This window comes from Impatiens glandulifera, chromosome 2 (assembly GCF_907164915.1).
Source record: "Impatiens glandulifera chromosome 2, dImpGla2.1, whole genome shotgun sequence".
Classification (NCBI taxonomy): Eukaryota; Viridiplantae; Streptophyta; class Magnoliopsida; order Ericales; family Balsaminaceae; genus Impatiens; species Impatiens glandulifera.
The window spans coordinates 1,527,947-1,672,125 of NC_061863.1; the positions used below are offsets into that span (position 1 = coordinate 1,527,947).

General features: G+C 28.3%; 16 protein-coding genes and 1 non-coding gene across 25 annotated transcripts; 9 read left to right on the top strand and 8 right to left on the bottom strand.

The window, feature by feature from the left end:
- The first annotated feature begins 14,091 nt into the window (after positions 1–14,091).
- On the top strand, positions 14,092–22,145 carry LOC124923942 (protein ENHANCED DISEASE RESISTANCE 2-like). 3 transcript variants are annotated; one of them, XM_047463948.1, is made up of 23 exons: positions 14,092–14,352; positions 14,550–14,880; positions 14,972–15,046; positions 15,161–15,214; positions 15,288–15,353; positions 15,433–15,533; positions 16,043–16,113; positions 16,213–16,326; positions 16,427–16,467; positions 16,555–16,655; positions 17,138–17,233; positions 17,628–17,692; positions 17,777–17,848; positions 17,925–18,080; positions 19,145–19,380; positions 19,461–19,500; positions 19,597–19,745; positions 19,836–19,937; positions 20,685–20,729; positions 20,809–20,949; positions 21,050–21,145; positions 21,223–21,324; positions 21,859–22,145. In XM_047463948.1, exons 2-23 carry the CDS (start codon positions 14,743–14,745, stop codon positions 21,982–21,984), a joined length of 2,187 nt encoding a protein of 728 aa, XP_047319904.1. In that variant the 5' UTR covers positions 14,092–14,352; positions 14,550–14,742; the 3' UTR covers positions 21,985–22,145. The 3 variants fall into 3 exon arrangements, with proteins under 3 accessions (XP_047319904.1, XP_047319905.1, XP_047319903.1); XM_047463949.1 differs by having other exon boundaries at positions 14,092–14,321; XM_047463947.1 differs by having other exon boundaries at positions 14,092–14,880.
- A 104-nt stretch (positions 22,146–22,249) lies between these two features.
- On the bottom strand, positions 22,250–24,239 carry LOC124923943 (protein LPA3). Its single transcript, XM_047463950.1, has 9 exons — positions 24,088–24,239; positions 23,867–24,016; positions 23,732–23,779; positions 23,629–23,668; positions 23,442–23,542; positions 22,966–23,158; positions 22,781–22,879; positions 22,575–22,692; positions 22,250–22,509 (listed from the first exon to the last, which is right to left on the bottom strand). Exons 1-9 carry the CDS (start codon positions 24,130–24,132, stop codon positions 22,386–22,388), a joined length of 918 nt encoding a protein of 305 aa, XP_047319906.1. The 5' UTR covers positions 24,133–24,239; the 3' UTR covers positions 22,250–22,385.
- TRNAR-UCG lies at positions 24,222–24,295 on the bottom strand. The gene has a single exon. It is a non-coding gene; the product is annotated as a tRNA-Arg (tRNA).
- Positions 24,296–30,087: 5,792 nt separating this feature from the next.
- Positions 30,088–34,788, top strand: LOC124926116 (carbon catabolite repressor protein 4 homolog 4). 2 transcript variants are annotated; one of them, XM_047466286.1, is made up of 10 exons: positions 30,088–30,217; positions 31,038–31,129; positions 31,242–31,282; positions 31,534–31,583; positions 31,899–31,968; positions 32,142–32,263; positions 32,566–32,690; positions 32,834–32,975; positions 33,104–33,251; positions 34,260–34,788. In XM_047466286.1, exons 1-10 carry the CDS (start codon positions 30,168–30,170, stop codon positions 34,548–34,550), a joined length of 1,131 nt encoding a protein of 376 aa, XP_047322242.1. In that variant the 5' UTR covers positions 30,088–30,167; the 3' UTR covers positions 34,551–34,788. The 2 variants fall into 2 exon arrangements, with proteins under 2 accessions (XP_047322242.1, XP_047322243.1); XM_047466287.1 differs by lacking the exon at positions 30,088–30,217 and adding an exon at positions 30,539–30,612.
- Positions 34,789–38,987: 4,199 nt separating this feature from the next.
- LOC124926054 (trihelix transcription factor GT-3b-like) lies at positions 38,988–41,439 on the bottom strand. Of its 2 annotated transcripts, none has more exons than XM_047466216.1 (3): positions 41,328–41,439; positions 40,914–41,291; positions 38,988–39,757 (listed from the first exon to the last, which is right to left on the bottom strand). In XM_047466216.1, the coding sequence occupies exons 1-3, from the start codon at positions 41,331–41,333 to the stop codon at positions 39,200–39,202; spliced, it is 942 nt and encodes a 313-aa protein (XP_047322172.1). In that variant the 5' UTR covers positions 41,334–41,439; the 3' UTR covers positions 38,988–39,199. The 2 variants fall into 2 exon arrangements, with proteins under 2 accessions (XP_047322172.1, XP_047322171.1); XM_047466215.1 differs by having other exon boundaries at positions 40,914–41,278; positions 41,309–41,410.
- Positions 41,440–46,069: 4,630 nt separating this feature from the next.
- LOC124923632 (uncharacterized protein At4g15970-like) lies at positions 46,070–48,131 on the bottom strand. The gene is made up of 3 exons (XM_047463594.1): positions 48,066–48,131; positions 46,664–47,047; positions 46,070–46,582 (listed from the first exon to the last, which is right to left on the bottom strand). Exons 1-3 carry the CDS (start codon positions 48,129–48,131, stop codon positions 46,070–46,072), a joined length of 963 nt encoding a protein of 320 aa, XP_047319550.1.
- Positions 48,132–51,605: 3,474 nt separating this feature from the next.
- LOC124924116 (glucan endo-1,3-beta-glucosidase 6-like) lies at positions 51,606–54,935 on the top strand. The gene is made up of 2 exons (XM_047464188.1): positions 51,606–52,040; positions 53,695–54,935. Exons 1-2 carry the CDS (start codon positions 51,706–51,708, stop codon positions 54,803–54,805), a joined length of 1,446 nt encoding a protein of 481 aa, XP_047320144.1. The 5' UTR covers positions 51,606–51,705; the 3' UTR covers positions 54,806–54,935.
- A 2,201-nt stretch (positions 54,936–57,136) lies between these two features.
- Positions 57,137–60,968, top strand: LOC124923634 (U-box domain-containing protein 52-like). The gene is made up of 9 exons (XM_047463595.1): positions 57,137–57,365; positions 57,436–57,545; positions 57,619–57,740; positions 57,802–58,022; positions 58,094–58,154; positions 58,243–58,570; positions 58,635–58,736; positions 59,610–60,797; positions 60,894–60,968. The coding sequence occupies exons 1-9, from the start codon at positions 57,137–57,139 to the stop codon at positions 60,966–60,968; spliced, it is 2,436 nt and encodes an 811-aa protein (XP_047319551.1).
- On the bottom strand, positions 58,061–64,253 carry LOC124924117 (putative RNA methyltransferase At5g10620). 2 transcript variants are annotated; one of them, XR_007098296.1, is made up of 8 exons: positions 64,107–64,253; positions 64,000–64,031; positions 63,754–63,896; positions 63,314–63,380; positions 62,867–62,944; positions 62,216–62,361; positions 61,390–61,481; positions 58,061–58,705 (listed from the first exon to the last, which is right to left on the bottom strand). XR_007098296.1 is itself a non-coding variant. In XM_047464189.1 (7 exons), exons 1-7 carry the CDS (start codon positions 64,180–64,182, stop codon positions 61,442–61,444), a joined length of 582 nt encoding a protein of 193 aa, XP_047320145.1. In that variant the 5' UTR covers positions 64,183–64,253; the 3' UTR covers positions 61,202–61,441. The 2 variants fall into 2 exon arrangements, 1 of the variants encoding a protein (XP_047320145.1); XM_047464189.1 differs by lacking the exon at positions 58,061–58,705 and having other exon boundaries at positions 61,202–61,481.
- A 947-nt stretch (positions 64,254–65,200) lies between these two features.
- On the bottom strand, positions 65,201–68,518 carry LOC124926082 (probable plastid-lipid-associated protein 8, chloroplastic). The gene is made up of 4 exons (XM_047466248.1): positions 68,235–68,518; positions 68,009–68,132; positions 66,500–66,679; positions 65,201–65,559 (listed from the first exon to the last, which is right to left on the bottom strand). Exons 1-4 carry the CDS (start codon positions 68,481–68,483, stop codon positions 65,369–65,371), a joined length of 744 nt encoding a protein of 247 aa, XP_047322204.1. The 5' UTR covers positions 68,484–68,518; the 3' UTR covers positions 65,201–65,368.
- A 2,863-nt stretch (positions 68,519–71,381) lies between these two features.
- LOC124927059 (E3 ubiquitin-protein ligase MBR1-like) lies at positions 71,382–75,304 on the top strand. The gene is made up of 6 exons (XM_047467399.1): positions 71,382–71,537; positions 72,672–73,406; positions 73,495–73,545; positions 73,625–73,720; positions 74,758–74,913; positions 75,007–75,304. The coding sequence occupies exons 2-6, from the start codon at positions 72,690–72,692 to the stop codon at positions 75,166–75,168; spliced, it is 1,182 nt and encodes a 393-aa protein (XP_047323355.1). The 5' UTR covers positions 71,382–71,537; positions 72,672–72,689; the 3' UTR covers positions 75,169–75,304.
- A 4,570-nt stretch (positions 75,305–79,874) lies between these two features.
- On the bottom strand, positions 79,875–81,259 carry LOC124926353 (probable WRKY transcription factor 17). Its single transcript, XM_047466559.1, has 3 exons — positions 80,565–81,259; positions 80,359–80,484; positions 79,875–80,253 (listed from the first exon to the last, which is right to left on the bottom strand). Exons 1-3 carry the CDS (start codon positions 81,206–81,208, stop codon positions 80,079–80,081), a joined length of 945 nt encoding a protein of 314 aa, XP_047322515.1. The 5' UTR covers positions 81,209–81,259; the 3' UTR covers positions 79,875–80,078.
- Positions 81,260–94,717: 13,458 nt separating this feature from the next.
- LOC124927086 (trans-Golgi network-localized SYP41-interacting protein 1) lies at positions 94,718–107,500 on the top strand. Of its 4 annotated transcripts, none has more exons than XM_047467431.1 (10): positions 94,718–94,875; positions 94,987–95,125; positions 95,236–95,686; positions 95,812–102,119; positions 102,915–103,779; positions 104,253–104,935; positions 105,768–105,909; positions 106,112–106,193; positions 106,291–106,411; positions 107,284–107,500. In XM_047467431.1, exons 2-9 carry the CDS (start codon positions 95,075–95,077, stop codon positions 106,388–106,390), a joined length of 8,682 nt encoding a protein of 2,893 aa, XP_047323387.1. In that variant the 5' UTR covers positions 94,718–94,875; positions 94,987–95,074; the 3' UTR covers positions 106,391–106,411; positions 107,284–107,500. The 4 variants fall into 4 exon arrangements, with proteins under 4 accessions (XP_047323387.1, XP_047323388.1, XP_047323389.1 ...); XM_047467432.1 differs by having other exon boundaries at positions 95,236–95,673; positions 95,823–102,119; XM_047467433.1 differs by lacking the exons at positions 94,718–94,875; positions 94,987–95,125 and having other exon boundaries at positions 95,540–95,673.
- A 6,875-nt stretch (positions 107,501–114,375) lies between these two features.
- On the top strand, positions 114,376–116,708 carry LOC124923637 (F-box/FBD/LRR-repeat protein At1g13570-like). The gene is made up of 5 exons (XM_047463599.1): positions 114,376–114,428; positions 114,748–114,778; positions 114,875–116,041; positions 116,141–116,287; positions 116,355–116,708. The coding sequence occupies exons 1-5, from the start codon at positions 114,376–114,378 to the stop codon at positions 116,706–116,708; spliced, it is 1,752 nt and encodes a 583-aa protein (XP_047319555.1).
- Positions 116,709–121,326: 4,618 nt separating this feature from the next.
- Positions 121,327–125,367, top strand: LOC124927941 (cyclic nucleotide-gated ion channel 17-like). The gene is made up of 7 exons (XM_047468454.1): positions 121,327–121,623; positions 121,700–122,264; positions 122,458–122,670; positions 122,746–123,053; positions 123,374–123,485; positions 123,564–123,800; positions 124,460–125,367. Exons 1-7 carry the CDS (start codon positions 121,595–121,597, stop codon positions 125,192–125,194), a joined length of 2,199 nt encoding a protein of 732 aa, XP_047324410.1. The 5' UTR covers positions 121,327–121,594; the 3' UTR covers positions 125,195–125,367.
- A 1,575-nt stretch (positions 125,368–126,942) lies between these two features.
- Positions 126,943–127,647, top strand: LOC124923641 (mitogen-activated protein kinase kinase kinase 20-like). Its single transcript, XM_047463602.1, has one exon. It carries the CDS (start codon positions 126,943–126,945, stop codon positions 127,645–127,647), a length of 705 nt encoding a protein of 234 aa, XP_047319558.1.
- Positions 127,648–128,354: 707 nt separating this feature from the next.
- LOC124926102 (hydroxypyruvate reductase) lies at positions 128,355–132,127 on the bottom strand. The gene is made up of 11 exons (XM_047466267.1): positions 132,059–132,127; positions 131,843–131,925; positions 131,578–131,711; positions 131,041–131,185; positions 130,827–130,954; positions 130,384–130,455; positions 129,543–129,648; positions 129,337–129,446; positions 129,224–129,265; positions 128,866–129,078; positions 128,355–128,654 (listed from the first exon to the last, which is right to left on the bottom strand). The coding sequence occupies exons 2-11, from the start codon at positions 131,913–131,915 to the stop codon at positions 128,586–128,588; spliced, it is 1,092 nt and encodes a 363-aa protein (XP_047322223.1). The 5' UTR covers positions 131,916–131,925; positions 132,059–132,127; the 3' UTR covers positions 128,355–128,585.
- Between the last annotated feature and the right edge of the window lie 12,052 nt (positions 132,128–144,179).

Here is a 144,179-nt window from a genome sequence, read left to right on the forward strand (position 1 = left end):
TTAAATATAAAAAGGATTAATGAGTTAACATGTGAATGAATTTAAAATCTAACGAAAGAAACAAATTTCAAATTTTATTTTTGAAATTCATTCACGTGAATGACTTGTCGATTTTCAGAGCTAGATAAAAATGCATGATTGATTGAGATGAAATTTGAATTTATTTCTTTAATTTATTTAAACCCTAGAGAAAACATATTAAAAATAAATTATAACCTTAGAAAAAACTGGTATTTTTTATGGGTCTTATTATGCATTACTAAACAAAATGAGAATGAATATGAAATCTAACGCAAAGAGTCAAATTTTAAATATAAAAAGGATTGATGAGTTAACATGTGAATGAATTTAAAATGTAACGAAGGAGACAAATTTTAAATATAAAAGGATTGATGGGTTAACATGTGAATGAATTTGAAATTTAAGGAAAGAAACAAATTTTATTTTTGAAATTCATTCACGTGAATGAATGACTTGTCGATTAAAATTCAGAGCTGGATAAAAATGCATGATTGATTGAGATGAAATTTGAATTTATTTCTTTAATTTATTTAATTTTTTATGGGCCTTATTATGCATTACATATAATAATAATAATAATAATAATAATAGGGTTTTCCATGATAATAATAATAATTAAAATTTTAAACAAAATGAGAATGAATATGAAATCTAACGAAAGAGACAAATTTTAAATATAAAAAGGATTGATGAGTTAACATGTGAATGAATTTAAAATGTAACGAAGGAGACAAATTTTAAATATAAAAGGATTGATGGGTTAACATGTGAATGAATTTGAAATCTAAGGAAAGAAACAAATTTTATTTTTGAAATTCATTCACGTGAATGACTTGTCGATTAAAATTTAGAACTCGATAAAAATGCATGATTGATTGAGATGAAATTTGAATTTATTTCTTTAATTTATTTAAACCCTAGAGAAAACATGTTAAAAAATAAATTATAACCTTAACCGCTATTTTTTATGGGCCTTATTATGCATTACATATAATAATAGGGTTTTCCATGATAATAATAATAATTAAAATTTTAAACAAAATGAGAATGAATATGAAATCTAACGAAAGAGACCAATTTTAAATATAAAAAGGATTAATGAGTTAACATGTGAATGAATTTAAAATGTAACGAAGGAGACAAATTTTAAATATAAAAGGATTGATGGTTAACATGTGAATGAATTTGAAATCTAACGAAAGAAACAAATTTTATTTTTGAAATTCATTCACGTGAATGACTTGTCGATTTTCAGAGCTAGATAAAAATGCATGATTGATTGAGATGAAATTTGAATTTATTTCTTTAATTTATTTAAACCCTAGAGAAAACATGTTAAAAAATAAATTATAACCTTAAAAAAAGGGGGTATTTTTTATGGGCCTTATTATGCATTACATATTATAATAATAATAATAATAATAATAATAATAGGGTTTTCCATGATAATAATAATAATTAAAATTTTAAACAAAATGAGAATGAATATGAAATCTAACGAAAGAGACAAATTTTAAATATAAAAAGAATTGATGAGTTAACATGTGAATGAATTTAAAATGTAACGAAGGAGACAAATTTTAAATATAAAAGGATTGATGGGTTAACATGTGAATGAATTTGAAATCTAAGGAAAGAAACAAATTTTATTTTTGAAATTCATTCACGTGAATGATTGTCGATTAAAATTCATAGCTGGATAAAAATGCATGATTGATTGAGATGAAATTTGATTTTATTTCTTTAATTTATTTAAACACCCTAGAGAAAACATGTTAAAAAATAAATTATAACCTTAAAAAAATGGCTATTTTTTATGGGCCTTGTTATGCATTACATATAATAATAATAATAATAATAATAATAATAATAATAATAATAATAGGGTTTTCCATGATAATAATAATAATTAAAATTTTAAACAAAATGAGAATGAATATGAAATCTAACGAAAGAGACCAATTTTAAATATAAAAAGGATTAATGAGTTAACATGTGAATGAATTTAAAATATAACGAAGGAGACAAATTTTAAATATAAAAGGATAGATGGTTAACATGTGAATGAATTTGAAATCTAACGAAAGAAACTAATTTTATTTTTGAAATTCATTCATGTGAATGACTTGTCGATTTTCAGAGCTAGATAAAAATGCATGATTGATTGAGATGAAATTTGAATTTATTTCTTTAATTTATTTAAACCCTAGAGAAAACATGTTAAAAAATAAATTATAACCTTAGAAAAAACAGCTATTTTTTATGGGCCTTATTATGCATTACATATAATAATAATAATAATAATAATAATAGGATTTTCCATGATAATAATAATAATTAAAATTTTAAACAAAATGAGAATGAATATGAAATCTAACAAAGAGACAAATTTTAAATATAAAAAGGATTGATGAGTTAACATGTGAATGAATTTAAAATGTAACGAAGGAGACAAATTTTAAATATAAAAGGATTGATGGGTTAACATGTGAATGAATTTGAAATCTAAGGAAAGAAACAAATTTTATTTTTGAAATTCATTCACGTGAATGACTTGTCGATTAAAATTCAGAGCTCGATAAAAATGCATGATTGATTGAGATGAAATTTGAATTTATTTCTTTAATTTATTTAAACCCTAGAGAAAACATGTTAAAAAATAAATTATAACCTTAGAAAAAACGGCTATTTTTTATGGGCCTTATTATGCATTACATATAATAATAATAATAATAATAATAATAATAATAATAATAGGGTTTTCCATGATAATAATAATAATTAAAATTTTAAACAAAATGAGAATGAATATGAAATTTAACGAAAGAAACCAATTTTAAATATAAAAAGGATTAATGAGTTAACATGTGAATGAATTTAAAATGTAACGAATGAGACAAATTTTAAATATAAAAAGATTGATGGGTTAACATGTGATGAATTTGAAATCTAACGAAAGAAACAAATTTTATTTTTGAAATTCATTCACGTGAATGACTTGTCAATTTTCAGAGCTAGATAAAAATGCATGATTGATTGAGATGAAATTTGAATTTATTTCTCTAATTTATTTAAACCCTAGATAAAACATGTTAAAAAATAAATTATAACCCTAGAAAAAACGACTATTTTTTATGGGCCTTATTATGCATTACATATAATAATAATAATAATAATAATAATAATAATAATAATAATAATAATAATAATAATAATAATAGGGTTTTCCATGATAATAATAATAATTAAAATTTTAAACAAAATGAGAATGAATATGAAATCTAACGAAAGAGACAAATTTTAAATATAAAAAGGATTGATGAGTTAACATGTGAATGAATTTAAAATGTAACGAAGGAGACAAATTTTATTTTTGAAATTCATTCACGTGAATGACTTGTCGATTAAAATTTAGAACTCGATAAAAATGCATGATTGATTGAGATGAAATTTGAATTTATTTCTTTAATTTATTTAAACCCTAGAGAAAACATGTTAAAAAATAAATTATAACCTTAGAAAAAACGGCTATTTTTTATGGGCCTTATTATGCATTACATATAATAATAATAATAGGGTTTTCCATGATAATAATAGTAATTAAAATTTTAAAGAATGAATATGAAATCTAACGAAAGAGACCAATTTTAAATATAAAAAGGATTAATGAGTTAACATGTGAATGAATTTAAAATGTAACGAAGGAGACAAATTTTAAATATAAAAGGATTGATGGTTAACGTGTGAATGAATTTGAAATCTAACGAAAGAAACAAATTTTATTTTTGAAATTCATTCACGTGAATGACTTGTCAATTTTCAGAGCTAGATAAAAATGCATGATTGATTGAGATGAAATTTGAATTTATTTCTTTAATTTATTGAAACCCTAGAGAAAACATGTTAAAAAATAAATTATAACCTTAGAAAAAAGGGGTATTTTTTATGGGCCTTATTATGCATTACATATAATAATAATAATAACAATAATAATAATAATAATAATAATAATAATAATAGGGTTTTCCATGATAATAATAATAATTAAAATTTTAAACAAAATGAAAATGAATATGAAATCTAACGAAAGAGACAAATTTTAAATATAAAAAGGATTGATGAGTTAACATGTGAATGAATTTAAAATGTAACGAAAGAGACAAATTTTAAATATAAAAAGGATTGATGAGTTAACATGTGAATGAATTTAAAATGTAACGAAGGAGACAAATTTTATTTTTCAAATTCATTCACGTGAATGACTTGTCGATTAAAATTTAGAACTCGATAAAAATGCATGATTGATTGAGATGAAATTTGAATTTATTTCTTTAATTTATTTAAACCCTAGAGAAAACATGTTAAAAAATAAATTATAACCTTAGAAAAAACGGCTATTTTTTATGGGCCTTATTATGCATTACATATAATAATAATAATAGGGTTTTCCATGATAATAATAGTAATTAAAATTTTAAAGAATGAATATGAAATCTAACGAAAGAGACCAATTTTAAATATAAAAAGGATTAATGAGTTAACATGTGAATGAATTTAAAATGTAACGAAGGAGACAAATTTTAAATATAAAAGGATTGATGGTTAACGTGTGAATGAATTTGAAATCTAACGAAAGAAACAAATTTTATTTTTGAAATTCATTCACGTGAATGACTTGTCAATTTTCAGAGCTAGATAAAAATGCATGATTGATTGAGATGAAATTTGAATTTATTTCTTTAATTTATTGAAACCCTAGAGAAAACATGTTAAAAAATAAATTATAACCTTAGAAAAAAGGGGTATTTTTTATGGGCCTTATTATGCATTACATATAATAATAATAATAACAATAATAATAATAATAATAATAATAATAATAGGGTTTTCCATGATAATAATAATAATTAAAATTTTAAACAAAATGAAAATGAATATGAAATCTAACGAAAGAGACAAATTTTAAATATAAAAAGGATTGATGAGTTAACATGTGAATGAATTTAAAATGTAACGAAAGAGACAAATTTTAAATATAAAAAGGATTGATGAGTTAACATGTGAATGAATTTAAAATGTAACGAAGGAGACAAATTTTATTTTTCAAATTCATTCACGTGAATGACTTGTCGATTAAAATTTAGAACTCGATAAAAATGCATGATTGATTGAGATGAAATTTGAATTTATTTCTTTAATTTATTTAAACCCTAGAGAAAACATGTTAAAAAATAAATTATAACCTTAGAAAAAACGGCTATTTTTTATGGGCCTTATTATGCATTACATATAATAATAATAATAGGGTTTTCCATGATAATAATAGTAATTAAAATTTTAAACAAAATGAGAATGAATATGAAATCTAACGAAAGAGACCAATTTTAAATATAAAAAGGATTAATGAGTTAACATGTGAATGAATTTAAAATGTAACGAAGGAGACAAATTTTAAATATAAAAGGATTGATGGTTAACATGTGAATGAATTTGAAATCTAACGAAAGAAACAAATTTTATTTTTGAAATTCATTCACGTGAATGACTTGTCAATTTTCAGAGCTAGATAAAAATGAATGATTGATTGAGATGAAATTTGAATTTATTTCTTTAATTTATTTAAACCCTGGAGAAAACATGTTAAAAAATAAATTATAACCTTAGAAAAAAGGGATATTTTTTATGGGCCTTATTATGCATTACATATAATAATAATAATAACAATAATAATAATAATAATAGGGTTTTTCATGATAATAATAATAATTAAAATTTTAAACAAAATGAAAATGAATATGAAATCTAACGAAAGAGACAAATTTTAAATATAAAAAGGATTGATGAGTTAACATGTGAATGAATTTAAAATGTAATGAAGGAGACAAATTTTAAATATAAAAAGGATTAATGAGTTAACATGTGAATGAATTTGAAATCTAACGAAAGAAACAAATTTTATTTTTGAAATTCATTCACGTGAATGACTTGTCGATTAAAATTCAGAGTTGGATAAAAATGCATGATTGATTGAGATGAAATTTGAATTTATTTCTTTAATTTATTTAAACCCTAGAGAAAACATGTTAAAAAATAAATTATAACCTTAGAAAAAGCGACTATTTTTTATGGGCCTTATTATGCATTACATATAATAATAATAATAATAATAATAATAATAATAATAATAATAGGGTTTTCCATAATAATAATAATAATTAAAATTTTAAACAAAATGAGAATGAATATGAAATCTAACGAAAGAGACCAATTTTAAATATAAAAAGGATTAATTAATGAGTTAACATGTGAATGAATTTAAAATGTAACGAAGGAGACAAATTTTAAATATAAAAGGATTGATGGTTAACATGTGAATGAATTTGAAATCTAACGAAAGAAACAAATTTTATTTTTGAAATTCATTCACGTGAATGACTTGTCGATTTTCAGAGCTAGATAAAAATGCATGATTGATTGAGATGAAATTCGTATTTATTTCTTTAATTTATTTAAACCCTAGAGAAAACATGTTAAAAAATAAATTATAACCTTAAAAAAAATGGGTATTTTTTATGGGCCTTATTATGCATTACATATAATAATAATAATAACAATAATAATAATAATAATAATAGGGTTTTCCATGATAATAATAATAATTCAAATTTTAAACAAAATGAAAATGAATATGAAATCTAACGAAAGAGACAAATTTTAAATATAAAAAGGATTGATGAGTTAACATGTGAATGAATTTAAAATGTAACGAAGGAGACAAATTTTAAATATAAAAAGGATTAATGAGTTAACATGTGAATGAATTTGAAATCTAACGAAAGAAACAAATTTTATTTTTGAAATTCATTCACGTGAATGACTTGTCGATTAAAATTCAGAGCTGGATAAAAATGCATGATTGATTGAGATGAAATTTGAATTTATTTCTTTAATTTATTTAAACCCTAGAGAAAACATGTTAAAAAATAAATTATAACCTTAGAAAAAGCGGCTATTTTTTATGGGCCTTATTATGCATTACATATAATAATAATAATAATAATAGGGTTTTCCATAATAATAATAATAATTAAAATTTTAAACAAAATGAGAATGAATATGAAATCTAACGAAAGAGACCAATTTTAAATATAAAAAGGATTAATGAGTTAACATGTGAATGAATTTAAAATCTAACGAAAGAAACAAATTTTATTTTTGAAATTCATTCACGTGAATGACTTGTCGATTTTCAGAGCTAGATAAAAATGCATGATTGATTGAGATGAAATTTAAATTTATTTCTTTAATTTATTTAAACCCTAGAGAAAACATGTTAAAAATAAATTATAACCTTAGAAAAAACGGGTATTTTTTATGGGCCTTATTATGCATTACATATAATAATAATAATAATAATAATAATAATAATAATAATAATAATAATAATAATAATAATAATAATAGGGTTTTCCATGATAATAATAATAATTAAAATTTTAAACAAAATGAGAATGAATATGAAATCTAACGAAAAGAGTCAAATTTTAAATATAAAAAGGATTGATGAGTTAACATGTGAATGAATTTAAAATGTAACGAAGGAGACAAATTTTAAATATAAAAGGATTGATGGGTTAACATGTGAATGAATTTGAAATCTAAGGAAAGAAACAAATTTTATTTTTGAAATTCATTCACGTGAATGAATGACTTGTCGATTAAAATTCAGAGCTGGATAAAAATGCATGATTGATTGAGATGAAATTTGAATTTATTTCTTTAATTTATTTAAACCCTAGAGAAAACATGTTAAAAAATAAATTATAACCCTAGAAAAAACGGCTATTTTTTATGGGCCTTATTATGCATTATATATAATAATAATAATAATAATAATAATAATAGGGTTTTCCATGATAATAATAATAATTAAAATTTTAAACAAAATGAGAATGAATATGAAATCTAACGAAAGAGACAAATTTTAAATATAAAAAGGATTGATGGGTTAACATTTGAATGAATTTTAAATCTAACGAAAGAAACAAATTTTATTTTTGAAATTCATTCACGAATGACTTGTCGATTAAAATTCAGAGACAGGCTCAATAAAAATGCATGATTGATTGAGATGAAATTTGAATTTATTTTCTTTATTTTATTTAAACACTAGAGAAAACATGTTAAAAAATAAATTATAACCTTAGAAAAAACGTCAATTTTTTTGGCCTTCTTATGCATTACCTATAATAATAATAATTTAAACAGAATGTGAATGAATTTGAAATCTAATTGGAGAAAATTTATTTCTCAAATTTATTTGCATTAACACATGATTCTTAACACTATTCATATCAGATTATTTTTCTATTACTCTTTTAAATTAATAATTTCAGTGTATTAATTGATGAGAAAATTTTAAATATAATATTTAAGTTTGGATTATATAGGTTTATTTGAAATTGTTAATAAAATTTTAAATATAAAAGATTGATGTGTTAGCATGTGAATGAATTTGAAATCTAATAAAAGAGATAAATTTTATTTTTCAAATTCATTCAATTGTCTCATGTATGATGTATGATGTATGATGTATGAGGTGTTTGTACATCAAAATTTACAGCCTCAATAAAAATTGGCCGATTGAGATGAAATCTGAACTTTTTTTTCTTTATTTTATTTAAACCATATAAATAAATTATAACTCTAGAAAAGATCGGTTCATTTTTTATGGGCCTTCTGCATTACTTATCAATAATAATAATAATAATAATAATAGGGTTTTGGTAATAATAATAATAATTAAAATTTTAAACATAATGAGAATGAATTTAAAATATAATTGGAGAAAATTTATTTTTTAAATTTACTTGCATTAACACATTATTCTTAACACTATTCATTTCAAATTATTTTTTTATTACTCTTTTAAATTAATAATTTCAGTGTATTAATTGATGAAAATTTTTTAAATATAATATTTAAGTTTCGATTGTATCGATTTATTTGAAATTGTTAATAAAATTTTAAATATAAAAGATTAATGTGTTAAAATGTGAATAATTTGAAATCTAATAAAATAGACCCATTTTATTTTTCAAATTCAGAATAATGATTGACTGCCTGACATGCCAAAATTCAGAATCTCTTGATAAAAATAAAAATGCTGATGGAGATGAAATCTATTTTTTTTTTATTTAAACCATATAAATACATTATAACCCTAGGAAAGTGAGCCTCTTACATTACCTATAATAATAATAATAATAATAATAATAATAATAATAATAATAGAGTTTTCAGTGCTCTACAGCTTAAACTTGCTGCATCTCAAAGGGTAAGCAGTTTTTTTATATTATATTTATCATTAATTTGGTGGACGATAATAAGTACAGGATGATCGATGATATGATCGTGGAGAGGGGAGAAAGTATAATATAGATTTGGGGTATGAGTTGAGTGTGCAAAGCTTAAATCTGAAATTCTATACTCACTGTATAAAACTATTTATAAATTTATAAAATTTAGAGTTTAAATTTTATACAAAATTTAATTTAAAAAATAATAATTATATATTATTATTTATATATATAATAAAATATTTTATATTTAATCAATTTAAAAAAAATTATATGTTCAAAAATATAAAATTAATTAAAAATGATAATAAATAAATAACATTATAAAAAAATTATACTTACAAAATTAATTATATTAATTTATTTATTTAAAAAAATTATAACTTAATTTTTAAATTATTAAATATAAATTTGTTTTTTAAACGTAAAATCGTATAAAATCGTAAAATCGAAATTATTTATAAAATCGTAAATTTAAAATTCGAAGAGTTTACTTAAAATCACACTCGTTAGGTAAAATTTTAAGATTTTAAGAGTTAACCTTAAGTAAAATCTTAAGATTTTAAGATTAACTCAAGATTTCACGAGACTTGTGATCATACTAATATTAAAAATAAAATAATTTTTTTTTATTAAAGTTTAATTTGTCATTTTAAATGTACAGTAATTACATAGCAATAAATATATTATTTATTTAATTTTATCCAAATTTCACTCTAATTTTTTTTTAATATTTACAATATTATTTCTCCTTCCTCACGAGTCATTATTTCAAAACATTATTTTTCTCTCCACGTTCTCCATTTTCAAAATTTTTGCTTTTAACTTTCATTCAAATTTTCCATTCAACTATAATAACTTTAATATCTAATAAGTTGTTAAGTAATATGGTATTATAAGTCTCTTTATATTTATCAACATTTTCAATGTTAAAGTTTTTGTTTTTAAATTTATAATTTTATTTAAATTTATAATTTTATAAATATTTAATCAGGTAATGAAATAACCATTTGAAATGATTTATTCACTAATTGAGAATATAGATACTCATCTTGATCGGATCAGATATTGAAATAAAAATTATGTTTTGGAACTGATAGTTAGACTATATATTTTATCTTGTTTTCATAAATGTGAATATAAGACATGAAAAATTATAAGATAATTTACCGGTTGATTCACATACTAACGCATCATTCATCATTCCTTATATAATATTTCGTTCTCTATCATTTATATTTAAAATTTTATTAACAATTTTAAATTTGAAAGTATATTCATAGCAGCCTTTAGGTAGTCCACTCTCTCTCTCTCTCTAATGCTGTCTCAAACAAACTTTCACATGATTTGTGTGTGTTTAACGTGAACACTACATTCAAAATGTTTCACTTAAATGCTAGTTTTGGTTCAACTTATTATTAACTCAGTTTATCTTTTTTTTATTTGTTTATTTATTCCTTATTAAACAATCATAACTATAAATTTTTAATTTATAAGCTAAATCAAACTAGCACTTAATCTTATAGTAATGTTCAATCTTTTGTATGAATTTATTTTTATTTTTATTTCGCTCTCATAGTTTTTTTTTATCATAGAAATTAGAGTTATGTTATATTTTATCCAACATTCTCTTTAATTTGATCGAACTTATCGTTGCAATTTTTTTATAATCCGACGAACACTTCCAATTTTGTGAATCGTTTATTGTTTATATTCGTTAATTGTTTTAACACTCTTTTCTCGAATATGTATCAGTCTCTTGAAGTTGTTAAATTTGGAGTTGTTATTTTTTTTTTAATAAAGTGTAATTGGAACTAATATTTCATATTATATATAATCATATTTCAATTTGTAGTATTAATCATATAGGTAGATGATGGTTAGTTATTTACCAACCCACGAATAAAGACAATTTTAACTCCCGACATAATATTTGGTAGAGTTCATATACCGTTTGATTGGTTTGTTAACTTATTCTATTTTTTATTTCATCAGTATGGAACTATAAAAATAAAAAAATCGTATTTGGAGATAGTGGGTCACCTTTAAGAAGTTTTAAAATTGTTGAATATTTTTATTAAAATTTTATTTCTTACAAAATTATCATAAAAATTTTGTTGATAAATAATATAAAATAACATTTATAAAATTAAAACAGCTTTTTTATTTGAATGAATAAGAATTAACTCATAATCAATCATAATAAAAGACGGATAGAAATTTGAGTTTGAGTGGGTTTGAATTTATTTTTTTTTTGATAAAATGTGACCTTGTATTTTTTTTCGACTCGAACCCTTATATTGATTCGCCTCTGCTCCTAATATATAAAATTAAACATTCTTATCCCCTCTTCTAGCCTATCAGCAATAAGAGGTGGATACTAACCTTAAGTTTCTGGGTTTGAATCCGTCAAGCGACAAGTTTTGCGCCCGTTGGCCATTTTTTTAATTCAAAAAAATAGACATTCTAGATTTATTTGAGATTTTTAAAGATTAATTATTAAAATATATTTTTATGTTTAAAGTTAAAATTTAATAAAAATGTTGATATTTAATTAATAAATAAAATAATTAATCAATATAAATATATAAATAAGTTTTTCTTTTAATTCAAAAAGAAAATTAAAAACTCTTAGTTTCTTCCCTTACAAAAATAAATGAGTTTAGTTTCTTCCTTTACAAAATTAAATTATTTGTACTTCAAATGGATAGAAAACTGAAAAAGACATACTTCAAATGGAAAGAGATTACCAATATTCTTATAAAAATGTGTATAAAAAGTTATATACAGTGTTAAAACTAAATAAGGTAATTCAACTAAAAATAGATAATTGATCTCCAAATCAAAACATGTATTATTTATATATTTATACACAAGTTTTATGTAAAATATGAATAATTTAAATAAATAAAAGTCGTGCTAATATTAATTAGATTCACACTAAAAAACCCTTTAAAATGATGTTATATTGTGACAATAGAGTTGAATAATTTCAGTTTACCACAACTTTAATCTCTCTCAGTCTTTTAAAATCTCTACATAACACAGTTTATACCATATTTAAAAAATATATTTTATTAACTACATGTCAAATAAAAAAACCCATCTCAAACAAAATAATTTAAACGAAAACACGTTGACATCCTTTCCTAGACAAACATTTTGAAAACAAAAAAGTAATTAAAAAGACATTGTCATATACAAAGTTGGGCATATTTAATTTTATTATACTAAAATTATGGATGCAATAAAAATAATTAAAGATATAAATATTAAATAGTCCCACATTCAAGTGGATTTAAAGGACAAAACAATCATTTTCAAACCACAAATCAAAACTTATATTTCCTTAAAAATGATAATAGGTATTAGTTGTTTATTTTTTTCAATGTTATTTTATATTTTTACAAACAGATTTTATATACAACTTTTTATTTAAACGAATAAAAATTAACTCCTAATCAGAGACGGATTTATAAGAATCTCAGTTAGAGTAGGCTTGAAATTTTTTTGGTAAAATGTGACATTATATATATATTTTTTCGACTTGAGCCCTAGATAAATCCGTCTATGTTCCTAATATATAAAATTAGATATTCTTGGTTTGATATTAATTTTTAAATTAGATTAAAAAATGTTATTTGAGATTTTTAAAGATTAATTATTAAAATATACTTTTATGTTTAAAGTTAAAATTTAATAAAAATATTGATATTTAATTAATAAATTAAATAATTTAATCAATATAAATATATAAATAAGTTTTTCTTTTCATTCAAAAATAAAATTAAAAACTCTTACATCAACTAGCTCTTAGTTTCTTCTCTTACAAAATTAAATTACTTCAAATGGATAGAAAAACTGAAAAAGAAATACGGTACTTCAAATGAAAAGAGATTACCAATATTCTTATTAAAATGTTTATAAGAAGATATATACAACCTTAAAACTAAACAAGGTAATTCAACTAAAATTAGATAATTGATCTCCTAATCAAAACATGTATTATTAAAAGACATTCACAAGTTTTAGGTAAAATATGAATAATTTAAATAAAAATCGTGTCAATATTAAATTTGATAAACACATAAAAAAATACTTTAAATTAAAATAATATCACGATAAATAATGACAATAAAGTTGAGACAAAAAATATACTCAAACGAATTTTAGTTACTGCTATTTTCGTCTACATCATGTTAAATAAAAAAAATCATCTTAGACAAAAAAGAGACAAATATTAATTGACATCATTTTGTAGACACATTTTGAAAACAAATATGGTAGTTAAAAGGACATTGTCATACACAAAGTTAGGCATATTTAAATTTATTATACTAAAATTATGGATGCAATAATAATAAAGATTCAAATATTAAATAGTCCCTCATTCAAGTGGAGTTAAAGGACAAAATAGTCATTTTCTAGTAACAAACCAAAACTTATATTTCCTTTGAAAATGACAATAGGTATTACTCAACTAATAAATTGTGACGAAATTAAATTATCGCCACGTCATCCAATCAAAGGGTAATTACGTCTTTTTCTGACAACCGAGTCAACGGCACAACAAAAGTCCGGCTGCCTAAATTCCACGTGTCAATTCACTATTGGGTTTAAAAGAAATTCTCAATTCCGACTGCGGTATACCTGATTCTACCCTCTCATCGTCGCCGTGATTACCGTCACCACCGGCTACCGGTCGCCGGAGAAAAGATGGTGTATTTCCTTTTATTCTTTCCGCCGCCGCTGTATAAAATAATTATTTGAAATGGGTTTGAATTTGCGACTCAAATGAGTGAGACAAAGAGGCGAATTTGTTGATTCTTTTCCATAAATCCCACTTTTCTCTCCCCACCTCTCTCTTTCTCTATTTCTCTCTCCATCTTGGTGATTACTACGGCGGAAAAGATCGTGTGAACCTCTTCTCTATTGCACTTTGTACGAGATACTTTTGAAATTATATAAGCGGGTTTGTAAATTCTGCAATTATTTTGTCTTCTGGGAAAACCCAATTTCATTTCTTTCAAATAGATCCTGTAACACGGTTCAAATATCTAGAATTTTGTGGGGAATTCTTCAATCCATTGTTTTTTACTGTTTTTATTGAAGATTGGATCCTGGGTTTGTGATAAAAGTAGCTTATCGGATTCGATTTGAATTTTGTAGTCTATTTGCTCATTTCGATAAGAACGATGTTGGATCAAGTCACTTAGGTTATGATTCAGTAGCGGAAGTGAAAATTGGTAATCTGAACTTCCGGAGGAAAAATCGAGTTCTGTTCTTCGTGGGGATTGGTTTGTAGACTATACTAGACTGACTGTGAGTCTGTGAGAGTTGGAATTAGTCCATTATTATTATTATGTCAAAGGTGGTTTATGAAGGTTGGATGGTCCGACATGGTCGGAAGAAGATTGGGAGATCTTTTATTCATATGAGATTCTTCGTTCTCGAGACTCGTCTTCTCGCTTACTACAAGAGGAAGCCTCAGGATAATGTGGTAATCATTTGTCTCGGTTTACTCTAGCAGCTTAATTTGATTGAATTTGAAGAACTGTTTTTGATCTTTTAGTTGTTCTTTGTTGGTTCAGGTTCCAATAAAGACTCTTCTTATAGATGGGAATTGTAGGGTTGAAGATAGAGGATTGAAGACACATCTTGGACATGTAAATCATATTCAACTGATACATATATCCAACTTAGTTCTTGATATAAAGAAAACAATCTAATTCTCTGATACACTCAACTAATGATGTGTTCTCTTGTTTTCTGGTTCACAGAGGGTTTATGTATTATCCATCTACAACAAGAAAGACAAACATTATCGAATAACGGTTGGTAACATGATTTGTTTCTCTGTTGTGTTAATAGAGGGACATTAAAGCAGTTATTATATGATTGTTTTAGATGGCAGCATTCAACGTAACGGAAGCACATACATGGAAAGAGAAGATTGAATCTGTTATTGACCAGGTTTGTGTATTTGTGAGTAAGACTGGTAATGTTTCTATAAATAATGATTTGAACTAATTCAATGTTGACAATCTTGCAGCATCAGGGTTCGCAGGCTGGTAGTGGGGGAAAGTTTGTTTCTTTTGAATATACTGAAACAGAAAATGGTAGGAAATCTTCTTCATCAGATCATGAAAGTCAGTAAGTATCTAATCAATTGGATTTCTTATGTATTATAAATGTTTATGCAAAAGGATTAGTTTGTTTGATTGTTTTTGTTTTTTTATGTTGGAATACTTTTCAAGGTTATTGTAGTTTGTAACGATATATATACTTTTTTTTTTTCAAAAAATGAATATTTCATTGAAACCATAGTCAAACACGAGAGGGACCCGAGAAAAGTATTATATAACCAAACAAATATATGAATATTCAGCTCAAATTTTGTTTGGCAATCTAGTGTAAAATTTGAAATCCTGTCCTGCCTAAAATCCGATCAGAAATTTATCTGTTTTTTTTCTAAACCGAAGAATCTAGCACGACCCCCACAATTATGGACCCCCACTTCAACTTAAGATGTTCTTAATGGGTGGGGGTGGGGGCATGACTACAAATTTGACGATTTTTATCAACATCATTTGCATTTTAACATGCTTCTTTAGGTTTTATGTGTGCTTATTATGTTTTGCTTACACGGGCCTTTTATATAGATTTAGTGCCCCTGAAGATGAAGATAACTCCAATCATGGTCGTTTATTGCGGAGAACAACAATAGGAAATGGTTGCCTTTTGTTTTTATGCTTTATATTGGCTTTGTAACAAGCTTTTGATAATTTATATATACTTTTTAGCGTTTTTCTAATTGTATTCCGCTTTTTAGGTCCTCCTGATTCAATTCTGGACTGGACTGTAGAAGTTGACTCTGATTTAAATCAGAATTCCAACAACCAAGCATTCTCTAGAAAACAGTGGCGCCTACTTCAGTGTCAAAATGGTTGGAGAATATCAAATTTGACGTTGTTTTCATTATTCTCATACTATTAAAACAGTGTCTCATCCTAGTCTACACATACATTTTTCTGTAAATTACGCAGGGCTTCGCATTTTTGAAGAGCTCCTTGAAGTTGATTTTCTTGTAGGGTGATGTTGTTCTTTTGCTGCTAGATTCTTGAATTTGTATTTTTCCTGATAACTAGTCTGAAGTAGTTATTTATGTGCGCAGCCAAAAAGCTATAGCAGAGCAATGAAAGCTGTAGGGGTGGTGGAGGCTTCTTGTGAAGAGATATTTGAGCTTGTGATGAGTATGGACACAACACGATTTGAGTATGCTCTCTTTCTCTTCTCTTAGCAATGTAAAACTATATTGATGGTAACTACAAATGTATGGTAGCAGAAATGATTTGATTTCGTCTTTCTTGAGGAATCAATGCCCATTTGCTTCTTCAATACTGTCCTTTTGCTTCTTCAATACATGTTATGGAGTCTTCTCAACTTTAGTTGGGTTATGCCTCAATAGACGGTTTTTGGGTTTTTTGGAACAATTGGAGTAGAGAACCAGCCTACCATTCCTATTATCAGAATGTGGATTCTTTGGAATCAGAAGAAATGAGAGACTCGTTGAAGGAAATGAACGATTCTGTCAATATTGAATATCATTCTAAGGCAATGATGTCTTAGAATTTGTTTGGCTTTCTGTCCCTCTTATGTTAGACTTAGGGCATCAATCTAAATAGCATCTTTATATATATTTTCCTTTTATGAGGAGTCTAACACAGAAGGTTTTTATACCCTAATTGTTTATGCAGATGGGACTGCAGTTTCCAGTATGGTAACTTAGTAGAAGATGTAGACGGGCACACAGCAATCCTCCACCACAAATTATTGCTCGATTGGTTCCCAATGTAATTCTTTCCATGTCCCTAGCTTTTTCTTTCTTTCTACTTGTTCTTATTCATCTGTTAATCTTGTCGAAACATTTTATATTTCATTGTCATTGATAGCCACCAATAAATTATCTCAAAAGGTGCAAATATATACTTGCTTTTAGAGAAAAAACCATTAGGGCAATTTTATTGATAGATAAATTGCAAAAAATTAACCCTAATAGATAATAAACACTCCCAACTACCTTAAACGTACCTTAATTAAAATGAAAATAATTTTTTACCCTTAGTTCCTTAATTAAGTCCATATATTCCTTGCTGACTGATAGAACATGAACATGGTGTTTCACTTATATGCAAATATATACATAAACTACTTTAGCATAAGATTTGATTTTTTCTTACATTGCAGGTTTGTGTGGCCCCGTGACCTTTGTTATGTGCGGTATTGGCGCCGAAATGATGATGGAAGTTATGGTATAGATGTCCAACCATCAATCATTTTAGCAGCAGCCATGTTCCTCCCACTTTAACATGTTCCATTGTCTTGTCTATTTGCAGTTGTCTTAATTCGTTCAAGGGAGCATGAAAACTGTCCGAAAGAACCTGGATTTGTACGAGCGCACATTGAGAGTAATGTCTTTTTCTGTTAATTTATATACATTCTGTTTGGATTCAGTTTTGAATCGCTTGCTAATTTACATTTTAGGTGGGGGTTTCAATATTTCCCCTCTAAAACCTCGAAATGGGAGACCTAGAACTCAGGTGCAACACCTTATGCAGATTGATCTCAAAGGATGGGGAGTAGGATATATTCCTTCATTTCAACAACATTGTCTCCTTCAGATGCTAAATAGTGTCGCAGGTGAGTTGTTTTCTTTGATTAACATCTGCGGTTAAGATTTATTCGATTGGAATCATTGTTTCACTATGGGTTATTTCAATTTATCACACCACATTATACTTTCAACCATCAAATCAATTAATTAATCATCTAAAATACCCTTACTTTATTTTTATATGATTAAAATTTTAAATACAAAAGGACATTTTGGTAATTTAACTCAAATAATCCAAAAAAACCCACTTTTCATCAAAAAGATTTTGATTTCATGACCTATATTTTTTATTTCCAAATAACCCCACATTAAACAAGCTCTATTAGGAATTCAGGAACATGAAGTGTTATGAATTATGCTATTGATATGTGTGCATGTCTTTTTCCCCCTTTTTTTCTTTTTCTGTCAAGTATTGATATGTGTGCATGTCTTTTTCCCCCCCTTATTTTTTTCTTTTTTCTTTTTCTGTCAAGTCTCTACTACTATGGCTAATAAATGCAAACAGTTAATTGAGATATTGAACAACCTGAACGTTAGTTTTGATTCTTATTATAGATTCATTATTACTTTTGCCTAATTGGAAATTGCATTTCTTTAGTAAATTTATAAGATGCAATTGGATCTCAATTGAAACAAAATTCAAATTCTCATTGAAAGCATTAAATTGACGTAGTAGGTCATGGAAGTGAATTGTTGCGCTAGCCAACATGGATTGGCTCAGATACCATGGTAACAAAAAAATAAAATAACTTTATGTTTTGTCCTACCAAATAATCAGTTCATTCTGTAAATTTAAATGTTCCTTTGTTTCATGAAAATGCTTAATATTTAAAAAAAAAAATGAAATCCATGTCAATGTCATGTATTTCTTGTTCTTTAATATTCTATGTTTACAAAATTTTCCACTAGGGATTCTTCATTAGCCATCAGATTACCCCATTTTAGAGAATTGGAATTGAATTACGAAGTGAGAATGATGAAATTGAAACTTAAAAAAATCCTAGACATTCAATTCTATTGAATTCTAATTCCTTATTGTAATTCATTAAACAATAAAGAATTTTTATAATGTATTTGTGTTGGATTACAGGACTTCGAGAATGGTTTTCCCAAACAGACAAAAGGACTGCTCCTCCAAGAATCCCTGTAATGGTCAACATGGCTTCTACTTCTGTATCGCTAAACAAGAATCAAAATCTTTCACAATCCTCTGTCCACATTCGTAATTCTTCTCTAGATCAAACTCAGATTTCCAACAAAAATGGCCCAATGAATGATGAATATTCGGATGATGAAGATGATCTTCAAGTGTTTGAAGAACAAGAGGTAGGGTGGTACTATTCTTCTCCCACCCTAAAATAAACTATTTTGCACTTTCTGAACTTTTTTATTTTTAAAATCTCCAGGAATTTGCTGACAGCTTTCAGTGCGAAGAACAAAAAACAGGTAGGCAATGATCAAAAGTCAAAACTTCTTTTGTTTGATACACTCTGAAACTTCCAGTCACTTTTCTTTTGTTGTTGTGGTTGATCGAATATCCAGAAGTAGAACCCTCTGATCAAATTGATTTCTCCTGTTTCTCGGGCAATCTACAACGTAATGACAATGAAAATGCTCGTAACTGCTGGCGGATATCGAATGGGAACAATTTTAGAGTTCGTAGCATTAATTTCTTTTATGACAAATCAAAGGTTTGTTTAGCATTTATATGTATATTTAAAAAAAAGGCATATTCTCCTTAATTTTCTCTTACTCTCTTTCATTATTTATTCTTTTTGAAGGTCTCTGCCGGAAAGCATGTATTGGATATTGTTGCTGTTGATTGGTTTAAGGACACAAAACGTATGGATCATGTTGCAAGACGATCTGGTTGTGCAGCCCAGGTACCTCACTTCTACTAAACAAAAGCACCGCTATGAGACTATTTGAAAATTGTCATTTTGTCACAATCATATTGGCAAATCGGTACAAAGTGATATTTAGATGAAACTTCCTTTGGTATAAAATTTTGTAAGCCTTTTTAGTTTTTATCCAATTTTTATAATTTACATTTTGGTAAGATTCTAGGGTAGAATTAGGGTTTAGTAGAAGAGAATTGTGAAGAAAGGGGATGAGTGACTATAGAAGAACTTCATTCTCAATTCATAAACTCTGCCTATATTTTTCATAAATAATTTGCTCTATTTATAGCATATAGGGCAATGAATTGTGAGTTGGCCATATTTGTAACTAACTACTTTAAACTACTATTTATTTCTAGAAGATTGAATCTCCATCATTCATTGTCGTTGCATCTCCACCGGATGATTGTCTAACCCTAGATCTTAACCCTATTTATACCACATTTTTACCATTTTAGCCTTACTATAAGAGGGTTGGGGGTTAATGACAAGAGGGTAATTAGGAAGAATGGGCATGCCTAAATTTGTGCCAAATTTTTGGATTGTGGTAGAAAAATTTCTAGTGATTACAATTTTCAGCTAAATGTATATTTTTTTATTTTATTTTTATCACATTGACAAATTCTCATAACAAAACATCCCGTTTCGTACCAGGTGGGTAATGTGGCACCGGTCAAAGGAGTTTGCATGGTTTAAAAACTGATTTGATTAAATTTTTTCTGTGTGTAGATTGCCTCAGAAAAAGGGTATTTCACCATAGTTATCAATTTTCAAGTAAGTTAAACTACATTCGAATTTAGTTTCATCGACTGTAAGGTGGATGGATTGAAATGAAGCTGTATTATTTCTTAAGGTACCTGGTTCGACACACTACAGTATGGTTTTCTACTTTGTGACAAAGAAACTAGTACCTGGATCTCTTTTGCAACGGTTTGTTGATGGTGATGATGATTTTCGTAATAGCAGACTAAAGCTGATTCCATCAGTTCCTAAGGTATGTGGGTGGGCTATTTGGCTCATGAGTGATTATTTCAGACTTGTTATTTCTTTTGTTCATGTGATTTTAATTTTTTTATTATTTGGACCTGGATCAGGGCTCATGGATCGTGCGCCAAAGTGTTGGGAGCACTCCTTGCTTACTTGGAAAAGCAATTGACTCCAATTATATACGTGGTCCGACATATCTGGAAGTAATCATATTCCTCTCGTCTTATTTTTTTCCCCCATGTATCGTAAGTTCTTTTTATTAAACATGATCCTTTTGTAGATTGATGTGGATATTGGCTCTTCTACCGTCGCTAATGGTGTCCTCGGGCTCGTAACAGGGGTTATCACGACGCTAGTGGTTGACATGGCTTTTCTTGTACAGGTAACAAAATTTAGGTTATGAAATCAAAATCTTGTTTAATAAAAAAGTGGTGATTTATTTGGGTTAGATTATTATAATGTCCTGTATTTAAAATTGATTTTTTTTATAAAAATAGTGTAAGCTTATTTTAGTTGATGAATTAAGTGATTTAATAGTTCAAATGATACGTGATGCGATAAAAATAATTATTTTTAACCATTTGGAAACACATTTTTCTGTTGGGGTGGGCTAAATCTGGATCCAAATGAGATTCATGTTTGAAAAAATAACTTATATACATAGATATTAAGAAACTTACTCTTGGAAGTGTTTCCAAACGGGCGTTGCTACTGACCAACTTCAATTTATGCGTTTCCCATTTTGCCCCTCTACTTCAAGTGTGTGATTAGTTGATGGAAGGATAAGTGGGTAATTCATTAAAAATGTCATTTTTTAAGTCAGGCATATTAGGAGCAGATTGGCCTTACAAAAACAAAGTTTGGACTAAAAATGTTTTTTACAGTTTTTATATGATGGGTTTTGATTCTTCTTCAGGCAAATACTAACGAGGAGCTGCCGGAGCGGTTGATAGGTGCTGTTCGAATGTCTCACATAGAACTGTCGTCTGCCATTGTTCCAAAGCTTGAGCCCGAACCGTCATCCACCCATAGCAATACTTGATTTGTGTTCAAATTTATGTTTGCTTTTTCGTTTTTGGTTAAGAAACCGTCAATTTGTTGTCAACATATCTTTTACAATATAGAAATTTACCAGGTGACACATATTTCTTTTATTTAATATAATTCTTTTCTGTCGCTATTAAGATAAGGCGACTACACGAATAGACATTTGTGCCATTGTATCTAAAGGTCTCAAATATTTGTCCATTTGACAATGAGGGGCAATTTAGGAACTTTGCCTTGTTCGAGTCTGGTGGGATTTCATATTGTTGTTTTAATAGATCATTTGGCTGAATTCTTGAATATACGTCAAATCGAGTTTAAACTTTACACCCATGTTCAATTTTGATACACTGTATTCACAACTTTATCGATACAAACTTGTCATTCCATACCCAAAAACTAAGAAGATGGAAGAATGTCCAATGCAACTTCTTTAAGGGATGGCATCGTCTCTTGCTGATGCAAACAAACGTACTTTCCTTTCGTGTTCCTCCTCAATACCTTCCATTGACCAGGATAACATCTACAAGAAATCCGATAATTTGGAAGAGTGGCCATGAAAACTAAGAGATTGAAAAAATAATTAACCTGAAAAGGGTTCCTCCTCTGAATCCCTTAAAATTATGAATGTAGTAGACTGTCTCCATCTTTGGGAAGAGCGTTTTTGTAAGTGCGGCTAGCTTAGGATAGAAGAACGGAGGATAATCTTGTATATAGAATCCTCTTTTTTGTAAAGGATAACGACGAATTTCAAACAGGCGAAATCAATAACGAGAATATAGAAGTAAGGATACATCCAGATCTGATTCTGTCAAGTTCTCCATTGAATATAATCATTTTTCGGTCAGTGTTGGCGACTGCTTCTTTGTAAAGCTCTTCAACTACAAGCATTTCTGTTCTGCAAACAATAACAAGACTTAATAACTACTAAAAAGACAAAATTACATTAAAATATGGATTGAATATTTGCAGTTGTTACCATTAACATTAAAATATGGATAACCAACTATGAATATCTTGTCATTAGGCTTCACCCGATCAGCCATTTTCACTTTCGATCCAAAACCAAAGTCTTCAAATAAGGAAGGTTTTGTTAAGTAATCCAGTTTAAACGAAGCCCCTTCGAAAACAGATTTTCTTGCAAATGTGACTTCATTTGCTTCTGGAAAAAACTGAAAAGGTTTGCCAAGTTTCAGAAGAATGAATGAATATATAAACTATATTATTTCTGACTGATGTTATTTGATCATGCCTAAGAAATCAAAGATCTTAAGATCGATTCCCACTAAAAACGTCTTAATTAAGCCCTAAGTGGCACCTAATGATAATAATTAGGCCGATCCTTTCTCATCTTCATCACAAACCCTAAAGCCTAAATATAAGAAATGTAACAGTTTGATGGGTAGAGAAACTCCTAATTGTGGTAACAAAAGACAACAAAAATCGCATACTTACAATTCGTGTTCTAGTAGACTTTTCTGGGGTTATAAGGAGGTCACAAAATTCTCTTATCAATTCCATACTTCCAGTCATTTCTATACCACCTTCCCCATCACCTAGCCAAAACAATGTTGTTCTTCGTTTAGGTTATATCGAAATTAACGGCTTGTTTACGCGATATCTGCAAAAAATGAATGAATACCTGGTACAGATTGAAGACCAGCAGTAGGAAATTCAATCTCCTGTATCATATCAGTCAGAAATGAAAGAACCCTAGAATCTCATATACATCAAAATTTACTTACCATTAACTGTAAACTATCTTTAAAAGCAAATTCAGCTGCTTTCTTTGCCTGTTTTTAACATTAAACAATCTCAATAACAAGAACCCTAGAATTCTGAACTCTATATCAAAAGATTCATCAAAAGTTATAACATACTTGTTCAAGAAGTTCAGTATAGTCATTGGGAAATGACACATCAAATTCAACTGAAGTACCGGAATTGTTAGAAGAAGATTGAGTTGCAAATCCAACATTCCTAAATTTAATTCCTGAATTCCTTCCAATGAAGTTTCTACAATCAAATTCCTACAAATATTATGAACCCAGTATCAATTATTATAAACTCAAACTGAAGCAAAGAGAAAATGGAAGATTACCCTTGAGTTGGGAAGAAGCATTGCAGATGGGAAGGATAACGCCATTTTCAAGCCACAAACTTTCTTCTTGCCGGAGATTAACAAGTGAAATCTTGACCATAAATTGAAAGGAAAATAAAGATAGAAAAAGGAAACGACCACAGTGGGAGTCGAACCCACGACCTTCTGATCCGAAGTCAGACGCGCTAATCCACTGCGCTATGCGGTCATTTGTGAAGGGATTAATTATCTTTTATAACTAATCATTAATGTAATATATATGAAACCTTAAAGAGGATGATTATTGTATAAATAAATGTATTTACTTCTTAAACCATATATTTTAAATTTATGTTTTACTTTCAATAATTCAAACTCTCTCATTTTAATTATGAAGTTAAATTTATACTTTACTTAAAATTCTTATATTGTTTATTTTTTTTCCACCGTAATTTCTATTAAAAAATGAAATAAAGAAAGAAAAAATAAATTTAGTTCATGGTTATTTTATCGGCTTTACTATTACTTGATTTAAAATTTTGCAAGGAGATGAATTATTGTATTATATTTTATTATTGTCAAGAACATTTTTTATTTATTTATTTATTCTTTTTTATTTTTTTAAAGACAGTTTAGTGCCATTTTATTAAAGAAAACCAAAAGAGGGAAAAAAATACAAAAGTTTAAGATCAGATCTATTTTTTTATTTATGCAAAACAAATTTATAAAAAATAAATTACTTTTCATATTTTGTAAATAAAATCGATTAAACTGAATGATTAGGTAACTATAAAAACGTTATTCAAACCTAAGGTCAATTTAGTATAGTGACAATTAAAACGTTAAAACTAACGGATAATGAATAAAAAATTTAAAACTATATAATTTGATTATAACTTACCTTTAATATCTAAGCATTTATCTTAATAATAAATTATTCAACTATAATATAAAATTGTTTTTTGTTTTTCAAAATAAATATATACAGTTAATAATTTTTAAAACAAATTTGATATATAGTTATATTATTTAACAATAATTTTTAAAGATCAAATCTAGATTTACCTTTTACCAAACCAATCTTAATAATTTAGTTTTGTTTCTAGATGCACATTAATCAAATTGAACTAACCTAGTTGTGTAAGAGTCAAAATGATAAGACCAATGCTTTCTATAATATGTAAGATAAATAAATCAACATATTTTTTTTTATATAATAACTTTAATATTAATACCGGTAATACTAATAACTATAAAATTTACACTATTTAAAAATATTATTTTTATAAACTGAATATAAATATAAACATCCTATTCTTGAATTACAAGAGTTACTAATTGCCTAATTGTTTAATGATAAAATAGTAACAACCAATCTTTTTACATTGAAAATGTGATTAAAATATAAAAAGAACAGCTGAAAAGTTAATAAAAAATGTAAGAAAGGTAATTTTTTTTGTTAGACTAAAAGATCATCTATAGAAAGTGTTATTAATTAAAATTTTACCTAATGAATTATTTATATATATTTTTTCATTTATGTAAAAATGAATATCAAACAAACTAAATAACAGTTATATAATTGGGTATCAAATAATCTAAACATGATAATAAAAATAAGAAGTTATAAGTTATATATGTCTAATTAAAGTCAAATATAATATCTATTGAAATAGTATAATCATATATTCAAAAATCACATATATATATATATATGGGAGGTGCTTTTCTCACTCCCTCACGCATTAATTAATGCCAAAATGACATATTTATCCCTACCACTTTATATATTTACATTTCTTATTTTATTTATTTTATTTTATTTAATTATTATGTTTTTTTATTAAATATAATTAATTAATTAATTTTAAATATTTTTTTTAACTTTATTTATTTAATTAAAAATATAAAATAATATTATTTTTATATTATAATTATTTAAAATATATTAAATATAATATTATTAAGTAAAATATTATGATTAGATTAATTATTAATTATTATTTAATAGATAATTTTATTTATAAAAATATTAATAATTATTAATATTATGTTTGAATAATTATTAATATATAATATTATTAATTAAAATTAAAAATAATTATTAATATATAATATTATTAATTAAAATTAAAAATATTATGTTTGACTAATTATTAATATATAATATTATTAATTAAAATATTATGATTAGATTAATTATTAATTATTATTTAATAAATAATTTTATAAGTATTTTTATATATATATATAATTAATATAATAAAATATTAAATATTTATATTTTATTAAATTAGTACACATTTCAATATTTAATATATTTTAAATAATTATAATATAAAAATAATAATATTTTGTATTTTTAATTAAATAAATAAAGTTAAAAAAATATTAAAAATTAATTAATTATATTTAATAAAAAAACTTAATAATTAAATAAAATAAAATAAGTAAAATAAATAAAATAAGAATATATAAATATATAAAGGTGATAAGGATAAATAAGTCATTTTTGAATTAATTAAAGAGTGAAGCGGGGGTGGGAATATGGGAAGGGGTGGGAAAAGCAATTTGATATATATATATATATATATATATATATATATATATATATATATATATATATATATATATATATATATATATATATATATATATATATATATATATATATATATATATATATTAGCATAACTTCCTCAACTAAAAAAATTATTTAAAAAATTGAGATTTTTTTTTCTTCTCGAACTCGTGGATTTTTTTGTATTGGAGGGTGTCTCGTTTTTATTTTCACTACTCATATTTGAGTTAGTATTGTGTTTCGCTCGATTCGACATTTTGTTTAGCCAGATTAAATTTTTCATCTCAAATTTTTATAATTCAAATAATGTTTTTAACAGTTGGTGGATCGTTTGCTATTAAAAACCTATTCTTTCACAAATTTAACCACATAACGCAATGAATTAACTAGTTTGACTTGAAATCAGAAGGTCATGGGTTTGAAGTGTGGTCGTTTGTTTGTTATATAAACATTATAATAAATATAAGTAGTTATAACTTATAAGTTGAATATATGTCAAATATAAGATTGTAAGTGATAATTAACATTCTACTTGTATAGTAAAAAAAGAAAAAGAAAATATATGTTTCAATATCACTCACTTTATTGAGAAAATAAAAAATAACCCAGACCCGGTAATTTCATTTTTTTTTTCTGATTAAAATGGGAGAGACATAGACTCGAGAAATGATCACTGAGACAATCAGATAATAATGAACAACAAATGACTCACCAACCACTATAAATATTATTCAGATTATAAATATCGGGATGAAAAATTCGATTCGGCTTAACAGTATTATCGAATCGAACAAAACACAACATCAACTCAAATCTGAGTGAGAAAAATAAAAACAAGCCATTGTGATGCTAAAAAAGCCTTCATAAGGTAAAAAAAAAACTTTTCAACTTTTTCTTCAAAAGAAATGATTGGACGAGAGAATTCTGGAGAGAAAATTTGAGAGAAATCTGATTTGCTGAAAAAATAACAAATTTTCTTTTTCCTCACACTTCATCATTTTTCATAGTGATATGGTGACATGTCATTCTCTCCCCCTATCACTCATCTATATATATATAATGATGCTTAATTTTTAAAGTGTCCGGATTGCCGGGTCGAGAGCTGTGGTTAATTTGGATACTTGGGTCGGATTGTGGGTTAACCCATTTTTAAATTTAAAACGGTTAAAAATAAAATTAAAAATGCTAGAGGTATGTTTCGAACTTGCAACCTATCAAAACAAGTACAACTCTTTAACCAACTAGACTACAAAGATTTCATATTTTAAATTCAACACCAAATTTGATAAACGCGGGACGTTTTAATATTAATATAAGTTCAACTTTTTAACTAACTAATCTATTTATATATAATGATGCTTAATTTTTGAAGTGTCCGGATTGCCGGGTCGAGAGCTGTGGTTAATTTGGATACTTGGGTCGGATTGTGGGTTGACCCGTTTTTAAATTTAAAACGGTTAAAAATAAAAATGCTAGAGGTATGTTTCGAACTTGCAACTTATCTAAACAAGTACAACTCTTTAACCAACTAGGCTAAAAAGACTTTATATTTTAAATTCAACACCAAATTTGATAAACGCGGGACGTTTTAATATTAATATAAGTTCAACTTTTTAACTAACTAATCTATATATATATAATGATGCTTAATTTTTAAAGTGTCCGGATTGCCGGGTCGAGAGCTGTGATTTATTTGGATACTTGGGTCGGATTGTGGGTTGACCCGTTTTTAAATTTAAAACGGTTAAAAATAAAAATGCTAGAGGTATGTTTCGAACTTGCAACCTTTCTAAACAAGTACAACTCTTTAACCAATTAGGCTACAAAGACTTTATATTTTAAATTCAACACCAAATTTGATAAACGCGGGACGTTTTAATATTAATATAAGTTCAACTTTTTAACTAACAAATCTATATATATATATATATATATATTGATGCTTAATTTTTAAAGTGTCTGGATTGCCGGGTCGAGAGTTGTGGTTAATTTGGATACTTGGGTCGGATTGTGGGTTGACCCGTTTTTAAATTTAAAACGGTTAAAAATAAAAATGCTAGAAGTATGTTTCGAACTTGCAACATATCTAAACAAGTACAACTCTTTAACCAACTAAGCTAAAAAGACTTTATATTTTAAATTCAACACCAAATTTGATAAACGCGGGACGTTTTAATATTAAAATAAGTTCAACTTTTTAACTAACTAATATATAATGATGTTGAGTAAATGGATACTTGGGTCGGATTGTGGGTTGACCTACCCATAAATTTAAAATGCTTAAAAATAAAATTAAAAATGTTATTCGTAATTTTTTTCACGGTTTTTTATATTATTACTCGTGCTAATGCACGGGCTAAATGCTAGTTTTCTTAAAATCTCCTTAGAATATAATTTTTAAAAATAATCCATGCAATTTTTTTATGAAATGGATAGTCGCTTAAGGACAACGAAAAAAGAACATTTGTGAAAAAAATCACAAAAATAATACAAAAATTAACGTGTGCGGAGATTTTCCAAAAGGACAATGAGCTCTCCGACTGAATTTGTCGACTTCCCACTTCGGACTTCATATAATGTTAGGATGATATCATTGTGAATGATTCGCAATGATCGTTTGAGATTGTTGAAGGTTCTACGATTTCTCTCCAACCAAATTATCCACTAAAAAATAATAGGGATATAACCCCATTGTTTTAGGCTCGCAAATCTAACTGCCTCAATCCACGTTTCCCAACACGCACCAATAGTTAACGGCATAACCCAATGAATACCAGTAATACTCCAAATACTAGCGATACCCTTACAATGTAAAAGTAGATGATGAGCCGTCTCCACATCCTTAAGACACATACGACATCGACTAACTAAGATAAGATGATGAGGCGTCTCCACATCATCAGTTAGAATACTACCGTTGATCACACTCCATCCGAAAAAAGAAATCTTTGTGGGAATTTTAGACTTCCATAATTTCTCTTAGCACAACTCAGTTAGAGCGACTCTATTAAATAGATAATAAAAATGTCCCACATCAAACTTGTACAAATTTCTCTATCGCATCGTATCCCAGTTCAACGTATACATCCCTTTGTTGGCTAATACCGATAACAATCTATCATGAATTTTCCAATGATAATCTCTTTCTATAGGTAATACGTTGCGCAAATCCTTAAGAGGGATGATCTTATCTATCTTTATTTAATCAACACTAGCCTCACTAAATTTAAATTTAGACAAAACCGACTCAATATGACTTTGTTTCATCTTCTTAAATAAGTTCTACATTAATAGCATTCAAAATGAATTTAAAAAGAAAATTGTATACACTTCCTAACCAAAGAAAATGAAAAATATTATAAAATCCTGTCTCAGTCGGGTCGAGATGATATCCGTGGACCGTAGTATCGGACTTAACCATTACAATCCGGCGGGTTAAATATTTGGTTGAACCAAACCCAATGTAAAATCCTATCCCCGCTTAAACTGATCAGTTCAGTTCAGACTGAATTCATAAACTATGCTCAACTGTTCTTCTCTCTTGTTTTCCTGCCGCTCCTTATCTCGAAGGTACTTCCTCTCTCTATCTCTCTCTAGTTTCAGTTTGTAATGCCGCAATAGTGCAATCGATTTACATCAATCAGTCTGATCTTGTGCAATATATCTATCTCTCATTGTTTATTAGCTACGAACTGAAATCGCATCAGTTCCATATCTGCTTGTGGTTGCTTATCCTTGTAGTAAGTACGCAATCTAGATTCGCTCTCTACATGATGAATTTGATCTATCGTTTGTTGAACATCTCGTCTTATTGCCATTGTTCATGTTCTGAAGCTATAAGAGACTTTTCCTGTTGAAACTTTTGTCGATTTTGGCTCCGAAGGAAAAGAGTAAGAAACTGAAAAGAATTCCTTCGTTCTGGAATTTAGGAATTGTCTCAGTTTAAGCGATAGCTTGTTAAGAAGGTAACTGGATACATGTTCATGTTGTATTTCTATATCTCATTGTTTATTAGAAGACCTTTATTAGCTACGAACTGAAATCTCATCAGTTCTATATCTGTTTGTGGTTGTGTATTCCTTGTATTGACTACGAGCAATCTAGATTGCTCTCTACATGATGAATTTGATCTACCGTTTGTTGAACATCTCGTATTGTTGCCATTGTTCATCTTCTGAAGCCATGAGTGACTTTTCCGGTTGAAAACTTTTGTCGATTTTGGCTCCGAAGGCAAAGAGTAAGAAACTGAAAAGAATTCGTTCCTTCTGGAATTTAGGAATTGTCTCAGTTTACATGTTCATGTTGTATTTCTATATGTATGACTTTGCATGACTATTGCTTGTAGCCTATGATCGACTTTCTTGGAATGTGACCAGTTTTCATATTCCAGGATTTGTGTCCAGAAAATGAGCACCACTGTGGAGCCACTATGTCCCAAATTTGTTCCAGTTGAACATAGTAAAATTAGCAATACTACTGAAGGTGAATTGCTTGTAATAAACAACTGTTCTTTTTTCCAAGTATATATGCACTCTTGTATCACTGTTTCTGCAATCTTCAAGAATTACTAATATGTCGAGCGTGATGTTTGCAGGCCTAAAATTCCGTCTTGTATCATACAACGTTTTGGCTCAGGTATACTTTGTGCATTATGATCTTCTTAAATTACTATGTCTCTTCACAGATTGGCTAATTATTTTCTGTCTATTCTGAACTATACATGAATATATAAGCTTGCATATGTAGGGAAATAAGAATCAGATTAGATACTGCCTGTGACTAGTCTGTTAGTTATTATATTGTAGTTTGTTTTTTCGTGCGGTGATGCTTTAATGTCACTGTATGCTATCTTATTTACTTCATTTTTTATTATCTTTCATGTGTAGGCTTATGCAAAGAGCGAGCAGTTTCCACACTCACCATCACCCTGTCGCAAGTAATAATGTTACTTAATGCTTCTTAAATGCACGTATCTTAGAGAAGCATGGAAATTATTTGAGATACATTGTTACCATAGTTTCTTGATAATCATGTAATACTTCCTGTTGTTAAAAAGGCAGCCAGCTTCAATCTATGGGACTTCTCTTGTAATTTTTTCTATTGGTGTTCCAACCAGGACAATAGCTTTCTGACAAATGGTTGATATATTTAGTTAGAATTTTAGTATGTACTTTGAACAATATAGTTGATTGATTTATCCTTATATGATCAATATGGCTTAGTTGATTGATTTCCTATATTTCTTTTGCAGGTGGAAAACTCGTTCCATGGCAATTTTATCTCTTCTAAAGAGCCTTGGGACAGACTTCCTTTGCTTACAGGTTTCCACATCAATATCTATTATTATCTTGCCTACTCACCTTCTCATGATTTGTCACTTCATTCTGAATCTTCCAATGGTTTTCAAATTCAAAGTTATTTTTTCACCTCTATAGCACCATTGATCATGCTTAGTCATTTATAATAATCATTTAATTGCAATTTCAATCTCTAGGAAGTGGACGAGTATAATAGCTTCTATAAAGCAAATTTGGAATCTAATGGTTATGCAAGTATCTATGTCCAGAGAAGTGGGAAGAAGCCTGATGGCTGTGGCATATTTTATAAGAAAACTAGGTAATGCTAAACATGGTCTTCTTTTTTTCTTCATTTACTTAATAATTTCATTAATGGTTTATATGATAGTGCCATTATTGGTTCAAGGGATGATATGTCCTGCAACAATCAAAACACTCTTTATGGAAACAATAAAAATAAATCATTGGACTGTATAGTCCTTTATTGCTTTCAGACAAAAGTGTCTTCCACACTGGACCAATTGAAAGAGAATCAATAGAAATTATCCTTAAATTTACTTGCTTCGTTAATGGGGACTTATCCTGTTCATCTTCTAATTCTTCTTCTGTGATCTTCATCAGTGCAGAACTAATCATTGAAGAGAAAATAGAATTTAATGACCTTGTTGATTCAGTTCAGAATGGTGCAAGTTCACAAAATGATGAAGTACCCAATGAAAATAAAGTTGCCCAACAGAGTAAAAAAGGTGTGCTGGAGAAACAAGCTATGTTGTTATTTATTTCATTATATTTTTGAATTTCCAAGATTTAAGCATCTGAAATTTTGGTTTTCCTGACCTATTAGTTATTTATGGTCATATTTGATAAGTAATTCACAATCCCTATGTAGGCCTACTGGAGCAGAACACCAGTGGGGATCGTGGAGATCCGAACGATCCTCGTGTAAGATTGAAACGTGATTGTGTTGGAATTATGGCTGCCTTTAGGTTTAACAAAAGTATTATTATTGTTGCAAATACACACATATACTGGTGAGTACTATGGTCCAGGGATCATGCTTTTATGTTATATCATGAAAATTGAATAAAAAAAATTGGTGTTAGCTAATCTAATATATTGATAATGCAAACTTCTTAACCTTTTTTTTCTCTTGCTTCAGGGATCCAGAATGGGCTGATGTGAAGCTTGCACAGGCTAAATATCTTGTTTTTAGGTTATATAAATTCAAGGAACGAATATCAAATGAATTCAATTGTGCGCCTCCAGTTATTGTTGCTGGTGACTTCAATTCCACTCCTGGAGATAAGGTCTGTTATTATTTCTCATCTTTTACTTAGTGTTGAAGCTATAAATTCCAACTTAAATTTTATCTGTTCATGATCCAGTTACACCTTCATTTGCCAAATGAAGCTACAACATTTTACTTAGCAAAAAGTTCAACCTCAAATCTTACAATTTCCTTAGGAATGTTGGATTAAGATGTCTCTAAATTTTATAAAGATCAATAGTTTCCAAATGGGCTTAAATCTTAATGTCCCATTTGGAAATCATGTCTCTATTCAGATATCTGAATCCCATCGAGAAATTGTCAGACTCTTAATTTTTTTTTTCCGCATGTCACACCTTCATTTAGCAAATGAAGTTATAGCTCAATCATGATCCCAATTTTTTTAGAAACTGCTATATTTCATTTTCTAAAAAGATATTTAGTTGGAACCCATTAGGGTAGTTCAAGTGGCTTGCCTAAGAGACTTAAGGTCTCAGGTTTGATTTCCATTAAAAACGCCTTAAGTTGAAGCGAGATGTCATGACCGTGGGGTTCGTGCTAGCTTCATGAAATTAGAAAAAAGGATGTTTGGAATTTAAATTGGACCAGAAACATTATGTTAGGTTAGATTACAAACAAAATTTGAGTTGAACAAGATCATAAATCTAAACCCACTCATTGGATCTCCAACTGGTAAGAGTCTTGAACTTTAATTTTTAGGTTGTATGTTCAATTCTAACTGTAAACGCATCAAAAATCGGATACCAAAAGGATCGTAACTTTTTTTTTTTGAGAACGTAAAAATGGGGCAAAGGATTAAGTATGTTGCCCGCAAACACACTTAATCATCATTTAACCAGGCGCAGAACTTGCCGCCTGACGGGCTCGAACCCAGGAACATAGGGTTGGTATCCACCTCTTATTGCCGCTAGGCTAGAAGAGGGGATGGATCGTAACTTTAAGTGGAAGACAATGTTTTGCAATCTAGTCTGCTGATAGAACAACTTCAAATTGACTAATATAAATGCTTCATAAATATTGGTTGTAGGTTTATGAATTCATGACAGAAGGCAGTTTGTTATTTGACGATCAATCAACAATTCCTCTATCCAGTGCTTATGCAGTCACAATGGGAGAACCACAATTCACTAACTATACTCCTGGTTTTACGGGGACACTGGACTATATATTTTTCTCCGCATCTGCATTTATTAGACCAATCGGTTATCTTCAAATTCCTGAATCCGAATCTCCAGATATAGAAGGTGGATTGCCTAACTATCATCACCCGAGCGATCATTTACCCATTGGCGCCGAATTTGAACTCATCAATGATTAATCTTTTGCTGCCATCAAATTTAGGTAATATCTCGTTCTTATTCGGTTTTAGAAAATTATTATCTTTGGTTAAGAAAGTCTGGTTGAGCGGCGATTGAATCACAAGTTAAAATTTTGGTTGGATTTTAAACTGTTTTATAAACAGGATTGTGATTAGAAGTTGAAATGAAATGTAATTTTTGAATAACTCATTTGGAGTCCAAAGGTGGTCATGATGAAATTGGCCAGGCTTAGTCTATTAAGAGTTAGTTCATTTTATTATAAATAGAGAAATAGTTAGGATTTATGATGAGATATTTAATGCTTAGACTATTCAATTCTTATCTAATCTATGTAAACCCTAAATCTGTTGGAATGCTCCCTATAGAAAATATTGAGTCTATTTTATGTTATTTTATTTTAATTTGTTATGAGATCATTAGTTCAAACATTCATTGTCATTTAAAAAAATGTTTATTTAAAGATCTCTGTTTCCACTATTCTATTCTTATTTAATCACTCCATAAACCATTGATATGTTATATACTCTTACTATAGAAAATATTTAGTCCGTTTGATTTTATATCAAATTATTTAATTCGATACAAGGTAACGAGTTTGAAACATTCATTATCATTTTTAAAAAATGTTTATATAGAGATCTAAGTTTTTAGTCCCACTACTAAATCATGGCTGCACCATATTTTTGCGATTTTTTCAACATTATTGTGGATCGATGAAATTGTTTTTATTTTAAAAAATAGATAAAAAATAAAGTGTAACATTAGATGTTTTTGCAGTCCCTGTTATCTTGAGGTTGAATTTGTGCCTGCCTTATTTTAAAAATATTTATTTTGAAAAATAAAATATATTAGTTTCTATTTTAGTTTTCGAGTCTATAGTAATTGGATTTTGTGGACTCTTAACAAAAGCCGACCAGTTCAAGAAGTAGATCGGTTAATTAATACTTAGAAGGACGGCCGAACTTCGGTCGGTGTGTTTACATTGGGTGGAGTTTGAGTAATTAAATATTTATATTTATTTAGCTAAAAACAATTTTATACATTAAAATATTGTTAAAATTGTATATTTTAGTTGAATAATAATGGTAGTTTTATTTATTTGTTTATTTGTTCATAATGTTACAAATATTAATTTATTAGTTTAATTATTTAATTTTAAAGAATAATTTTTACAGATTATATATTAAATTAATTTACATTTTTAACTCGTAAAATTTAAAACATTATAAACACTAAAATATTTTTAATTTTTATTTTATTTATATATATATATATATTAATGAATATTTATATAAAAAAATTATTATATTTTCAAAATTATTTCCGATCAAGTGGTTTTTTTATAATTTATATTATTAAATAATAAATATATATTTACTTCTATAATATATATATATATATTTATATATTAGTATTAGAGTAAAAATTGAGATAATAAGTTACTAATTTAACTAGCATTTAGTCCGTGTACGGGTAATAATATAAAAAATTGTGAAAAAAATTACAGATAATCACAGCTCTCGACCCGGCAATTCAAACACTTTAAAAATTAAGCATTATTATATATATATAGATTTTAAATGTTAGTTAAAAATTATAATATTATTTTGTTTTTTCTTATATTTATAAAATTGAAAACAAATGAACAAATAAACGTAATAGTTATTCTAATTTTATTTGTTTTCTTAATACGAGATAATAATAATAATTGATTGATTAGAATTGGCAGGTAACTTCTAGAGATTTCTGGCTGAATCTGATAGATGAGTTCAGCTTCAATCCCAGCCATTCATTTAAAAACTCTAATCAATACCGTACATAATATCACATCATAGAGCCCACTAGAAAAAGAGATCACAGGCATAGCTTGTCCCAAAAGTACAGGCCTAGGCCCAACTTAAAATTTGGTCCCCCAAACTATGGCCCATGTAAATCAAACTCTGCTTAAATTTCATTGCACGTCGACGATGTTACTGTATACATTTTTTTTTTCTCTTTCAAATAACTAAATTAAGACCACCTAAATAAATTATTATCACACTAATTCTTAAACAAGTGAAAAATATTAAAATTTTAGGTGGTTCTTACAAATTATCTCAAAACAAAAACAATTTAACTCACATCATTCTTTAGGTTTAGTTACCTAATGAATATATCTCGAGCTCGTTTGATCTAGACTTAATTAGATTTTTTTTTTAAAATTATCTCTATCACGTCAATATAATTCTCGATATTAAATTACTTAATTTATGAATTAAAACATCAACATATTTCTATTTTTTAAAATTTTAAATATTATTTATCAAATAAGTTTTTTTTCTTCTTTTAAATCCTAAAAGAATTCAAAATCAAACAAGCTCTTGTTGTGTCCAAAGTTTGCCTTATAAAAGGGCCACACATTGCAAAAAAAAACTTGATTTACATAGAAGAAGTTCAATTTTGATCCTAATAAAGTTGATTATTATTCTCTATGGGATTTCAACTCATATGTCGACTTAGACTCAATCGATCAACAAAAGGGGAACATGTTCAAATTGCATCCTACAAAGAGAGAGGTCCTCGGCACAACCTCATATCACATGATCTTCGGAGCCAACAATTGAGTTACCATGCTTTGGAAGCTAATCACATAAACTTATCAAAAAACATTTGTAAGCCGGAACCAATAAAACATGAAAAAGGGGAAACGGAAGAAAAAGTTAAGAAGAAAGGTAACGAGAGACGAGTTTTTTATCGACTAGGGTTACGGTTCATAGGTTCTTCCTCGGTTAGGTATGTGGTGAAGAAGGCAATTGAGCTTTACAAGGGTTCCAAGTACCACGCCAATGAAGATTACTCTTCTTGTATGATGGAAACATATTTCTCAATTCCAGTTATTCCTCCACCAATAATATTTTGATTTTATTCGCCCGAATTCCTACATAGATCCGTACTGTATAGTCAATGTATTGGTTTTTTAGATCAACTCTTATAAAGTTATAAATTCCACATTTAAAAAAAAAAAAAAAGTCACTATATAATGTGTATATATTTGGACCTATCTAAATAAGGGTTGTAATGGGTTGAAACCTATCCTAAATGAAAATTATTAGTATCTACTAAGTTTGTAATTATAGTTATATTAGTTGTCTAGATTCTGAGTTAGAATCTTTCTAGTAACCTATTATTCTTTTCTCTTCATTTTCTTAAAGATATCACAAATTTTTGTTTTTTTCAAATTCATCAGGTAACTCTTACTTTTAGATCCGGTCAAGATGTGTGGAAGTCTTGATATAAATAATGCATGTTTTAAGGTCTAAAATGCAAAAGTCTCATAAATTATGGGGGAAAATCCAATCATATATAGTTTAATATATCAAGTTGTTTTGTTCTTTGATGATAGAGATGGTGTATTTCATTCAATTTGGATCTTATATTATAAGTAATATGGTTTCCATTCAAAGTGTTTTGTATTTTTAAATTATTGGATTTGATGTAAATTCGAAGAATATATGAAACTAAAAATGTCTGGATATTACAACCCACCCATTCAATGGTAAAAGGGTTTAAGAGACTAAAATGTTACGGGTTTCGATTCAATCTGAAAGCACTTTTAGTTTAAGCGGGCCATACCGGTGAGTGTCATGCTTGATCTCTTTTCTTTCCAAAAAATACGTCTAGCTATTACATTAAAGTGAAAAATATGAGTTGATGAGTACACTTGTAACAATTGATTACATGTAATGACGAGATTTCAGCTTATTCTACCGAGATTTATTTTTACTGGAATTCTCGTCCAGTTCAATTTCGAGAAATATTTACATGGCACCGTTATACTATACTCTAAAAAAAATAGTTTTTTTTATTTATTAAAATTATATAAACGGATACTTTAATATTATATATATTGTAATATATAATAAAAAATAATTAATTTTTTTTATATAGAAAATGAAAATAAATAAATTTATTAGTAATGTTATATATTTAGTTATATTTAGTGTTCATGGCAGATTCGGTATCACATCGGAGCGGACGACACAAATATCATATTCGCCCCATCTCCAGTCAAATAAAAAACACCGTTCTAACGGGATAATTTAGATCGAAAACCGTAGAGTGGATTATAATTTTATATTTTAAAAGTTATTTTTTTAATGATTTAAACTGTTTATTTATTCAAATTATAACATAGATGTACAATAACAACTATTTCTTATAAAATCTTTAAATAATTTATTACTTGTTTTTTCATTAATTTCTATATTACCTTCATAACTTATATTCCATAACCCTTGGCATAAATCTAACTAATTCAAAATCACTTTTCAATAATATTTATGAAAAAAATCAAATAATTCACACCAAACAAAAATTGTCTTCCAACATATTTCCAAACTTCTACATAATGACTCTTACCAAAATCCATTTTCAAAAAAATCTCAAACAAATTCTGGTGAGAACTCAAAACCAAACAATCAAATTCAGCAACTTCCATATAATTGATATTTTACATGAAACATTATCCTTTCATTTTTGTATTATACCCACCACCCAATTAAAAAACTATCACTATATTGTTCTTGCAATTCCTCCAACTTTGTACTAAATAAACCTAAAAAAAACCACAAGTTATATTGAGTTACATTTTCTCGAAAGATATACCATTTCAATTGTTAAGCTTGTTCAAGAGCTCGGCTAAAAGGGCATCCCTTCTTTCAGCTCTACATTCTTCTCTAATCCTCCTTTGTTCTTCCCTTTCTTGCCAATCCCTTTCCATCATCAGCCTCTCCCTCTCGAGTTTCTCCATCATCAAACGCCATTCATGCTCAAACACATCCCTCTCATTCGTGCGCTTCTCAATTTTCTCCCTCCACATCATCTCGATCCTCTGTTGATGCCCTAGAAATTCCTTCAGTATGTCTTGCAAACCAATTAGGTCTTGTTTTGAAGACTTGTCAGTTCGTACAGTTTTCTCCTTCTCAATTTTCCGTTTCCTAGAGTTGTTCTTCGTTGACTTGTTGTCCACACTTTCATCTTCATCTTCTTCATCTTCTTCGTCGTCACTTTTGGTAATTCTTTTAACCCTTTTGGATTCCATCATTGAGCCAGATTCGGATTCGAGAAGGATTCTTTGCATGTTCAGTGACCTTTGGTTGAAGACTACTTGCATCTCATCGAAAAAAGGACAATTTCGACCATTTTCTACATCAGTTGTCTCCTTCCCCTGAAGAATGAGTCAAAAATAAGTGAAATCAAATCTTCAATAAGACATGAATTTGTTTGAACCAAAATAAGTGTTGAGAGTAAACATAAGAAACCCTAGTGGCCCTGCTTTTCAAAGATATTCAAAACATTCCTATCAGAACCAGTTCAGTACTGAGACAAATTCAAACCAAAAAGCAAATATCCCTAAGTGCTTCATTTGGTAACACACTTTCTCATAGATTTCTCATCCAGATTAGATCACATTTAGAAACTGAACTTAGTGCGACACATATTCATAGCTTAGATTGTTTTTCATCCTGATCTGTATACAAAAATAGGAAGTGTTTCCAAATAGGCCCTAACCACAACTAGATTCCAAACAAGGCAGACAGTTCAGTATTCAGACAAATTCTAACGAAAAAGCCAATATCCCTAAGATTGCTTCATTTGGTAACACATTTTCTCCTAGATTTCTCATCCAGATGGGATCACATTTAGAAACTGAACTTAGTGCAACACATATTTATAAATTCAGATTGTTTTTCATTCTGATATGGATACAAAAATAAGAAGTGTTTCCAAATAAACCACAACTAGACTCCAAACAAGGCTGCCAGTTCAGTATTGAGACAAATTATACGAAAAAGCCAATATCCCTAAGATTCATTCATTTGGTAACACATTTTCTCCTAGATTTCTCATCCAGATGGGTTGATCACATTTAGAAACTGAACTTAGTGCAACACATATTCATAGATTCAGATTGTTTCTCATCCTGATCTGGATACAAAACGAGGAAGTGTTTTCAAATAAGCCCTAACCACAACTAGATTAAAAAACAAGGCCACATAATGTGGTTCTTAGATCCTTTAGCAAAACATCATATGCATATTCTTTATGTAGAGCAAGATGAAAACAGATTATCTGTAATACAATCAACTTGTTTCATTTCTAAAGTCATATTTAGGAAACAGAGCAATCTCTAGAACAAGATATGACTATACCCAAATGGCTATTAAGAAAAAACAACAGAACAGAAAACCTGAATCCAATACCAAAAACCTAATATAATTTGCCTAATCCAACATAACCTATGATTATATCCATGGAGTGAAACATAGATCATTTAAGAAAACAATCAGGAGCAGACAAAATTTCATTAAAAAAAAAGTAACCTTGTAACGATTGACGAGGTTCTTCCATTTGCATTTACACTGATCGGATGTCCTCCTGTAACCCAATTCCTTCATTCTTGAAGAAACAACTTCCCATAAAGTTTTATTCCTCTTAACTGCGGTGAAATCTCTCTCCAAATCTGCACGGATAGAGATGAGGTCTCTGGTTTCCTGCTGACCCCACTGAGGAACTCTCTCGTCTCTTCTAGGGAAATCGTCGTCGCCACTGACGACGGAAACAACAACGTTAGATGATGGTTCTAAATGTAGAGGCGGAAAAGAGGGCATCATCAAATGATGTGATATCCGACCTAGGAATTCATCTTCTTCTTCTCTATCGCCGCCGCCGCCATGACCGCTACCGCTACCGCCACCGCCACCGCCACCGCCACCGCCACCGCCACCGCCACCGCCGAGCATGATTATTGTTTCATTTTCTTGGTCTGAAAAAGGCGGAGAAAATTTAGGGCTTTTCAAATCGCCACCTTTCTCTCTCTCTCTCTTGTCAAAAGTATAACAACCTGAGTTGGACCTTTTGATTTTGTACTCATTTCGGACAAGACATTAACTTTTGCTGTCATTTATTATTATTATTATTTTCAAATAATCTTAAACAAAAATATAAAAATAATAATAATACATGATGAGAAATGAAAAAAAAAAAAACATCTTGAAGTTTGGGAAAAATAATTTTTTAATTTGTTATTGTAATATTTTTATATTTAGAATTAAAATTTTATAAAATTAAAATAAGAGTGTTTCAGTATTTTGGGTGATTAATTAAATAATTAGATACTTAAAATTAAATTAAATATGATGAGAGAAATATTAATAAAAATTCAAAAAAATCAATATGAAACTAAGCTCTAGGTTTTTTTTTAGGTTTAAAAGTAATCATATATTATGTATTTGTTTTTTTGTCATTTAAATATTTTATTTATTAATTAAAATATTTAAATAATTAATTTTTATTTTTATTTTTAGAATATTTAAATTTTAACTATAATAATTTATAAAATTAAAAACATAAATAAACTATTTTTTCCAAAAATCCTAAATAACTCAAAATCAAATCTCGTCTTTTTTATTTGTATGAATTTTATAAAGTTTAAAATTTGTTTTTATAAAAAAATAAAAGCAGGTTACTTGATTTATTTATTTTTGTTTAAGATGAGTTACAAATTAATTTATCTCTTTATATTTAACATTAAAATTTAATAAAAATAAAAGTAAAATAATTAATTCAAATTATTAGTAGAATTTTTTATAAAAAAATCTAAATATGAAATGAGATCTATGGCTTATTACAATTTTTTTTTATAAATAATATAGTTATTTAAAAGGTAATGTAGTGATAATTTTGAGAAAGACAAATTTATTTTGTGAAAAAATGTAAAGATTATTAATATATAATAAATTAAATAACATGATATAAGTGAAAGAAATATTATTTGATTATGTTAGATTATTTAAAACTCAAACTAACACCTATATGTAATGTAGACTAAGTTTAGATTGCAAAGTATATATATACTTAAATAGTTTGATTTTCTTGTGTGTAATCAATTTCACAATTTATATGTTATTTTCTTTGTTATTCAAATATGATAAAATATACATTTTTAGAAAAAAAAAAATAAAAAAAATCTTGCAATATAAAAGAAGTAAATTATATATAAATTAAGTGTTGATACAATAAAATTGAATAAAAAAAGGAAATTTATGATGAAAAAATACTTACCAAACAAATTTCACTAAAATTATAAAAATAAAATTTACAGTAAACTTTTGAAAATAAAATTTACAGGAAACTTGTAAATTTTGTGATCATTGGACTCACGATTATTTATACATTTTTTATTATAAAAATGAATAAGAATGTGAATTTTAATATTATAAATGGTGTTTAAAAACTTCTAACTAAACACCTCAATTCAGTTTATTTTTCTTTTTGAGGTTTGATTCTTCCTGTGTAGATCACTATGTTGATAATGATAAGATGCTATAAATAACAATAATAAAAAATAAAATTAACTATTGTGAGAAGTACATATATTTTCTAAACTAAAGAATAGTAATTGAAATTAGTATAAATCATTATTTGAGTATTAAAATAAAAAACAATTAAATGAAGTTATGAACACTCTCAAATTCATATATAAAACAACCAATAATTCTATTAATTTATATCAAACTAATCAAAACTCAAAATAATAATGAATTGTTTTAAATGCAATTGTTAAATAGTTTAAACTAGTATTTAATTATTGTAACTTTAATTAAATTATTTTAAATTTCTGGATTGAAAAATATGCACATAAACTTGATTGGCGAGTCGGCTGCCTGTGGTGCTGTGCCGAAACACAATTGGTCTTAGCCACAGATAGATTGTCACAAGTCTTGGTTAGGAATTTATTTTTCCAATTTAAACTCATTATTATAGTCTTTTATTAATATATTTTTTGTGTACCCAAATAATATTTTAAAGAAATTTATGAAAATAAAACATAATTAAAGTTTTTAATCATTATAATATTTGGTGGCTCTATCAGTGAAAACTATGCTGGTAATGTGAATGAATGTATACTTCTCTCTCAATTGAATTTGTCATGAAAACATATAGTTTGATAAAGTTTTTTATGTTTATTTTTTCGACATATTTTTAATACCACCCACATTTATGTTATTATTGATATTTTTTTTTCTTCTAATAATTCTCTAACTATACTATTTAATATTAATTTTAATTTGTATTGATCTATTTACTTTGAAGGGGTGAGTTTTGATATATATATTTTTTTGTGGTTTGATGTAATATTGCTTATGATTATATTAAAAGTTTTTTTTTTTAATTTAAATTTAATTTTGTTATGTAAGTTTTGTTTCTAATATCTCGAATTTTTGATGTATTAAAAAATGACATTATTCCTATTTGTGTTTTATCGTTTACTCATAATCGTGTTGTACTAAAATTTGTTGTCATCTAGTGTAGTCTATCTATATCTATTTATATATATATATATATATATATATATATATATATATATATATATATATATATATATATATATATATATATATATCTTTTTATCTACTTAACTTTTTTACATGTATTTATTTATAAATATCAAACCATTTAAAAAATATTTTCTTATTAAATTGTGTTGTATTGAAAAATAATATGATAAATTATTTTAAGTATGAAATGAAAAGTAATTCTACTAAGCTATTACATTTTAAATTAGAATAATTAAGTTAACATTAAACTTATTTTACAAATACGAGAATAAAGAGTCAATGTTGTACAAAAAAAATCACGATTATACACTAAATTGATTATATATCGCAAATAATATATATAAAAGATAAAATATCAATAGTAATAATTTGTCAAATAAGTAGTCAAACTAAGCCTAATATTTGTGTCTTGTAAATTGTAATGACATAAATAACTATAAAATAAAAATCATTTATTTTAAAGGTACCTTAAATAAAAATAAAGTAGTAAGATAATTTTTTTTAACTAATTAATTAAGATGTTTGAATTTATTTTAAAATTTAGTGTAAGTGTATATATTTTATATATAATTTTTTTGACATGAGTTGATCCTTGATCTGTATATTCACTTGACCGACCTATTATTCATATTCATTTACACTAATATTAAAATTCAATATAACTAAAGATAAGTATTGAACCTCTATCAGTAAAGATATATTAATTAAAATGTAATATTATAAATGTGAAATGATATCTTATCTATCTGATAAAATATAATTAAATTTTAAAATAAAATTATTTTTTAATATTATAAAAAAAAACTAAACTTATAAAATATGAATGACTTTAATTTAACACATTTTAAATAAGAATCAAACCAGTCAAACTTTGATATATTAGTAAGATTAATTCATTTAAATGATAGAAAACAATACAAAATAAATTTACAGGAAAGTTATAAAATTTGTGATCATTGGGACCCAACAAAAAGAATAATAAGAATGTAAATTTTTTATATATTATAAATGGTGTTTAAAAACTTTTAATTAAACACTACGTGTACATCAGATCCACTCTCTTTTCTCAATTTGATTTTTCTTGTGTAGATCAGGAGGCTGATAATGGTAGATGCTGTAATAAGAATATTATAAAAATTAATTATTGTGAAAAGTGTCATTTTTTAAATTAAAGAGAAATTTGTCATAATTGAAATTAGATTAAAAAAAAATCCTTAAATGAAGCAAAAAAAAAAAAAAAAAGACTTAGTAGTAAAACACAAATATTTATGTTTCAAAGTCATGTATGTATTCATTTAAAAAAACATTTTGTGAAATAAAAATTATGAAAATACTTCTGCGAATGCATATAAATTAAAAACAACCAATTAATTTATTGTTTTTGACTAGATTAAACCAAACTCAAAATAATAACTAATGTTTTAAATACCAAACTTTTTTTTAATTCTTGTAGACAATTTTTATTTTAATTAAATTATTTTTAGTGAGATTAATTAGATATCAATCTCAATCAATCATTTTACAATGGTCTACAAATAAGTCTTGTTGGGCTTAAACTTTATGATTTAAAAAAAAAAATAACATGAATTTAACTTATTAAGCCTAACAACTAATAAATTATTGTTATTATTTTTAAATAGTGAAATACATCCAAATTATAACAATATTTTATTAATTGATTTAAGCTCAATACAACTTTACATAAATCAATTAATCTGAATAAATTCATGTAAAGTTATGGTGATTATTGTATAGTAGGATAGTTATTGTTGAATTAAGATATATTATAAATTTATAATGTTTGTATAAAGGGAATTGTTTTTATTTTATCATTTTTGTCTTAATTTTCATATTATTGGTTAGAGTATATGGTTTTTAATATTGTTTTTTATATTAACAAATAAGTCTCAATATTAAACACTAACTTCAAAATTAATATTATTAATTAAATGTATTTTTTTTTAAATAATAATAATTTATTTTTCAGGTTTTTTTATTTTTTATTTCTGCCTTTTAATTAATAATATATATTTTAATAATATAATTAGAAGAAAAAACACCATATACTTTTAATGATTATTAGAAGAAAAAAAAGTAAATAATTAGAAATGATTGATGACCTAAATTAGGTTAGGGAATTAATGAATTTGATAGTAATAATAGCTGCAATTTTTTGGTGCATTCCAAGATGGAGGCTCACTTGAAGATGGATCATCAAGATCATGAGACCTCAATAAATAATTTCTCCAATCATCAAGCAAAATCTTAAGATCATGAACTTTGTTGTCTAACCCAAAACAACAATTTGCATGCATTGTACAAACTTGGTTGAAGTCTTTGCTAGGTTCGCAAAATCCACCAAACATTCTCGTGTCGAGAAACATTATTTTTACCCCCATCAATAACGATACATTGTTCTTGATCTTGTCGAGCACTTCTTGATCGTGCAAGCCCGGGTAAGTCATCCTCGAGTCATACCAATACCTATAAAACTCAATGGTGCGTTCATTTGACTTAACATATGTGAAACCACCATTAGGTAGGTTACTCAGATCCCAAGGATCACCCGTGAAATAATCACAAGCAATATGAAAATCTACATCTGAATGAAATTTTGGGAATGGGTCTCGAAACCACATTATATCTGCATCCTGAAAATTAAATTCCATTTGGATTAGAATTTTCAAATAAAGATGAAGAAATAATGTATAACTTGTTCAAACAATATATACCGTGAAAACAAAATTGAATCCCAACTCAAGAACCTTTTGTAGAAAGTCAATTCGCTTCCACATCATCTCCAAGTAATCCGAAGTCATGAAATAGGCTTCGCCGGAGGAATCATTATTATCCACCTCCCATTGGCCCGAGTTAAAAGCATAGCAATGAAAGTGTATAACTAAACATCGTGAATAAGCCTCGTAATCCAATGCAATGACGACCAAATGGTTCAAAAGTTTTTTAACATCGTTTCCAATCTCGAAACTTTCTAAGAAGATATCGAAAACGGAGTTTGGAGCCGCCCATGCATTGTTTAAGGTTGTTAGAATTACAGTTTTACCATCCTTCATTGTTGCACGATTCAATATAGTTTTCAACTTTTCCCTTTCTTTGTCCTGAAAGTTATTAAATGAGCTTGTTTAATTGATCTAGGTTTATTCAATGAATAAAATGAACTGTTTAACGATTAAATTAAATTATTAAAATATTATTTGTATAGTTTAGTATTTAGTTAAGGTTGGCAACTTCAATTCATCACGATCGATGATGATGATGTATTTTTTCTAGGTTTGACCATAACTAATATAATGTATAGTCCATAAAAATTCATATTTATATTTATTCATCTTTTTGTAATGGTTTTAGATTTATTTTTATTTGTTTATTGATATTGATAATAATATGTAGAATTCTTTTTAGTATAAACTTTTAACATATAAATAACAATATATGACAAAAAAAAATAATAAAAACAATTATTTATAAAATGACAATGAAAATTAAAATATTTAAATTAAATTCATATTAAATTAGTCCTTAAGAGTTACTTAAAATCATTTATTAATTCTAAACTTAATTCAAACAAATATTAGTTTAATAATAATAAATTAATCACATTCAAAAACTCAAACATTTTTTTTTATACATCACAATTTGAAGCTTTCTATTCTTAAAATTAATTATACAAAACGAGGTTTGTCTTAACGGTTACAAACAACACCGTTAACTCATTATTTACGTGAAATTTATAAATAAACAAAATATTTATATCACTAATTTAACTACCAAATTTTATCGAATTATAATTTAACACTTTTATTAATTGAATAAAAATAATAACATTTTTAAATTTTAAAAATTGTAAAATCAAAATTAGTTATAAACTCTTCAAATTTTAAAATAATAAAAAAAAATTATATAAAAAAAAAACTCTTTCTCTAGATGAAACAAGCTAGTTGGATTTTCTAAACTGAAATAGAAATAAAAATAATTACATACCGGTGAAGTAAAACTTGAAGGATCCGAATGAAAGGTGATGTAATTATTATTATCATCTTGATGATTAATATTAATATTATGTAAGATGGAGTGAAAAAGTAAGATTACAATCGCCAATCCGAATAATATTCGAACCCAATTTTCAAACCCACATCTGCTCTTGTGCCGGTGACCTTCGCCGGAGCTCCGATCCCATTCCATGTTTTCTTAGATAGATGGAGAGAATTAATGAAAGTCAAACCTATTATGAATATATATATTTTGCTAGTTTTTTATTTATAATATATGTTCTAATTAGATCAGATCTTGTTTATTGATTTATTAGTTAATAAATTACAGAAATCTCAATTATGCTTTAATTAGATTAGAAGCTATAAACCAAAGATTTTTTTTTTTTTTTTAATTTTAGGAAAGGTAACACGAATCTATAGTCATAAACCATACCCTCATATATTTTAATTTTAAGTACATTGTTTTAAGTTCTAACTTAAAACATTTGGTCTCCTACTTTTATAATATGATCTATGACCTTGTTTTATTTACATTATTTAAATAATCTGATTATTAAGAATATATATATATATATATAGTTGATAATTTCGAGGAGAAGAATATTTTTTTTGATAAAAAAATTTAAATATATTAATATATAATAATAAAATAAATTTTATTCTAATATTTTATTGTTAATGAATTGAGTGATAAAATAAAATATATTGTTTGGATTTTATTATTCAAATAACTCGAAAGGAACCAAACCATCTTATTGAGTTTCAACAATAAATTTGATTTTCTTGTAAGAGAGAAACTTATTTTTGTAAAAAATAAAATAAAATAAAAAATTAATTAATGAAATCCTCACAATAAGAAAACAAATTATGAATTTGAATTGAGATATATTTGAAATAATAAATGTGATTGAATTAAATATATAGAAATACATGTGTATTTGAAATATTTATTTTTTCAGTAATATTTGTATTTATTGATGCCAGTGATGGACCGACCCACATTTCTTTTATTGTTAAATGGTCAAAAATTGTGAGGCTGAAAACCAAATGTTAGCCCATCCACAAGCGTTACTTTATTATCCAAATGGACTTTAATAAAAAAAAATTAATAATTAATATTGAGACTTACTTAAATTAAATAGAAGATTAATTGTAAATTTTTAAAATTGAGAATTTATTTTTAAAATATAATATTATTATTTATATATATAATTAATTGAGATAAGTTCAAACAATGCATGCACACACCGACCTACCAATAAAATAATATTTAAGATTTACCGACTAAGGCCTAGTTTGATTTAAGTTTAAATCCCAAAAAGAATATAAAATTAAATATTGAAGTTAGAATTAAGTGATAAGAGATTTCAAACTATAAAATTATTACGATGAGTGTCAATTTAATTTTTTTTTGAATATTAATTTATAAACAAAAAAATAATTAAAAAATCAAAAAATATTGAATAACAAGATAAATGGTCAAATATAGAGTTTTAATAAAAAATAAAAAATTTATATCAAGTAGCTTAGGTAAATGTTCCACATAATAGATTGTAAATTCAATTTTTTTAATATACAAAAATGACACCAATTCGATCTAACCAATTAATATGATATATATTGAATATATATTATAGAATACAATTATACCAATTTTAATAAATGTTAATATTAATTTTTTTATTAAATATAAAAATAATGTTTTAAATATGAGAATAAGTGTTGTTTAGTAAAATTTTATTTCAAATATTTATTATTTATTACTACTACTTAGACTTAAATATTTATGTATTTATTTAATAATATAATTTAAAATTATTATGTTATTATTTTTTACTTAATTTAACTATCTTAAAATTAATGTAACATGTAAAATGGGTTGAATTTAAAATAAATATGTATCAACAGTGTGACTTACCAATCCTTTATAAAAAAATTATATAGATTTTTTTATACATTATTTCATTTATTTTTGTTTACTATATTTCATCACTGGCTATATTTTTTTAACACTCGTCCATTTCATAAAATATTTGACAATTTGACTCTAACAAATTATGTTATTTGAATCTTCTTTATTATAATTTTTTACATAAAAATATGACATAATATTTTAATTTCTTTTTTTATTTCAATATAAAAGAAAAAAGTTACATTTTATTCATCCTTACTTTTCTCTTTATAGTACACCCCAAATTTAGTTCAATTCCATCCAAACTCTAATTTTATTTTGTATAGAATCTATATATATATATAATGATTCTTAATTTTTAAAATGTCTGGATTGTCGGGTCGAGAGTTGTGTTTAATTTGGATATATGTGAGAGTAAATGGATACTTGGGTCGGATTGTGGGTTGACCCGCTCATAAATTTAAATCGGTTAAAAATAAAATTAAAAATAATATAGGTATAGTTCGAACTTGCCACCTAACAAAACAAATACAACCTTTTAACCAACTAGGCTAATAACACTTTATATTTTAAATTCAACCCAAAATTTGATAAACGCGTGACATTTTAACAATATAAGTTCAACTTTTTAACTAACTAATTTATATATATATATATAATGATGCTTAATTTTTAAAGTGTCCGAATTGCCGGGTCGAGAACTGTGGTTAATTTGGATATATGTGAGAGTAAATGGATACTTGAGTCGGATTGTGGGTTGACATGCCCATAAATTTTTTACCGTAATATTTTTTCACGATTTTTTATATTATTACTCGTGCAAATGCACGGATACATGTTAGTTGACTTAAATTTACTTATGTCCTAATAGTAAATGAGTTTTTTATTGACAAAGTTATACAAATAATGTTTTATCTTAAATATAATAAAATTCACTAATTTATCATCTAAGCCACATTTATAAATAAATAAAATTTATATCACTAAACTAACTATCGAATTCCAACTAACCAAGAGATTTGACTATCAAACTTTAGAGAAATTCGTTAATTAAATTAGTGACATAAATTTTATTTAATTTATTTATGATTTCGCGTAAATAACAATTTAATGATATTTAATATTGTTAAAACAAAACCCAAATTCAAAGATTTAAAATAAGAGATCCTAAATTCAACTAGATTTAAGAACCCTAATTTGAACATTCAACCCTTAATTTTTTATATTTAACATTTTATTAAATTAAATATAAATTAATTATCTTAAAAAATATATTTTAATAAATAAATAAATAAAATCAAAGGCATAGTTCTATTTAAAATTATGTAAATAATTAAAAAAAATCTAACATTATTTTAAAGTTTATTTCATTGTCAAATCAATTAATTAATTAAAATATTAAAATACATTTTATTTAAAATTATTATTTTTTATTTTATTTATATATAATACACTTTATTCATTTTATAAAATAAATCTCTACCTCTTCAGAATGATGACCTATCATATTATTTTTTTTTTTTTTAAATTAATTTATATGTTCTTGTTATTGAAATAAGAAGATAGATATATACTACCCAGCCGACTATCATAAATGAAAAAATAATATTTATCGAATTCAATTAATTAATAATCATATTCTAACCATGTCCCACATTCTCTCTCTCTTCTCCTTCTCTTACCCTACACTGACAGCAAAAACAACCAGAAGAATCGAATCAATACCCACAAAGAAAAGGAGAGAGAAAACCCCCTTTTTTTTCACAAAAACCCATTTCAAGAATCGATCCAATATATATTTATATATCAATCATCTATCGATCGATCCAAATTAAAGAAAAAGAAGAAGAAGATGAAGATGGGTTTGATTGTAATAATATTAATAATATTATTATGTTTTGAAGTAAAGGGTATGATGATGATCGGAGCAAATTGGGGAACTCAGGCGACTCATCCATTGCCGGCGACGATGGTTTCACGATTGTTGAAAGATAATGGAATTGAAAAAGTGAAACTTTTTGATGCAGATTGGGGAACTTTGAATGCTTTAAGTGGATCGGGAATTCAAGTTATGGTTGGAATTCCAAATGATATGTTGAGTAATCTTGCTACCAATCTAACTGCTGCTCAATTATGGGTTGATCGGAATATTTCTTTTCATGTTTCTACCAATAACGTCGATATCAGGTATATATAATTCATTTCTCTTCTTTTCATTATTTTTGATTTGAAGTCATTTCGTGGTTTATATTTGTTCATAGTTATTTTCTAAATTATAAACTCTTCAGAATTAATGACTAGAAAATCCACTAATAAGTACTCTCAATTCTTTCACTTCTAATTATTCTCTATTTTGTTCTACTATATTTTTAAATAAAAATTAACATAGACTTACCCATTAATTAGTATTGAATTTTTGAGGTGATAATAAAAATAATAATAATAATAATAATTTTAATTCTTTAATTTCCAATTATTTAAAAAATAAAATAAAAAATTAATACAACTTTGAGTTTAATCGGGTTTGTAAATAACCGGAAAAAAAGGGTTAAAATGGGTTATTTTAAAAGTAATTATTTAGGATAATTTTGAGTTCGAATGATTTTTGTTTTAAATAAGAATACTTAAATTAATAATTAAAAATAAAAAATATTTTAATTAATAAATTAGAAAAAGTGAAATAATATTGTATTAGATTAAGTTATTTAAATAATTTAAACTGAAAATCCTTATAATTATATCTTAATTTTTTTTATGTTTGATTATGGTTGAATAAAAAAAAAATAGTATTATGTTTTGATTGGGAATGACATATGTATATAAGAAGTTATATTAATGTTTTTTAATTTGAAATTTTAGCATATTATTACAGCTATAATAACCCTTTAACTTATTATAGTTATTTTTAAATAAGAATGGAATTAAAATTTTAATATATTAGATTACTTTATGGGTTAAGTGTACAAGTTTATTTTATATTTTAGAAAGATTTATATTATTTTACAAATGCACGATCTTGTAGGTCATTCATATTATATTTTTTTTTCTTAATGAGTTGTATTGAGCAATGATTAGTATAGTACCAACAATGCATTATAGGTTTATAAATAATTATTGAAATAAATTAAATCTCATAAAGGCACATTAATAAAAGTTTTTTATTTTTATTTTTTGCTTCTAATGAATAAAACTGATTTGATTGTTATCTACTGTTATCTATTGATATCTATTGATATTGATAATGTCTTTATTTGATGAAGTCTATCCATTCACACACTTGTTTGGTTTAGAAGATGTGAGCCTAACTATAACTATAGTGAACAAGTTTATTTTATTTATTTTAAAAAATATATGTATAAATATATTTTTTCAACCTTACTTTCGCTCACAAACCACAAACCAGAAACCAGTGATGACATTCCATTCAACTTAAGGTTGGGTGGAAATCGTTTTCTGTTCAAACTATATCAGTGATTTAAAATCAAACAACATTTTCATTTTTAAATAAAATAAATTTGATGAGTGGGTTGTAAAATAAGGTTTTTAAGTTGACATAGGACCTCTAGGTTATTAAAAAAATGGATTGTGTGACTTATTTGGATTAAAATCATTATTGTTGTTTAAAGGTTATTTTTTTAGATTAAGTTCAAATATCCTAGTAATCTAGGCCTACAAGTTTTATAATCAAATAGACTTAACTATGATAATAATTACAACTTGTATAAATTAATCAAATTAGTTGAGCATTAGTGACTTATTTAAATTTAAACTTCCTTTTTCTATCATTTTGTCCTCTCAACTAAACCTAATTGCAATTTTTTTACTTCTATTTTCTTATAAGGTATGTTGCAGTTGGAAACGAGCCTTTCTTGTCGACGTATAATGGCACGTACCTCCCAACAACTCTCCCCGCACTTCAAAACATTCAAGCCGCATTAATAAAATCCGGTTTAGGAAACCGAGTTAAAGTCACTTGTCCTCTAAACGCAGATGTCTACGAATCTTCGACAACTCTCCCTTCTACGGGCGATTTTCGAGCTAATATACACGATCTCATGATACAAATTCTCGCTTTCCTAAGCCAAAATGGATCCCCTTTTACCGTCAATATCTATCCCTTTATAAGCCTCTACGCTGATCCAAATTTTCCAATCGACTACGCCTTCTTCAATGGTTTTCCTTCCCCAATCAACGACAATGGGAGGATATACCAAAATGTTTTCGACGCAAATCTCGATACCCTTCTTTGGGCTTTGCAAAAGAACGGGTATGGAGATATGCCTATAATCGTTGGAGAAGTTGGTTGGCCGACAGATGGAGATAGAAATGCAAATAATCAATATGCTCAGAAGTTTAACCAAGGTCTAATATCACATATCTCAACCGGAACACCATTGAGGCCAGGACCAATTGATGCTTACTTGTTTAGCTTAATCGATGAAGACGCGAAAAGCATCCAACCTGGGAATTTTGAACGACATTGGGGGATATTTTACTTCGACGGGACACCAAAATACCATCTTAACCTCGGGTCTAGTACAAAAGGTGGTGGATTGGTGGGGGCAAAAGGGGTTCATTATTTATCAAAAAAGTGGTGTGTTTTATCGGATTCGGCTAGCCTTGATAACCCTCTGTTGGCCGATAGTTTGAGTTACGCGTGTAGCCGCGCAGATTGCACAAGCCTCGGGTACGGGACCTCGTGTGGAGGATTGGATATTAAAGGGAATATTTCTTACGCGTTTAATAGTTATTATCAAGAGAATGATCAAAAACCGATTGCGTGTCAGTTCCCGAATCTTTCGGTTGTGACTACTGCTGATCCTTCAGTTGGAACTTGCAAATTCAAGACCATGATTCGAACAAGCGTCAATATTGGGAAGGCGGGGTCTTTAGAGGGGTCTGGTTTAATGATATTTTTGCATTTTGTATTGTTTTATATTCTTCTTATATAGTGTTTTATGAGAGCATATTTTTTTAAGTCATATAGAAACATATATTTTTTTTTTAAATGTTGTACAGTTATATACATTTGTATGTGAGTTGTTCAATGTTATTGTCATGTGAGTTTAATTTGAATTTTCAGAAACTATATGTTAATACATAAGTTTATCATATATATTTTTTTAATTTAGAAAATGAGTTCTAATTTCAAGTGTGTTTAGTGGAGGTTTACCAATTCAAATAAATAAATATTTTTTAATTTTGACAAAAAATAACTAATTATTTTTATGATTAATAATTATATTAGTTTAAACTTAGGTAGATTAAGTACACAAATTATATATAAAATATAAAATATTATTATTCGATTTATGCTTCAAACACCAACTACATACAGTAATATTTGTTTCAACATTACTTCTAAGTAATAATTATAAAAAAAATAAATTGAAACAATCTATATTTTAACAAAAACATATAGTAATTTTATTATTATTGCTGCAATATTTTTATGTAAATTACAAAACTAACAATATCGATCATTTTTCAATTAACTCCTTCGTGGTGCGACTAATTCCCACAGTTTAAGGATATAATTCGCAAATATACTCAGACAGACATGTCGACTGACGGGCTCGAACCTGATACTCGTATCCTCATAGAACAGGAGATCATTTTAAATAGTTTTTATATACATTTCAGTTTCCAAACCAATTTTTAGCCCTAATTATTGTGTATAAATGTTAAAGGGTGATTTAATAGGGGAGCTGCTTTTCCCACCCCCTCCCATATTCTCACCCCCTCCCTCTCTCCTCAATCAACTCTAAAATGACTTATTTATCCCTGCCACCTTTATATATTTACATTTCTTATTTTATTTATTTTACTTATTTTATTTTATTTTATTTAATTATTAAGTTTTTTTATTAAATATAATTAATTAATTTTTAATATTTTTTAACTTTATTTATTTAATTAAAAATACAAAATATTATTATTTTTATATTATAATTATTTAAAATATATTAAATATTAAAATGTGTACAAATTTAATAAAATATAAATATTTAATATTTTATTATATTAATTATATATATATTTTTTAAATACCTATAAAAATCAATTTTTTTATAAATAAAATTATCTAACAAATAAATAAAAATAAATAAGATAAAGTCTTTAATATATTATATAGTAATAATTAGTGATAATGCATAATATTTTTAATAATATTTTTTATTAAAATATTTTATATTTAACTTTTTAAAATATTTATTTTATATAAAATTATTATTTTATTTTAATTAATTTATTATAATTTTATTATTAATATATAATATTTAAAATTAATTATATATATCTTATTTAGATTTGATTTTGTTAATTTAGGGCGGCGCGACTTATTATTAAAAAATATTATGTTTGACTAATTATTAATATATAATATTATTAAGATTTATTATTAAAAATATTATGTTTGAATAATTATTAATATATAATATTATTAAATAAAATATTATGATTATATTAATTATTAATTAATAGATAATTTTATTTATAAAAATATTAATAATTATTAATATTATGTTTGACTAATTATTAATATATAATATTATTAATTAAAATTAGAAATAATTATTAATATATAATATTATTAATTAAAATTAAAAATATTATGTTTGACTAATTATTAATATATAATATTATTAATTAAAATATTATGATTAGACTAATTATTAATTATTATTTGATAAATAATTTTTGTAAGTATTTTAATATATATATAAAATTAATATAATAAAATATTAATTATTTATATTTTATTAAATTATTATATATTTCAATATTTAATATATTTTAAATAATTATAATATAAAAAAATAATATTTTGTATTTTTAATTAAATAAATAAAGTTAAAAAAATATTAAAAATTAATTAATTAATTATATTTAATAAAAACACTCAATAATAAAATAAAATAAAATAAATAAAATAAGAAATGTGTAAATATATAAAGGTGGTAGGGATAAATAAGTTATTTTGAAATTAATTAAGGAGTTAAGCAGGGGGTGGGAATATGGGAGGGGGTGGGAAAAGCAATTTGCTTTAATAGATAATGAATAAAAAAGGTAAGGATGATAAAATAAGTAGTGGAGAATGAATGCATAAACGGTTAATCCAACTCCCCACCAAAAAAAGTTAGTTGAAAGGGAGGAAGGAGAATGAATGAATCAAAGTAGCTCCTAAATTAGGGGAATAAAGAGAGAAAAAAAAAAATTGATCTTCATTTCCTGCCATTATTATGAGAGCAAAATTGCAGAGAATCTAAAAAACGAAGAAAATGTGGGGGAATCATCGAAGTGGAGGAGGTGGTGGAAGTGGAGGCGGAGGAGAAAAGAAAGAAACAATCACCAGGCTTGTTGCATTAGCCATTGACAAAGACAAAGGAAGCCAAACTGCTCTCAAATGGGTCATTGATAACATGCTTAGCCAAGGCCAAACTCTTGTCCTAATTCATGTCGATATCAATAAATCCCATTCTCAAGTCCATCTTTCCCATTCTCCTCCAAGTAATTATCAATCTTTTCTTCTTTTATGTCTCTTTCGATTCATCCATTTGCATCTAATTTCATATCGCAGAAATCCACCACCACGAATACTCCCACGATGCCTCCTCCTCCCAATCCGATGCCGATCCAATAACAAAGGAGTTATTCCTCCCCTTTCGATGTTACTGCACTAGAAAAGACGTGAGACCTACTTTGTTTATGTTTTTGTTTCTTAACCCAAAACAGAAATTTCTCAATTTGTGTTTGTGTTTAGATAAAATGCTACGACATCGTTCTCCACGAGCACGACGTGGCGAAAGCGTTGGTGGACTACGTTTCTCAATCCGCGATAGAAGTTTTGGTCTTAGGTGCCCCTTCCAAGCACGGTTTTCTCAAGTAAGTCTATAACTTATATAACTCCTACCAAACACAGAGTTTGTTAAATTTGTCTCTGCAGGAGATTCAAAATAACAGATGTTCCGTCTAGCGTCACGAAAGTAGCTGCGGATTTTTGCACCGTATATGTAATCTCCTCTAAAGGGAAGATCTCGTCTACGCGAGCCGCGACTCGTGCCGCCCCCGCCGTATCTCAGCTCCGCAATCTAATTCTCGCCCAAAACATCCCCTCATTGCCCCACTCAACAAGTTCGCACGCTCCAAGCATAAACGCCTTTAAAGGTTACTACAGTCATGACTTGAATTGAACCCGTCCTATATAAAACTCAAATGAAACTATCATTTCTTTGCAGGAATTCCAAGATCACAATCAGAACATCCAACCAACATGCTGCATGATCTAGAATCTATGAAGTGAGAAACATTGAACTTTTAGAACATCATAGTTGTCGTCGTATTGTTTGTTTTCTCTTAAGATTTTTCCGACTTATTCTTTGCGCAGGTCTCCTTTCACTCATAGGAAAGGTCCAAATGGAAAATCATACGCAGATTTTCCACCACCTCCGGACACTGACATATCCTTTGTATCGGGGGGAAGACCGAGCATAGACAATATGCATCCTCCATTTTACGACGGTCATGATGTTGGTCGAGCCCATTCTCCATTTCAGCCAAGCATATTAGATGCAGAGAGAGATAGAGATAGCTATAGAGATAGAGATAGCTTTGAGTATCTTAACTCAGGACGGAAATCAATAGAGGCGATCACTCCACGCAAATTTTCAATAACTTCAGATGACAGTGAAAGATCATCTTCAACTCAAGCAATGGTTAGTCCCTCATATCTCAAGTTCAATTCTAAAACAAAATAATCTTACTTGTTCTCTTTATCAGGACGAAGTGGAAGTAGAAATGAGACGGTTGAAGCAGCAACTGAAGCAAACAATGGACATGTATAGCTCAGCCTGCAAAGAAGCACTCACAGCAAAACAAAAGGTATTGTGGGCTGTTTTGGTATCGAAAAGTTCATCAAAATTTATAATGATTTAAAAGGAACTTGATGGTGACCATGCAGAAACATCTATTAAATGAAACAAAAGAATTGCAATATGATTTTGATCATTATTGATAGAATGATGTGTATACCATATAAAGCAACAAAAATCACACTATAAGGTGAAGAAACCTCTACCAAATAAAATCTACCAAATAAAACAAAATGGCCTAAAATGGAATTTGATCATGATCGAGAAGAAACTTCTACAAAATGAATCACAAGAATTACACTATGATTTGGATCATTATTGATAGAATGATGTGTATACCATATAAAGGAACAAAAATCACACTAAACTGAAGAAATTCTTAGATCATGATCGAGAAGAAACCTCTACTAAATGAAACAAAATGGTCTAAAATGGAAATCGAGAAGAAACTTCTACCAAATGAAACAAAAGAATTACACTGTGATTTGGATCATTATTGATAGAATGATGTGTATACCATATAAAGCAACAAAAACCACACTATAAGCTGGAGAAAATTCTTAGATCATGATGATCGAGAAGAAACCTCTGCCAAATGAAACAAAATGCTCTAAAATGGAATTTGATCATGATCAAGAAGAAACATATACCACATGAAACAAAAGAATTACACTATGATTTGGATCATTATTGATAGAATGTCGTGTATACCATATAAAACAACAAAAATCACAGAAAATTCTTAGATCGTGATCGAGAAGAAACCTCTATCAAATGAAACAAAATGGTCTAAAATGGAACTTGATAAGAAACTTCTACCAAATGAAACAAAAGAATTACACTACACTCACCTGATGAAACGCAAATGCAACTTTTTGTGCAGACAAATGAGCTCCAGCGATGGAAAGTAGAAGAAGAACAGAAGCTAGAAGAGGCGAAATTATCAGAGGGAGCAGCATTAGCATTGGTAGAAAAAGAAAGGGCAAAGTCTAGGGTAGCCATAGAACATGCAGAAGCATCTCAAAGGATAGCAGAGTTAGAAGCACAGAAACGAATAAGCGTCGAAATGAAAGCACTAAAGGAAGCAGAAGAAAGAAACAAAGTAATGAGTAAACTATCTGAATCAGACATCCGTTACCGTAGATACTCCATAGAGGATATAGAATCCTCAACAAATTTCTTCCACGAATCATTGAAAATCGGTGAAGGCGGTTACGGCCCAGTTTACAAATGTTACCTAGATCACACGCCAACAGCAGTTAAGGTTCTCCGGCCCGACGCCGCTCAAGGAAGATCACAATTTCAACGGGAAGTCGAAGTTCTCAGCTGTATAAGACATCCAAACATGGTCCTACTCCTCGGAGCTTGTCCTGAATACGGTTGTCTAGTTTACGAATACATGTCGAACGGAAGCTTAGAAGACCGTCTTCTACGTAAGGGAAACACGCCACCATTGACATGGCAGCAGAGGTTTCGAATAGCATGTGAAATCGGAACTGGGTTACTTTTTCTCCATCAAGCAAAACCAGAGCCGATCGTGCACCGTGATTTGAAACCAGGAAATATTTTGTTAGATCACAACTACGTTAGTAAGATAAGTGATGTCGGTTTGGCCAGGCTTGTTCCTCCTTCGGTGGCGGATACAGTTACTCAATACAGAATGACGTCGACGGCGGGAACTTTCTGTTATATAGATCCGGAGTATCAACAGACAGGAATGCTTGGGATAAAATCTGATATTTATTCGTTAGGAATTATGTTCTTGCAGATAATAACGGCTAAACCCCCCATGGGTTTGGCTCATCATGTTGAAAAGGCACTTGAGAAAGGGACATTTGCTCAAATGTTGGATCCCACTGTAACAAATTGGCCGATTGAAGAAGCTTTGTTGTTTGGGAGGATGTCGCTTCAATGTGCTGAGTTGAGAAGGAAAGATCGACCTGATTTGGGTAAAGTTGTGTTGCCTGAACTTGAAAGAATGAGAAACATGGCAGATGAGCAAACCATGTCATATTCTTCGTCTCATGATGGTTACAATTCTCGTAACCAAAGCCAAGCATCCATATCCAATGTAATGACCTGACCCCATTTCAATTTAAGATGTTCTTAATGGAAATCGAAGTCGAGACATTTGTTTAACAAAATTTCGCCTAATGTTTTTGTGTAGGAAGGAGTGAGCCCGTTTGCTCGATCAGGAGGGTATGAGAGCTCAAGAAGCCACATGAGCACGGACAACTACTAAGAACCTTACAAAGATGATGACCAAATTTTCACCAGAAAGCCTCTCCATAGAATGATGGATTGAAGGCTGAAATCAGTTTCCAGGTTTATTCTAGCTTGTTTTTTTTTTGCTTATTTGGCTTCAATCTCCTTCAACCCCATCTTCCTTATATGTAAAACGGTTTAGGGTTATATTAGTAATTAAATATAAGGTTAGTGTAGGAAGGAAGCATTGTATGAACTATGAAGGCATGATTATGTTGAATATGAAATGGATTGACCGGCTTAAGGGTTAAGGCCATTTCATCACTATTTCTCAGCAATGAAACAATTTAGAAACTAGGTATCAAATGCATTTGAACATTAAAGATATGTGCAAATATCTGATGTCAAATAAGAACTAGATGTAGTGGTTTAGTGGCGAAGGTGGCAGTTTTTTTTACCTCATATGGAAAGGCAGGCAGAGTGAATCGTGTTGGCGTCGTTCTGTTAAGATTAGTGATGGTAATTTTGGCCTTTAAGAATAGTCCAGGCCCTGTAAATAACACAAATAAGAAAAAATGGTTAACTTGTGTATGCTTCTGAGTTAAAATTGTCATATCTGAAAATCATCTATCTGGCCTTGTTTGGTAAAAGGTTATAACATCAACTAAAATACCTGACATTAATTTAGTTTTTAAAATATTAATTCAAATAAGATTTCAATCATTTAACCCATGGTGGTGGGTTTTTTAAATAAACCTTGGTTTGTTTAAAAAATGTTGATTGTTGATGATTTTAAGGAATTGTTGTTTTTTTTAGAAAATTTAGAAGGTATAATATATAATGATAAAATATTTTTTAAAAGAATAGAAGCTATTTTAGTATTTTTGTTAATGAATTAAGTGATGTGATTGATAAAAGAATTGATGAAATAATGTTTGAATATTTTTTAAATCCAACGAACAAGCTCCCAATAACCCTAATAATCCACTTTTTCAACAAAGAATGTTTTTTTTTCCAAAATCAAACTGTGTGGACGTTTTGGTTATAAATCAAAATTTGGTGAAAGTTTGAGGGAAATTTAAACTCAAATTCGATTTGACTTGATTGCTTTTTCAAAGTAAATAATTCTAAGTTTCTTAAGAATATACTCATTTCTAATGTTTAATAAAATATAAATGCAAATAATTGTGTTTTCTCGAAACAAAAGGTCAGGTTCAACTTGTGCTTGATTAAACTAAATTTGACAATGCACTAACTGTTACAAGCTGGATTTAACAGTCATACCTGTAGAGTTGCTCCATCAGCACAATCAATGCAATCTGATGATTTAGGACCAATGATGATAATTTTATGGACAAGTTAGCCCTTTTGCGCAACTGCATGCCATGGCCATATGGACCCCCAATACAAAACAGTAAGTTTGACGCTCCCTGTCAAACATAAATGGAAAGGATGGGGTTACTAAAGTAAAACTACTTAAAAGTCTTAAATATAAAATTATTTGATTCTCACTAAGAACGTCTTAGGTTGAAGTGAGGGGTCAAAACTGTGAGGGGTCGTGCTAACTTCTTAAATTATTATAAATTTAGTGAGATGGCTCAATTTGAAATGTTCCAAATTTAGAAATAAACCTTCTGCAATACTCCTATTTAGAAACATCCACAAATGTCTCAGATATTTTTAATCAAGGTTGGCATACATGTTGATATCATCTATATAATCTAATTCTCAAACTTAAGACATTCAACAACCAAAATCACTGTTCTCAGTCCTAATGCTTTTGACTTTATATGAGTTATAGCCTACTAATAAATTCAATGAGACCTAGAATTATTTTTTCGTATGGACATAGATTCTTATGATTGAGTTAATTTATCTTTCCAAGCAATTTCGGAATAAATGGAATAATGAATTAAGGAGAAAGTAATCGCATACAGAATTCCCGGCATCTCCAATTAACTCAGCTACTTGTTCAGAATCGACGTCAAGTCCATGCTCATCCAGCATCACAACCTATAAAAGCACAACAGCTACTTGTTAACAGATTATAAACACACTATTGGGAAGTAAGAGAAGAAGAAAACTATCAAACATCAGTTGTGCTTAAAAATAACATTCCAGGGACAATGGTTCTCCATGAATTCAATGAATCACAGTAAATTTAATGAATACTCATCATGGAAGAAGGAAAACAGAAAGAGAGACGTGAAAGGATGATACTCAGGAGGAGCACATGAGGAAATACATCCACAAAATGCAATCACAAGCCACTGCAGAAGTTTTTTCCATATCCATGGAAAAAACAGAAAGACTTGATTTGGTGAGATGCATATACCGATATGTGTATCGTGTAAATCAACCTAGAGGAGTTTGAGATAGTACCCAGTCATCAGATTTGATGAGGCTCATGAAAGCTGTGTCTTCATGTTCAACCTGAGCCTTAGTATCTCTGCAACATATAACAAGAATCACTGGTAAAATCTTTGTGGTGATAGGTAGAATATTTAGAAAATTGCAATTAATAATTTTTTTCCGACGAACATGGAACAATTTCCAGAACATCATACATACTAGAATTTAAAGTTATATTACAAGTAAACAACATCAGAGACATTAAGCAACCTCAAGTTCTCCAATAAATTCGAAGAACAGGAAACATTGATAAATTTCAAGCAAAACAATAATTCAATCAGATTTCTTGTTATTCAAGCCCAGAGAGCAAGAATTTCAAGGAATCATACATGAAACATGCGGTACATTACAATTAAGTTCATCAAAACAGAATGAAACAACTATAGGATGATGAAGCAAAAACAACATACCGAGCATTCTTAGGATTTGATCTGATCTTTACATCATCCACTGAACAATAAGGCTTGATTTTCTGAATGTAATCGTCAACTATGTGCTGCACTCCCTCTGATCTCTTTTTTCCAGCCGTCAATATCCGTATAGGTATTGGTCTCTGTCACATCTTAGCACAAACATATATAATTCCGAAAAAGGTAAAATCTCCGCCTCTTTCTCAGCTCAATAGCGAGCTTGAATAAAAGAAGACGGTCACTTACCACTGCTTGGCCAACATATTTGCATTGCCTACCTGATAACATTAGTCGTTTAATCAATGAACTGAAGAAGAGAAATCAAATCAACAAAATAGGAGAATGAAGAAGACCTTTAGTGTACTTTGGATTAGATTTCTCGGCGTGAAGATTGACGAGAATTGGCATCGTCGCCGCCGCCGTCGTCATCACTCACACTCTCCCCGTAATTCAACTGAATTCTTCGACAGTTACTGTGTATGAATGAATAGAGAATCAGCTCTGTTAGGTCTGATTTTTATTTATTTTTATCATTTTATATTTATAAACAATTGTTTTCAAATTTATTAATTCTTTTTTCTTCTTAAATTCTTATTTTTTTAACAATAACTCCCATTTATAGATCTACTCCAAAAGTTTCTCATGAACTACAATATATTAAAAATAAATAAATAATAAAACCAATTTTAACTCGTTTAATTATTATATATTACTATTATATTTTTTATAACAAATTTTAAATATACAGACCAATACAATTTATTAAACCAACAAAATTAATATTTTAATCTTACTATTGGATCGTTGTATAAACTTATCGAAACTTGAGCTCAATTAAGTATATTTATTAACTCGATTCGAACTCATTCGAACTCGGACTATTTACATACGAGCTAAGAGAAGCTCAACTCGTAAAACTTAAACTAAAATTAAATTATAAAATATTTATCAAGAAAAAATATTTATTTTAAATTTTAATATTAATATATATATATATATATAAATATATATTATTTATTACCAGGCTCGAAAAAATTCGATAAGTCATCGGTCAAGTATTATATCAGCTCGACTTGAATATTAAACGAGCCGGCTCGAGTTTGAACTTGGTCAAACTCAAGTCGAGCTTTGACCGAACGACTCGCGAGCAACTCGACTGATTTGCATCCCTAAATAGAAGTAAGCATTTGAATAATATAACCCAAACTAAACCTTGCAAATAGAGGAGTTGAATCATGAATGGATTGGGTAACAAAAAAATATAATAACAAAAAAAAAACTTTTTCTTGTAAAAGAAGGAATTTGCTGTGTAACCCGAGATGATCCATCCTAAAAAAAACTGCAAAACTGTTCAAGTAACCTGAAATGAACCCAACACAAAATGTTCTACTAAATCTGGATTGGGGACCCCAAAATTTGGGGTTGAGTTTTAAATTTACCCAAAATGTGCTTTACCCAAGAACAAGCTTACAAAAACACCCAAACAAAACAAACATGTACAAATGGGAGTGTTAGAAACCAATCATCATGGTCCTATTATACACATTTATGCAATGAAAAGGAACCTTGAGAAACATATATTGGTCACCGGATATATGTTTTAAAAAATTAAAAACTATTTGAGGCGTTGGAATACAAAGAGAGAACCTCGCGAACCTTTCCCCAATCGAATGTTTTCATCAATGTAAGTGATTTCAAGCTTAACCTCACTTTCACCTCCATAGCTGAACTCTAATCCACCCAACTTAAGTTCAGGTGCCTCAAATATCACCTGTATCCATCTCTCGTCCAACACTTTCAGTTTCCCTGTCAATGGAGGACTTCAATCTAAGAAAAGTAGTTGATACCATTTGGAAATACTTTATGGAGCTATATTTGGTTATTGGTTTGGACAAGAAAATGAATTTTCCTTGGAAACACTTGTTTTTGTCAAGTATCTCATTCAAAATATTGATTTAGATTAAATAGTTACAAAACATAACTTAACTAAACATATATTCAAATTTTTGTTCCTTTGTATATATTTCCTTTGCTAAAGCGGGTCAAGGTATGTATTTGTTTGATGTCGGGTTATTTGAATAATCAGTTGATTATTTGAAAAAAGAAGGAAAAAAACTTATTGGCCTAATTGGGGCTCCTTATTGGGTTTCGAATTTCTTCTTTTAAACCTCACAATTTGGGGTTCCTTATTGTGAAAATTATACAAAACGAGGTTTTGTATCAACGGTTCCAAACACCGTTAACTTATTATTCACGTGACATTTATATTTAAAAAATTAATGTTACTAATTTAACTACCGAATTTCAGAGAATTGAGTGTTTTGACTAGCGATTCTCTGAAATTCGGAAGCCAAAACCTTCGGTTCGCTAAAATTCGGTAGTTAAATTAGTGATATGGATCTTTTATTTATTTTTAAATGCCACATAGATAATAAATTAACGACGTTTGAAACTATTGAGACAATCTAGTTTTGTATAACTTTAACAATAAGGAAATAAGGAGCCCTAAATTGTTGGGTTTAAAAGAAAAGGTCTGAAATCTCTCACTTGGCCCCAATTTGACAATTTGGCCAAAACTTATTTGATGTAAGAAATGGGTTATTTGGATAAAATGATCAAAATGTTTATATTCTTTAATATTTTAAAATATTATGAAAGGACAAGGAACTAAAAATATTTTAATGCCTACTGAAGATGAACTAAAAATTAATTAACTTGAGAGCAGTAGTTAGAAGAGAAGATTTACCATTAAGTGACACTTGTCCATCAAGAAATCCAAAAGCTGAAAAGGAGACCTTGTTTTTGACAACATCAGGAGATTCAACAACTTGAATCATTTCCTTTGCTTTGAAAATAAGGCGTCCAAATGCATTCCTATAACCACCTCCAGGTGATGTAGGGTTTGAGCAGTATACCACATCCCACTCTGCATAAATGTGTTGAAAGCTATAACTCAGTCAAAACTCAAACACTCCTTAATTAAGTGATAAATTGATGTTTAATATGTGGAATTCAAACAAGATACAGGACAAGGAGGTTGAGACTGTTTAAACTCCATAAGAGAATGAAACAGATGAGGAAGATGATATGGCTAGAAATAATACATTAGAGGCAATGATTGTTTCAAATACTTTAAAAATTAAGAGAAAAAACCTTGAGGAAGCTATAGAAGAAAAACAAAATACAGGATTCAATGTTGGATTCTAGATTGGGCAGGAGAAGAAATGTAAAGATAAACAAGCTAGTGACATGAGCAATGAAGTTGATTTAGAGGAATTTGTGGAAGAAGGCCCCTTTTATGTGAGAGGAGGAGCATGAGATGCGATGATTTTGTTAGTTTATTTTTCAGTAAGGTAATTGTTTAGTCCCCTTTCATTTTCTACTATTTCATTTCTGGGAAAACAATAATTAGTCTACCTAGCTATATATACATGCTTTCACCTATTAAATATAGAAACAAATAACATGGAATGAAACAGTAGAATTCTGATGTTGAGTTATTAGTATTGTGACAGAAACAACTAAACTATGAATCAGGAAACAAACCAGGGACTAGAACCATGAATTTACAGTAAAGAACAACCAACATCTCAATGGACCCATGTATTTTTCAGATGAATTGAACTAAAGCAAAACTTGAAACAAGTCATATAACCCACTGAACTTGCATCAAATGCTTAAATGGACTATTGGAACTTTTAGACCTGTGAGCCTCTTTTGTAAGTTTGACGGATTAAACCTACTAGAATTAGACTTATTTTATTAATTTGACTTATTTTGATGGGTTTCTAATTTTGTGGGTTCCCTATATATAAAGAATTTGGGTGATTAAGAATATAGAATAGGTATCTTTTAGTTTTACTCTTCCACAAACCTTTCAGTTTTAAACATTTATTCTTTGAGAATATACTACACTACATTATATACATTATTTCGAGAGCAAAATCCATAAGTCTTAGCTATCCAATTGCATTGCTAGCAGGATGAAACTGTTGAAATTCTGGAGATAACCGCCTTTAGGAGGCGAAATCATTCTAAATGACAATGATTCTCAGCATGCCTAAGTCAATTTTAAAGATTCTTATATTTATGGTTGATTCGAATACAAATATTAATGATGTGATTTATGTGATTTGCAATAATATTTTCCAACATAATCTTCATTTTACTAAGCTATTTTGATCATTTTATGCAAGTTCAATGGCATCTACTTATTCATTCTTCAAGAAAAATTCAGCTAGGAAAAGAATCATACCTCCAAATATAAGTGGACATTTAACAGGTTCATCCACACAGTAACTTTGTAATTCCTTAGAAATCTCATCCACTTCTTTATGTTGATCTCTTGTGAGCGTAACTCCACGGTCTGATTCACTAACCTAATAATAACACAACTCAATTGTGATCAAATGATTCAAATCAGATGAATATAATCGAATACTAAAGTAAAATCTGAAAACAGCGGGGAGACGGAGATAAACCTTGGAGAGAATTGAACGGACGAGATCATCGGGACCTGTTCGTTGTTCTACAGGTATAACAGCCGCGGCTGCTACAACTATCAACGATGTCGGTTTCGAAATTCCAGTTGTCTTGCGAACTACTGATAAATGAGACGAGTTTACAGAAATCGATTTGGAAGATCGAAAACTTACAGGTATGGAGAGAGGAAGTTTCCGGCGAGAAGAAGTGGTAAAGACGACGGACGGACGGGAAGCCATGGAAGCCATTCCGGCGAGAGAGAAAGTGAAGGGGCACAAATGACTGTAGTCTATGATAAGAGTGTGAAGTCTGCGATGTATCTAATCCTTTGATGGGTGAATCTTATTGGTCCACGTAGGACTTATTGGGACCCCCAGAGAATATACTGTTTAACTTTGATGCTGTCTATTTTTTTTTTTAATTCTTCCCATTTCACATTAAAAAATTGATCAAGCAAGATTTTTTTTAAAAAAAAAAGGAGAACTTGTTTAAAAACACCAAAATTTCAAAATTATAAATTTATTGAAATGTTGTGCACAAGTATACCATTTCAGTATTAATTTAGATAATATAATATTTTAAAATATATTGAATGGCCAAGTCATTTTCTTTATTTATGACTAATTGTAATTTTTAATATTCTCATTTAAACCTTGTCATTTATAATTTTCATGTTAAAATTATAGAAAACTAGATTTTTAAATTTTTAAATACTTTAACTTACTGTGATATTTATAAATAAATAATAAAAGTTTCTTATCATTAATTTAACTAACGAATTTAACAAATAAATGATTTTAATTATCAAATTTTAAAAAAATAATAGTCAAAACGAATTTGATAGTTAAATTAGTAATATGAATATTTTATTTATTTATTTATAAATATCACATAAATAATAAATTAACATTTTTTGAAAATAAAATATAGTTTTCTATAACTTTGACAATAAAGAGACATAAATTAATTTGACAATTCAAAATTTTAAAAATATAAATTAATAAATTTAATAAATGATTAGATTTATTTCGGAAAGCTCGTGGAGTCATTCGGGGAGGGGAAGGGAAGTTAATCGTTTTCTTAAATATGTGCGTATAACATGTTGAATTTTATTTTTATTTTTTCATGTCACCCTTTATTGTGTTGTGATTAAACGATTTTTATCATTATATATATATATACTATTTTTAAATAATTATAATAAATAAATTTAATAAGTGTTTAAAAAAATATAATGGATACCTACTTGGATTGCTCAATAGACATGATGGATACCTACTTGTTAGTTTTTGTTGTTGTTAGCACTCAAAAAATATTATTATTTTATTAATAAAATTCTCTTTCAAACACGAACATTCGTTACACAATGAATCTAGACGGAAAAATCACAAAAATAAAACAAATAAAAAGACACCGGTTAAGGACCTAGTTTGATTCCCAGAGATTGTAGTGATTAACAAAGGATTTCAAAATTATAGGGTTCAAACGATTAAATTCCAATGCATAAATAATAAAGAGTTTAAAACATTTATGTTTGAATCAAATAGATAACAAATTTGATATAAATTTGTAAATAAATTTTATATTAACTATCTTTGAATTTGAAGTGCTTTTTTATTTTGTATAACTTAAATTAATCATTGTGATAAGTTGTGCAAATTTAACTCTTTCTGCTATTATAAGTGTTGATGAAGTTATCTTATGACATTCCATACTAATGAAAATAAGTTAATATTTCAACAAAAATTTAGTAAAATAATGTAAAAATAAGTTAATATAACTACAATTAATTTATTCAATAATTTATTAATTAATATATTTTAAGTGTTGATTGAGTTATTTGAATAATTCAAATATCAAAAATTTTTTAGTTATGAAAAACTAACATAAACAGCCCACAACTATAATCCTCTAACTGAATTGGGTTGACCCATTCCCATATAAAAAAAATGTGAATGAAAAAAATATTTTGATGCCTAAATTTAGTTTAAAAAATTTATTAAAAAATGTATTTTTGATGAGATTTGAACTCATACCCAAATAAAATATTTTTTTCTCATCTTAAACCACTAGGTTATACACTATTAGGTTAAAAATCTAATAATTTTACTAAAATTCTATTTTTTTTGTTTTGTTAAATGGGCTGCCCTAGCCTGTGGGCTTGTCGGATTTACCCAGAGCCGGCCCCGACTCTATTCAAAGCATTTGTTATGGGAATTGAACCGTAACATTTTGACCTCTTAGGTCAACTTTTTTCAACGGACCACCTTAGTGGGCTTAAATATCCGAGCCTAATAAATCAATTTTTATATCAAACACATATTTTTGGCACTATAAACTATTAGTGACAATTCAGGTTGAGTTCGGTTTACAGTTTTAGTTGACAGGTTAGCGGGTTGAGTGATACTAACATGTACCTAACATGTTTAGTAATTCAGGTCAAAATTTGAAATTAATTTATTTTTTTAATTCATCCGTACCCAATTGAGCCAGTTAACTTAACTCGAACTCATACCGATTTAACCAGATGTAATTAATAACATATTTCTATTTCAAATGAAATCAATACAAAAAAAAGGCTAAATCACAAATTCATTTATAAAAAAACCTAAAAAAATGAGTGAGTAAAATATAGTAAACACAAGACGCTATAAAAAAAATTTATAAACTGGTTGACGAATTTACTCTGAGTCATTTAAGTTTGACCTAATTTAAACCTTGTTTATTAATCATGTTAACACATGTCGACCTAATTTCGACAAAACCAAAAAATACCTTACCCTAACCTGATTTTTTTTATGCTAAAAAAACGTGTTCGGATTAAAAATGTTAAAACTTAGTATAAATTAAAAAATTTATATATTTTTGTTCTGTTTGAATTCGTATTCAGTTAGTATATAGTTATTAGGGTTCCCTACTTTACCTAGTTAATATAGTATTTTATATGGCACCAAATAAGTAGTAGAATAATAAATAAAGAAAAAATTATTAATGAAATAAAAGAAGATTTCAAGCTTATGATATAAAGGAGGTAGGGCATAAATTATTCTTCTAACCTATTATTATTATTATTATTATTATTATTATTATTATTATTATTATTATTATTATTAGAAATCATAAACAAAAACTGATTACATCTCCATTAATCAAAATCCCCTTTCTCTCTCCTCGGATCTTATATTACTCACCACGTACGTCTCTCTCTCTTCCATGTCCTCTTCTCGCTAGCTAGTAATCCTCACACGAAACATCAATCCTGCGCATACGAATGCGAAGAAGACGACACGCATAAGCAAAAGGTACTTATTCTTCTTCTTCTTCCGATTCACCGCAATCAATAATCATCATCTTTCGTCTAAATTTCAATCGTTTTCCGTTCGTTTCCTTGTTTTCGCCGCCGTTTTTTATGATGTTAATAACAATTACTTGTTTCGTTTATTTGATTCTGATTCATCGCATGATTATCACTGTTAGCTGCAATGATGATTGATTCTCTTTATTAAGTTATTGAATACCTTTTCTCGTCGTCTATCTGAGTGTTAGATGCTTGACCTTTCATTAGGAATGGATTGCTAACGAACCGCTTACTTTATGATCGTTAGTGAAAGTAGAATCGTTCTGATTCATCGCATGATTGATTCTCTTTATTAAGTTATTGTATACCTTTTATTTGTCGTATAGCTGTGAATTAGTGTTAGATGCTTAACCTTTCATTAGGAATTGATTGCGGAGGAACCGCTTACTTTATGATCGTTAGCGAAAGTTGAATCGTTCCGGTTCATCGCATGATTGATCACAGTTAGCTGCAATGATGATTGATTCTCTTTAATAAGTTATTCGATACCTTTTTCTCGTCGTATATCTGAGAATTAGTTTTAGACGCTTGACCTTTCATTAGGAATTGATTGCTGACGAACCGCTTACCATATGATTCGTTAGCGAAAGTTGAATCGTCATCTTTTAGAGTAGTTTCCTCGCTAAATCTATAAATACCTACTTACGGTTAGCTGCAATGACGATTGATTGATTCTCTTTATTAAGTTACTGGATACCTTTTCTTCTTCGTATATCTACTTTATGATTCGTTAGCGAAAGTAGAATCGTCATCTTTTAGAGTAGTTTCCTTGCTAAATCTATAAATACCTACTTACCTGAAACAGGGAAGAGATAGAGACAAGTGTATTTTTCCTCAATATATTCCAATAAGAGTAAAGAGAGGGAGAAATTAATGAATTGTGAGTGTTGTGGACTGGTGTGGGGTCTCATCTCTTTATCATTCACCTGCTTTTATCGTTTTCCCCTATTTTGTGGCTCTTAATTTCTTGTTTAATCAAAGCAACTAGATCATGTACGTAACTGATTGAACTTTCTTTCTTAAGTAATAATTGATTAAGTCTTTGTGATCACGATTCATGTTTCTTGTTATCACACAGATAAGTGAATAAATACTAATGGATTCATCATCTGGTAAAAGAGCTCCTATTCCCAAAAAGGGATCTGGTCTTCAGTTAAAGAATGATGGAAACATGACTGCTCGATTCTGTAATCGTTTAGGTTGTCATGGTAGGCTAAATCATACCGAAGTTCCCACCAATCGGAAAACCAAAGTGGGAAGTTCCACTAGAACTTCTTCCATGGAAACACCATCCAGAAAGGAAACATCTGAAGCTAGTAGTTCCCAGATTTGCTTAGCTGAAGTGGTTGTAGCAGAATCTCAGTCTCAATCAAACAATAGTAATTCTAGAAAGATTAAGATGGGGGAAAGTTCGGGCAGCTCAAGTGCATCATCAAGTGGTAGGCCTCATAAGTTGTCTAGACAAAGATCTGGGAAGAGCAGTCAGGAAAGTTCATCAGGTTTGTCTGTTTCCTTATCATCTAAGAGTTCTTCAAGTAGTGGAGAAACCATTGATGATAACACAAGAAACAAAGATGTATTGAAAAAGCAGAATCCCTCAGCTTCGGGCAAGAAGGTTATTAGTAGACCCACAACTGAAGGAGGCAGTGGTTCTGTAACGGTTCCTTCTAATGGAATCTCCATCTCTGATTCAAGACATCAGCCTCGGACTAGAATAAACCGCAACAATAGAACCAACACCATTGCTCCAAGAGTGCCAGTTCCTAGACCATCATCTAGATCAGGAGGATCATCTACAATAACTGGAAGGGAGGTATATCTATTATCTATATACAGTTGATTGCATTTTATCATATGCATAAAAGAATCTGTTTTGAGATTTTATCTCATATTGGGTGCAGGTACATGGGGCACATGAGAATTTTGGCCAAGGTGAAGGGATATTACAACATGTAATTTTCTATTCCTTTCTTTTGCATTTTTTGAATTGATTAGACCTTTTTTGTTATGTGATCAATATGTTTCCTGCAGTTATGGGAAATGGAGCAACAGTTATTTCGAGGTCGCATGGGCTTATATGATCAGCACAGAGACATGAGACTTGACATTGATAATATGTCTTATGAGGTAACTTTAACAACCCATATCATTTTCAGTGTCCTCGTTTAAAAAAAAAATACAAAAAGTGATAGCCCATTTGATAAAACTGAAAATTGCATGTTAAGAAGATTAATGAATTTTAATTTTCTAGAAAATAACTATTAGAATAAACTAAATAAAAGTACATAATCCATTAGGGTATAAAGATTTTCGATTGAACTAAAATGAAGTAGAGGATCATGGTTGTGTGATTGTAATAATTTTCTAAATTCAAATATATATTTTAAAGACTATTTTATCCTTAGGGCTTGTTACCAAAAAAATCCACCTCTTCAGTCGTTACTTTTTAAATAAACAGGTTTAAAAAAAAAAAATCAACAAGCCCTTATTATGATAACACAATTTGATTAATTTAATAATTAAAGTTGTCATTTGCACTTTCTTTCATGTTTCCGAGGAAAGTTAATCATAGTTACCATTTGAATTAAGCCAACTTTTCTAGTTTAATTTGAGCTGTATTTAAATAATTAACTAATGTTAGATAAAAGTTATTAAATTAAATTAATTCAAATAAGCTCTTACTTACTTAATAGGGTTGATAAGTTGCCTTAATCTTACTTATAATTAATGAACCCATTTGAAAACTATGTTTTGTTATATAATTTAAACAATTTTTTTTTATTAAATTTGTTAATATATACATAAATAAAAAAATTTTCAGAACATTATCTCATCTAAATCAATACTCTAAATAAGATATTTAAAAAAAAATAAGTAAATAAAAAATTAAATTTGCGAGTTGGGTGTTTCCAAACAATGCATAGCTTATTTGTTATATAATTTTTTTCATTTTGTTAAATATCCAAATCACATATAATAAAGTCAAAATAAAATCACATTAACCATTTTTAAAACTTATTATTTGCTTTTTCATTTGGATAGCTTATTTGTTATATTTTTTTTTCATTTTGTCAAGAATCCAAATCACATATTTTATACAAGTCAAAATAAAATCACTTTAACCATTTTTAAAACTTATTATTTGCTTTTTTTCATTTGGATAGGATCTTTTAGCTTTAGAAGAAAGGATTGGAAATGTTAGCACAGGAATAGAAGAAGAACATATGTGGAAGTATCTCAGGAAAAGGATCTATCAGCATAAATCTTCTTCTTCTTCTTCACATTTAGATCATGATGAAATCCAATGCAGCATTTGCCAGGTATTCTTCCTTTCCCTTTAATTATGTCCATATAAATGAACAAAAAGATTCTATTTTCGAATCTTTCGTTTAAATTATCTGTTGGTTTGGCAGGAAGAATACATGAATGAAGATGAAATAGGATCATTAAATTGCAAACATTCATATCACTTGACTTGCATTCATCAATGGCTAAAAAGAAAGAAATGGTGTCCTATTTGCAAAGTTGAAGCAGTTCCTACTAGCCTTTCTTCTTCCCTTTCTTGCTGTGATTGAAAAATTAGGAATCAAATGTTTTTTTACTACTTTAATGGTAAATTCTTTTCATTGACATTTTTTTCACAAAACTAAGGAAAGGGGTAGGATAGTCATTTCAGTATTGAATACCTTTGAACTTTATTTGTTTTTGTTATTTGGCTCAGTTAATGTTTCTACTTTTTTCTATTGTATTTATGGTTCTGAATTTAGTTTTAGAAGTTTGGCTAGGATAGATTAGGTTTTACTAAATAACCCAATGTTAAATATTACTCTGTGAATATTGTATATACCTAAATGATTCATAGGTTGTAGAACTATATACCTAATGTTAGTTTTGAACCATTTGTAGATTTAGATTTGAGAGTTTATTTAGAATGGTGTCATATTAGTTATATCATTATTGTTTATATATATAATTAATAATATAATATATATAAAATTTTATAATGTTTCAAATTGAAGTATAGGTAATAGTTAATGAATCATTAAAATTAGAGTTAACTTGAAATTGTATTTGATTTTATAAGTGTTTAAAATATATTTGGATATTTATCAAAAAAATATAAATAAATAAATAAAAAGTTAGATAGTTTCTTAATGAGAGGTTTATATAACAGCTTTTATTATGTTTGATTTTTATTAAAATATAATAAAAAATTGTGATAGCTTTTAAAAAATAGAATATATTATTATTTTAAAAGAGTTGTAAGGTGTTTAATATTTGGTTTGAATATTCAAATTAAAATTTAAGTCAATTTGAAATTAAATACGAATTTGATTTGATTTTCGAGTTGGTTTTAATTGAAAATTTAAAGAATTTATTATTTATTTTTAATTATATATTTTATTATATAATATATTAAAAAATGAATTTCGGTTTCTAATCGATAAAAAAAAATATTTGAAGAACTGGATTAAACTGAATCGATAAATACTTCCAAATTTCATGTATTAGTTTGAAAATTAAACTAAAGAGTTATATATATTAAAATTCTGAAAATATATCTGAATTATGTTATATATCACAACTCTGGAAACAAGATTTTTATGTGTTTTTCCTTTTTTTTTTTTTTTTTTTTTTTTTTTGGGTTTTCACTTTATTTATTTTTAAAAATATATGTAAAAAATTACATGAAAGTCACTTAAAAATTGTTTCTAATGACATTAAGATTCCCAAAATATATGCAACCAGGATTTTATTTTTAATACAATTGACCAGGATTTTATTTTTAATACAATTGACCAGGATTTTATTTTTAATACAGTTGCATTACATATATTTTAATATAACTAGTTAAGTTAACTGAAAAAATAATAATAATAATTAAGAATCAAAATTTTGAATTTAGTGGTTTGAATATAGTGAAAAAAAAAAAATATAATAATAATAATACATGGTTTGAATATAGTGAAAATTTAGTGTTCTATTATAAAATATATATGAAACAGCATTCATTGACATCTTGGGCAGTTCAAAGGATAAGAAAGTCAAGCATCCCCATTAAAATAAGTTTCAAACGCGTATTTATAAATAAGATTATCTTGTTTCTAGAAGAAGAACAAAATGTTAACAATTTTCCAATTTCACAAATTTTAATCATAATTTTCTCTGTAAAATTAAGCCTTCTACTTTATTTGTTTTATAATTCAAATAAACCATATTTTGTATGATTAGAAAAAACAAGTTATAACCCAAATCAATCAACCCATAAATACTTATAATGTCGCCTAAGTCAAGTTATATGCCATAAATCCATTACAAAATGATCTTTAAATAAAAACAGATACTGTAAATAAGAAAATATAATAAATTATTATATTTTCTTTAGAATCTTTTTTAAACTGAATTTTAGATAGAAATATTATTTTATGTAAAAAATCACTATATAATATTTTTAAAAATATATTATATATGTCAATATTATTATTTTATATTAAAAATACATATTTAATTTTATTTTTTTAAATAGTTCATATACGATAAAGATAAAACATGAAATGAGAAAATAAAAACTAATCTAATCTAATCACGTTACCCAATAAATTATTGAGTTTGTACGATTTACAGAAGAACGATTAAACAATTAACGCTGATTTCAGATACTAGTCAACAACTCTCAACAATTCAAAAAGTGAATTAGTCGTCAATTACATATTCTCGGTACACAGACGACAACTTACCATAATACAATTTTTTTTTATACAAATAATCCATAAGAATCCCACCGTGACTAGTGTTTCTATCCAAAGAATGAGATTTTGAATAAAATTATTTACTCTCAAAATTTATCCTAATAAAATTCATTATGAAATAATTTTAACGAACAAATTGCAATGATGTATATAGTTATTGTCTTGTTGAGACGACACAATTGTTTGCTTCGCAAAACTTTGTTATTGGAAGAATTAACATGATGTAGCGAAAACTTCTAGATAGATAATAAACATGTAATTAACTGTGAAATTATATAAACAAATTGTTCAGGTTCGCGTTAGTATCGTATAGGAGTGTAAACGAGTTAAGCCGAGTTCAAACTAGTCTTGGCTCGTGTTTGGCTCGACTCGTTTTTTATTGGCTTAGCTCGAGTTCGAGTTCGATCGAACTTTTAATATTAAGCTCGAACTCGGCTCGATCATATAATCGTATGCTCGAGTTCGGCTCGAAAGGATCAAAAGACTCAAATTTAAATATATTTATATATTAATTTTTATATTAAAAAAATAATTAAAAAAATAATTGAACAAGATTTAGGATTTTATCGGAGCGAGATTTAGAGCTTCGAAACGAGATATAAGTTCGTTGAAGAAGTATCAACGGACAGTCTCTTGAGTTTTCTTGCAAAATGATTGTAAAAGTCGTATATTGTAATTGAGATAAACATGAAAACATATTAGACTCTATTAGGTTTAATTTGAAAAATAAAATACTTTATAGTTTTATTTCTTATAAAATATAATATATTGAGATTGCATTTATTAAATAATATTATAATATAATTATACTTTTTTATTTGATTTTTAAAAATTATGTTTATGTAATTAAATTAATATCAAATTTATTTATTTTCTTATAAGTATTATATAATATATATTTTTTAATTTATAAATATTATTCTAGTATATCTTGATATATCAAAATATTGAAAATCTCCTACTTTTTACGTATCAATAATTTTGGTATCGGTATCATAAGCAATAAGTCCATAAATAATCTTATGCATGTTTTAAATTTGATTAAAAAGTAAAATATAATAAATAACAAATTATATGATTTGGCTCGAAAAAGCTCGATGAGCCATCAAACAAGTCTTATCTAAGCTCGAATTCGGCTCGAATATTATACGAGTTAGCTCGAGCTCGGCTTGAATTCAATTTTGACCGAACTCGAATCGAGTTTTGACCGAGCAGTTCGCGAGCGGCCCGGCTCATTTACACCCCTAGTATCGTACAACCCGTTATCATGTTAACATAAAATTGATCTGAATTATCACCCTAAACTATTAATAATAATTATATAACGTTAAATTTAATTTATAATATATTTAAATTTAAGATAATTAGTTCACAATTTTTTCATTCAATCAATATAATATAAAATAAACAAAATCTGTTCAACTAATCTTACTTAATCTAGATATTAAATTGCCATGCCATGCTTTTAATACATACATTAACTATAGTGGAACAAGTCAAGGAAAAAAAAATAGTTCAGCAGACAAAGAAATTTATAAACAAAAAATTTATAATAAATTATTTAAAATAATTTTAAAATTTTATTTTTTAATCTAATTCAATCATGTTTATAAAAGTTATTATAATTTTAATCTTTCTTCTAACAAAATAACTGACTTATCTAACAAAACTAATGGTAAGTTCTCATATATTTAAACTGATAACTTTATATTTAAAGGATCATTTAAAAAACTTCCTTAATAGTAACATTTTTCTCTATAAATAATTTTAATTTTTGTAAATTCAAATTTAGAATCCATAATGAAACCAAACTACTATTCAATAACATATATAAATATAGGCTAAATGTGACAAGACTTGTATACAAAATGACAAAAAAGTAATACCCAAAAATAAACCGACAATACTAACCAGGACAATTTTTGTAAAAAAAAATAAAAAAAATTGAACTAGTGTATGTAAATTATTAATAATCAATCATCAAATAAAATATTATATTTTTAGTCATACTATTCAAATAATTAAAAAAATATTTAAATATTTCTAAAACATTAATTTCTTTTTGGTAAAAATAATTATTATTTAAATAACGAATTTAAGTTCATTTTTAATATAAGTGACTTGAAATTTAAATTGTGATATATAAAACTTAAATTATCACAATTTTAATAATTTAATTTTTTTTACAAATCTTCTTACTTTTTTAACATAATATTTGTATTTTTTTTAATTAATTTGCTATAAAATCAAAATAAAATACGTATATTTCAAAAATTACTAAATTCAAAATGCAAATAAGCTTAAAATTATATACTTCACACAATTATGTTTTTATTAAATTATTTGAATTTTGAATTTTAAAATCTATATAATTCAAAAAATTTAATAATATTCATTTCTTTTTTGTTTTTGTAAATATGCCTAAAACTAAAATGCACACAACTCAAAGTTGAAATCCCATTTTGTAAAAACTACCTTAAATAATTATTAATAACAAAAACATTGAACACACAATTATTAATAACAAGAACTAATATTTTCTTAAAATATATTTTATATTAATAAAAATTTACATGTAGAATCTGATGAAAGGACCCACAAAGCAAAGAGAGTAAAAGACAAAAAAAAAAAAGAAAACTCACAAAATGTGAAATGACTAAAATCTCCCTACTTTCTTGTCCTATTTTCCCCTAAATTTCTCCCTTTCCCCACTCATAATTATTATTATTATCTCCCTACGTTGACTCAAACGCCAAACTTAGACCAGGAGCTACAATCTCCTGCACCGCACCCATTTGATGCCTGTGTTCCCCATCATAAGTCACAATCAACATCGTCGGATCATCTCTCGCCCTCTCCACATGCTTTCTCGCCGGACAATTCCTCACCGTACTACATTTATAATATCCCCTGATTTCAAAAAAAAAAAAACCACAAAAAAATCAGTATAAATTCATCTTTTATAATCAGATCTGACTATTGAAATCTCGCCGGAAAGATCTGAAAATCATTTACCGTGGATATGGTGAACCCTTGATCGGCTTTTGACCGTATTTCCTCCATGAATACTCATCCGCCGGAATATCAGACACCTTTGAACTTATCGCCGGAACCCTAACCACTTTCTTCATCCGGGTTTTCCTGAAATCAGCAATATTAGACCTCTTGAATCATGGAATCATGGAAATGAAAACAGGGTTTGTTTTAGTTTCAGTGTTTACCTCTTTTTCGAACAATGACAACGGCCGGAATTTGAGGTTTTGCCGGAGAAATCTGAGTTGTTATCATGGTCATGGCAACGTTTACGGTGAGATGAAGATGATAAAGGCGGTTTTCCGGCGGAATTCGTTACCGCCGTAGCTTGATTCGGTACTAGGAAAAGCGACGGTCTCAATTTTCCGTTCGAAACGCTTCCCTCGCCGGTAATCGTCGACATAAACGACGAATTCGCCGAGGACGTCGGCGGCGAGATACTGAAACTCTGTTCTTTAGTAAAACCCATCTCGATATTATTCTTCTTAATACTCGAGTTCAATAGATTAGGTTTCGTAAAATCAAGCGTCAACGTCTGCGGTTGCGTTTGCGGTGGCGATTGCGTTTGCGATTGAATCGGAGTTACGAAAACCGACGAGGAAGAAGAAGGAGGAGGCGGTGAATCGCGAGAAACCATAACCGGTCCGCGGCGGAAACGAGCATGACCGGTCCGACTAGTTTGAGCGATCTCCCTATAAACCGGCCGGTTCAACTGAGATTGATGAGAAATCATTTGAATAAGTTGTTCCATATTCTTTAAACCGGCGGATGCAACTTCTTGTAACGCGGCCGGTTCGTCGATGATGGGAAAACCAAGAAGATGAACCGGCATGGTTTTTTAAGTTTTAGAGAGAGAAAACGGTTATAGAGAAAGAAAGTGATAATGGGAGGAAGAAGGAAGGAAGTATAGGGTTTTAATAATGATGATGAAGAAAAGAGAGTCAAACTATATGATTTAATCGGACGGTTGAGATTTGTTTTGAATATATCGAGACATTTTTTTTAATAAGAGGACAAAGTAGAAGGCATCATTCAAAACTTTGAGTTAGTGGGAGAGGTGGGTCCCACTTTTTAAAGAAAATAAATAGTGGAATTGGTATTCTATGACTATTTGTTTTGTTTTAAATGTTTAAATATTGATATTTGTTTTTGGTCAAATCTATGAAAATGTTTTTTTTTTATTTTAAAAATCAAGTAAAAGATAGTCCATTCATTTTTGTCAAATAAAATTTATGACTTTTATATTGAAATATTTGAAGATGAGAATTCTATTGAAAATATAATTATTAGTATATATATTAAAACATAGGTCTGATTAGTCCAAACACACTTAACTATTCTTAACTATTTAATCAGCACAGATCTTGCCGTATGACGGCTCAAACCTATAAAGAAAAAAAAAAAAAAACTAAACTCAATTAAAACTCAAAATTTGGATATTTCAAAACAAATCCTAATGTAATTTGTAAATATCAAATAAACCATTATGAATATAATAGAAGAAAGCTGACTTTGATTCATATTAGTGGGCATCACGTGTGGGGTCTTTTTTTTTTTAAATCTTTGATTAATATTAATTATATAATTGTAATAAAAAAAAAGTAAATTGACCCACTTTATTTTTAAATTTCTTCTTTTGACTTTGATGAAAATGACAGATGTTCATGATTCATTCTCCTCCGTCCGATCAGTCCAAACCCCAATCCAAAGCTGTCAAGGCAGTTGGCCACTGATAAGGCCTCGTTTGACATTAATATTAAATAAATGGGAGCAATTTCTTTATTTATAATATACTTCATCGATAATACAAATAATTACTGGGTTTTATTTATAATTGTTAAAAACTCAAAAGTCAATAATGTTTTAAAATTAAATAGTGGAGTCTAATATTAATATATATATATTTTAAAATTCATATGAAATAGATTCTTAAATAATATGGCCAATAGAGTCAAACCGGGTGGGACATTATTTTAGGCCGGTCTGACATTTTTAATGGCTAGCTTGTTGCCAAGTTATAATATTAATATAATATAATAATATTATTAAATAAATAAAACGTGGAGTTGACTCGGCCAGGTGAGTTTTACGGTCACTTCCCTACTCGGTCGACTCATACTATATGTTTTTTTTATAATCTAATATTTTATTTTTAATTTTTTAAAGAAGACTTATGTCATTTTATTTTATTATTTGTTTAAAGATGATCTACTAGTTCTAATTTATTAGGTAAGTTTTTGTATTGGTCTTTGAATTGTTTTTTCTGATATAATTTTATAATTGTGATTAAACAACTTTTATTATTTTTATTATAAATTATTTGTTTATAATAAGTGTCCCTCTCATCCTAAGATGTTTGTAATGTAAATTAAATATGTTTTCTTAGTAAAAAAATCTTGTCCAACAATAAAAAAAAAAAAATTAAAAAAAAAAATTATATATATATATATATTTATATATATATTGACCCACAATATAAGCATAATAATAAACAAAAATAAATTAAACAAAATATATAAATTTAGGTGTTTTTCACTATTAGAGATTTTTTTTAAAAATATTTAAAGGGTATTGATATATATATAAATAAAATAATAAATTAACAATTTTAAATAAAAAATATTTTAGTATTTTTGTTTATGAATTAAATGATTTAATTGATAAGAAGATGAGTAAATAATGTTTGATTTTTTTTATGTTATTTAAATAACCAAAAATTTAATAAGGCCTTAAATTAAAAAATTAAAATTTCATTTTTATAGTAATTAATTTTTTGATAAATGAATTTTAATTTATAATGCCTTGTAGGATCTTTAAACTGAATTTATAGTAAAATAGTAAAATCAAGTTCGGTAATAGATACTTCATTACCAAGAACGGAAGGATATTTAATTTTTGTATACAATTAAATTATTTTAAATTTGAAATAAATTTATTTAGATAATATATATAAAAATATAAAATCATATGAGTTGACTAATAGCATTTTGTTTGGGAAGTGGAGTTCCAGCATTGAAGTCATTAGGTGCAAAAATAAATATATAAATATGCATTTTCATGCATTAAAGGATTTTGTGGAGATTTGATTCTTTTTTATATACCTCCTTTAAACAAATATATGTATTTAATAAAAGTCAATGAAACATTAACTACAACTACTACTATTAAATTCCACCTTTATTTTCAACTTGATATTTAATATATATATATATATATATATATATATATATATATATATATATATATATATATATATATATATATATATATATATATACTTTATATAAGAAAAGAAAGTAGTATATGTTCTATGAGTTGGATAGATAGAGATGAATTAAATATTTGTATTCATATTTTTGTTTACTTGCTTACTTATTTATATTTTACATGGGTGAAGTTATACATTATTAAAATTTTATATTCTGATATAATTAATTAAATAAAATTATTTAAAAAATAACAATATAATATTATTATATTAAAACGTAAAAATTAAGTTTATAAATAATAATAATAATTATTATTTTTGATTAAATTATCAAATTGAAACTTTTTATTATCGTGAATTGATATTTAGGACTTTTTTTTTTATAAAACATTGGAATTTGAGGATTTTTTAAATAAATAATTTGAGGTTTAATTGTTAAAATATTACTAAACCAAATTTTGTATTAACGATTTCAAATGCGGTTAATTTATTAATTATGTAACATTTATAAATAATTAATTAATTAATTAATGTCACTAATATAACTAACTATCAAATTTTAGAGAATCGACATTCAAAATACTTAATTCGTTGAAATTCGTAATTAAATTAGTGATATTCAATTCGAGTTGAAGTTCGGTAATTAAATTAGTGACATAAATCTTTTAATTATTTGTTTATAACTATAGTCACTTAGACAATAAATAAACGATATTTAAAACGTTAGAATAAAACCTAGTTTGGTATAATTTTAACAATAAAAAGCTCCAAATAAATTCTAAAAAAAAAAAAGTTCAAAATCTAGATTTTTTTCCAAACAAGGAGCACAAATAAAAGGCCCGTATTGCCCTCAATAAATAGTCCAATTTGATTATTCGAGCATATTTGTTTGAAACAAAATTTATTGACTAAATAAATATAGAACTAGATAATAAAAATAAATAAAAAATATTTTAAAACTAAATAATAACAATTGAATTGCTTAATAAATATAAAATATAACAAGAAGAATAAAAAAAAGCTCAACTTTAATATCTTGCTGAATAAAATTCAAGAAGAATCTAGGCTTTTATCAATTTATTATTTTTTTCTTATTAAAATTTTCTTATTTATTCAAATTACACATTAAACACTCTAAATTAATTACTATTATTGTTATTATTACTATTTTTTTCATTATATATATATAGTTGTTCTCATATTTAAGAAAATTAAATTATAATAATAAAAGATTAATATTAAAAAAGTTAAATGTTAAGGATGTTAATTAAAAAAATAAAATTTTGATATTTTAAATTAATATATATATATATATATATAATTCTTTAGTGAACAATTAAGTTAGAACAAATATTATTTTATTTTTAATTTAAGAAATTACTACTATTCAAATAATGCCTTAAAATAACTGATTTACAATTACTGAATATGCATTCTCTCCAGGGACTATTGTATAATATTCATGTTACAATGAAATTTCTTCACATTTATTTGACCTAATTAAAGAAAAATTAACTATTATAAATATATATATTTGCACAATCATAAATCAAAATTATTTGACTTATATGGAACAAATAGTCACACGATCATATAATCCTTAATTAATTAGCCCTTAAAAGAGAAACATGATTTAATAAATCAAACACGTCACTATTTAATTTACTTATTTATAGAATAAAAGCCTAGGTCATCTGAATATATAGAAGTTGACAAAATGGTCAGTTGAATATATATCCCAGAATATGAATATGAATATTATTATTATTAAATAATAAAATTGTACATGGAATCTTTTTTGAGAGAAAGTTTATTATTATTATTATTAAATAATAAATTCATGTGGAATCTAATTAGGCACATCAGCACCATAAAACAAATCAAGTTTACATCTACTTCAGATTTGCCTGGGAGATTATATTCTTCCCTATATATATATAATTTATATATTATTTTATAGTTTAATTAAAACCGATGTCAACATTTTCACAGATATAATATTATAACATATTCAATGAAGACTATTCATATTTTGATTTTTAAACCTAAATATTAATAATTTATACATAAAAAGAGTTGAACCAACCATTTATAAACAAATAATTAAATAATATTAATTTCATTTATTAACTAAAACAACGCAACTATTATAGCTTAAAATTTCTCACAAACTATCATTTGGAAGGCATCTATATTATGAGAGACAACCCTTAGTGTGGATTAATTATATATATGTTCAAGAACATTTTTTGATCCTAAACGAAACAAATATAAAATTTATTATATTGAATAAATATAATAATTATTGACATAAGTATTATAATCAAGTTTTATATTTTTATAATACTAATGATATTTATTTATTTTACGGATAGTTATATTTTATTTTAGAATTAGTTATTTCATTTTGTAAGTTAGATGATGATCTTAAATATTATAAAATAGTTTAAAGGATAAAGTGATATTTATATATCAAACTTTGGCCATCGGTATATCACCTATTCTAACATCTTTTATCATTATCAAGCATTAATAATACATGTATTTAACGATTTCATTACTTTTTTAAGAGATCTTTCATATGAGAGTACTAGATCTCTATAATAATGTTGTATTATGATTAATAAAAATAAGATAGTCTAACTAGTTAGATGTCATATTAATACATTTTATGTTTCAAGGTTAAAATATAGTTACTCATCCAATGTATATAATTAATGAAGTCTTCTAATTTTATCGCATTTATTAACTCATAATTTATTTAAATGTCTTAAGTTAAATTGAAGTTGAGTTTAGACCGAGTAAAATCGTGCTAGTTTTTTTGTGTGTACAATAAGCTTTGGTTTCAAAAATATATAAATTATCATTTCATAGTTAATAAAAAATGAATAAATATAAAATATGGCAAATTATCTAGGTGGTTCTCAAATTAATTCGATCGCTTACTTTAGCCTTTGAATTATTTTTTAAAATAAATTACCCTTTAAACTTTTTGAAAGGTCATCAATGACCCTCAAACTATCAGAATGGGTCACCAAAGGCCCTTCTGTCAATTTTTCTGTTACAACATAACGTCTCTAATTAAAACCTTCATTTTCAACCATCATTCTCTTCAGATTTTACATCTTCTCTGCGACCAACCTACCTACCTAATATTGTCTTTCGTCTTTTTCATAGATTTGCATCATTCATTGTAAGGAGAAACCCTAAGTTGTGAGAAAAATAGTGTTGAGAAAAATTAAGAGTTAATTAACTTAGAAGAAATTGTTTAGAAAACTATGTAAAGAGTTAATTAACAGAAAAATGCTAAATATTAATCAATTGAGTTTTGATGATGTTTAGATATGAACGAAGCTAAGTCGTCTAATTGTTTTTATGTAGGTGCATCAAATTTGGCTAACTTAGACGTGGTCTAAACAGACTAATTAGACGTGTTACTTAGTTAGACGTACTAGTCTAATAGATACGTAGTTAGACGTGTCAATCTAATAGATACGTAGTTAGACGTGTCAATCTAACAGATACGTAGTTAGACGTGTCAGTCTAACAGATACGTAGTTAGACGCGTCAGTCTAACAGATGCGTAGTTAGACGTGAAAGTCTAACAGATACGTAGTTAGACGTGCAAGTCTAACATATACGTAGTTAGTCGTGCCAATCTAACAGATACGTAGTTAGACGTGCTAGTCTAACAAATACGTAGTTAGACGTGTTAGTCTAACAAATACGTAGTTAAACGTGCAAGTCTAACATATACGTAGTTAGACGTGTCAGTCTAATAGATACGTAGTTAGACGTGCTAGTCTAACAAACATGTAGTTAGACGTGAGTGTCTAACTCCTTCAGATTAGTTTGAAGTGATATGTGGTTAGACGCTGCAGTCTAACTCTCTATTAGACATGGTAGTCTAATGGGATGCGAAGTTAGACGTTGTAGTCTAACTCCATTAGACGTGGTACTCTAATGGAACTCGATGTTAGACATTTGCGTCTAACTCCCTTAGACTTGGAAGTCTAATGGAGCACGTCTAATTCCTCGCTTCAGTAGCCGTTTGAAGTTAACATACGTTTACCCACGATCAACTAACTGTATGCTACTCCTGCTCCACTTTCTCTTGCAGACCAGTACGCCGGCTATTTACATCCAATGAATTAACGCCACATACGCGAAGATTCCTTCCACTACTTGTTCAGTGCAGGACAACGGACAAATCTATCGGTCTTCTAGTTATCGAATTAAATTATTCTTACTCATTTGCTCTTGCACTTACTAATTGTACATAATTTTCAAGTTTAAGAGAGAGAATCAAAAACATTGTTTAGCTGAGAGATATTATTGATCATATTGTAAGTTGAACAGAGTCTGTTTTGTTCAACAAAATATTAGTTATTCAGTAAGTTGTATTTGATTCAAAGAAGTTTAGTGAAATCCTTCCGGTTGTTGGAAGAAGGGGTAATGTAGGAGTGTTAGCTCTGAACATCCATAAAAACTTAATGTGTTCTTCACCTTCTTTCTTTCATTATTCATTGGTTCAAAGCTTCAAACTCAAACAAGCAGTTCCACACTTGAATCGTTTTCAAGAGTTTGTGAAGGTTTGCGAAGAATAGAAAGTGATATTAATCCCTAACAGGATTTCTATCAATTCGTTTATTCGAAGTTGTTATCAATAGTTAGACCCCTGTCTTTATTGATTACACTGATCCTATTAAATAGTCTTCTAGAGAAGTCTTATATTACGAAAAAGGTTTGAGTTCTTGAGATTGGTGCGAGAGAAGGGGTCTGTTAGAGGGGTAAAGAGTAACATGAGATAAAGTTCATAGTATCAGAGAAATGACTTGGACGATTAGACCTATAAATTGTGATTTTGATTCTAATCGAGTAAACGTTAAGTACTTGTTGTTGTATACCTAGTTCTTAGTTTTGTTTCCTTAAGATATATTACTTTTAAAGATATTACTCCATGTATTAACTATAATTATCTCATTTATATCTAATTTCTACTATATATTTATCTTTATTAAAGAAAAGAGACATGTAGAGAAAAGGAAATGATACATTTCTTATGTGATATAATGATTCTTCTAGTTAGGTAAAAGGTCATTTAACATGTTCACCATTTGTTACATGCTCTTTGTTTTCATTTATTTCTTAGGTCGGGAGATGTAGTTGATACTAGTTATTATTAATGTAGTAACTTATAGACAACTTCAGTTTTGTGCTGAAACTATTTTAGTTGGAAGTGCATTTTAACTTGAGACAACTTGTTTAAGTAATGTAGAGTTACTGGTTTTATACTATACTTGATAAGATGTTTAATATTTTTCTCTAATTAAACCCTCATTTTCTAATTATGCATTGATATCAAGTTTACAATATTTATATATTCTTTTAATGTGCATATATCGAGTTACAGGTCTTGAGTCTGAATTTTTCAGCATTAAACTTTATCATGGAGGAAGAAGAGATGGGCTATTATACGTTGGTGGTGATGTTGATTATTGTGATATTGATAGATTGTCTTTCTAAGAGATTAAGGCAATGGTTAAAAACCTAGGGTATGACAACAATTTATAATTGTGGACGGTTATCAAATTAGGGCCCTAATGCACATCAGTTTGTTGTTGATGTTATGAAAAAGTTATGTAGTTGTCATGTTGTAGTTGTTTTAAAGTAACATGGCCTAAAAGTGTATGAATGTGTCGACAAGTGCTACAAAAAAGAATTATTCATCACTATTTATCATCACGTCTTATACTCAATCAATGGTAAAGATATATGGCCAACTTCATCATTAGGATTGTAGTTGGATCCTCCCGTTTGTGTGGTTCAGCTAGGTAGACCCAAGAAAACAAAAAAGAAAAGAACCTGACAAGAGAAAAGACTATGGAAAAAAGCTGATGAGGTATGTGATAATCTATTGTAAGAAATGTGGAAACTCAGACCACAATGCTAAAATTTGATGTAAATGGATGAATGATGAGCATTAAAAGGGTAGAGAACCAATATAGAAGTATATTTGTTTGATTTGTTGTATGTATTCATATTATTTGGCAGATCTTTTATCTTTTTAACTACAGCTTTTTTTTAAGTGACTAATCAAAAGCAGGGGATGAGAAAATTAATATTTTAGGGATTAGTACATGAATATTATAAACTATAAGAGCAAATTTTTTTTTTGTCTTTTTTAATTGTAGTGTTTTGGTTTACATTTTTAACTATAATGTGTAAAAGGTGATTATTTATATTTTAGTAATTGTTAATGAATATTATTAGTCCAAAATTGATGTTGTAATTGTTTAATATCATTTACATTTTTCATCTTATTTGATATTATTGTATAAAGAAAAAAAAATAGGAAGTTACAATTATTTAAAACACTATTATAATCTATCAAAATTTGTGGAAAAAAATATTAATAAATTGCAAGAGAACAAATTATTTTTAAATTTAGTCATGAGACAAAATAAAAGAGTAAATATGCTACAGATTTTGGGAGAAATAATTTAAGTGTTAAAAATTTAATAGTTAGAGGGACAAAAGTAACTATCATAATAGTTTGAGGGCTTTTAGTTAGAACCGTTGTATTCTTTCAAAAAATTGAAAGAAGAAAACCCTTTCGGAAAGTTTGAGAGGTGATTTGTTTTCAAAAATAGTTTAAGGGCTAAAAGTAAACGATCGAAATAATTTAAGGACCACTTATGTAATTTGTCCTATAAAATCATTAATATTTTTAATTTATTTTTTATTGTTTTTTAAAGTTAAACATGGAGTTTTCAAATTTTAATTTTCCTGAGATTACATAAGGCCTAATAAGCTCTAATTCATTGGTTGACTACATCAATTAATTCAATGTATATATTCAAACATTAATATATATATTTGATGTTGATTAGCCTTAATTAAATTAGCATACTTGTAATCTTCTCCAACTTTCTTAATAAGATTGTTTTGGTCATAGGATCAAATTGTTTTTGTTAATAATTGAAGGAAGATGCATGAATAATGTCAATATATGAAAGTCATAGGGAACCTTCTTTTTTTCATTCTTTTACTCATTCAACGTGGAATATTTATTAGGAAAATAATTCAAAACAAACTTGTAAAGTACATTTTTTTTAATTTTTATTTTTTTAGTCATCTATTTAAAAAAAAAACAAAATAGATCTTATTCAATTTAGGTTATTTAAATAAATTAACTTAATTAAACATTATTTCACTATTCTCTTCCATGGTATGATTCCATTAATTAACTAAAATATATAAAAAAAAATATCTAAAAATTAAATAAAATTTATTTTATTATTATATATTAATAATTTTAACTTTTTTACTAAAATAAATTATACTAAACTAGTATGTAGTCCTAGACAATTGTTGTATAATGATCGTATTAATTGATTTTCAAAATAGGAGGGTTGGGGCTCCTAATATCAATTGATTAATTATTTTTTAAAGTCAATTACTTTTTTTCATATTAGTATTGAGTATTTTTTTTTATTAAAGTCTGCGCTTTATTTAATTTTTTTTAAAACTAAGAGAGAAAAAAATTAAAAGATGGGTGATAATTTTGAGTAAATAATTATTATCTCTTCAAAAATTAAAAGGTATTAATATATATAAAAAAATAAAAAATAATAATTTAAAATATATGATATTTTAGTATTTTAGGTAATGAATTGAGTATTATGATTAATAAAAAAGGGAGTGAAATTATATTTTATTTGTGTGGGGTTATTTAAAAAACTCATACGAACTTGGTTTAAGTGAGTTAACACATCCACTTCAATTTAAGAAATTTTGAATAATCCAATTAACTCTAGTCACCAACTACCAGTTAATTTCATTTTGAGTGATAACTTCTTAAACTTCTTTTAAATATTTGTATAAATTATTAAAAATAATTATCACTAATCTTTAATTAATATTTAATTTTTATCATTATTTTCTATATTTAAGATATTTCGGTTTTTATTTAATGGATAAATATTATATTTTACATAATATTTATTATAAATTTATAATATAATTAAATTTAAGAAAAAAAATATGCCCTACAAAACAATTATAACATAGTGAAAAAATTAAATTTATAATCCTTTTACTTTGTCAATAAAAAAAATTATTTTTCCAACATATTCAAGTCAAAATTTCAAAATGTAAATGTTTGAACATGAGTCACATTCTCACCTGAAATTTTCAATTCATTCAATTTCAGCACAATTATTATTATTATCAACATAACTAGTATTTTATTTATTTTACTATTAATTTTAATATTTATCTTTAAAATATACAGTGTTTAATTTATTTTATTTAATAACATATAAATATATAAGTCTAAAATACATTATTTGCTAACCTTTAAAATTATTATAAACCCATGTTTGGTTTTGAACAATTAAATTAGGTTCTAGATGGGCCAAACTATAATTTAAGCCTACAAATTAGATATTTAGATTTTAATTTTGAATCTTGCTTAACGGATTGCTTTGAAAAAAAAATTATGCTTCATTTTTTCAATTAATCAAATATATATGAAAAAAAGTATTGTTGAAAGGGGATTGTTTTAATAATGCAAGCATAAATTCAATATTACTTCTAATTGATAAAAATATTAAAATAAATTTTATTTATATATATTAATATATTTTAATTTTCTTTTTATAAAAAAAACTATATCTCTCAATATTTTTTTAAGTAAATAGATGTAACATAATATGTAATGGCATTTTCTAAATCTGGATATGATTTGAAATGTTAGAAGCTCTTATCTGGAGTTGTATATTAAATAATTATCACGTTACATTTATTTCTTTGTGGTGTCATATTTTTTTTATTATATATACAAATAATAATGATATAAATAATGTTTTTAAAAATAAATTATTTGACTTTGAAGTGAATTTTGATTTTACTTAGAGTTTATAAGTGATAAGTAATTTTAAGTATACACTTTTTGAATGGCTTAATTGAAAGTAATTGATCAAAAATATTGGACTATTCTATCACCAATTGGGTTGTTTTTATTTGGGCTGATGATGAGCTAACAAAAAATGCATCTTGGTCCAAATGAGTCATTTTATTTGGATCCTTTTATAATAGATAAGAGCTTAAGATTTAAGAGTCATTTAAAAAAAATAAGAATAAAATTTAAAATTTTAATTTTTCTGACAAGTGTTTTAGATATAAACCCTTATTCTCGTTTGATTTTCATTTGTAAATCTTCAAAATTTGACAAAAAAGAAAGTATTTATTTTTCTGAAGTCTTACTCTCATAATATGATTGATTACTGCCATTTAAAAAAGGTAAGTTGTCAATAACAAGTCCAAAAAGTTGTATGTGATATTAATTACTTATATTGTAACATTACTGATGATTGATTGTGAATTTCGTTAAGAACTTATTGTGAAATATAGGTTAATTTTTAAATGATTAATCTCGATGTGTTTTAAGTGTGTTTGATGACATAGGAGAAATTCGTGTTTTTGTAATGATACTACCCTTAATTATATCATATTATAACTTAAAAAAACAATTGAATGAAACTCTAATATTTAAATTTTGTGTAATCTCACTATGATGTTAATAGAATAAAAGGTAAGTTTGATTCAATACTAAGCCTACTTCATTCATGATGAAATTATTTGTCAATAATAATATATTAAACGCGATTTTAAGATATCTAAATAAATATTTTTAACTCATGTTTCTTGTGTGAAAAAAGTTTAAACACAAATAATCTCATATGGATTATGTCTACATCTACTCAATGCTTTAGAGAATATTTGAATAATTATGAAAGGGATATTATTCTAAATATATCAAATTTCCAATATAGATAATCATTTCATGAATTAATTGAAATAAAATAAGTTATGGATTTTGAAAAACAATAAGTTTCCAATTATTGAAATGACAATAATCTAGTAAAGAACAAATAATGAACTTACCATTTTTGTATCATCCCAATTATAATTTAGATAGATTAAGTGAATAATGTAGAGGATAACAATAACATTTTTATCTATATAATACAAATCTATCTTTAATTAAAATAATTTATAATATAAATAATTCAATATTTTTCTTCATTTATACATAAAATACTAAAATAAATATACACTATAAATATAAGTTTTAATCAAATTTTTTTCATTCCGTTAAAAATCGGTACTTAAAAAAACAAATATCACTAATTCGATTATCGGTTAAAACATTTTAAATTAAATGATAAGTTTAAGGACAACAATTTAAAACCGCCATAACGGTCTCCCAATTGATCTGAATTTAATTTTCTCCGCTTTGACCCGAGATCACGACAAACTAAAGAAAAATAAAAAAATGTTGACTGGAATCGAGGAGGAGATGATAATTATTTATCTACCCCGAAAATATACAAATCACAATAATGTCATATGTATGTATAATAATATTTTCAAATATACTATTAGTCTTATAAAAAAAAACATAGTATATTATGAGAAAAATAAATAACAATCACACCTATTTTTTTTAAAGTATTTATATTAAAAATGAAAAAACAATCTTTACACCTATATATAAGAATTATAACTATTTTTAGCCTATCATTATAGATAACAAGCTATAAGCAATAATTATCTTTTAAAAAATACATCTTTTATCGTTTAAAAAAATAAAATAATATTTGACAAGTTTATATAATTTTGAAAATACCCTATATTTTTTTTTTCTGATAAGGAAGGAAAGGGAATTCCGTTCCAATCGAGACGGATATACAAAAATAAAATAAAATATTTCGTCGGAATTGGGGCAGATATGATTTGTGTTCAGAAGAATCGGGGCAAGGTAGGGTCGGGTTGGTACTCTACCCGAATTGTTACGTTGCCATCCCTAATCCCTAATCTTGTATTTCTATTAGAAAGAACATCAAATCGTCATTCTAATTGAGCCCTTCCGTGTCTAATAAAGACCCGACCCGATTGAGACGTTCTTAGGTACAAATGATAACTGCCAAATGAAATAAAAATAAAAATAATTTATTTTTGAAAAATTATATTATATATTACTTGAAATAGAAGAAAATCAAATACGTCGTCGTTTAATCGTTGCTGAACCAGACAGAGGAGAAAAAATCCCCCTTCCCACCACAAAGTTTACGTTCGAGATCTGAAAGAGACGATTCAGCTGTCGCCGCAACCGCCCATCGGCCAACGCCGGACTATATATCTCTCTCCCTGAATCGTGAATCTAGACTTCCATTTCGTTTTCCGGCGAATCCGACGGTTTCGTATCTCCTTCAATATTCGCAGTAAGTTTCTTCTCTCCGTTTTCATTTGAACAGATTGTGCTACTTTTATCGCATATTCAACAAATCAATCACGTTGTTTCGATTTCTTCAAACCGGATTTCATTTTGGCAGGGTGATCGATCTAGTAACGATTCAGTATTCGTGCATGTGATCTATATGACAGTTGATAAACAGTTGGATTTCGAACCACGCGAATCATATGGATAAAAATAAGAACCGTACCGATCTGCTCGCTGCTGGTCGGAAAAAGGTAAATTCCTTTAAAGAATTTGTTTATGTTATTCCAACACTGAATTCGCACAATGTGAATTATTATGAGCTAGCTGTTCATGTGTTATTAAAAATTTATGTGTTTACCAGCTTCAACAATTCCGGAAGCAAAAAGATACTAAAGGAAGTAAATCGTCAGGTAAAAGTGGTAAACATGATCATGCTGATGCTGACCGTCCTACAGTGGAGGAAGTTAAATCAGTAAATGAATCTGATGATAAGGCGGTTGTCTTGCCAGTTACAGTGGATACCAAAGACGATGATAATAGTCTTATGCCTGCAGTTGCTATAAATGATGACAGTATTATTGTGGCTGATTTGCCATCAGAGAATACAGGAGTTGTTGACTCCTCGTTGAATACAAACATTAGCAAACAAGGTACTGATATTGTTGCTCAAGATGATACGGTATGCTTTTTTGATGCTGAGGATGTGGTCCCTGAAGAAACTAAAGTAACTTTTGGCACGGTTCTGCATGATGATATCACTGTTTCACGTGAACTAGAGGTCACTGATGGGGCAGATCAGGTAAAGGATATAGGTTGTGCCTGCTTTCTCTACTCTAATTTTCAATTTTCTTTTATTTATTACATGATTTGCTACTTTGGGTATGTGCTGCATGATTTCTGATGTATTCCAATTAAAATGTCTTTTGTTGCTGGGTAGGGACGATTCAGGAAGTTGACCATCCAGTTTCTGAGAAAACCAATGAAGGTGTTAGCTTAAAGCTCAAAGGGGATGCTTCTTCTGACAATCCTATACCAGATGGGATGACTGAACCTGAATCAGTAGCAACAATTGAAGAGAAAGTAATGAAGGAGCAACATTTTCAGTTGGATCCGATTGATGAGCTGAATGCTGTACTCCCACCATCTGGAACGACCAATGAGGTAGAACAAACTCAAATAATAAACGTGGGATCACTTCCAGTTCTGGTTTTGTCGGAGTCATGCGGATTTTTACCTGCCGAGAATGAAGAGTTATTAGTTACACAAGGAGATGCAGAGGCAGGTTTGGCTGATGAAGACATGTTGCAAAAGCATTTGGACGAGCAATTTCATGTGAATATGAACATGATAGAACATAATAATGGAGGCTTAAGGAGTCATTTAGATATCACAGAGCATATATCATCGGATCTATTGCACAGACTGACAGAACACTTGTATCTTGCATATTTTTCCAGGGATGTCTGTCTGTTGAAACTCAACGAACAATCAGAGTGGCAAAAAGAGCATGACCATAAACATATCCAGTTGGTTAATGAGAATTATGTTTCCAGCGCTTTGGTCAATAATGTTCAGGGGCAGAATAAAAGTCTATCTGAAGAGCTTGAACAGTGCAAATCTGAGCTTCAGTCCATCAGTTATGCTAGGAAGGAGTTGGATGATCAATTTCTTGCTTCCAGGACTCAGGTGGATGATTTGTCTATGAAGGTTAATGAATTGAATTTGAAGCTGGATAATTCAAGAGATGAGTTGTCAAACAAGTCAGCAGAATTGGCTAGTTCAGCGGCTTTGTTGGAAGCTTTACAGATTGAAAATGCCAATTTGAGAGAAAATATGACATTTGCAACGGTGGAGAACAAAAAATTACTTGATGATAATTTAAATTATGGTGATGAACGTGAAAAGCTCTTGGAAGATTTAACTAAGCATAATGGGTATTTGACATCATTACTTGTTGAAAACATAAATCTAAATGTAAACTCTGCATCAATAGTGGAGGAGTTAAGGTGTCTGGAGGATTTAAAAGTTGATATTATGCATCAAAATGAGAATTTGCTAAGCGAGTTGGCAGAGTTTAAAGCTACATTGGAAACCGTTCGGGATGAAAATGCCACATTAAATGGAAGGCTCTCTTTGGCAGCCCAGGAGAAAATAAACCTTGAGAGTGACAAGGATTATTTTGCTCGGGAAGTTGAGAAACTTGCATTATTGTTAGCAGATTGCAAAGGTTCATTAGACAGTTCAGAGGCTGAAAATATAAATTTAAAAGAGAACATCACTCTTGTAGTTGATGAGAGAAATAAGATCCAAGAAGACAATGCTAAGTTTAACTCGGAGAATGAAAAACTGTCCTTGGACTTGGCCGATATTCGAGGTGTACTGGAAAGTTTACAAGAAGATCATAACAAGACAATGAATGAGCTAAAAGAAGCAAATGTCCATCTTCATCAACTTGCCGAGGAAAATATTGGTCTCAACAGAAGCATAGACGAGCAGAAATCTGAAACTAAGCACTTCTCTAACAGTGTGTTATCTTCAGTTGGGCAGCCTGAGAAACTTGTTCAGGGTTCTGATGTATCGTTTGGAGACCAAATAAGTGGTGCAGATGAAGAGCAGCATCATAGCGATAATTTTGTTAATGGTTCATCTCTTGATCGTCTTATGTTAAATATCGACGAAAGGTCCCCCGCGTTTGTCATCCTGAAAAGGCACATAGATGAGGCTGTTGGTTTGGTCCAGAGATTCGACAGAACTATTGAAGAGATGATTCATAATTCAGCATCTATGAGCAGGTCAGTTCCGAAGAAGGTTGTTCCAGATGTATCACGACTGATTCAAGCCTTTGAATCCAAGGCTAATACTGATGAACATGATGCAGAAGAAACACCTTTGACTGAAAACCGGTTGTTGGCAGATTCATATAATTTATTGAGGGAGCAAACACGAAGTCTTAAGGGAATTCTGGAGGAAGTGAACTTGGATGCTGCAAAAGCCAGTCAATTGTTAAATGAAGAGAGGGAAAAAAGGATTGTGGCTGAGTCTGCAGTTAAGGATCTCAGTATTAGCTATAATACTTTGAAGGACCATAGTGAAAGCTCAGAAGCTGTAAGCATCGAGCTTCTTGTTCTTTATGAAATTCTCAAACAACTTATTTCTGACGCGGCAACTAAAGATAGCGAGGTTTTGACTCTTTTTCAAACTTTAAGGCACCAATGGATGATTCATGAAGTAAAGAATGGTAAGCTGGGTGAAAAGCTTATGGACTACGAGTTACGTGTTAATGACTTGCTGATGCAGCTGGATGAAGCGAACTCAAAATCCACTGCAATGGAATCCTCATTCTCTAATGAAGTGGAAGTTCTGCATAAAGAACTGTCTGATAGGGTATTCTCATGTGAGCAAGAATGGAACTCTACTGTTGCCCAGGTTATTGAGAAAGTAAGGAAGCTTGAGTATGCAGTAGTAAATACAGCTTCGCCGATGCTCCCTATGAACAATCATGATGCCATAAATGTTGTAGACTTTGTGTCTGTTTCTGTTGATGCTGCTTCAGAGGTGATTGCGAGTCTGCAAGAGAAGGTTGAAACTTCAAATAAAGATAGAGATGCCATTTTAAATTTATACCAGGACTTGAGCCAAAAATTTGCTGACCTTCATGATAGAAACAAGTTATCTATTAGTGTGTTAGGCAATATTTATAGTACTCTGGGGAAATATGCAAGTGGTTCCATTGAAATAGAGCAATTTGCGCCAGAAGACCAGATTCTTGAAGGTCCTTTATTTCCTGTTAAGTGTGATACCCTTGTGGAACACCTGGAGACGGCATTGAGGGAGAGGCAAGAGCTAGAATCTATTAACAAGGTACTCAATTCTGAGCTGAAGAATACAACGAAAGTTATTGAGGAGCTGAAGGAAAGATCTCTCGATTCAGATATGGTTCGCCAAATGGTTGAAGACGTTGAAGATGCTTTTCCAGTTGAGTATGCAGAGACTGAATCAACTAAACTTGAATTACGTCTCCGATCTTTGATTTCTTGGCTTCTCAAGAAACTTGAAGAAAATAAGCAGGGTGATTTGTCTGAAAGAGCCTTTGTCTCCAAGGAACTTGAGTTGACTGAGTTGCATGGTCAAATAGATCAGTTAAGTTCCATGATTGCTGAACATGAAAATGATAATTTCATTTTTAAGGAATGTTTATCACAGGCATGGCGTGATCTTATTGCTACCCGTTCTAAGGTTCTGAAAAAAATAAATGAACTTGAACAGTCAGAACATCGTGTATCTTCTATCAGAGAAAAGCTTAGCATTGCAGTTTCTAAGGGAAAGGGTCTGATTGGGCAGCGTGACAGTCTGAAGCAGTCCCTTGCAGAGATGTCAAGCGAATTGGAGAAATATTCTCAGGAATTACAGTTGAAAGATGCCAAGATTAGGGAGCTTGAAACTTATTCTGAGGCTGGTGAGAGGATGGAAGCTTTGGAATCTGAACTCTCCTATATTCGTCACTCAGCTACTGCATTAAGAGAATCGTTCCTCCTGAAGGACTCTATACTTCAGAGAATAGAAGAAATTCTGGAAGACCTGGAACTTCCGGAACACTTTCATAGTAGAGATACCATTGAGAAGGTTGATTGGATAGCTAGTCTAGTACAAAGGAACCTGTTGCCTCCTGCAGATGGGGATACAACAAGTGCTGTTGGAGGAGGGTCTCATTCAGATGTTGGTTTGCCTGTGATGGATGGTTTGAGTGAAGATGCAGAAAGAGCCTCACCTTCAGATGATGATCTGAGGAGAAAATTTGATGAGCTTCAAAGTAGATTTTATAGCCTAGCTGAACATAATGAAATGCTGGAAGAATCCTTGAAGGAAAGGAATGGTGATTTGCAACGGTGGGAAGAGATTTTGGACGGAATAAATATGCCATTGCAGCTACGATCGATGGATCCTGAAGATAGGTTTGAGTGGTTGAGAGGAGCCCTTTCTGAGTCTCAGCACCATTGTAATTCGCTACAGCAGAAGGTTGGCAATTTTGAAATCCTATGCCAGACATTGACGTCTGATCTTGAAGAATCACGAAAGAGCATATCCGATCTTCAGTTCAATTTCCAATCTGTTACTCATGAGAAAGACCATCTTTCTCATAGTTTGGGGACTCTAAAACAAGATTATGATTTGGCCTTTGAGAAGGTGGCCCAATTTGAGCTTGAGAATGGGAAGTTGCTCGAAGAGTTAAATAGTTTACATGAGAAATTGATTGAATTTGAAGAATCGAAAATGAGCTTATCTAAGCTTCAGTTGACTATCCAAGATGTTATTCATGAGAAAGAGCATCTTTCTGATAGTTTTAAGACTGTTAAACATGATTTAGACATGGCTTCTCAAAAGTCTCTCCAACATGAACTTGAGAATTATAAATTACAAGATGAGTTAACAGCTTTGAATGAGAAACTGGTCAAAAAGGTTCAGACAGAGGACCAAATTCAGTATATTGAAGGGAAGCTAAAAGGATTGCAAGATTTAGTCAATGATGTATTGCCGGACTCCGATGAAGATTCAGTTGATGATTCTAGCCATGTTCAGCATCTGGAGAGATCATTGAGGAAGCTATTAGAGAAATATTCATCAGCTTCACAAAACCTTACTCAGACAGAGGACCAAATTCAGTATATTGAAGGGAAGCTAAAAGGATTGCAAGATTTAGTCAATGATGTATTGCCAGACTCCGATGAAGATTTAGTTGATGATTCTAGCCATGTTCAGCATCTGGAGAGATCATTGAGGAAGCTATTAGAGAAATATTCATTAGCTTCACAAAACCTTACTCAGACAGAGGACCAAATTCAGTATATTGAAGGGAAGCTAAAAGGATTGCAAGATTTAGTCAATGATGTATTGCCGGACACCGATGAAGATTCAGTTGATGATTCTAGCCATGTTCAGCATCTGGAGAGATCATTGAGGAAGCTATTAGAGAAATATTCATTAGCTTCACAAAACCTTACTCAGACAGAGGACCAAATTCAGTATATTGAAGGGAAGCTAAAAGGATTGCAAGATTTAGTCAATGATGCATTGCCGGACACCGATGAAGATTCAGTTGATGATTCTAGCCATGTTCAGCATCTGGAGAGATCATTGAGGAAGCTATTAGAGAAATATTCATTAGCTTCACAAAACCTTACTCAGGTTGATTCTCACAATGAGGAACTCACAGGGACTTGTAATGACAGATCGATTCTACATGGAGCAGAAGAGGATGATGTATTATCATTATCTATAAAGAAAGAGCTTGAAGAGGCTTTGCATGATTTGAGCATATTGAAGGAGGAGAAAGAGAGATGTCTTGCTGACAATCAAGCACTTATCCTTGACATTGAAGCTTTAAATAGGAAAAAGCTTGAATTGGAAGAGCTACTACGTCAGGAGGAGCAGAAGTCAACCACTGTGAGAGAAAAGTTAAATCTTGCTGTCAGGAAAGGTAAGTCACTGGTACAACATCGAGATAGTCTCAAACAAGGTCTTGATGCAGCAAACTCTGAGCTGGAACGCCTGAAAAGTGAGGTTACCTATAATCAAAATGCTGTTATCGAGCTTGAGAAGAAAATCAAGGACTTGTCTTCTTCCCGGGAGAAGCTAGAGCTTGTAGAATCTGAGAATTCATTCCTGAGAAATCAAGTGGCAGAAACTGATAATTTATTGCAGGAGAAAGCACATTCTTTAAACTTGATTTCCTATGCTTTGAATAACATTGATGCTGATTTCAATCTTGACGATAGCAACCTAGTTCAAAAGCTGGAACAAATAGGAAAAAGATGGAATGACTTGAGTGCTGCTCTGGCATCTTCTCAACATGATTCACAGAAATCTAGAAGAGCTGCTGAGTTACTCCTTGCAGAAGTGAACGAAGTCCAAGAAAGAAATGATGGACTGCAGGAAGAGTTGGCAACAGCTGCAAATGAGATTTCAGAATTATCTGCTGCAAAAGTTGAAGCTCTCTCACATCTTGAGAAGTTATCTGCTGTTCAAGCCGAGGACAAGAATAAGCAATTTTCTGAAATGATGGTGTTTAAGGCTTCTTTAGATCAACTTGGAGAGGAGTTCTCTATCATATATGATCTGCTAAATGATGCCCTTACTAATGATGTAGAACATCTGCATAACCTAAAGGCCAACATATTGTCATGTGCGGAATCTGATTATGCTTTCACTGATTCAAGTAGCTTTGTTGCCTCGGAGTCAGGAAAGAAGGTACTGTTTCTTTTTTTCCAAAGGCATTACATTGCGATTATAGCCTACTATTTGTTAGATAGGATGCATTTCTACATTGTGGAGGAGTAGACCCATTTTGTTATTGCGCCTATTTAGAAACTAGTATTTTGTCACAATCACGATCTCATTGGAAAATCGTCAAAATTAACTAATATTGAAGTATTTTTTCGTTTGCTGTAATATTTTTTTCTTAATCACAATGAGATTATTTTTTGAATTATTATCCAAATTATAGTTTGATTTTTGTTGCTTCATTTGGTATAGACATAATTTTTTAGACCCTCATCCAACTTATAGTGTTTTTTTTGTTTCATTTGGTATGATTATATTATTTTTAGGACCTGTTAGATTATTTTTCAGATCTGATTTTTGGCAAACATAACAAATCTTTTGCATCATGATCAACATTTTATGTTGGTAACAATACAACCCATCATGTAGCCTTTATGTTCCGTTTGTATGGGCAGCTTCATATGGTCTAGGGAACCAATTCGGTGTTTAGTTTATCTGTTGAGAATTTGGTGCTCGTCATCATCAATTGGTTGACAATTATTGGCTATAACTTAAACTAAGAGCTTCATGAGCCAACATAGGATGGTGGATGCACTCAAACTATAGAAATCCTCTCCACCACCACTGAACCACCATAGGAGAGAAGCATAGTTTTAATGAATTTGTCTCTAGTTAGCTTACAGTTGCTATTTTCTTTTCAGTTTTGTCGCACTGCTCATATTTCTAATATATTAATTATACTTGCTTCATAAAAAATTGAAGGATTATGTGGTCACCAAGTCAATGAAGGATGGGAATAGTTTTGCCGAATATTATACTTATATGGGGAATCAGTTACAAGAATTAAAGAAACTAACTGGCACACTTAAAGGAAGATTAGTCAACCATATAGCCGCATTTGATGACGGAGTTAAGCAATCACTTGAAGCAGCAGACATTGTTCATAAACAACTGGCTTCATATAAAGAGTCATGTGAATCCATGAAGGACAGTGTTGCCAGATTACAAAGCATTGCAAACGAGAAAGATACTACATCTACAATAATGCGCAAAAACATTTCCTTGCTTTTTGAAGCTTGCAGAAGATCAATCTCTGAAATGGAAAATTTGAAGCTTCACATAATGGGTAATAATGGTGATAGTACTCCAAACTCGAGGGTCAGCTTGGAGTCAACAACATATGCGGACTCTGGAAACATGCTTGGAGGAGAGATTCCTTGGTCCAATGAAGGTTCTGTTGGCACTATTGCTGATAGATTGTATCAAGTTGTGAAAGATTTTTCTCATATGCAAGTTGGTATTATCGAGAAAAGCCAAAAGGAAATGAAAGTTACTATCACAAACTTACAGAAAGAGCTTCAAGAGAAGGACATCCAAAGAGACAGAGTTTGTGCTGAACTAGTCAGTCAGATTAAGGACGTCGATGCTGCTGCAAGGAGTCACTTGCACAATCTTAAATCTGCAGAGCTTGAAATAATTGATTTGAAAGAGCGTCTGAGGGTCACAGAGGAAGGGCGTAATTTATTGGAAAGGAGAGTCGCAGTGCTACAAGATGGTGAGGCCACCTCCAGGGAGTTGGTGGAGAAAGTTGGTTCACTGACTAGTGCTCTGGCGGCAAAGGACCAAGGTTGTCTCATTTTTCTTTATTTTATTTTCTAGTTTGTCTTCTCCCATTTGGAAACACTTACTGTTTGTCTGATGAAAGGCTATTTAGATTTAATTCAAATAACCTCTTATCCGGTCATCAACCAAAATACCAAATTACCCTTGTAATCCCAAATAATCCATTTTTTAAATGATATTGTAGTCATTTAACCCAAATAACCTCAAACAATCCACTTGTTTTTTTTTTTTTATCAAAAAAGATATATTTTCTTTTTTCAAAAAATGCAGATTATTTCCAAATAACCCTACATCAAACAAGATCTTATTATTTTCGTTTCTGTATCTTGGGATGTTTTGACATAGAGAAACAAAAATTATTGAGTTTGTATCATACTGAATTTAGTTTACAAACGTTTATATATTTGATGGTGATGGGGCCGTTGTTTATAAAAAAAAGACATGTTGCATCATATTTCATCTTTATTATGTTTGCAGAGACTGAGACACTAATGCAAGCTCTTGACGAGGAGGAGATCCAAATGGAAGACCTTAGGGTTAAGATTGAGGATCTGGAAAAGGTTATACAGCAAAAAAACATGGACATCGAGAACCTTGAGGTTTCCGGGGGAAAGGTGAAAAAGAAGCTTTCCGTCACAGTGAGTAAGTTTGATGAACTTCATCGGCTATCAGAAAACCTGCTTTTGGAGATTGAGAAACTGCAATCACAATTACAAGAACGGGATTCAGAGGTCTCTTTCTTAAGACAAGAGGTCACTCGAAGCACAAACGAGTCTCTAGTTTTATCACGAACAAACAGTAAAGTGAACTCAGAGATCCACGACTTATTGACTTGGTTGGACACAACTATGGCTAAAGTGCTGGTCAATGGTGTTAACTCTTACGATGATGATGCGGAAAAGCATGATGAACAAAAAGAATTGTTGAAGAAACATTTTGCATTACTCGTATCTGAAGTGGAAGAATTACGGGCTGCAGCTCATATCAATGACACATTGTTACATGAGGAGAGAAGTAAAGTAGAAGAGTTGACACATAGACAGGAAAGTCTTGAGAGTTCTTTACATACAAAAGAATCTGAACTGACAATACTTCAAAAGGGGGTTGATCTGGGGCATGCAACCGATACTGTTTCTGAGATTGTGGAGGTGGAACCATTGGTTAGCAATCTATCCTTTGTTTATTGTCGCATTTAGAAACCAATTTTTTTAAAAGCTAAGGCCTTGTTTGATGAAGGGTTATTTTGATTTAATCCAAATAACCCATTATCCCATCATCAATCAAAATATCTAATAACTTTTCTAAATTAAATACAAAGGAACAATATGTTTTTATTTATAAATTTGGCTTGTTTGCTGTGGTTTATTTGAATTGATTGCAAATAAACCACATGGTCGATCACTTCTGCCATCAAATTGTAAACTAACCAAAATACCCTGCTTTATTAACATTTTAAAATATTAACTAAAAATATTTGTCATTTTATCCAAATAAACCTCTTTGTAACAAGAACTGTTTTTCTTTTCATTTTTTCTTTTTGAAAAAAGCCAAGATCAAACAAGGTCTAATTTAAGTAAATAACTCACCGAAATAATGTCACTATGAAAATTTATTTCCACCAGTTCAAAAAGTCTGGATCACTTCGAATTATGCTTTATTTTCTACAAAACTAGATTCCTGGTATCAAATTGGTTCCTTTGTGCTTGCCTTGTTATTTGGTCCATTTAGTGAGTTGCCATTACTCAAGGGCATTATGCTTTTAAAGCAACCACACATTATCATAATAACTTATTACCTTTGGTGAGGAAAGGAAAAGGACAAATCCATGGGAATTCTTTTTTATAGTATATGGCATTTGAAATTCTTGTGAAAAAGTTCTTGACAGTTAAACATAATATCAATTGAAATGCTGAAATTTTCGAGCTATACTGCCAAGCTTCTGATATTTTTTGAAATTTTGGAGCACTAACATTCATTGCATATTTCTATCAGATAAACAAGTGGACAACACAGAGGCCTTCCACTTCATCCCAAGTTCGGAGTTTGCGCAAACCCAACAATGATCAAGTTGCAATTGCTATAGATGCTGACCAGGCTACAAATGAGATTCGGGAAGATGAAGATGATGATAAAGGTTTGAAATGCTTTATTTGAACTAAATCCAGATAAACTAATATCCTTATTCATAATATTTTGGTCATTTGACTTAAATAAACCACAATATTTTTCCATGTGAAAAAAAAAGAAACCAGGATTGATATTTGTATAACTTATAATAATTATATGAACTTGTCGTTTTGTTTGCTGGTCTAATATTTTGATTTTGTCTGGTTCAGCCCATGGTTTCAAGTCTCTGACTACATCAAGGATCATTCCTAGATTCACAAGACCTCTGACAGAAGTTGTTGATGGTCTATGGTGGGTTACTTTACTTTATCTTTATTGTCTCTATTCTAGTCTCTTCTAGATTCATAATTTACTAAGCATTTTCTTTTTGATTATGCAATCTATATAGGATGTCATGTGACCGAGCGTTGATGCGACAGCCTACGTTGCGCCTTGGTGTCATCATCTATTGGGCTCTTTTACATGCCCTTCTTGGCGCACTTTTGTAGTGCTAGATGAGACTCAATTAGGTACCTTTTCTCTTCCTCGACTACTATTACCGTATCTTGCTCTTCTGTTTTGAACTTGTTTCAATTTTCCTGGCTCTACGTTATTGGATTACGGTTTCCCCCCTCATCCTTGCAACTATTGTTGTGAATAATATGGATAAAAGGGGGAAACATGCCTAAATTGACAATTATATCCTCAAATTACTTTACTTAAACTAGTACAAAAAGTACCCGTTAGAGCTTGTATGATCTGGGCTTACTTAGAAAAAACCTAGATTATGAAAATAGAGGATTATTTGGGTTAAAGTATTAAAATATATTTTTTCGTTGAAAAAAAAGTAAAGGGTAATTTGGTATATTTATTGTTGATTTGAATGTTTTGATTGATGAAGATAAAGGATTATTTTGAAAAAGAAAATCAAATTAGCGAAAAGAAGCTCTAGCCAGCCCTCTTCGTTAACACTAAATCCCCTACTGTTAAGCTTAAAAAAACGAAAAGAAGACATGAATATTTGTGCACCAGTTATATGCCCTTTTTGCACATAATACTAAATTTGATGTTTATATATGCCCTTCATATTGGGGTGCCATCACTCTAGGTCGTGTTAGATTTTCTGCGATAAAACCTAGTTTTAAAAACCAAACCTTTTTTTAGTCATTTTACCCAAATAACGGACTTCTAAACCGAACAAGGTTATTTGAAGCATGTAAATAAGAAACGACTAATTGTAACATGTAAAGAAGAGCAGGAATGAAGTAATAACCATCAAGGCTTACTTTCTGGAATGACACTTTTATTTGCGGTTTCTGCTGCATGCATTTAAATTGGTGCAATTTATATGTGTTTTATTTACTATTGCTGAGGAAAGTGGGTTTATTTACTAAATTTGCAGGAGTTCTGAAGAAAAAAAAGATGAAGATACAAATAGAGTTATGTGTACAATTCATTTGTTATAATATTCTTATAAAACTTAGATCATGTTTTAGGCCAGTTTGAAGAAGTAAAGTAAGATGCAATTTTTTCTGCCTTTTTATAACTTTTGTGTGGATTTGTAAAATCCTAGACAATCAACTGGTCCATATATAATAAGAAACATTATTTTCTTCAAAAACAGGTTTGTATAAAAGAATATTACAGATTTAAATTTGTCTAATTGTTCTCATACACCTGCTAGGTCTTTTACAATGGTTGAAAGAATTGAAAAGTGTCTGAAAATGTCGACTTGCTTTGTAAGATTTTCCATTCAAAAAAAAAAGGAAGTGAAGGCCCGAGTCGTGCCAACCAGATATTTGTACTTTTGAGACTTTTACTAATTTAAATGGTTATTTTTCTTTTATTGAGTTTTCGGGTTTAAGAGAAAATGAGTAGGGAGGTAAATGAACTGGACTCCTATTTATTAAGAGAGTTCGAGCTTGTTTAAAAGTTTGAAAATTTAAACAAGTCAAGACATAGTTTTTAGATATTTGGTTTGTTAGGTCGTGATAATGGACTCGCGAACATATTTGTTTAGAGGTTTGTTTAAAACCTTGTATAAAGTTCTTCACCTAACGTGAAGTCTCAACTAATTTTGCTCCACCTAGGTTGTAAACTAGCTCTAAACAAGTTGGTCTTGAACAGTTCATTTTGGCTCCACCCTAAAAGTGAGATAGTCGAGAAAGAATGAATTTTAATAAAACTTACTCTTATTTTAAAAGAAAAAAAATATATAAAATTTTAGAATTTTCTCACTTTCATATTTATTTTACTCAAAATTTTTATAACTATCTTAGTGTAAATATTCAACTTTAAATGACTAAGATGGTTTGGCAAATACAAATTTTTGTGACTTTAAATATATTTATCGACCTTTATTATTGAAATCTAAGCACATTAATTTAGTATAACTATTTACGGTTTTACGATTTCACATAAAGTAAACGAGTTATTTTAAGTAAATTCTTAAATAGACAACTCTTACGATTTTTAATTTACGATAATAAGATTTTACGAGTTTATAAATAATTTCGATTTTACGATTTTATGCGATTATACGTTTAAAAAATAAAATTATATTTAAAAATTAAAAAATAAAGTTATTATTTATTTAAATAAATAAATTAATATAATTAATTTTGTAGGTATAATTTTTAATAGTATTATTTATTATTATTTTTAATTAATTTTATATTTAAATATATATTTTTTGAAAATTGGTAAAATATAAAATACTTAATTATATATATATATATAATAATAATAATAATAATAATAATATATAACTTTTTATTTTTAAAATTAAACTCTTACAATTTTAAATAAACTCTAAAATTTACGAGTTTATAACTAGCCAACAATTTTACGTAAACTCTCGATTTTGACCGTCTTACTTTTAACACAAGTTCAACATCAATGTCCAAATCCAAATAATTTGAGCTTAAAATGATTTCAAATGAAACACCAAAAAAAATATGAAAAAATTATTTTCGAGACACTCCAATGAAAACTCATATTTTTATATCAAATATTCAAATTACAAAAGTTGAAAAATCTAAAATTTCATAAAGTTATATTATTTTGGTGATAAAAGAATAAGTTCATACTTACAACTTTAAGATACGATGTAAATATTGTCAAAAGTTATAAAACGTTTAACTTATTCATGAAAATAAAAAATAATTTTTAAAATTCAGCAAATTCTATAATTTTGAATTCGAGAATTTAAAAAGAATAAAAATAGTTGGCAAGTTTTTAATTCATTCCAATCTATTAATCAGCAAGATATGATCAAATCATTATCAAGTTTTCAAATTTATTTCATATTATTAGCTGTCATAGATAAACAATTATTTAATCAAATTTTCATTTAACTAAACAAAAGTAAAAAATTAGAAATCAATATTCCTCCTTTGAAATTATGTGTTTTTTACTTTTAATAATTTTCCAATCGTTATATACAACTTCTATTTTAATTTTTTTCAGTATTTAAAAAAAATGGAATTAGAACATTAATCCACATGCGATGCTTCACCTAACTCTTTTATTATTTTCATTATAGTCCCTGGACTTCCGGTTTCTTTTTAATTAAGCCCTTTAACTTTTTCAGTTTTTGAACATAATCCTGAACTCTTTTTTTATTTTTTTATTTCAAACAAAATACAAGGCTTGTTTTTCTAATTATAATCTATCTTACTAAACTATTAATTTTTAGAATTTAGATACTAGCTTTATTTATAATTATTATTGTTATTATCATATTTTAAATAATTAATTAATTAATAAGGTTGATACAACACAATATGAACAAAATTATTATTGAGAATCATGTGTAATGAATCTGTACATACATAATTAAAAATAATTTTATTAACTCATAATTTTAAAAATAAATTATAAATAAAAGAGTTATAACAAATATGTGACCAACCTTTTTATATCTCTTCAACAATTCTTCCACAATGTGACAAGTTGAATTGAATTTATAATTTAAATGTGATTTCATTTTCATACTATTTGTAAAATTAAAAATTTCTTAGATACATGATTCATATATATCTATAGAATAAGAATAAAAAAAAAAAAATCGGAATTATCGATTTATTTCTCAAAAACAAATTTATATTATGATTTCAAAGAAAAAATATAAATAAAAAAAAAGATAAAATCATAATCTAAAATAATTTATATACCAATCATAACTAGAAATCACATTAATTGTGAAACTAAAAATCTATACCATGATTTTCTTTAAATATCTTATAAAATACAATAATTTATTTGTTAATGTTAACCTTTTTATTGGTTACTCCAGGTTTTTAATTATTTTAAAAAAATAAATTTATTTGATTAAAAATAAATTATTTTGAAATTTTAATAAGTTGAATTATTATAATATTATTTTATATTTAAAATTTAAGTTTAAATGGAATGATTTAATAATTGATAACAAATAAGACATCATAATTGATATTTTAGTAAACAAAAAACAGTCAAACCAGCAATAAGAGCATTTTGATTTGGGATGTGTTTATAAGTCAAAATTATATTTATATTTGTATTATTTAAATATTATTTCATTAAATTATTTGAAAAATGATTGAGAGAGAAAATTTAAATAAAAAAATTTAAATTTATTATATTATTATTATTTTAACTATTAAATAACTTAAATTCATTAAAATACAAAAATATAATTATTTTATTTTCATTAAATTTAAATATAAAAAACATTTTAATAATTCATCGTACAAAAATTTTCAAATAAATTACTTCTAAGTTAAACATAAATTTCAACAATATCCTAAAATCTAAAAATTAAACAAACTTTTAATATAAGTAATAATGTATATTAGAGTGTGATTCCTAATAGATTAATAAATATATTAAATTGAGAAATAAAAATGAATTATTTAAAATAAATTATTAAAATATTTTATATATATTTAAATTTAATAAAAATATTTTTATATTTTAATTGTTTAATTAAATAATTTGATGAATAAAATGATATTAACCTAGACAATTGAAAAATAACTTTGAAGAAAAAAAATCAAACATCTTTATGTTGATTAATTGGGCTTATAATCTTATTGCCCTTTTCATTTGACCTGAGTTAAAGTTATATATATCTAGGTGAATTCCTATATAATGCATACGGACAAAAAGATAAAAATAAATAAATAAATAAAAGTTTACAATCATCTCCAACCTTTGGGAAATTGGAGTAAATGACCCTAAAAATACTAAAAATAGGGTGGATGGAGGGAAGTGCGGACCCATAATTTAAATAGCGCTGGTGACTTTTTTTTTTGACGAAAATGTCCCTATTGCGTCACGCATCCTCAGGTTGCGTGACGCAATTTTTTATTTTTCAAAAAATTTTAATTATGAAATTTTTTAGACAAAAATGCCCTAGTTGCGTCACGCAACCCCAGGTGCGTCACGCAACCGCGAGACGAAAAAAAAATTTGAAAAAAAAAAAAACCGGTTGCGTCACGCAATTGGAGTTGCGTTACGCAAGGGTATAATTGTCATTAAAAAAAAGAGGGTCACCAGCGCTTTTTAAATTATGGGTCCGCACTTCCCTCAATTTACCCTATTTTTAGGGTCATTTACTCAAATTCCCCCAACCTTATCAAAAACTTTTTTTACACTCACTCTAGTTCACCAATTCTCAATCGAACTCTAATCTCGTGACATTATCTTCATTTCGACTAACCAATTATCTAATTCAACATTTATCCACCATCTCAATTGAACTCACTTGTTTCGAGACCTTCTATTCAATCTCATTCAACATTTATTCACAATTCTCAATTGAACTCACTTTTTTCGAGACCTTACATTCACTTCGGTTAAATACAAATCTCTTTTACACCATCTCAATTGAACTCACTTTTTTCGAGACCTTACATTCAATCTCATTCAACATTTATCCACAATTCTCAATTAAACTCACTTTTTTCGAGACCTTATATTCACTTCGGTCAAATACTAATCTCTTTTACCAATCCCTCCAATCGACCTCTCATCAAGAGTCAAACTCTCCTACCCTCACTTTGGTCCCCCACCAATCCCCAATCAATTGACTTCTCTTGTCTCGAGACCTTATATTTACTTCGGTCAAACAACTAATCTTCTCATATATTTTATAATATACAACCCAACTTTTCTTATGCTCACTTCAACTAATCAAACCATCTAATTCTACACTTATCCATCCCATCGATATTTTTAATCTCGTAATCTTTCACTTTTACTTTTCTCAAATCAACCCTGTCCACCAATATTACGAATATTTTTTTATCAATCTCCCAATCGAACTCTTATCGAAAGAGTTAAACTCTTCTTATCATGACTTTGACCCACTAATCCCCAATCAATTGACATTTCATCCTGGTTTCATAAACTCTTCTTATCACGACTTTAAACTCTTATTTTCATTTCAGAACTCATCCCTTCACATATTATAATTATAAAATTTTGCATAATGAGATTTAACCTTAATCTTTTATATATATATATATATATATATATAATTATAATTATAATGGTTTTAAATTGTTAGTAATATAATTTATCTCTTTTTTTATATTTTATTTTTATTTTATCTCTCATACTATATATATATATATATTCTAATAATTTATTTTTCTTGATTACTTTTATTTTATTTTATTTTTTATTATATATATATAATAAATATTTATTATTTGAATTTAATTTTTTAAATTAGTTAATTCTTACACAGTTAATATATATAATGTTTAATATATAAATTTATTTTTATTATATTCTTTAATGAATATAATTTCATTACCTAAAAAATATATTTATAGTAGAGATATATTTATTTTATTATATATATAACGATGGAGAAAATAAGTTAGGAGAAATATTTTTTTTAATTAGGATAATAGATATTTTTTTATTATATATGAAATTTTAAATATATAAATAAATATGTAATATTATATATAAATATAAACATTATATATATATATATATGATAGAATTTATATTATATATATATAGTATTGTACTTTAAAATATAATTAGAATAATCGGAATTAATTATAATTATAAGAGAAATAAATTAATAATAAAAAATTAGTTATTATACGTTTAAACGAGGGAGAAAATAAATTAAGAGATATATTGTTTTAATTAAGATAATAAATATTTTTATTATATATGAAATTTTAAATATATAAATAAATAAATAAATATATAAATATGTAATATTATATTATATATATATAATATTGTATTTTAAAATATAATTAGAATAATCAGAATTAATTATAATTATAAGAAAAATAAATTAGTTATTATTATTAACTTTATAAGGATATATATATATATATTATATTATATTATATTATATTATATTATATTATATTATATTATATTATTTATTGATAAGAAAATAGAAAATAATTATAATTAGAGGAAAATTAAATTTTTACATTTATATATATAAAGGATTTTACATTATTAGTAATATAAATTATCTCTTTTTTTAAATTTTTTATCCCTCAAATTATTTTATATTATATATATATAGTTTTTTTATATCTCATAATTTTTTCCTAATAAATTATCTTTTCTAATTACTTTTATTTATTTTCTCTTTTTATTATATATAAATAGTTATTTATTATTTAAATTTTAAAATTTATTAATTCTTGTTAAGTTATTATATATATAATGTTTAATACTTAAATTTTTTATTATTATATTCTTTGATAAATATAATTTTATATTTAACTTTAAAAAATATACTTTTTTTTATAAATATATATTATTAGAGAGAAAATAAAATAAGAGAGATATTTTTTTAATTAGGATAATATTTTATTTATATATGAAAGGTTATATATATAAATAAATAAATATGTAATTATATATATATATATATATATATATATATATATATATATATATATATATATATAAATATAAAAAATTATAGAGATAGTATTATATTTTTAAATATAATTAGAAAAATCGGAATTAATTATAATTATAAGAGAATTAAATTAATGATTTAGAAAAATGAATTAGTTATTATTATTATTAACTTTATAAGGATATTTATATTTATAAAATTTATTTTATCAAAAAAAATTATATATAAATAAAACATTAATATATATATATATATATAAAGTTTATTATTTATAAAATTATATATATTATAAAGTTTTATTATTTATATAATTATATATATTATATTGTTATTATATATATATATATATATAAAAATTATTAATAAGATAAATTATATTTATATAAAATTAATAATAAAAAAGAATATATATATATATATATTATATTATATATAAAAATTATTGATAAGATAATTTATATTTATATAAAATTAATAATGGAAGAGAATATATATATATAATAAATTTATGAATATAATTAAGAAAAATAAAACAAATTAAAAATTTCTTAGAAACAAATAGTATTTAATCCTCTATTTTGGAAAACCCTAGGGACCATGCATGTTCAGCCTTTAGCATTGCTCTCTCGGCGATTTTTCTCTCCTTTCTGGTAATATTTTTTTTCGTTTGCCTTTAATGAAATGTGAAGTTTTTTGTTTTAGTTGGAAATATTCTTTGCCAATTCTATTGTTGTTGATAATTTGCTTTTGAGTTGTGTGTGTTTGCTTGCTTGATGAGACAGCATTGGAGAAAATTTTATACTTGAATGTGTACTTTTGGTGCTAAAACATGGTTTATTCTCAATAACTATAATGATAACTTGTTATATAGTTTGTTATTTAGTTGATTTTTTATAATTCTCCAAATGTTTTTTTAAAGGTTGCATTAATTGTCTTTGTTTGTAGGTGTATTTCTATATAACTACATAGGATTACGCTATACAGAGCCCCTAAATTGATGGTACGAAAAAGCCAGCTATACAGACTGACTAACCAACCCTGTTAATTTATATAACTAATTGTTAATGATATCGATCCTTTTCGAAATAACTTGCAGGAAACAACTAATGATTACCTTAGCGAGTTGCCAAGTGATATTCTGAGCATGATCACTGATAAGTTGGACCTGAAAGATGCAGTGAAGACGAGTATTTTATCGAAAAGATGGAAATATATTTGGATTAACCATCCCGACCTCATATTTAATCATCTTAATGTATTTGGATTGGACCGTAAAAAGCTTAAGAAAGATTCAGTAGGTGCAGACAGTAATTTTGTGAAATACGTGGACCAAACTATGCAGCAGAGGTTAAAAGGAGACGACAAGATTACTTCTTTTCGCGTTTCTTTTGTGTTGGGGGAGTTCTTTTCTCAATCTATAGATAGGTGGATCAGTTGTGTCCTTCGAAAAGGTGTTGAGACCATTGATCTTGATTTTTTGAAATTATATCCCATTTATATTCCTTCATCCTTCAAGAAGTGCTACAACTTTCCGTGGCTTCTAACCATCTCCGAAGATAAAGGGACACTAAAACATCTGCGAGTCGCACGTTGTAGGCTCCAATTAGCTCCAGCTTCATGTTCCATGAAATTTGATTCACTCATTTCCCTTCAGCTTATAAAGGTGTCTATAAACGATCTTCAACTTAAGGAGGTTCTAGAATATTGCCCTTTACTTGAAAATTTAAGTCTGCATTTCTGCACTGAACTCACTCATATCAGAAATGGCGACATACGGTTGAAGGTTTTGTACTTGAAGCAATGCTCGAAAATTAAGGAGATTGATCTCTGTACCGACAATCTCATTTCCTTAAAACTTAAACTGTCATATATAAGTAATCAAGAGCTGACCAAGTTTCTAAAAAGTTGCCCGGTACTTAAAGACTTAACTCTGTATTACTGTCAAAAACTCACCCATCTGAGTATTGGTAATTCTTCTAACAACACAAGTCTGATGTCTATCTCTTTGAAGAAATGCTTCAAACTTGAGCATATCGATCTTTGTGCTGACAATGTCGATAGACTTGAATACACTGGAAAGTTAATATCGTGGTCATTTATGAAAACCCCGAGACTGACAAATGCTTTTTTAAGCTACCTTAATTGTGTTAAAGGAAGATTATTAACAGAGGATGTCAAAAATTTAGATTCTAACATCTCTAGATTGACTCTTGACTTCCCTATGCTGCAGAATCTAATTTTTTCGCAGGAAGATAATTGTCAAGTAAATCTCCTTTCCTCCCTCCAAGTTTATTTATTTATTTATTTAATCTTCTTGTAACAAACCAAGATGTTGATGTTGTTATTGTTGCTTGTTGCCCAGTATTTCATGAATCCTAAACCAGTGACTGAATTCCTTAATATTAGGCGATTGGTTTTGCCTGTTATGCCAGCCCACAGTGAAGACATACTGATATGGGCTAGATATATCTTGAAGGCTTTCCCCTTGTTACAAACATTGGAGTTAAATGTAAGAAAAATTAATCATTCCCCCCAACATCCTAGTATTTGTTAATTTATTATTCTTAATGTTGCAGTTGGACAGACCGTTCGACCTGAGCCAGCCGATAAAAACAAAGACGGGGATAGAAGAAGAAGAGGAAAAGGTCATGAAGAAATGCCATAATGGATCCATAAGCGAGGTAAAGGTGAATGGATTTGTGGGAAATCAAAACGAAGTTGATTTGGTAAAGTATTTGTTAGAGAATTTATCGGGGCTTAAAGAATTGACACTTAGTCCATACAAGAAGGCTTACAAAAGATTTGATAGTTGGGAGTATAATGATATTCAAGCAAGCATAGAATTTGATTTGTTTGAATACGAGTGTCATGAGCTTCTTAAAGTAATTCCTCCATCTGTTTGTCTACATATTGAAAGACAGAGGATTTAGTAAGATTGATTTATGTGCTGTTTTAATTTTAATTTTAACTTTGTCAGAAATCATCATTATCTTAAGATTCTTTGGTTTATGTAGTAGGATGAATAGGAGGAACCTGAAATAAGTTTGTTTTTTTCTGTTTTTTTTATAATAATTTATTTCAATAGATGCTAAGAGAATAAATGTTTTTATACTTAGTTAAATGTTTATTAAGGTAGCTACTTTAAATCTATAATAAGGCATACCAGTTTTTTTGTTTTGTTTTGTAAGGTAGCCCTCCTCTCAATTCCTGACCTTCAAACAATAATTTTAAATAAATACTCTTTTTTTATATCATGGATACAATTTTGTTCTAAAACTTTAAGAAGAAAAAAATATAATATTTCTCATTGACAATAAATAAATAAATAAATATACAGTATTTCTCATTAGAAAGTATAATATATACACTTTCAATTCCTAACAACTCATTAGAAAGTATAATATATCCCTATTTTTTTTTAAAAATAAATATTCTCTTTTTTTTATATTATCATGGATACAATTTTGTTCAAAAATAATATTTATCATTAATTATAACAACTAGGTGAATTATTGTGAATTCTTAACAAAGATAAGAAAAAAATAAATAAATAAAAATTTATAATTATCTCTAAGATTATTAAAAACTCTTATTATTCTCACTTTGGCCTACCAATCTTCAATCGAACTCTAATCTCGTGATCTTATTTTTATTTCGATTAACCAACCATCTAGTTCAACATTTATCCATCAATCTCAATTGAACTCATTTTTTTTAGACCTTATATTCACTTCGGTCAAATACTAATCTCTTTTACCAATCTCCACAATCGACCTCTCATCAAAAGTCAAACTCTTTTACCCTCACTTTGGTCCACTACCAATTCCTCAATCAATTGACCTCTCTTGTTTCGAGACCTTACATTCACTTCAGCCAAACAACCAATCTCTTCGCATATTTTATAATGAACAACCCAACTTTTCTTATCCTCACATCAACTAATTAAACCATCTAATTCCACACTTATCCATTCCATCGATATTTCTAATCTCGTGATCTTTCACTTTTACTTCGGTCAAATGTTAATCCCCCCAATCGATCTCTCATATAAAGAGTCAAACTCTTTTTACCATCACTTTGGCCCACCAATCCCCAATCAATCAAGTCCAGGAATAATCTTATTCTTATAATCATAATATACACGTTGTCTTATAATATACCTAAATCTTTATCATCTCACTTACTTAGCAGGTCACTTCCGTCAACTAACATATTATTTATTACCCAATCATTTCTTATTTATCGACCTTTATCAACTGATTTTCGTACTTATTTACCAACTCACTTCCGTCCATCAACATATTCTTTATTCCCTCTTTATAACTATTATAAATTTGCACCGGGTGTGATTTTGAACTCTCGATACATACTGAATACTTAACTATTACACCACTTATGATTGTTAATTTTTTTTATAATTTAACGTATGAATATATAATTGATATGACTAACAATTATATATATAAAATGTTATATATATAAAATTAAATTACATAATCGAATTTAAAATATTATTAGTTTAGTTGTTTAAAATGTTGAAGTTATAATGTTAGAAATTCATATGTAGTTAGTTAAAATGTTTAATTTATATTGTTATGTTTTGAGGTTTTAAGTTCGAAATTTTTGTATATCACATTTTTTATTTAATTTTTCAAGTTAACGAGAGGGTCAACTTACCCAACTATCTTCTTTTTACCGATCTTTATCAACTTACTTCCGTCCATGAATAATCTTATTCTCATAATCATAATATACACGTTGTCTCATAATATACCTAAATCTTTATCATCTCACCTACTTACCAGGTCACTTCCGTCTAGGGGTGGGTCGGTACGATATACCTTACCTAAAATTTTAGTATGCAAAAAATGCATACATTTACCTTACCTTTGTTTCGGTATACCTTGATTTCGATATACCTTAATTTCGGTATGCAAAAAATTCATACATTTACCTTACCTTAATTTCGGTACGGTATCGGTATTATACCTTTGATACCTCAAAATATATATTAAATTAAAAAAAATCAATCTTATCGATAAGGTATAGAGTGCATATATTAAATAATATTTCAGTATAATTATATTTTGATATTATTCAAAAATTATATTTCTATAATTAAATTAATATTAAATATATTTAATTATTTCCTTATAAGTATTATATATATATTTTAACTTATAAATACTTTTTCGGTATTTCGGTATATCTCGATATACCAATTTTAAAAATTTCATATCTTTATCGTACCAATATTTTCGGTATGGTATCATACCTTATCTTTTTTTTCGGTATATCTTAAAAATCGATATTTTCGATATATTACGGTACGATATTTTCGATATATCTTTAATATCGGTAATTTTTCCCACCCCTACTTCCGTCAACTAACATATTATTTATTACTCAACTATCTCCTATTTACCGACCTTTATTAACTCATTTCTGTACTCATTTACCAACTCACTTCCGTCAATCAACATATTTTTTATTCCCTCTTTATAATTATTATAAATTTACACCGGGTGTGATTTCGAACTCTCAATACATACTGAATACTTAACTATTACATTACTTATGATTGTTAATTTCTTTTTATAATTTAATGTACGAATATATAATCGATATGACTAACAATTATATATATAATGTTATATATATATAATTAAATTATATAATCAAATTTAAAATATTATTAGTTTAGTTGTTTAAAATGTTAAAGTTATAATGTTAGAAATTCATATGTAGTTAGTTAAAATGTTGAATTTATATTGTTATGCTGTGAGGTTTTAAGTTCGAATTTTTTATATATCATATTTTTAATTTAATTTTTCAAGTTAACGGACGGGCAGATCAACTTACCCAACTATCTTCTCTTTACCGATCTTTATCAACTCACTTTCGTCCATGAATAATCTTATTCTCATAATCATAATATACACGCGGTCTCATAATATACCCAAATTTTTATCATCTCACCTACTTAACAGGTCATTTCCGTCAACCAACATATTCCTTATTACCCAACCATCTCTTATTTACCGACCTTTATCAACTGATTTCCGTATTCATTTACCAACTCACTTCTGTCAATCAACATATTCTTTATTCACTCTTTATAATTGTTATAAATTTGCAACGGGTGTGATTTTGAATTCCCAATACATATTAAACACTTAATTATTAAACCACTTACTATTATTAATTTCTTTTTATAATTTATTGTATGAATATATAATTGATATGATTAACAATTATACCTATAGAAAGTTATATATATAATTAAATTATATAATCGAATTTAAAATATTATTAGTTTAGTTGTTTAAAATGTTAAAGTTATAATATTAGAAATTTCATAGGTAGTTAGTTAAAATGTTGAACTTATATTGTTACGGGGTTTCAAGTTCGAAATTTTTGTATATCACATTTTTTAATTTAATTTTTCAAGTTAACGGGCGAGCGGGTCAACTTACCCAACTATCTTCTCTTTATCAACTCACACTTCCTTGAATCAACATATTCTTTATTTCCTCTTTATAATTATTATAAATTTGCACCGAGTGTGATTTGAACTCTCGATCTTCATTATGCATAATAAACACTTAACCATTACACCACTTATTATTCTTAATTTTTTAATATAATTTATATGACTGACAATTATATATATAGAAGGTTATATATATATATATATATATATATATATATATATATATATAATTATATAAACGAATTTAAAATATTATTAGTTTAGTGGTTTAAAATGTTGAATGAATATATTCATTAATTTTGAAGTTGAATTTGAAATATAAATTAATATTAACCTAATTTGTTAAAATGTTGAACTTATATTATTATGTTTTGAAATTGCAAGTTCAAAACTTTTGTATATCATATTTAATTTTTTAATTTAATTTTTCAAGTTAATGGACGGACGGGTCAAACCACGACCCGACTTAAGTATCAATTTACTCTCATATATATATCCAAATAAATCATATCTTTCAACCCGACAATCAAAAACACTTTGAATTTAAGCATTATATATATATATATATATATATATATATATATATATATATATATATATATATATATATATATATATATGAGATTCTGTGTTAAATGTTTGAAACTCAGTTAACTTATTATCATTTAACACTCTTTAGGGTTAAATTCATATAAAATGAGATTTTATCTCAAATATTTAAAATTTTAAATAAATAAATTAGTGTTATAAATATTTTATTTATTTTACGTTTAAAACTGTTAATACAAAATCTCGTATTTACATTGAATTCTATGTGTCGCAAGGTCTGAACAAACACGAAAACCAATTGTCCCAACAAGAATCCCCATTCTAACCATTTGACCTTATTTTCTTAAATTTAAATATAATATTAGTAACCTTTAATTTATACTTTTATCATATTTGGAAAAAAAATCATAAAAATCCATTAATATCAAACAAGCCCTAAACTCTAATCCTCCAAATCTCACCTTTCTTTCACGGTTCCAAAAAAATCAGTAAAAATGGCGACTTGCTATGACCCCAATTCCTTTCTGTCACATCAATGGAAAATCAGTCAATAACCACATAAAAAGACAAACAAATCTCTCTCTCTCTCTCCTCTCCGCTCTCATGTGCCTTCTGCCGCTGATCTCTGTTTCCCAATCGTCCTCGTCTACTGTTCCATCATCAAATCTCGTTTTTCATTTTCATTTTCATTTTCATTTGGAGCTGTATTCATTACGATTCAACTGAATCATCATACATGGTTGGAGCTTGATTCAATACGATTCAGTAGCAGCCATGGAGCTCAAGAAAGAAAAACTCGTTAGGTAAGTAATCATCAATCTCCTTACTCAATTTTCCTTAAATCTCATTTACGATGCGTTTTTCATTTGCGATTCATAGGTTTTGTAACGATGGAAAGCTATATCCCGAGAATTCATGGGAAAACAAAGAGAATACTACTAATACCAATACTAATAATCGCCGCCATGAGAAACGGTTACCACTCCACAAAGCTGCTTCAGCCGCACCGCCGTTACTGAAGCCCGATGGAACCGGAAATGGCGTCGGAGGTGTTAAGATTTCTTCATGGAAGAGGAATATAATAATAATTATTGATCCAGGAAGTGAAATTTCATTGATGTGGAATAGGATCTTCTTATTTTCATGTTTGATGGCTCTTTTCGTTGATCCTTTGTTTTTCTATCTTCCTTCTGTGTTCATTACCGATAATTCTTCTTGTATGTCGACTGATTTGAATCTAGGAATTACTGTCACCTGCTTAAGAACATTTGCCGATCTATTCTATCTTTTACATGTAATTATAAAGTTCAGAACAGCTTATGTTTCACCACAGACAAGGGTTTTTGGTAGAGGTGAACTTGTTATGGATCCGAAGAAGATTGCGGATAGGTATTTGAAATCCGATTTCTTCATCGATGCAATTGCCATGCTTCCTCTTCCTCAGGTAAAACCCGCATTTTCTCATATTATTATGGAGTTAGGTCACTCAATTTTGGGATACATTAATCTATAGTAGGTCAATTCCGCAAGAATGTTGACACTAAATGATACAATCTTGTTTTTTTCCATTGTTTAGATTAGGGTTTGTGATTTGCTTGCTCAACAATATGATTCTTTGGATTGATTTGATTTTACAGATTGTTATATGGTTCATCCTACCGGCAATTAGAAGCTCCCATGCGGATCACACGAACAATACGATCGTGCTGATTGTCTTTCTACAATACATTCCGAGATTATATCTTATTTTTCCGTTAAGTTCTCAGATAATCAAATCTGCAGGACTAGTTACAAAAACTGCTTGGGCTGGTGCTGTTTATAATCTCCTACTTTACATGCTAGCTAGCCATGTATGTAATTTTTCACTTCTTTTCTGATTTAAATTCAACAAATTGCAGTTATAAAAAGCTTGGTTTCTTCTATAGATCTTAGGTGCATCATGGTACTTATTGTCAATGGAGAGGCACGCCACCTGCTGGAAATCGGTTTGTAAACAAGAACTTGATCCTGTCAAATGCAATCTGCGTTTCTTGGATTGTGGAAGTTTGAATCATCAAGACAGGATGATATGGGCTAACAACACTGGTGTGTTTACCAAGTGTGATCCTGATAACAGCAGTGATATTGGGTTCAAGTACGGGATTTTTGGGGATTTAGTGACAAAAAATGTTGAGACTTCAAAATTTCTCGAGAAATACTTCTATTGCCTATGGTGGGGACTACAAAATTTAAGGTATGGTCGTTTTCCCTTGATTTTTTATAATGAAACATGCCTATTCTCAATGAGATTAACTTGAGTTTGATTGTCACAATTTATTCAAAATATTGACCCAAACCGATCTGCGATCACCCCTAGGATGGATCCCATTTCTCATAAGGATCTTGGCTGGATAAGGATGAGAAACGGGTGGATGATGCTAACACATTTACCCGATTTCAAAACATGCCATTTAGCTTATTGCTTGAAACAATTTGACTCATGGGATTTGTATTGTTTTGCTCTTATTGCAGTTCATGACTCATGGGATTTTTATTGTTTTGCTCTTATTGCAGTTCATACGGGCAGAATTTGAGTACTAGCACATTTATAGGCGAAACATTATTCGCCATACTTATTGCTATTTTGGGCCTGGTTTTGTTCGCCCATTTGATTGGAAATATGCAGGTTTTTTTCAGAAATCATACATTTTCTTTTACTAAAGTCATTTCTATACTTACAGCTTTTTTTGTTATTAAAATGCAGACATACTTACAATCTATGACAGTTAGGCTTGAAGAGTGGAGGCTTAAGCGAAGAGACACCGAGAAGTGGATGAGACACAGACAACTCCCTCGGGATCTACAAGAACGCGTTCGACGTTTTATTCAATACAAGTGGCTGGCTACTAGAGGAGTCGACGAAGAATCTATTTTACATTCCTTGCCTACAGATTTACGTCGAGACATTCAACGCCACCTTTGTTTGGACCTTGTGAGACGGGTAAGTATTGGGCTCATAAATCTCTAACTGTTTTCATGCATTATAATCCATATTCAGATGAGATATTTAACATAAAAAAATAGTTTCAAATAAATTTGTTCACGCATTTTGATCTACATAATAAACACTTTATGAATCTTAATCTATATGAGAAACAGTCAATACATTTCTTAATTTTGTCTTCATTAAGTCCTGTTTTCAAACGTTATCTCATCTTGATACACATAAAAAATGGTTCTAAAGATATTTATTCAAGCATTCTCATCTCGATTCGGATCCATATATATTCTTGTTTTCCAGTTTTTGTGTGGATGTTGAATCTACCTATGCTCATTTGAAAACACTTTCTAGATCTGGATATATATATGAGAATTCATAATAAATTTTTAAATTTGTGACTATCTAAATTATGTTTTCAATATGATCTAATCTTGATCCATCCACATTCAGATGAGATACATTCTCGTCTCGATCCATATCCAGAAAGTGTTTCCATTCAAAATCTTGATCTATTCGAGAATCCTTAATTTTGTTTGTAACTAAGTTCTGTTTTCAAACGTTTATTGCTTTACATCGAGATGAGAGGATTTTCAAATAAATTTATTCATCAACCTAAGTCGGTACCACCCACACATCAAACTAAAAAAATTCTTCTGTAGGTTCCATTTTTCTCGGAAATGGACGATCAACTTCTCGACGCCATCTGCGAGCGATTATCATCATCACTAAGTACACAAGGCACATATATAGTCCGAGAAGACGATCCAGTAACTGCAATGCAATTCATCATCAGAGGAAAGTTAGAAAGTTCAACAACAAACGGAGGACGGACTGGTTTCTTCAACTCAATAACCTTAAGCCCCGGAGATTTCTGTGGGGAAGAATTACTCTCATGGGCTTTACATCCAAAATCAAGTTTAAACTTACCATCATCCACAAGAACAGTAAAAGCACTAGTGGAAGTTGAATCATTTGCATTACGAGCGGAAGATTTAAAATTCGTAGCGAATCAATTTAGAAGACTTCATAGTAAAAAGTTACAACATACTTTTCGGTTTTACTCTCATCATTGGAGGACATGGGGAACTTGTTTCATTCAAGCTGCTTGGAGAAGATATAAGAGGAGAATGATGGCTAAAGCTTTAAGCATGAAATTAGAGTCTTTTTCTTATGATAATACACCACAAAAGGAAATGACCATGAAAAATACTGAAGAAGAAGAAGAAACAAAGAATAAGGCGACAAAGCAAAGTCTTGGAGTGACAATATTGGCTTCGAGATTTGCGGCGAATACAAGGAGAAGAGGAGCTTTGAAGATTAAACAAGTTGGATTGATGAATTTGCAGAAGCCTGAAGAACCTGATTTTTCAGCTGAGCCAGATGAAGATGTTTAAGGTTTGCTTAGTAGATGAATTGTAATAATATTAGGTGTGTTTGGAATTAAGTCCTAGACATTATTAAAAGGGCTTGATTCCAATCAGGCCTACATGTTTTGGATTGTTTTCTATAGAAATAACTTCACTATCTTTTGCAATGAGAATAAACTTGTTTATCTAAATATAATCATCATGATTTAAGAAATAACTTGTAAATACATTTTTAATTAACTTTATAATTATTAAGATCTTTTCCAAATAATATTGGTGATTTGTTTGCTGACATTTTTTTTTTGAATCTGTGTCATATTCTTTTAGCTGTAGCAACTCTGACTATTGTACCTGTGCATATTGTTTTGACTTAACAAATATAAATTATATTTTTTTTTGTTTGTAAAAATTAATAAATTAAAAAAATATTTGTTTTTGTCCTATTTGGTTGGTTTAGACCTATTATGTATATTAATTAATTTTTTGGATAGATTGGTCCAGATTTAGAGTGAGCTTATGATAGGTCATCCTTACTCCCATTAAAGAACATCAAATTATTGAATTAAGAATAATTTTTTTTTATTTTTTTAATAAAGAGTTATTAAATTTTATGTTAAAAATAATTTTTTTATTTTTTCAATAAAGAGTTATTAAATTTTATGTTACTGTTTTTTAATTTTTAATATTTAAAAAAAAATTGTATATATAATTTAATATTTAGATTATTAATTATTTATTTTGATTTGATACATATTATTTTATATTATTTATTTATAATTTTCTATATTTAACTCATTTAATTTAATCATATTCATATAATTAATTCTTTATAAAATAAAAAATTTCTCTGCCTTATAGAATTATAATTATAATGAGGAGTGATAAAGAGAGGGAATTTGGTGAGGGAATGAATTGGCATCACTTCATTTGAAAAATGTAAAAGTGAGAGAAAAGAGAGAAATGAGAGAAATTATTTAATTTTTTCAGCGAATAAAATTATGCCACGTTATTCCCCAACCAAATTCTTCACCTAATCATTTCTCAATTATAATATTGTTAATTTTTTTTAATAATAGTTAAATTATTAATTTAAAATCAATTAAGTATAACACAAGCTAAATTTAAAAATATTTTATATATGAAACATGATATTTTGTATATTTTAAATAATAGATAAATATAAGGAATATTACCTAATTATCTCTAACCACTCCTAAAAAATATATATTATCCTAGAAAATCAATAAATCCAATGAACATTAGTTTTTTTTAATATATATACATATATAATTAACTAAAATTATAAACAATAATATTATTTAATAATAATTAAAATGAAATAGAATGTATTTAATAATATATATTATTATTATTTATTAATAATTAAAATGAAATAGAATGTATTTTAAATTTTTAATAATAAATAAATTTAAAGAATATTACTTAATTATTTTTAACCATTCATAAAAATAACTAAAAAAATATAAATAATAATATCATTTAAAAAAATATTACTTAATTATCTAACCATTCCTAAAAAAACCTGTTACACATAATTAAGTATCTGTATATATATATATATATATATATATATAAATCTACTGAATATTAGTTTTTTAATAAATATATATATATAATAATATTATTTAATAATAATTAAAATATAATATATTTTCAAATAATCTTTTAGTGGGAAAAGCCCATAGTTTATTTTCCTATGCATTATAAATAAGAACTTATTTACTTATTTCTTCTACATTACAAAGAAACATAAGATGGAAGTATCTGCTCCGCCTAAATCCATCAAAATATGGGAACGGGGGAAGATGATCGGCGCCGGCGGTTACGGCCGCGTTTATCTTGCCCGTATATTGCCTTCGCATCCCTTATTTCTCTTATACCCATATTTTCTAATGGCAGTCAAATCCGCAGAATACTCGCAATCTTCTTCTCTACATCATGAAAGGTATCTTTTCAACAAGTTTCGAGATTGTCCTCACATTATTCGTTTCCTCGGTTATGATTTCTCCTTCGAAAAAGACCAAATTCTTTCAAACATCTTCCTCGAGTACGCCTCGGGAGGTAGCTTACGCCACCGGATCAAAGTGATTGCAAGAATCGATGAGATCGAAGCGAGAAGTTATACCAAATCAATCTTATGTGGTTTGAGATGTATCCATGCACGAGGATACGTGCATTGCGATATCAATGCTAGTAATATTTTGTTAGTACATGGACAAGCAAAGATTGCGGATTTAGGGCTGATGAGGAAAGTTGGGAAATTTCAAGGTAAGTTTATTGGGACTAGGGAATATATGCCACCCGAGTCGATTGAGTCGGGTGAGTATGGAACCTCGACAGATATTTGGGGGCTCGGTTGCATTGTGTTTGAGATGCTAACGGAAAAAGATGGAAATATGAGAATTTGGATGAACTTTACAAACTATGGAGAATGTCTAAAGAAGCGTTGGATTTTTTGAATATGTGTTTTATTTTGAAACCGTGTGAAAGGTGGAATGCAAATATGCTTCTTCAACCTCCGTTTATCATCGTAGGAAAGATTCAGGATCAAGGGGTTCGCAGTGAAAATTCTAACACGAGAGTTTTGTTGGCGGATATAGATATAGAATTGACAAAATTATATAAGACTCAATAGTTTATTTTTTTTAATTAGGTAGATTGAAAAGTGTTATTAATATGTTTTCATTAGTTTTGATGAATAATTTTAGTTTGTTTAAATTGATTTTTGATTGTTTATTTATGTGAAAAACAATATTATTTTTATTTTTTAATGATGATGATTTATTCATCATGACCCTACCTACCCTACTTTATTCATATCTTGTGTTTGATTATCAATAAAAGAGCTTGTACTTTTTAAATTTAAAATGATTCAATAATATATTTTTGTTATAATTAATTTTTTAATCTATAATAATTAAAAGATGATACAGTCATTAAGCAAATAGTCTAAATTTGTTTTACTAAAATAATTTCTAGTTATGTTTTTAATTCAAAATCTTTAATTACTCTACATTAAAAATCTAAATTTTACAAAAAGAAAGGGAAAAGAAACTGGTTGTGCCTATTTGATACTAAGAAAAAGGAATCAACAAAATTTTATTTTGATAAATTAAAGTTAAGTAAAAAAATAAAATAGTTGTAGAATATATTTTTGTTTGAATAATTTAGATAATCCAAATCCAATTTGAGATAATCAAATCCGAACTCAATCCAAACTAAAATAGCTAATCCAAATTAGCATTTCGAGTTCAGTTTGAATTTCAGATTAATCCATCAAATGTTCAACAACTACCTAAAACCTAAAAGAACATTAAAAAGTCAATCAAAATCAAGTAAATTGTTTAAAACAAAACTAAAAATAGAAAAGATGAAACTTCATTAGCTTTTATGACAGTCAATTAACAAACTCTATCCCGGTAACTGGAGTCCCCTTGTGAATTTGAAGTGCTACATCGCCAACCACCTACAAATTTCCATCGACATATCATCAGATCGATCATTTAACAGATTGGTTAAAAGCTAGCCTTAAAAGAGAAAAACTGAAATTGTCATCCAACTTCAAAAGATAGAAACACGAAGAATATGATTTTTCTACAAGAATTGGGTCTAACATACAAATCATGCCTAAAAACTATAATGTAGATAAGACAAAGTGAATTTGTAAGGGACAAAACCTTAGCCATTGATCTGTAAGAATATTCAGTTACTCCTGCAACATGGGGAGTTATTATAACATTTGGGTGTTTGAGAATTGGATCTTCTGGATCAAAGGGCTCTATCCAGGCAACATCGATGCCTAAACCCCCCAACTGTCCTGATTTTAGGTGATAAGAAACTGATTCATAGTCCAATAGACCTCCTCGAGCTATATTCAATAAAACACAACCCTAAAATACACCAAATCACATGTCAGTTATGTACCCTTTCCATCAAACGCGGTTTATTTTAAAAAAATAACATCAAACAAGCTCTAAGACTTAACATGAGTTTGGATAGTAATTTGACAAAACAACATTGAACAGAGAAGCAAACCTTTTTCATCGATGATAAAAATTCATGGTTCACAATGCCAGCCTGAAAATAAAAAACTTTAGGGAAAAATTTATTCTTGAAAACAGAGAAAAATCTAATGAAGTAAAGCTAACCGTTTCAGTATTCATTGAAAGACAACACACAATAATGTCAGCCTTGCTAGCAAAATCATGGATATCTTTGTGATTGCCTTTCTCATCGATCAAATCATCATTAACACAGTCTTGAACGATAAAAATCACGAAACATGCATAGACAGATTCATGAATAAGACCAAAGATTCATTTCATCGCAATATTTGTAACAAGCTTGTGCTCACCATCACTGACAGGCCAACTTCGTTTAGTGGCAATAATTTTCACGCCAAAAGGACGCAAACGCTTAGCCAAATCAATCCCAATATTCCCATATCCCATGATGAATACCTACATAAAGTAAACAGTTAGTCAGGCAGTTCACTTTTCCCTTTCACTAATTGCTGTTGAAAAAGGAAGGTTAAAAATTCCTATAGTTCATTATAAGTTGAAAATTCAATGCTCAACTAGAGGCTTGTTAGATCTGGGATTATATGATCAGGGACTTATATGATGTAGATTTTTCTAAGTTGGGAGAATATCTTGTTGGATGAAAAAGTGGGTTATTGGGGTTAAAAGACTAAGAAGTAATAATTTGGTATTTTAATTGATAATTTAGTTGAGGCTATTGGATTAAATCCAAATCACCATTCATTAAACAAGGCCCAAGTGATTACATTTGGTTATAAATATATATATTTATAATAAATGATATTTAGGTTAATGATTTGAATGATGTGATTGATGAGTTGAATACATTGTTAATAGATTATTTGGGGTTATCATCAAACATGACCTAGCATTTTCAGTCTCAAGCATGACTCATATAATGAATCAAAGTTCTTGGGTATCAGGTTCAGATATTAACCCCAAAAATAAAAGTTCATAAATAAATAAACCAAGCAAAGAAACACAAATTCAACGAACATGATGGATCCATTGTTGAATGAACAACGTTTAGATCAGATATTCAACGCTTGGTATAACATACTCTATTTATATAAACTTCAGCAAAATTTACAAATAGGCAAATATACCACTATGCAGATTCTTATTGTGGGGAAAGTTAAGCAAACAGAAGCTCACAGTTTTCCCAAGCAATGGTACACCTACTGGTTCTCCAAGTTGTCTATTTTTCACTGCCAGTTGCATCTCAGTCTGTAGAAGAAAAAACGGGTCAATTGCATATTAGAAATAGCTTCGGAATACATGGATGAAATAAAATCTTTTCGGCAAGTGGTTCTTTGTCACAATCACTTTTGAAAATTGTCAAAGTAAAAGGTGAAAGTGATTTTGATTGCATTTTATGTAAAATGTGGCAAAAGTTGTAAAAATATTTGACTGATGTATAACATTTTTTAATAACACTCTTTTGTCGTTTTGATTTTTTTCATACCGAGATAGGCTCGTTACTTAAAAGAACTACATAGTTAAGGAAGTATATATTGAGCACTGGTTAGCCACAAATAAATCTTTCCAGTGTCACATCAGACAATCAAAAAAGAAGTTTGAGAATTAAATTAACCAACTTGCTTACGGAGGAGGCCCAACATCAAATATATTGCCATTTCAGCACAAGAAGCTGCATTGCCCGTTACATCGCCTGGAATTCTAGCGACCTTAACACCACAACTTGTAGCAGAATCAACATCAACACCTTCATAGAAAAAAATAAATTAACTTGCTGAAACCTAATGAGAATTGATGCTTATTCTCAAGATATAAACTTAGATAAACAGTTACCTTCCAACCCAACACCAAACTGCATTATGATCTTCATCTGATTGGCGCGAGCAATAAGATCTGAATTCAGTCTAAAGTTCTTTACTATACATAAATGATAATCGCCAATAACAGCAGGAATATCACTAACTGGGACATCATCAACCTACAAAAGAGATTAAGTAGCCAAAAAAAGAAAGGTCAAATAAGCATAACAAGAATGCCCATCATTCCTAATGGGATTGCATTCATTTCTTTTGTGGAAAGAATAAAATAACAATTTTACATATATATGTTTTTTTTAAATGGGACTCTTTTACATAGATCCACACACACAGATTATGTCATGATCCACCAACAAAACCAAGACAATATCAAATAGAGCATAAAAACATAAACAAAATTCTCCAAGGAACAACATCAAAAGGAGACATCAACAGGAACAAACTTTATACATTTCACAGCCATTGTTTCAGTTGTTGCAGTTCAAACATTATACATTTAACAGAAGTTTCATTTGTCTCATTTAGAAATCAAAAGAGTATAAAAGAAAACTACCTTAATAAATGGGTATTCTTGCAAATACTCTCTTGTATAATTATGAGATGCAGGGAAATAAGGACCACAAAAGAGAACACGGGTAATGTGATTATCACTTTCCCCAGACATTTTACCAGCTCTTCCTGCAAATTCTGCATAATCACCATTTAGAAAAGTTGTTAAGAGAAATCTCATCTGCCTCTTTTCTTACAATTTTAAATAATTAAGCAAAATGTGGGATTTAGAAACGGCCGATCCTAGAAATTGATGCTTAGAAACAAACCCTTAAATGTTTGGAGATTCAGGGCACGATTCACCGTAGTTCTTGTGGCTTTGTAAATCAGACGATTGAGCATTACTTTTGATCTGTTTATCAGTTGAATAACTTAATTTTTACAAGAAATTGATTATGTATTGTACATGATGGATTCAAACATGAACAGTATTCAATGAAAAACCCTAATTCTATTGAATGTTTAAGAGAAAGAGAGAGAGAGACCTGGGATTGGAAAGGCGCAGGCTTTGGACGACATGAACTGTTCTTCAGTAGTAGTCCACCCGAGGGCTTATTTCCTTATTTTATTCTAAATATATGTTATTTGTAATTTAATAAGAGAAAAAAATATCACTATAAGTAAAAAAATAAAAATAAATAAGCCAATAATTATAATTAGGAATTTAAATAAAATAATAATAATAAAAAGGACTTAAACTTAATATATGAAAAAATTTCAAAAAAATTATTATACTTTGAGATAATTAAACCCAAAAGAAAGTGTTTAAAATTTTTTAATAAATATTTTGCTATTTTGATGTTGTTTTTTTTTTCTTTCAAATAATCCAATTATTTTAAGAATAAAAATATACCATGGGCTATATTTGGGGTAATAACTATAATAATCCAATTTTATTTAATAGTTTAAAATCTTACTAAAAAGATAAGGTATTTTAGTTGATGATTTTAATTAATGAAGTGATCAAGGTTGGAATAAGGATTATTTTGATTAAATCCAAATAACTCTCATCATCAAACAAGGCCTAGCTCTTCTTCAAGTAAAAGAACGGATAAAAAAACTCATAAATTCCAGAAAAAAATATTTAAGTGGATTTAAACCACAAACATATTTAATCTCATTTGAAACTGACATTATTGTTTTTTTTTTTTAGTTTTGATCAAGTATTTCATCGATATGTTAATTTGTGTGTAATACTCTTGTAACATTCTTAATAACAAGAGTCCAGTATATTGTGTTTTTGAAAGTTGATGTATGTTGGTTTTAGTTGAATTAGTATAAGTATTGTGCTGTGATGCAAGTCTTTTTTATTTTATTATTATGTTTTAAACTGGCTATGCATTTTGGAGCTGATTTTGTAACTCAACTGTCCAATATTGATGTTCAAAACATCTCTTAGTATCATCGAATTAGATACGTCTTTATTCAATAATTAATTCCTGCAAATACATCACCAAAGTTATAATAATAATAATAATTAAAAATATCATATTTATTTCATAACACAATAAATTAATCATTCTTCCTATTATAATAACTTAAATAACTAATTATTCACTAAATCAGATTTATATTAGAATCTGATGAGAAGGAAGGAGGTTACCTGGATTTAGGTTTCAATCTATTATTAGAATTTAAGTATAGTTTAAAGAAAAAACAAAATCATTTTACTTTTGCAAGAATCATATATATTAAGAATATTCCATCGTTAATTTGATCCATATTGTTATCTAAGTAAAATCATTATTCTCTTGATTTTTTTAAATAACACTAGATCAAACAAGCCCTATATATTGAGCATGGTATTAATTTGTCGGTGGAGCATTAGTGGAACCGGTTTATGTCTTACCCATATTTCAAACAATTTTTTTCATTATACTTCCACCTTTTTTTATTTAATTCTAAAATAACCACATTTCTATTGCTAAATCAATAATTAACATATTAATTATATCTTTATCACTGAGAAATTTGACGAAATGACCTGGTGACCACTTTATTTTTTAGACGAAAATATCCTCATTGTAAAACGCGACGGGCCTTCACGTTTCGCGAAGGGAAATGTTTTTTATATAAATACTCATTTTTTTTTCATTTCGTTATTTTATTTCTCTCTCTTCTCTCTCTACTCCATGCTCTCTCTCGCAACGGCGACAGAACCCTAAACGAACATATCATACAGATCGACGAACAAAACTCATTCTAATCCATTATTGTTCATCATACGTATCAATTTATATTCTTATTTTCATTACGTTGATTTTCAAACCCTAAACCATGAGGTTGTTCATATTTATTTTGTTCATCTTGTTCATATTGGTTGTTCATCTTGTCGATGGTGATATTTACAGATGATGCTCTGAATCGGTTCCGTTTCAGGGAAGATTCGTGTGATCTCTTGAAACGGCACGGTGGTCACGCGAAGCGGCACGATAGTCATGCGAAACAGAAAAAACAAGAAAAGAAAAGCATAAAAAAATATGTCGATTTTGGTACTTCCAAAAAACAGAAAAAAAAATTCAAGTGTCGGACGTTTTCTAAAGGATATGCCGACAAATTTAGACTAAATATTTCGGTTTTGGCCTTCCAAAAAACATAATTTTTTTAAGTGTTGGTCTTCCTCTTCCAAATACCGCATAAAAATTGGAGGGGAAATGCCGAATCATTTACTAATTTTGTCGGTTTTGGCCAAAAATATTCTAAGTGTTGTGTTTTTTCTGGAGGAGATATGACGACACATTTAGACTAAATATGTCGGTTTGACCTTCCAAAAAACAGAAAAAAAAATCAAAGTGTTGGACTTTTTTTTGTAGGGATGTGTCGAAAAATTTAGACTAAATATTTCGGTTTGGCCACTTCCAAAAAAACATATTTTTTTTTAAGTGTTGGAATTTTCTGAAAGACTTAAACCCCATCCACATCAGACATTTCGATCCAGGTCTAGATCTAGAACAAAAAGATTCCAAAATCAAAAGAAGATCCAAGATCAAGAGTAGATCCAAAGATTAACGAAAAACAACTTAATGAATCGTTCTTCATTTTAAATTCAGGTATGTTTCCGCAACTTATGTTTGTCTCAATTTATTGACATAGAGTTTAAAGAATATAGATTTAAGAAATAAAGATTTAAACAAAATATTCTAACAATTATTACTTATAAAATTTATTTGGTTTTATTTAGTTTAACTTTGTATTCTTTTAAATCATGTTCCTAGGATTGAGCTTTTTTCAATTGAACTAGACAATATTTTGTACATAGAACATCTAATTCGATAGATTATTTATGAAAGTTTCTATTTCGCAAAAAAAAAAACACATTTATTTATGTCTATTTCTAAGAATGATAGTCCATAAGAGAGCATTTAAAAAGTGTCGATTTCATTATGTAAAACACAATTTTCATAGTTCTCCTACGGAGAAGTTATAGAAAAATCACAAAAGCAAGCAAAAAACCACATAAAAATTGGAGAGGAAATGCGGAAAGATTTAGACTAACTTCATCAGTTTTGGCCCTTTCAAAAAATATAAAAAAAAATTGAATGTTAGGTTTTTTCTGAATGGGATATGCCGACAGATTTAGACTAAATTTATCGGTTTTGGCCCTTCAAAAAACTGAAAAAAATTCTATGTGTTGAACTTTTTCTAAAAGAGATATGCCGACAAATTTAGACTAAATATGTCGGTTTTGGCCCTTCAAAAAACATAATTTTTTTTAAGTGTTGGTCTCCGTCTTCCAATTACCGCATAAAAATTGGAGGAAAAATGCCGAATGATTTGGACTAATTTTGTCGGATTTAGCCCTTTCAAAAAATAAAAAAATAAAATTCCGTGTGTTGGGTTTTTTTCTAGAGAGATATGACACACATTAAGACTAAATCTGTCATTTTGGTCCTTCAAAAAGACAGAAAAAAAAAATCAAAGTGTTGGACTTTTTTTGTAGGGATGTGTCGAAAAATTTAGACTAAATATTTCGGTTTTGGCTACTTCCAAAAATACATAATATTTTTTAAGTGTAGGACTTTTTCTGAAAGACTTAAACCTCACACACATCAGACATTTCGATCCAGGTCTAGATCTAAAACAAGAAGATTTCAAGATCAAGAGAAGATCCGAAGATCAACGAAAAACAACTTAATGAACTGTTCTTCATTTTAGATTCAGGTATGTTTTCGCAACTTATGTTTATCTCAATTTATTGACATAGAGTATTAAAAATATAGATTTAAGAAATATAGATTTAGACAAAAGATTCTAACAATTAGTACTTATAAAATTTATTTGGTTTTATTTAGTTTAACTTTGTTTTCTTTTGAATAATGTACCTAAGATTGAGCCTTTTCCAATTGAACGGGTCAATATCTTGTACACAGAACATCTAATTCGATAGATTATTTATGAAAGCTTCTATTTCGCTGAAGACAAATACATTTGTTTATGTCTGTTTGTAACCATGACAGTTCATAAGAGAGCATTTAAAAAGTGTTGATTTCATTATGTAAAACACAATTTCCATAGTTCTCATATGAAAAAGTTATAGAAAATTCACAAAAACAAACAGAAACTGAAAGTAGGTAATGCTAAAGTTCTCTGTATCTTTTACAACTAGACTCAATAGTAAAAAAAATAAATTTTTTGGTCTAAAAGATTTCACTTACTCAGACAATCAAATATATCGATCTTTAAACAATAAACAAGGAACTAAAATAGAAGCACACCTAGTATATTCACACGACCATTAATCGTATGCCCATTATCAGAATTATGTTAATTACTGTATATGTAAGTTGGGAATGTCCAATTATATTGAGTCTGTAATTAGTTAGTATGTTAAATAACTTTATAGTTAAATTGTATTCTTTGTAAGAGTTTAAGGACTATTTTAACATTTGTTAATAATATACAAAAGGGGTAGATGGCACCCTAGGAGCCATTACTTTTTTCTCAAACGGTTTCTCAAATCTCTAAACCTAAGATTCAGAATCTTGTAGATTTCTTATGGTATCAGAGCAAGATCTTCAAGAACAAGGAGAATCAGAAGATATTGAGACAACATCTTCTTCAGGTACTGATTCTTCTTCGCCTTCTTCGAATTCTTCTTCGACAAGTATTTCGAGTAAAGAGGAGATTCAAGAAACTGTCATAATGATGGGAAAGAAGAAACGTGACAAAGATACAATGACTATTCATAACTCAGATAATCCATGAGGGATTATCTGCACCACGATCTTCAACGGTTCAAACTATATAGGCTGGAGTAGTGGAATCCGACTAGCCCTTGAAGCAAAATCGAAATTAGGGCTTATTGATGGATCATGTATTGCTCCAACTGAACCAGAAGAGTTTGATAAGTGGAGGAAGGTCGACTGCTTGGTCCGCTCATGGATCCTTAATACAGTTACTGATGAAATTAAAGGTAATTACTCTTCTACTACAACTGCATTAGATCTTTGGAATGATATTCAAGAAAGATATCAAGAGAATAATGGTCCTCAAGCTTTTCAAATTCAAAAGGGGATTAGTAATCTGCGTCAAGGACCATTAACATTAGAGAAATATTTCTCTAAAATCAAGAAACTATGGGATGAACTTCTAGTATTAGAACCTCTTCCATCTTGTGATTGTGAACCAAGAAGTACTTGCTGCTGCAAAATGACAAAATTAGTCCTTCAACAAGATACATCAAACAAGTTGACATAGTTCTTGATGGGTCTAAATGAGTATTATGACAATGTTAGACAACAGATTCTTCTGATGGATCCAAAACCTAGCATTAACAAAGTATATGCTATGTTGCTAAGTATTGAGAGACAAAGAGAAGTTCAATCATTAATGATTGATCAAAATGAGAATTTCGCTATGCTTTTGAAGGATAACATAGAGCAACAAAGAGGACAGAAAACTGGAAAATTCAATAGAGGAAAAGGAGGAAGACAATCTATGGGAAGAGGTAACAACAAAGGAAGTTCTTCTAGAGATATGTATTGTACTTATTGTAGAACTGAAGGACACAATCAAGATAGTTGTTTCAAGTTGAATGGGTATCCAGATTGGTGGAAGGGAAATAGAGATCAAAAGGTAAAAAATGTGGCTAATATGGCAGACACTCCATTCTCCAATTATGAAGAACAACCAGAATCCTCTGAAAAATCATCTATCAAAATCAGCAAAGTTGAAATTGCTGCTGCCTTCAAAGAAATGATGAAAGATCTTCTTGCAGAAGGAAAAGGTAAAGAACATTACTATGAAGGTACACAAATTTCTCCTAATATAACTTCTAATTTTAATGGTGCTTGTAGTCTTAATGTTCATGGTATTTTTAAAAATGAACCTATTTGGATTATTGACAGTGGAGCTAGTTGTCATATATGCTCAAATGTGAATAGAATGATTGAAATTAGGAATGTTGCTAATATACCTTTATTTTTACCTGATGAAACAACCAAACATGTGAAGCAAATAGGAAATGTAATACTTTCTGATAAATTGAAACTTCTTGATGTTATGCTTGTTCCAGACTTTAAATACAACCTAATTTCAGTATCTAAACTTACTAAGACAAATCATATTAGATGTCAATTTTCGCCTACTGGTTGTATATTGCAGGATCTTAAGGACAACAGCACCATAGGAACTGGAGAACTATCTCAAAACTTGTACTTGTTTGATGTAGCATTAAAGCATGTCTTTTCTTTTAATAAAGATGATATTGTTCATTGTGATGTTTGTCCTGTCTCTAAATTGAAACGGTTGCCTTTTAGTAGTAGTATTTCTAAAACCACACACTGTTTTGAAATTGTTCATATGGATGTTTGGGGTCCATACAAAGAAAATTCACTTATAAATTGTCCTTTTATGTTAACCATTGTTGATGATTATAGTAGATTCACATGGACTTACATGATTAAATGCAAAAATCTTGTTATCCAAACATTTATTGAATTTTATGCCATGATCAAAACTCAATTCAATTTGGCTGTCAAAATTATTAGGACAGATAATGGTAGTGAGTTTGTTAATAACGAATGTCAATCTTTTTTAAAGAAAAATGGTTTTACATCAAAAATCGTGTGTCTACACACCCCAACAAAATGGGGTGGTAGAAAAAAAACACCAACATCTTCTTCAAGTAGCTCGGTCATGTATGTTTCAGGCCAAAATGCCTAAAATATTCTGGCCATTTTCAATATTAATGGCAACACATGTTATTAACAGAATTCCTTCCAAAATTTTAGAATGGGATAGTCCATATCACATTCTTTATAAACAAAAACCAGATTATTCTAATTTGAGAGTTTTTGGATGTTTATGTTATATCAAAAATAATTTTCCAAATAAAATAAAGTTTGAACCAAGGGGGTCAAAGTGTGTCTTCTTAGGTTATCCTTCAGGATAAAAAGGATTCAGGGTTTTTGATTTAAAACAAGAAACTATTATTGTTTCAAGAGATGTTGTTTTTCATGAAAATATTTTCCCTTTTCACAAATCTAAAGTTAAAGAAAAAAATTCTTTTAATCATGATGTTGGTACTAACCAAACTGTTTTTGATTTGTATGATTCTGAAACTGATTCTGATAATGATACTTACACAGATAACACTTTAGAAGAGTCACAAACAGAAAATCAAAATAGTTTTGAACCCCAAAGTGAAAACACTCATTTTCAAAAACAATCTAAAAATTCTCAAACTTCTTTTTCACAAGATGAAACTTCTTTTTCCCAAGATGAACATGTAAAAGTGGGAAGACAAAGAAAACCACCAGCATGGTGTAATGACTATGTGATGAGTTCAAATATTGATTCATCTAAAAAAAATAAAAAAACATATACTCCTAATACTTTTCCTTACACATTCAAATGCCAAAAAGAAAATTATCTAGAATGTTTAGGTAATATTTCTACTATTAAAGAGCCTCAAACATACATAGAGGCTTCAAAATTTAATCATTGGCAGCAAGCCATGAAAGAGGAGTTAACTGCTCTTCAAGAAAATAAAACTTGGATTTTAACTTCTCTTCCAAAGGGAAAAAAGTCAATTGGATGCAGGTGGGTATTCAAAACTAAATTGGAACCAGATGGATCAGTAGCAAAATATAAAGCTCGATTGGTGGCAAAAGGATACAACCAAAAGAATGGAGTTGACTTTCACGATAGTTTCTCTCCGGTAGCCAAAACGGTAACTGTTCGGTTATTTCTTGCTTTAACTACTGCTAACAAATGGTTTTTACAACAATTTGATGTAAATAACGCATTTCTCCATGGTAATCTTAATGAGGATGTTTATATGATTCCTCCAGAAGGTTATACCGAAGCTAAAACAGGTCAAGTATGTAAGCTTAAAAAGAGTCTTTATGGTTTAAAACAAGCATCTAGACAATGGAATTTAGAATTTACAAATTGTCTTACAAATTATGGTTTCATACAATTTGTTCATGATAATTGCTTGTTTACAATGAAAACCAATGATTTCTTTTTAGTTTTATTAGTTTATGTTGACGATATTCTAATTGCAGGAGACAATTTATATCAAATTAATTGTGTGAAACATTTACTTGACAAAAGGTTCACAATTAAAGACCTAGGAAATGCTAAGTATTTCTTAGGATTAGAAATATATCGTACTGATGCTGGAATATATGTTAATCAACGAAAATATGTTTTAGATATTCTTGCTGACACAGGATTAACAGGTTGTAAACCTGTTGTAATTCCTATGACAAAGGGGATTAAATTGAATGAAAAAAAACAGTACTGTGATATCTGAACCCGAGAGGTTCAGACGGTTTATTGGGCGTTTGATTTATCTTAGTTTTACGCGACCCGACATTGGTTTTAGCGTACAACAGTTAAGCCAATACATGAATCAACCCTTACAAATTCACTAGGATGCAGCCCTTCAGGTTGTGCGATACCTGAAAGGGACTCCTAGTTTGGGGTTGTTTTATCCTTGTGTATCTAACAATCTACTTGAGAGTTTTTCAGACGCAGATTGGGCTACTTGCACTGATAGCCGACGATCAGTCACAGGTTATTGTATCAAGTATGGTGATGCACTAATATCTTGGAAGACAAAGAAACAAAACACTGTCTCTCGATCATCAGCTGAAGCAGAATATCGAAGTATGGCTACAACAGTTTGTGAGCTCAAATGGATTTCATTGTTACTACAAGACATGAATGTTTCACTTAAGTTACCAATTCCGCTGCGGTGTGATAATCAAGCGGCGATACATATCGCTGAAAATCCAGTTTTTCATGAACGTACAAAGCATCTAGACATAGACTGTCATCTTGTACGTGATCATTTCAAGCAAGGTTTTATTCTTCCTCAACATGTATATTCAAAGGTACAACAAGCCGATATTTTTACCAAACCATTGGATTCCGGCCCTTTTTATCTACTTCGGAACAAGATGAATCTTAAAGATCTACATCTTGAGGAGGGGATATCAGAATTATGTTAATTACTGTATATGTAAGTTGGGAATGCCCAATTATATTGAGTCTGTAATTAGTTAGTATGTTAAATAACTTTATAGTTAAATTATATTCTTTGTAAGAGTTTAAGGACTATTTTAACATTTGTTAATAGTATACAAAAGGGGTAGATGGCACCCTAGGAGCCATTACTTTTTTCTCAAATCTTTAAACCTAAGATTCAGAATCTTGTAGATTTCTTACCCATCATCACTCTTATTCATCAAGTAACATTGCAATCTATTATCAAAACAAAAACTCATATGGGTATGTGATTTGAGTTGGAAATATATCATAAACCAAAAGAAAAATTAAGGTGCAACACTACATTGGAAATCACAAGCACATAAGAAATTATTCAGAGACTTGTATTGTTTGCTAATTAAACCATACTGTAAAGAATCGGTAGTTTGACTAGAGGAAAAACAAATTGCTTATAGAGTCTCTAAGACCATTGAAATGATGTCAAATATAGGAGACAAACTATGCACGTCTAAACACTCTATTGTTCTTCCTGTATAGAGTATAATTCTCTTAATGTAAAGAGCATCTCGACCTTAAAGAGGATGCGCTTTTCGAGCTTTCCAAGGTATTTTGCACCAAGAGTGCTTATTATTCCTTTCTTTTTTCTATTCCATTTGTTCTAAAACATTAGCTACCACTAGTAAAAATATGATTTTTATCGATAGATTTTTTCGACAGATATATAAATATGTTGGTATAAATACTAAAATGAAGAAATCTATTGTAAATAAGAACATATACCGAGAGGTGCACAAAATATGTCGGTATTGTCATGTAATGCCGAGACTAAATCTGTCGGTTTTGACTCCTTCCAAAACTGCATAATAATTGAAGGGGAAATGCCAAAAGATTTGGACTAATTTTGTTAGTTTTGGCCTTTTCAAAAAACAAAAAAAAATTGAGTGTTGGTTTTTTTTTTTTTTTTCTGAAGGGATATGTCGATAAATTTAGACTAAATCTATTCCTTCCAAAAAAATTAAAAAAAAAATTGAAGTGTTTTTGTGGAAGGGATTTGCTACAAATTTATACTAAATCTATCGGTGGACCTTCAAAAAAAAACATAATTTTTTTTTTCAAGTGTTGCATTTTTTCTGAAATCATGCCTTCTACATTACCAAACAGACATATGTAGTCTACGTCTTCGCGTTATTCGGTGAGAGAGGACACGCTTCTCGAGCTTTCCAAGGTATTTTGCACAAAGTGTGCTTCCAGAAAAAACCCCAATAAAAAATAAAAAATATTGTCCCTCTCTAAATCATTATTCATGAAGGTATATATGTATAAGTATGTAAACTCTCGTTCATGTATATATATTTTTTTTCAAACTGATATTATTAAAGTTTAATTTCCCCAAAGAAAAACCTTCTTGTGAGTTTGAAGGACGTAAAATAATTTTTAATAATACAGGGTTTTGTAGAGTGTTAGTAAATTCCGACCGTATCTCTAAAATATGCGCCTTCGAAAGAGATTGAATTAAAGTTTCTGATATTTACGACGAAGAGATTTTTTTAATTTTTTTCATTTATGGATAGTTCGAAGGCTGGCTAATAATAATTTTCAAATTTTGAAACTTTTACTTTTTGCACCATAACTAACATGTCGTTAATGCATGGTTTTTTTGTTTGATTTGAATTTTTTATATTAATGTTTTAATTTGAGTGTCACATGTCAATTAAAATAATATAGGAGTAACTAACTTGAATTTACTTATTTTTTGAACCTTATAATATGTGGATTGTTATTGTTAAATTTATAAGTCGTTAACTTATTATATACATGGTATTATTTATTAAAAAATAAAAATTACGATATTCAATTTCTTTAATTAATAAATTTATATATAAAACGATAAAAACATAATAATATGGTTCAGATTGTTAAAATTTTAGACTAATTCATACATTTTCTTTAATTAATAAATTTATATATAAAACGATAAAAACATAATAATATGGTTCAAATTGTTAAAATTTTAGACTAATTCATACATTTTTATGAATGAATAAAAATGAGAATTTAAATAGATAAAATTAAATAAAATTTAAAATAATTTAAACGAAATTCAAAAATATAGTAAAATGAAATTTGATCTAAATAATTATATTATTTTAATTAATTTTTTAATTATTTAATTAAAATTTAATGGTACGAGAATAAAATAACAAATTAAATTAATTAATATTATTAATTGTCATTATAGCCTCAATTCAGATTATTGTTATCAATTTATTAGTCATTAGAAAAACAATGTAATTAAGAGACGATTAATGTTAACACGATGGTTCAATGATTAATGGTTAATTTTTTATGACAGATTATTTTTTCAACAATATAAATAATTTTTTTAATCTAATTTCTACATCATATCTCAAACCAACAAAAAACAATTTTATTATTTCCCAATTTAAAATTTTAAGAATTCTTTCTTTATCACTCTACTATTTCTGTTGAAACTCGATGATAAGATTAAAATATCTTTGTCATTAATGTGTAGTAATTCAAATGCAGAATTACTACTAGATTCGTTGTACCATGAAATATTATCATCGTCTACGATAAGCTTCAGCGGTGTAAATCAATTACTTTTCTTCGGCCTCCTTTGAATATACCAATATACCATGGAGATAGAAGTAGCTTAATTCAAAATTATAATTTTAATAGGAAAAAATGCTATTAAATGGGTTTTATAAAAAAAAACTGTAATTTGACATTTAAACTCTAATCAATAATAAATAACTAGACAATTAGAATTGTAGTATGCTAATTTAAAAAAAAATAGTTTTTATTTTTTCAACAAAGAGAAAATTAAATAAAAAGAAAAAATAGCAGAAAGTTGAAATGACAAAAAGGCCCAAGCCCACGAGATGGGGAGCTTCATAAGCATCTAAGCTGTTCATTTGTCTTGGGCGTGGTTAGGCCGGTTTTCGGATTTCTTTTGCTACAGTTATTTTAAATATTTATTTTCTTTATATTGGACAAATGAATTATATTTTAAGTTTTATTTCAATAAAACCTTTGAAAAAGCCTCCTAAAGATTTTTGAAATTTAATAAAAATATTAGGTAGTTAATTAAATTTATTATATTTTTAAACATAAAATATTGTATCA

Bases quoted from the DNA above. Each gene is read 5' to 3' on its own strand.
- LOC124924116 (XM_047464188.1), top strand. From the start codon at position 51,706: ATGAAGATGGGTTTGATTGTAATAATATTAATAATATTATTATGTTTT. The intron at 52,041-53,694 runs GTATATATAATT...TTTTCTTATAAG, and splicing joins ACCAATAACGTCGATATCAG to GTATGTTGCAGTTGGAAACG.
- LOC124923942 (XM_047463947.1), top strand. From the start codon at position 14,743: ATGTCAAAGGTGGTTTATGAAGGTTGGATGGTCCGACATGGTCGGAAG. The intron at 17,234-17,627 runs GTAATTCTTTCC...CTTACATTGCAG, and splicing joins TTGCTCGATTGGTTCCCAAT to GTTTGTGTGGCCCCGTGACC. The intron at 18,081-19,144 runs GTGAGTTGTTTT...GTTGGATTACAG, and splicing joins GATGCTAAATAGTGTCGCAG to GACTTCGAGAATGGTTTTCC.
- LOC124927086 (XM_047467431.1), top strand. From the start codon at position 95,075: ATGGATAAAAATAAGAACCGTACCGATCTGCTCGCTGCTGGTCGGAAA. The intron at 95,687-95,811 runs GTTGTGCCTGCT...GTTGCTGGGTAG, and splicing joins AGATCAGGTAAAGGATATAG to GGACGATTCAGGAAGTTGAC. The intron at 103,780-104,252 runs GTTGTCTCATTT...TTATGTTTGCAG, and splicing joins TCTGGCGGCAAAGGACCAAG to AGACTGAGACACTAATGCAA.
- LOC124926082 (XM_047466248.1), bottom strand. From the start codon at position 68,483: ATGGCTTCCATGGCTTCCCGTCCGTCCGTCGTCTTTACCACTTCTTCT. The intron at 66,680-68,008 runs GTATGATTCTTT...ACATTTATGCAG, and splicing joins ATGTCCACTTATATTTGGAG to AGTGGGATGTGGTATACTGC. The intron at 65,560-66,499 runs GTAAATCTTCTC...CTCCATTGACAG, and splicing joins TGGACAAGTGTCACTTAATG to GGAAACTGAAAGTGTTGGAC.
- LOC124923637 (XM_047463599.1), top strand. From the start codon at position 114,376: ATGCATGTTCAGCCTTTAGCATTGCTCTCTCGGCGATTTTTCTCTCCT. The intron at 114,779-114,874 runs GTACGAAAAAGC...AATAACTTGCAG, and splicing joins ACAGAGCCCCTAAATTGATG to GAAACAACTAATGATTACCT. The intron at 116,042-116,140 runs GTAAATCTCCTT...CTTGTTGCCCAG, and splicing joins CGCAGGAAGATAATTGTCAA to TATTTCATGAATCCTAAACC.
- LOC124927941 (XM_047468454.1), top strand. From the start codon at position 121,595: ATGGAGCTCAAGAAAGAAAAACTCGTTAG. The intron at 122,265-122,457 runs GTAAAACCCGCA...TTGATTTTACAG, and splicing joins CCATGCTTCCTCTTCCTCAG to ATTGTTATATGGTTCATCCT. The intron at 122,671-122,745 runs GTATGTAATTTT...TTTCTTCTATAG, and splicing joins TTTACATGCTAGCTAGCCAT to ATCTTAGGTGCATCATGGTA.
- LOC124923634 (XM_047463595.1), top strand. From the start codon at position 57,137: ATGTGGGGGAATCATCGAAGTGGAGGAGGTGGTGGAAGTGGAGGCGGA. The intron at 58,155-58,242 runs GTGAGAAACATT...TTCTTTGCGCAG, and splicing joins CATGATCTAGAATCTATGAA to GTCTCCTTTCACTCATAGGA. The intron at 58,737-59,609 runs GTATTGTGGGCT...CTTTTTGTGCAG, and splicing joins CACTCACAGCAAAACAAAAG to ACAAATGAGCTCCAGCGATG.
- LOC124923632 (XM_047463594.1), bottom strand. From the start codon at position 48,131: ATGGAATGGGATCGGAGCTCCGGCGAAGGTCACCGGCACAAGAGCAGA. The intron at 47,048-48,065 runs GTTCGAATATTA...AATAACTTTCAG, and splicing joins GATGTGGGTTTGAAAATTGG to GACAAAGAAAGGGAAAAGTT. The intron at 46,583-46,663 runs GTATATATTGTT...TTTAATTTTCAG, and splicing joins GATTCAATTTTGTTTTCACG to GATGCAGATATAATGTGGTT.
- LOC124923641 (XM_047463602.1), top strand. From the start codon at position 126,943: ATGGAAGTATCTGCTCCGCCTAAATCCATCAAAATATGGGAACGGGGG.
- LOC124926102 (XM_047466267.1), bottom strand. From the start codon at position 131,915: ATGCTCAATCGTCTGATTTACAAAGCCACAAGAACTACGGTGAATCGT. The intron at 130,955-131,040 runs GTAACTGTTTAT...TTTTCTATGAAG, and splicing joins GTTTGGTGTTGGGTTGGAAG to GTGTTGATGTTGATTCTGCT. The intron at 128,655-128,865 runs GTTTTGTCCCTT...GGAAATTTGTAG, and splicing joins CTTACAGATCAATGGCTAAG to GTGGTTGGCGATGTAGCACT.
- LOC124923943 (XM_047463950.1), bottom strand. From the start codon at position 24,132: ATGGCGTTATCCTTCCCATCTGCAATGCTTCTTCCCAACTCAAGG. The intron at 23,780-23,866 runs GTATGTTATAAC...TGTTAAAAACAG, and splicing joins ATACTGAACTTCTTGAACAA to GCAAAGAAAGCAGCTGAATT. The intron at 23,669-23,731 runs GTAAGTAAATTT...GATATGATACAG, and splicing joins AAGATAGTTTACAGTTAATG to GAGATTGAATTTCCTACTGC.
- LOC124926054 (XM_047466215.1), bottom strand. From the start codon at position 41,333: ATGCTCGGCGGTGGCGGTGGCGGTG. The intron at 41,279-41,308 runs GCGGTGGCGGTG...GCGGTGGCGGTA, and splicing joins CGGCGGTGGCGGTGGCGGTG to GCGGTAGCGGTCATGGCGGC. The intron at 39,758-40,913 runs GTTACTTTTTTT...CTCATTCTTCAG, and splicing joins ACCTCGTCAATCGTTACAAG to GGGAAGGAGACAACTGATGT.
- LOC124924117 (XM_047464189.1), bottom strand. From the start codon at position 64,182: ATGACGACGGCGGCGGCGACGATGCCAATTCTCGTCAATCTTCACGCC. The intron at 64,032-64,106 runs GTCTTCTTCATT...TAATGTTATCAG, and splicing joins TAATCCAAAGTACACTAAAG to GTAGGCAATGCAAATATGTT. The intron at 63,897-63,999 runs GTAAGTGACCGT...AAGATGTGACAG, and splicing joins AATATGTTGGCCAAGCAGTG to AGACCAATACCTATACGGAT.
- LOC124926116 (XM_047466286.1), top strand. From the start codon at position 30,168: ATGCTCAACTGTTCTTCTCTCTTGTTTTCCTGCCGCTCCTTATCTCGA. The intron at 31,283-31,533 runs GTATACTTTGTG...TTTCATGTGTAG, and splicing joins CATACAACGTTTTGGCTCAG to GCTTATGCAAAGAGCGAGCA. The intron at 31,969-32,141 runs GTTTCCACATCA...TTCAATCTCTAG, and splicing joins CAGACTTCCTTTGCTTACAG to GAAGTGGACGAGTATAATAG.
- LOC124927059 (XM_047467399.1), top strand. From the start codon at position 72,690: ATGGATTCATCATCTGGTAAAAGAGCTCCTATTCCCAAAAAGGGATCT. The intron at 73,407-73,494 runs GTATATCTATTA...TATTGGGTGCAG, and splicing joins CTACAATAACTGGAAGGGAG to GTACATGGGGCACATGAGAA. The intron at 74,914-75,006 runs GTATTCTTCCTT...TTGGTTTGGCAG, and splicing joins TCCAATGCAGCATTTGCCAG to GAAGAATACATGAATGAAGA.
- LOC124926353 (XM_047466559.1), bottom strand. From the start codon at position 81,208: ATGCCGGTTCATCTTCTTGGTTTTCCCATCATCGACGAACCGGCCGCG. The intron at 80,485-80,564 runs GTAAACACTGAA...TGCTGATTTCAG, and splicing joins TGTCATTGTTCGAAAAAGAG to GAAAACCCGGATGAAGAAAG. The intron at 80,254-80,358 runs GTAAATGATTTT...TTTTGAAATCAG, and splicing joins AAGGGTTCACCATATCCACG to GGGATATTATAAATGTAGTA.